The sequence below is a fragment of the Lingula anatina genome, chromosome 2 (genome assembly GCF_051362555.1).
Source record: "Lingula anatina isolate TDL-2025a chromosome 2, LinAna3.0, whole genome shotgun sequence".
In the NCBI taxonomy this organism is placed as follows: domain Eukaryota; kingdom Metazoa; phylum Brachiopoda; class Lingulata; order Lingulida; family Lingulidae; genus Lingula; species Lingula anatina.
The window spans coordinates 17,084,448-17,191,928 of NC_141768.1; the positions used below are offsets into that span (position 1 = coordinate 17,084,448).

The 107,481-nt window shown below is 37.8% G+C and overlaps 4 protein-coding genes, 2 long non-coding RNA genes and 1 other non-coding gene across 17 annotated transcripts; 4 read left to right on the forward strand and 3 right to left on the reverse strand.

Annotated features, from left to right (window-relative positions):
• The first annotated feature begins 1,243 nt into the window (after positions 1-1,243).
• Positions 1,244-60,734, forward strand: LOC106155850 (microtubule-actin cross-linking factor 1, isoforms 6/7-like). Of its 8 annotated transcripts, XM_087003068.1 has the most exons (50): positions 1,245-1,428; positions 4,766-5,090; positions 17,712-17,780; positions 22,522-22,650; positions 23,935-23,985; positions 25,876-25,947; positions 26,183-26,287; positions 26,684-26,779; positions 27,201-27,326; positions 28,630-28,776; positions 29,106-29,168; positions 29,433-29,524; positions 29,882-29,987; positions 30,716-30,884; positions 31,567-31,637; positions 32,133-32,254; positions 32,582-34,913; positions 35,514-35,681; positions 37,249-37,431; positions 37,634-37,717; positions 38,398-39,522; positions 39,907-40,026; positions 40,281-40,607; positions 42,342-42,551; positions 43,795-43,914; positions 44,272-44,377; positions 44,624-44,856; positions 45,230-45,454; positions 45,882-46,151; positions 46,450-46,605; positions 46,847-47,041; positions 47,523-47,822; positions 48,069-48,224; positions 48,578-48,784; positions 49,922-50,038; positions 50,950-51,009; positions 52,667-52,839; positions 53,123-53,282; positions 53,492-53,662; positions 53,833-53,958; positions 54,172-54,315; positions 54,639-54,827; positions 55,037-55,128; positions 55,413-55,545; positions 55,773-55,935; positions 56,199-56,302; positions 56,604-56,732; positions 57,070-57,187; positions 57,851-57,982; positions 59,441-60,734. In XM_087003068.1, the coding sequence occupies exons 2-50, from the start codon at positions 5,013-5,015 to the stop codon at positions 59,575-59,577; spliced, it is 10,161 nt and encodes a 3,386-aa protein (XP_086859194.1). In that variant the 5' UTR covers positions 1,245-1,428; positions 4,766-5,012; the 3' UTR covers positions 59,578-60,734. The 8 variants fall into 8 exon arrangements, with proteins under 8 accessions (XP_086859201.1, XP_086859194.1, XP_086859196.1 ...); XM_087003075.1 differs by lacking the exon at positions 57,851-57,982 and having other exon boundaries at positions 1,244-1,428; XM_087003070.1 differs by lacking the exon at positions 50,950-51,009.
• Positions 60,735-61,410: 676 nt separating this feature from the next.
• On the reverse strand, positions 61,411-61,482 carry Trnaq-cug (transfer RNA glutamine (anticodon CUG)). The gene has a single exon. It is a non-coding gene; the product is annotated as a tRNA-Gln (tRNA).
• Positions 61,483-62,191: 709 nt separating this feature from the next.
• LOC106155840 (uncharacterized) lies at positions 62,192-73,174 on the reverse strand. The gene is made up of 22 exons (XM_013530855.2): positions 73,040-73,174; positions 72,331-72,408; positions 71,920-72,051; positions 71,507-71,605; positions 70,568-70,666; positions 70,295-70,363; positions 69,493-69,579; positions 69,111-69,194; positions 68,618-68,704; positions 67,332-67,454; positions 66,973-67,071; positions 66,488-66,598; positions 65,840-65,908; positions 65,314-65,403; positions 64,803-64,997; positions 64,442-64,549; positions 64,115-64,216; positions 63,776-63,850; positions 63,565-63,606; positions 63,232-63,336; positions 62,884-63,012; positions 62,192-62,641 (listed from the first exon to the last, which is right to left on the reverse strand). The coding sequence occupies exons 2-22, from the start codon at positions 72,358-72,360 to the stop codon at positions 62,447-62,449; spliced, it is 2,130 nt and encodes a 709-aa protein (XP_013386309.2). The 5' UTR covers positions 72,361-72,408; positions 73,040-73,174; the 3' UTR covers positions 62,192-62,446.
• Positions 73,175-73,784: 610 nt separating this feature from the next.
• On the forward strand, positions 73,785-78,299 carry LOC106155849 (uncharacterized). Its single transcript, XM_013530863.2, has 8 exons — positions 73,785-74,353; positions 74,727-74,870; positions 75,067-75,138; positions 75,407-75,515; positions 75,714-75,847; positions 76,048-76,298; positions 76,524-76,676; positions 77,807-78,299. The coding sequence occupies exons 1-8, from the start codon at positions 74,098-74,100 to the stop codon at positions 77,960-77,962; spliced, it is 1,275 nt and encodes a 424-aa protein (XP_013386317.2). The 5' UTR covers positions 73,785-74,097; the 3' UTR covers positions 77,963-78,299.
• Positions 78,300-80,417: 2,118 nt separating this feature from the next.
• On the forward strand, positions 80,418-92,879 carry LOC147763440 (uncharacterized). Its single transcript, XR_015332665.1, has 2 exons — positions 80,418-80,705; positions 91,858-92,879. It is a non-coding gene; the product is annotated as an uncharacterized LOC147763440 (long non-coding RNA).
• Positions 92,880-95,983: 3,104 nt separating this feature from the next.
• LOC106155838 (uncharacterized) lies at positions 95,984-99,975 on the forward strand. The gene is made up of 3 exons (XR_001237649.2): positions 95,984-96,197; positions 96,700-96,885; positions 98,720-99,975. It is a non-coding gene; the product is annotated as an uncharacterized LOC106155838 (long non-coding RNA).
• A 60-nt stretch (positions 99,976-100,035) lies between these two features.
• LOC106155848 (beta-1,3-galactosyl-O-glycosyl-glycoprotein beta-1,6-N-acetylglucosaminyltransferase) lies at positions 100,036-106,142 on the reverse strand. Of its 4 annotated transcripts, none has more exons than XR_015333053.1 (3): positions 101,953-103,130; positions 100,622-101,460; positions 100,036-100,443 (listed from the first exon to the last, which is right to left on the reverse strand). XR_015333053.1 is itself a non-coding variant. In XM_013530862.2 (3 exons), exons 2-3 carry the CDS (start codon positions 103,043-103,045, stop codon positions 101,189-101,191), a joined length of 1,365 nt encoding a protein of 454 aa, XP_013386316.2. In that variant the 5' UTR covers positions 103,046-103,051; positions 105,934-106,142; the 3' UTR covers positions 100,036-101,188. The 4 variants fall into 4 exon arrangements, 3 of the variants coding, with proteins under 3 accessions (XP_013386316.2, XP_086861889.1, XP_086861887.1); XM_013530862.2 differs by adding an exon at positions 105,934-106,142 and having other exon boundaries at positions 100,036-101,460; positions 101,953-103,051; XM_087005763.1 differs by adding an exon at positions 104,953-105,189 and having other exon boundaries at positions 100,036-101,460; positions 101,953-103,051.
• Positions 106,143-107,481: the final 1,339 nt, after the last annotated feature.

Sequence of the window (107,481 nt, forward strand, 5' to 3'; positions counted from 1 at the left end):
TTTAAATGGTTACATCCTTGTGTACCAAGCCATTTTTTTGTAAATAAGTACTGCAAATGTCAATCGCTTTCAAATACATAAGGCAGGAACACACAAGCGGTAAGAAGGTGATTCGCGTAAAACTCATGAACGCTGTTTAAATTCGTTGGAAATACTGTATATTCCCTTGTTTGGCCAGTCAAATAATTAAAATGTTAATGTAGATAACCTAAGGAACTCACTGACACAGTGAAGGTTAAGCGGTGTCCACATACAGTACAGCATTAATTCAGATCACCAAATATTTGAAAGGCATAGAGGTGAAACACTCCACAAAACGGAAACTGTTTGTGTTTTCGATATTTTCACCCAAAGCTCAATGCAAAATCATTCATTTAAAATTCCAAAAAAAACTTTTTCAGGTTATTTTTCTAGAGGTCTTGTGGTCACGACGTTATCATTACTTATCATTACTCTGGTTATTTTGAGACTTATCGCGTGACACCAAATTTCGATATTTTTTAACGACAGTAATGTTCATTGCAATCCCAAAACTTAATTTTGATACGAGAATTCAGTCTCTTATGCCCAAAAACACATGTTCTTATTTGTGGCTTGTTGAAATTTTTCATTATGAAAGGTATACAACATTGACCTTTAAACTTAATTTCTCATCAATCCCAGAAATGAGAATATTATCTTTTATCAAACATTCTCTCTTAGTGGGAGGAATCCAATTCAGATGTCTGTCGCGGTAGAATGCAGAAGGTCAGAGAAGTCCGTGAGAGCGACACACGTGTGTCTGAACATACTCAGAGACGATCTAGGTTGCCTATCAATTAACAACCTCTGTGCCGGGGATACTTCGTTTTCTTTTATTAGGCCGATTATGTAGTGGTTTTTCTACGTAGAGATCAAGCTTTGAACCGGCTGATATACTTTTTGAAAGATAAAATTTCCCATTCAAAATATCGCCAGCGATCAGGTCTGAGAAGTGACTACAAGTAAAGTTCAATGATCGATTCGGTCAAAGTTGAAAGTATGACATTTCACGGCGAGACTAAGCTAAGGCAGTGTCAAACGCACGCTGTCGCTCCTCACTGGCACTGCGGAAATTTAATAAATGGCAGTTGGCGAAAGAGATCCGACCTTGTCTGCGTAATCTCCACCCATCTCCGTGTCCAGTCACCTAATGGGAACCGATCCTGGTGCGGCGATAAAGTACATGCAAATGAGACGCTGGACTCATTGGACAGGCACGTCAACTACCGCGTCAACTGACCTCCTCTGAGGGATTTTGCACAGGCTATAGTACGCCTGGTCATTAAGAGACATAATTTTCTTTTGCAGATTGTTAAAAACCTAGCGGACGTCAGAGAGCTGTGTATTAACCCCGAGACAAAGATATCGTAAATTTTTTCACATAATGGGAACTACTTTATAGAAAAGGTGAGTGAATTAAGGGAACTCTTGGAAGCGCGTATATTTACATCTTCTAGCACACCAGCTAAAAGAATTGGACGGACGGTGACGTTCTAATAATAGACATATCAGCATTGTGTAGGTTCTCAAAATCTAAGACATGACAATGGTGCGTATCTGGGCGAATAAGGTACAGTAATTCTCACATTTCCAAGTATAAAACATGACAAACGATATGTGGAATGCAAGGCTAATGGTTTTGTCACAGCTTGCTGGAGTAAATGGGAGTAGATGTTTTAAATAGACATTTGGAGGGTATAGAACTGCTAATTTACTAAATTACCCGCGAACCTAGCACATCAGGAAGACAGAGAGTTGCGTAAATTAAAAATGCTAACGGAGTACAAGGCGATACGGTTGGTGGGCATGCTCTAGGTGAAGATCCGCACTGATGTAACATTCTAACTAATCTTGATATCAGTAATTTGAACTACGCACTACTATCGGTGAGAAAGAGCCACATTAAGCCAGTGTCAACGACCATGACCGTGAAAAGTGACAGTGAGAAATACTTCAAGTAGATGAACATTCAGGAAAAAAATCGCTGTAATCATAAGTAAAGCCACAAAGGTACTCAGATTAAAGATAACCTGACCGCGAGAAGCTTGCCTACTTAAAGTGTGGGAGAAAGTATTGGCATTTGCTTTCATGGCATTAATTTAATACCTGTAGCCTCTAAGAGAGATTAATGTAGAATGTAATACGTCTAAGAGCAATATATAAACGCATTAAAGGGACCTAGAACAGAAGAGATCTCTTATATGGTGTCGATGATGACCTATTTCAGTTCACAGATAAATCAAGGCGGCAGATGATAAAAGCTTCCATTTTATTTATCTTGAAAGGAAACTTAAGGGCAGAAGGTGCACTCACGTGAGATAAAAATCTGGTCAAAATTTGTGTCTTTGACATTTCATACGTTCGTCTAACTTTTAAGTTCGATATGTTACCGTAGGCGTTGATGCATATTGAAAGCGATCCGCACGTCACTGTTGATGCCGTCTTGATACAATAAATATGTCAAAGAGAGGGATTTTATAACTGGTAATTACATTTATCATGCAATAATTTTAAAAAATCCTACGATATAGCTAGTGAACAAAAATGAAAATACTTTGAAAATGGTTTAAATTTCCAACAGTGTTCTGGTCAGAAGCACGCAAAACCAAGACTCACTAAATGATATGCTGCATATACCTGGTGCAGACCCCTCACAGCTCAAGTAGAGATTACTCTTAATCCTGTTTTAATGTATACTCACGAATATTATGTAAGAAGACGAAACAGAGAAACATGATAGCTACTCGTAATTGAAAATTAATAGCAGGTAACGCGGCACCAAGACCAAGGCACGAGGTTATTTCACTCGTTTTTCACTCTGGATCTACTTTGTTTTTATGTGTTATTCTGTTGTTCATACTTGATTGGATAGTTTAATTAGTCCAACTTTTATAATGCATTAAGCAGGGTATTTTTTAGACATTTTCAATTTGAACTGGCATCTCTAAGTAAATGACAGTTATTTCATCCTATATCACATGACAATGTCAATTTCCTTAAGGCTCCATTTCCATAGGCACCATCAATCAACGTGGATCGACTCAACTCTCGCTGACTGCAATCAGCTTAACGAAATGACTCGCATCCACCTGGCGTAAAGTAAAATACAGAAATGCTGGTGATTTTATGAACACAGTGGAAACAAGAGGAGGTGTGTCATTGAGTTAAGTTGATTGCAGTCAGCGAGAGTCCCTGCAGAGTTTGTTCGATCCACGTAGGCCGATGGTGTCTATGGGAACAGGGTCTTAGTCGCGGTTCATGCATGACATGGAGCGTAAATAACACACTTCGTGAGGTGTGCGCACACATACCGCCAAACGACTATAACCACTCTGTGGTAACCAAAACTGATCTCCCTGAAAACTTCTGTTATAATTCTATTTCTTATTAGAAAGTATATGTTTAGAATTCATACTATTGAAGATGTATGCACAAAAGATGAGGTTCTGAAAACGTGTTAGAGAATAAAAACCACACTATTTAAACGTATGCAAACTCACGGAACAATGTGGGTTTAGTGACGCCAATTGCAATTTAGAAGAATGCGTAACGAATAAGTATTGTTTAAAGTAGAGGCTTTTTAATTCACCTAAAATCAGTTTCCCTATTTTAGAGCAAGAAAATCTTTATTTAAATCAGGTGACATTCCCCCTAGTACTCCACCTCTCCCAGTAATTATTCAAACTGACCCTAAACAAAGTAGCAAGCAGTCCCACCATCTATCAGTAGGTTGTTAACCTGAAGGCTGAGTAGTGATGTAGGCAAGCCTGGAGTCCTGTCCTGGTATACTTCTGCTGCATACTAATGTGGCGGCTCTGTCACCTTTCCTCTGATGGTCTTTGCCAAGACCAAACGCCCAACAGGTGCGTGTCCCTGTGGCACAAATGTCCAAGGCCGAGTTTAACCTCGCGGATAATTTTTACGTGTTGTTTATAGTCCTTGCTTTTATACATACTTTAAGCTGTGCCGCTGATTTGCTTCACTTTTTTTTTGTTCAAGGCATAAAATCATTAGCATGCTTTTGCCCCTTGCTTCTCCTTGATATAAATGTCCCTTACATGAAGAATGCAGCCAGGTGCTTTTAGGAAAAGTAAAAATGAAACCACGGAGTTTGTTTGGTTTATTACATGGGGTAACGCACCAAACTTGTGATGAGAGAATAGACTCAATGTAGTGTCGAAACGGACGTGTTTGCACACATTACACTGCACTTCGTCCGTGCTAGAAATGTATCTTTGGGTAATACAAACTTGCTGCCATGACCATTTAAAAGCAAAGTTATTTGGACCAGTTGACATGTGCTTCGTGCATGATGTTGCGCTTGAAGATCATGTCAATACAATGGCGTAGGTGACTGGGTGTGTCCTACACTAAACTCTTCACTTTGCGAAGTTCACCGCCTAAAATGAGTATTATGATCATCCCAGATATGATCTAGGGTTAGGGGAAGGGGTGTCCATCTGTCCATAAATTGGTCCTGATGGATATAGGCACGTGTAGATCTGTAAAAGAATCGTCGGCCTTCGCGGATGACGATTTCACGGTCCAAACACAAGACTACTGTAAGGAGTCTGCCTGTGATAGGCATGATGAAGTGACAACCAATGACAATTAATGCATGGGAATTAACGCATTGCATATTTATGTGTTCGGATGTCTTTGTAGGTGACGTTTTGACAGCGACTCATATTACTTGAGGTAAATCGGTACCCCATACATGCTTAATGTCAATTTATTTTTACAGGAGGATACGCCAGTCTATATAGAGCACATCGCCGACTCCGTGTACTCATTGGTACATCTTTCACTTTTGGATGTTCTACGATTTTGGACTCTGTGCAGTGGTAGATTTTGAGGATGTACCGCCATAGGATTTATACCTGTTGCACCCCTGTGGCGCCACCAATGCTTGCTCATTAATGCCCCAACTCAGAGAATAGGGGGATTTGAAATGAACGTGTTGCTTAAAATTTAAAAGAACAACCAATAACATGGATTCTAAAGAAAAGAAGAAGAAGAAAAGTAGCTCCAAGGACAAGAAGCGAAGACACAGCTCAAGTTCCTCGCAGGTAAGCACACAGTGATAGTCACTTACAATCAGAGCTGGCTGTTTCAAATCTACCTAACAAATAGCATTTTATCTTGTTTCGCTTAATCATCCATGCAGAGCTTTATTTTATCAGTACTATATTGAGAACAACGCAATTTTTTTTTTCCAAATTTTTCCAAGCTGATTGCATGCGTGTCATAGACCATTATTCGGTGTTGTCAATCTCTAAAACTTTTATAGATTGCCATGTCTGACATCGACGCGTGTTGTATTAGGACTCGTTAGTGCACCTGTCAACGAGTTGTCTTGGCACAGACTAATTTATATAATTAATGACGAGAAGGTCAACTGTCTTTTCCTCGACGGCAATTTCTGAATGGCGATGAATATAAGATCACACCTAACACATTTCAGCACAATCAAGCACCGCCAATACTCCTTTGGGCAAATGCATTAATTCCATTTTGTATCATGTTGAATACTCGCTTTTCTACATTCTTCAGTGAAATATTCTGTGGAAAACTTTTGTAAAATTCAAGTGCCTACACAGCTATGCAAAACTGGTATGAAAACTGCTTGTGTTCCCAGTGGTCAACTCGTTCTGAAGAATATCCGATTTTGTCAGGCATTGAAAATCGCTTGTAAAATATGAAATTTAAACTTTAACATCTACATGATAAACCACAAAAGCAACAGTAAAGGGTAATACTAGTTGCGCAGAACACAAGAGGTTTGAAAATGTTGCTCAATAGCGATCCTGAAAAATCAATCTTCGATTTTATCGAGTTTAGGTCTGGATCTAATTCCCAATGATTTTCAATTAGTACACGCTATATTATGTTACAGTAAAAACTTAACACTGAGGTGTGCAGCGAATGCCAGGTTATCAATATTTAGCAAAATATTAATCTTTCAAACCCATTATAAAACCATTATAGAAAGTTAATATTTCTTATGTAACATTCAGTAAACTTCTATAGATTATAATATTATTGGCTGTATTCTATCATTATGAGTGTGACCGTCGGCTAGGGTTTGACGGTATTTAAACAAAACCAATGTAATGGCGTGTAACAATCCACGTATAGTAAAGGTTACAAATTGCTGCATATAATAGTAGAGGACTGTATTTATTGAATCAACATTAGCATTGAATGGCCGGAGAAAGGCAGGCATTTGATGTAAGGTAATTACGCACGAGAGTTCCCATGGACAAAGGTGCAATATGTGCCCCTCAATGGCGCTATTGTCACGGTGGGATGATGGAGAACGACATACCTGTACGAGAAGCTGGTTATTATTCGCTGGCGTAAGTAGGGGCAGGCAGAGTGTCAAGGCATCGATCAGACTTTAGAACTTTGGGTTTTATTCATTTTAAATCAACCGGCAACGACGCGGAATAGAAGTGACATTTTACCAAGGATGACCCGGGCCCCAATCGCCATTCTGGCCACTTACTTCGCCCAGTCGGACCACAGGTTGACCAGAACGTGTAAATGATGATTAAAAGTGAGTCAGTCCATTTTGCTGACCACCGGAAGAGCACCAAGGCCCAGGCCCAGTGTTTGTATGCGTAAAGTTTAGCGATCTCAAGAGATGAACAAATATGGCCAGTAAATCACCGAGTAAACCCAGCAAAGGAAAGCGATCCTCAAATACCTCTCCCCCTAAGGTAAGACAATGTCACAGAGTAAATATACTGACAGTAAGAACTGTTGTAATACAATAGTTAAGCCGCCGGCCACCCTTGTATGTAGTTCCTGTGTTGTGCTGCGTTATAATACAGTGAGGGTCGGGGATGAGGAAGGCGGGATAGCCCTAGAATGGACCGTGTCTTACACTGTGATCTGCACTGTTAAGTACATGTCGTGTGAACAGACAGACGGCTGGTTGTAGAGACAAGTGGTCCCTGTGTCTTCAGACGGTAAGATAACATCATCTATGACCATTCCAGGTGTGTAATTAGGTTAACTGGGATGGCCAACGTGCGTGGGATATCACGACGAACACCTTGCGTGTGTGAGCGGAATGATGACAACCTTGATCCTTTTATACCGTTTGTGTACATGTCAATTTAGTGTACACACTGGCATCTGAAAATTGAATGAACGATTAAGTGTTCGAACTGAGCCACCAAGGAATAGCTAGTATACCCAGTGTGTAGGCTAGTGAGGCATAGCATGGTATGCAAACATTTCGATAATACATCACTACGGCGAAGTTTTTTTTCTCATGCCATACATACGTTCATAGGTAAAAGACACCTCGGTTTGTTGTTGTGCTCAGTGTAAAAGAGACCCCCTCCCCCCTCCGCACCCACCCCTTCCTCGGGGGTAACATTTCAGGCTGATGGATAATGCTTGGCTGTGCTGGTAGACACGACCACAGAAAAAGGGGGTTCAGATTTGAAACTCTTACTGTCCTGATCTTGAATTCACAGTCATTCGTATATTTCTTAGCAGTACAATCAAAATGTAGAAAGAAAATCCTGGACAGATACTACAGCGCAGTGCCATGTAGATTGGACTTTGCTGTATTATTTGCACGGTAAATTCAATCTTGCAACAAGCTGTAGACTTGAAATCTAGGCACTTGAGGAGTCGAGACTATTTATTGTCATTGATATTGAGAATTAAGTGAATTATATATTAATAACAGTCATCATCATGGTTTATGATTATATCGGGTTTCTGTCGCGACGAACGCCAGACGAGTGCTAGACCATACTTGACCGTCCCCTCCCCCTCTCTGTTACAGGTCAGTTATTATTGAGACTGGATATAGGCCTATATGAAATATCAATATTCTTGGTTATTGTGAGTTATAATACTGAGTTTAAGATGTTTCTAGCGATTTGTTTAACTAGCACCAAATGAAAATAGATATCTTAATTTTAAGATGAGGTCTAATATAAAACGGGAAAAAGCTTGAAATATACCATTTGACAGACTCCAGTTTCACAGAAAACATCTGTCAGTTTTGTGTTTAAGTATCAGGGGCGGATCTAGGAATATTTTGAGGGGGTGTTCACAAACGCGAAGCCCCCCCCCCCCCCCCCCCCCCCCGGTTGGCGTGGGGTTCGGGGCCCTTTAGCCCGAAAATTTCAAGTATTTAAGAGGACGAACGGTGCCATTTGGTACTGTTTAGTACTATAAATCAGCTGGTCAAAATTCTAATTCCAAGAGGGGATTTTATTCGTCCAAATTTCAGCTGAACATTTAAACAAGTGCACGGCATAACTGTACATCAGTTTATGCACTATATTTCATAAAAAGTGTTTGCAGAATATTTCATATGTCACAAACTAACAATTTCTGCCACTATGATACTAATAGGTAATACAACACCTTAAAAGGTTTTGTTAATCGTTTTGTGTTACATTACTGACCGCGACATGACAATTTCAATTTGTCACGCGCTTTGGATGAATTGTGACAAACTGCACCACTACCACAATCTGGTATATCTCCTCTGTAATACTTGATGTACTGCAGGCGAGCAGCGACCATTGGCATTAGACCGTGGTCAGAGCCCATTGGCTCATTTTAGGAATTCGTTGTATACATTGGTTTCGAGAATTATAAATGTAGGCGAAAAATTGTTGTAAAATAAAACAGCCTAAAATTGTGTAAATAGTTAACAATGTGCATTTCTAATGATACGAATCGTTAACGATATGCATTGCTAATGATAATTTTTAAGTTGAAGGAAAATGATAAACCATTTAAAGAAATGTGAGTCCGTATTTTTGTGTGATATGTATCACAGGTGGATACACATGGTACTTGGGAACATGATGTGATGACAGTGACCTGTACATATATAATACATAACTGGGCGCTGGTCCACACACCTTTCTGTAACGTTGCCGCTCCCAAATTACCTTGCTTTTAGTTATTAATCAAACGGGCTCATTTATAAACCTTTCATCGGCCTGAGATGCGTTCACGTTGGGACTAATTTTGGCCAGAAATCGATCCTGTAAGCGTCATTCGACGACCAGACTGTCAAAAAGCGATGAGATTCCCGTCTTCAAGTCGTCTGGCAGCGCCAGTTGGGTCTTAAAAATAATCCCATTGTGAATGCATCTACATAGGGTATCGGTCTACCACAATGACAGTAGGTTAAAATCTCAACACCTTGAAGATTTGACTGCCTTAAAAGGAGATGCTAGGCACAATAAACGATCGTAGGCTATGGAATCACTTTTACATGTAAATAGCACCATGTTGTGCAAGTGAAGTCACTATAAGTCACAACACAGTCAGGTGGGGGATTAAATGGGCGGGTAGGTCGCGCAATTAACTCTATGCATCCGTCACCGTAACACGTACTGTCACTTGAACTTAATGTAGTATTGTTTTCATAACCTCCGCAACTTTCGAAATAAAGTCAGAAAGCTACGTTCTATTTAAGGCGGTGAGGTAAATTAAAAAACCACAGAAGTGGAAGTCCGATTATCAGACAACATTCCTATTGAGTGAGCTAGTCAAAAGATACTAGCAAAGTTGTCGGACAAGTCGGACTACATTTCAGTCACCCGTCATTCAGAGGTTGACTGACTGTTTTGTTAAACTCTCTAAGCCTTGTGGATTTTTTTCATTGCGTTATTGCCGGAAAATATTCACCAAGTCATCAGTCGGTGTAATTCGGCCTTCAATTACACGCACGAGGTAAGAGCAAATCATTGTATAATATGCAATATTTGTATACCAGTCTAGCATTTTGAATACCATTATCATAGGACTACATCTTTTTTTGCTATATAAAATGAAGAAAATATGCACACCTTGACCTATACGTAATAGTAGCATAAGTAATGTCAGTAAGCGATTTTGCCCTCCTTGTATAAAAGAGGTCGCTGGCAGCTATCTGTCATTAAAGGGCGGTGATACGCAGAACGCTATGCTTGGCTGGTCATAGAATACCAATGAACGCTGCAGTGTCACCTGACATGGCTTAACTGGTGCATCATTTATTTTAAGTCGGACATGTTCGGTCTAAACCGGGTTAACTCTTAAGCAGCGTGGTGTGTGTGTGTCTTACCTGTAGACGTAAGGCTAGGATTTAAAAGATTCTGAACAGTGAGTGATCAAGTACACTCGTAAGTGGAAGCACTGTGGATACATGAGTGGTTGTAAGAGAAATCTCTTCAGGTATAATATAACCCCTGGGACTGAACCGCCGAGATACTTCCATTTCAGGGGTGGGCCTACGTTTTACTACAGGACCGATCTCGCGAGCGACTACACATACAACATCTGTATCAAGGCGAAAACAGATTTGATTTGACTCATTATTGATTCATTTGTATATGCTCCTCGTTTGATCAACTCTGACTCTTCAGTCGGGGGGCCGTGCATTTGACGAACACCACAGAAAAGGATAACACTGGGGTATGTATGTCAAAACAAGGCACGGCACTTAACGCTTAATACTTGCTGGAATGTCACTGACTGAATAGGATTTATTTTAAAGCTACTCGCATGTCGCTGACGTGTACATTATATTCCACAGTCACCTGCATATGGTGTAGGCAACAAGCATTACCTTGATTTATGTCATTTATACCATCCCATTGTGTAATATTATTTGAAAAGGAAGATAGCAAATGGAATTTTAATGCTTCGATTTTATCGTCACGGAACCCTATATTATGTAGACTTCATTATCTTGAACGTGTTGCCAGCCTTTGATATGGGCGATACCTGCATTGTAGCTATTCTTAGCGATGTCATATTGTTAACAATGTGGCGGTGACGTTTACACTATCTATCTATTTATATATATGCAAGGGAAATATCTAAGCCGGAAGACGGCGTTTGTCCGCTGTACGTTCGAGTGGAAATATATAGAGGAGAAAGAAAAAGAGGCGATTGATCATACAGCCAGACACATCACACCTGTCTCTATCTGCCCCTTCTAGGTATCGTCCAAGATTTAGATACACTGTGTGACGAGTTTTTTTTATATATAACAGGCCTATTAGACAGCAATTCTGAGACAAAATGTAGCCTGTTTCAACGTGCTTAAGTTGTATTATCAATAATTACCTGGTATCAGCATGTCACAGGTACAATTTAGGACCTGCTAGGGCCTCAGGTCGTCGACAAAGGTTTAGATCTCTATTGTTTGTCCCGTATCAAGTGTCTTAAAAGTGTCATTTACACCGCGGTTTTCGGCCGGCTGTTGCGCCGTCATTATGGTCACTGTTGTTGTAACTGCAGTATTAGAACCATTGGACGTAACAGACAATAGCGCCTATAAGGACCGCGTCATTACTGAAGCAAAGAGTTCAGTGGTAAAGAATTTCAAGTAGCAAGTGATAGGTGCATTAACAGAACAAATAAATATAATGTTGATAGTACTTTAACTGGCGTAAATTTCAGTTAGGTTTAAGTGCCCAGTGGCTATCGCGTGTCCACCTCTCTCTCTCTCTCTCAGCATTTAAAGGGGGTGGGGACACGTTACTGAACAGCAACAGTCCTTTAACTGTATAAAAATTGGTAGGATAAAAGTCTCAAATTTTAACAGTTATAACTGTTATAATGCTCCAATATCAAAATCCAGTGCAGGAAAAGACGATTGTTGAATTATTGGAAACCTCTTTTATTTTCCCCTCTTTTCTTCATGTGTTTTTTCGTGTTGACCTGAAGCTTTTTTGGATTACGCGTGCCGGCATATTGAAATGAACTCCAAATTTGGCCTTAAGTTTGAATATAATTTTTTATATAGCCAGGTACTCATTGACACGATGCAGTGGCACCAGTTTTTAACATGTGAAATCCTCGCACACAGCGGCAACATGTCGGGTTTTACAGCGGATGAAATTACTCACGATCGCTGGTAATCAACGTATCCACTTTGATATTATTAGCATCATTACACTTGCAGCGGTTTCTCATCGCTGTTATTAGCAGTCAGAATGTAATGGAAAGGTTCGAAATTCTTGATTTATTACACCTCCGTGTTAAATTCTTCACGCCCGAATGATGCACGGTATAAATAATAAGCTTCATAACACTGCCACCCTAACAGACTTCCAGTCCCTCTATTAAAAGCATCCTGTGCCCAATTTGTAAAGTGATCCGGTTACGTTTCGGAACTTATTTTTATGAATCTGAAATAATGACTCGCCATTTAGCGCTTTGTTGCTAAACCCTCGTATTCGTTTATAAGACCAGAGAATATAAGATAAAGTAACCTAAGGACGAAAATGTACACAGACCTTATTGTGTCCTAAGTGAAGGGTTAATGGGGTTATAATTGAGCGCAATAGATTTTTGCAGTTAATTAACTATACTGCAAGGTTTTAGAGATTGATTTTCTACGTCTTTACACTTCTCTGTTCGTAGTGAACGCCATAAGGGAGACAGACAATGCATTGATCTGAGAAACCATGTTGCCACCATCACCTCTAACATTACATATTAATCCATTTAGTATACAGCTTGCTCTCATAATATTGAGAATTGATAAACAACCAATTGTTTATCCCTTGTGCAAAACTTATGTGAAAACCCAATTATGTTTTGGCCCTCTCTGGATGGATCTGGAAATATCAGAGGAAATGCCTCTTTGGGTCTTAAAGTTTTTTAAGAAAACGAGGAAACATGTGCCCTTCTACTTTTGTGTGGCATTTTTCTATAGATAGGGGACTGGAAGTCTAAGTGCATCCTAACGTTTCCAATGCGTCTGGTCTCTATTTTTCTCAGATTGCATAAAAATCACAATATCACAATGCATATAATTGAAAAAAAAAACAAACCAGTCAGAGGTGACCCACTGGACATCAATAGTTGAACTATTTTGAAAGATAAAAATGAATTTGTCAAAAGAGCGACATGGGAGGAGTTTTTACATTGCTCTTGTTTTCATAAATCAAGGTGTAGTCCTATCCTGCGGTGGCAGAGGGTGTGGCTCAGGTAACGTGACGCTTGTCCTGTCCACACCTATCGCCTACCCCTTACTTGTTAGCTGCACTGATATATCTTCGACTTCTGTGTATAGTTGCGTAGTCTGAGGATTTGTTTGTCATGGGCGAATGTTTATTTACCAATGATAACCGATTGTCCAACGGGTAGGTCCTCAGCCATCCACGCAAAAAGAAATAAATTAGACAAGGTGAGCGTCGGGATGACTGTTTTTGAGGACAAGCAATGCCTCACGGGCAGAGAAACCGTTTGATACTTGTTTTGGAATGGATATTTCTAACACCGAGACACTAGCCGCAAGGGTCTTGCTGCTATCAGGAAAGACCAGTCGAAAACCGGTTACTCCTGCCTAGGAATTAGCTAGTTTACTTAATATTGGATTACCACCGATTTCAATTTCATCCTTTTTGGGCACTATAAACACTTTTTATTTCGTCTGAAGTGCCATGATTTAATGTAATTTCAAGCTTCGATGGTTGTCGCTTCCAACAGAGTTCTCAAAGGACGGGGTCGAGCTGCGGCCGGAAAGGTCACACCTCAAAGGTCTCTTTCACCTAACGCAAAATCATCCGCTTACCTTGAAAATGTTTTCGTCTGCTCTTAATTTTTCTCTCCTGGGATTTTCTCGAAGCCTGCTTTGTTTTATCAGTTCCTTAAAAGATGCAACTTATACCCCAATCTTAAACTTTTTGTGATTGCTTTTGGTACCCAACTGCGTCGTGGTGTTTGCTTGAAAGTCAAATGAGCCTTTTTCTTGGTGAATACATTATGCTCTTTGGGAAGGTGTTCTGGAAATTTTAGCATCACGCTGGCAGACATCGCGATTTGACGGATATGATTGAAATAATGATTCTACTGAGAAAGAAAAAAATGGTATCATATGTTAGGGAAAGCCTGCTTTTTTAAAACTTGCACCACTATTTCCTAAAGTGGCCACAGATGGCGTACACACGTCGGTGTTAATTGACGTTGAAAGTAAAATCAATTTGAGATTTACACTACTAGTAAATTAAGACAGATCCAGGTCGTCAGTGAACCTCATTAAGCCTTTGTAAAGATCACAAATATTGCGACGGGTTGAATGTATATTTACGTTCTTTAAAATACGATTTCATGACTGAGTCGTTTTGAACAATAACACAATGGGAAGTCGTAAGCTATCATTTTTCAGAGATTTTAAGGTAAATTCCCGAAGTGTAATGAAGAGCGAAACCTAAAAAAGTGGCTGGATTGTTCACGAAGGTTGTGATATCAGAAAATATGTGACTTAACAAACACTAAAAAGTCAAACATTTCAATGTGTTGTTTTATTTAGTATTGAAGATTAAATGTCAACCAAACTCTTAGATGTGAGTCACTGAGAGGTGACGTTGACACAAGTAAACAAACACTTACTTGGCCCAAGGTAAACGTCGGGTCAAGTGATAAGCAAGATATTAAAATCTGTCAATACTTAATGGCAGTTTAAAACAAACAAATGCAACTTTTACTAGCAATTTTACTTCCTAAATGTAGCAATTAAATAAGCGATCCAACATTAACGCCTGTTTCTTGGTTACCATCGTTCAACAGTAGATGTGTAGGGCTTAGTCAATATCAACTTTTTCTCTACACGACAATTGATTAATGCACCAAGAAAAGAACAAAAACCTCCTTTTGTTCGTTTTATGAGATACGTATATCCCATGCCGTTGTTGATTCTAAGACATTTCAACTCACTATGAGCTATTAACGAAATCGAATCAATTGATTTAATGGCTTTTTATGTGATGATAGATGGGAGAGGATAAATTGATTTTAAAAAGGTTAAATTCATCAGTTTTCACCAGCCGAGTGCCTTTCCGTCAAAACATAGACTTTGTTGACCCAACCTATTTTATCACCAGTTAAACTATTGCATGGGTAGGCACAGAGAAGAGTCGCCGCGCCGTCGGCCTGAATCTCGAAGGATTTCAAATGAAATCATTGGAACAATTTCCTAGTGCAATTTTGTTTATTAATCGATCGTCAGAACCTGACTAGTAGAGTTTCTGTATCTTTTTAGATTTTTCACTTTTTTCCTTATTGGACCATCAGTTCTTTACGCCATATGAAACCCTAATTCAAACGTCAATAGTAATAATAGACAAGTTTGCTCAGTCGTACAAAGAGATGATGTACATTTGTCGGTCGTGTCACCTGCGGGTGTTCAGGTTATTTTGGATGGCTGACAAAATGCCGGGGACATCTCCAAGAGTAATTTGTACGAGAAATACCTGTTCTTGTGCGAAGTCATGTCAATACAAATACAACACTTGTGTGCAGATGGCTTTCTTTAACTGGGCTTGAAGAGAAAGAAAATTAGTTATCACGTTTGTCAGTTTGGATATCCTAACGTGTTTATACGGTCGATTGAGATAACGGTAAATAAGGTAATCAACGTCAAGGGAGATACAGCGATCACGTTTCTCCGATTTAAGTGCCAAAGAAGGTTTCTCTGCTCGTGCGCTTTCCCACCTGTCCCTTCCTGGATCTGTGGCCTGTATTAAGTGAGGCAACACAGGTAGCTTGTAGAAGGACCTGTAGGGGTAGGGGATTCAGAAACAATCAAAATTAGAAACATTTGGTACTTGTTTAAATATTCCTTATTGTATCGTAGGTAGTCTTATATGGATGGAATTAAGAACACCTTTCTAAACAGCGCCGAAGGCTTATTTTCATTAACAACAATTGTGCTAATGAAAACAGAACTGTGTACCTTTAACAGAAACAATACGACCATTCTCATCTCGAATTTTATAAATATAGTTAAGACACCGTTTAGGTACAGCCGAGCTTCCATAGTCAGAAGTTAAAGGGTTTTTTCTTGATATTTCCTTAAAACTTTAAAGCAACGATTAGAATTTTGTGATCATAGAGAGAGAAAGAGATAATACGCATTGGGGTGCGTGCTCGATCAGGATGATAAACTATTGATGACGGCCCTATTGAAGGACGATTTTCACAGTAATATGAAAGCAATAACAGTCAACCATAAAGTCGAGTATGAGACGAAAATTTAATTGCTTTTAATTGACAAAGATAAAGTACACCTTAAAAGGCGAATTGGACGAATAGTAATGCATCAAGATAAGGCGAGTTTTGTGGCTGATTGGTGTAGCAGGACATTTAACGTTCTGGAGGTACAATATTATGGTGGTTTTGAAGAGTAAATAAGGTGAAGTGACATTGGGCGTTACGGGAATAGTTTTGAAAACCTGATAAAAACCTGTATTGATGGAGTATTCCACGCAAATGATCAGCACCAATGCCTTCAATCAGTCACATACTTATCAAGGAAAACCTACCATAGTATAGATATAGCCTTTGCCATATATTATACCGGTAGTTATCCGGGACTCTCGATCTCTGATACCCCTCCTGACCCGTGACACTGAACTCTCTCAATACAAGATTGGACCCACATTATCTATTTACCTGTAAAACTTGGCCATGGTGACTCATCTCGAGCATGTGCCGAGATATAAACACCAGAATCCAGAATCATGAACCGAGGTGGGGCCTTCAGCGGTGATAAAACCAATAAAACTTGATTTAGGGTGAGTCTGGGACAATGGAGATATGTTTTATGGTGTTTAGGGTGAAGTAATTGGAGTCCTAGCTGAAGAGTGAAGATCCCTTCTCTGTATTTTCAAGCACGTATTTGATGTTTACTTATTAGTGACAGTTTGATTTCATGGTTTAAGAAGTGATTTTATTCAGATATGACTCTCTCACTGAATAATGATAATTATCAATCTTAAGTACTTGTATGGAGATAAAATAGATATTAATGCGGCATTTCACGTTTTTAAAAGAAAAGTATCTTGAGTAGAGGCACATATATCAATTAGTGTAATTCTCGGTGGTGATGCACTCATCATTCCGTGTGTGGCAGTAAACCATTTAAAATCGCAGTAAAGATTCTTCATGCTGGTCTAATTTCCTCTGACTTTTCACTACCATCATCGTGCTGACATGTAGCATAGGTCACTGATATGTTATTAATATCAGTATGTAACATCTGTGGACGTTTGTGTATCTGTCTCACCGATGAGCTTTATACCTTTTGTAGGTTAGTCATTGAAAATTAAGTGGGTTCCACGATATGACTAGCCAGAAGGAATCGATAACGTTATCTTTAGCTGAAGTTTGATTACGCTTATTATCATTACGTAAAACACAATGTTCTAGGTTCACACGTTTAACAAGGTCCTTATGGCGGTCTTTCTACTTTTGATATAGCATGACTTAAGAGTATGTATTTATAACATTAAATGTCGTCATTATATAAAGATGGTGAATAATTCATGATCTTCAAAGACACGCAATTCAGCTTGAGGCCATTGGGGTAGGAAAATAGAAAACATCGTCAAATTTTCGCGCTACGATCGTTCATGTAATACATCACTTCTTTCAGGATAAGTCACTTTTCACATTTCTACAGGACGTCGCCTATACACAGACAGCATTGCACATCACCGGCCAGACAGTGATTTATTAATTATCCATTTGTTAGATTCTCCAAAGCGGAAGGAAGAAAGGGTCAGATTATCCTATCTGATTATTGTGCGTCGTACCACAGAGCGCTGTCCGCCCATACAGCAAGGAATTCACTGTTTACATCGACTTTGAATTAAATATTGACAAGTTAACGGATTAAAACATGACTGTTGTGATTTTTACAGGGCAAAATGGGATCTAAGAAAGTGGTCAGCTCGCTGGAAGACTGTATGATATGGATACAGCAGGAACAGGTGAGTACGAGAGAAATCAATGAATGCTCAGGTAACCTGTTAATATGACGGTTACCCCGGTGTTAATGGCGTGCTGGCTATGGACAGGTATGCAGTGCTTATGTTTTCATGGGAAGTTTTCATGAGTGAGCGTTGTGACAGTGTGGTTGTTTGGGGGGGGGGGAGATCTACCCTGGGGCCAGTCGTGAGATGTGAACATGGATGCAGTGTAAATGTTAAGCCGGGCTGTTAGCAGAGAGTACAAAGCATGGAGACGGTGTAAATGTAAATGTAAGCCTGAAGGCGAGCTTTTTGCTGTGCGCGTGACGACAGTGTTGTTTAAACGGATGCTTGCTCAAAGTTATAGTTCTCAGTATTAATAATGAAATATCTTAAAGATGATCTTGATTAAAGTAACCATAGAACATGGTTTTAGTTCATTCGAAAGTCTAAAGGGATTGGGAGTGATTCGTTATGTCAAAGGCGTTGCTATTTGTAACGTGGTGGTCAGTTTTTTTTCATCGTTCAAGTGAATGTGTATGTGCTGGTGAATGTTTGCGTGCATCAGTAACCATCAAAATTACTCCACGGAAGGACCATATTTGGTCACAGCAACTGTGATACAGCATGACTGTTTGCACCCTGGTCACCATGTATGAATGACATAGTTCAGCCATTACCTGTCTTCATTGTTCTTACAATACACTGCATTCCTCACCGTTAAAACGTTATTTTTCCCCAAAAAAACATTTTGTTTGACCTTAAATCAGCTTCAAGCCAAAATCCCACCATATGAACACCTGGCTTAATCACCAGAATGTCATCTTGCACGAACATTTTGACCGAGCTTGTTGCCGCTTTAATACATTCTCCTCGAACCTCCGGGTGTTAAGGGTGGGAATCGTAATAAGTCACCGATAAATAATTCGATAGGAACTAAAATTGAACGTCCAAGATTACCGAATCACTATCAAAACAATGTAGTGACATGAGAATGTGGACGCAGGTATGATATGCCTAGACAGTAAAATATGCGACAGTCCTCCTTTTACGAGGGACATGTGATAGTTATATTATACACAGTGTGTTAAATATTCACCTGGGACTGGCTGTGCTGAGACAGTTGGTCGTGTGAGAGGACTCCTTCTATTCAAGTACACGTCTAATAGGTGTGATAAGGATATCATTTGCTTAAGTTTCAGGTAAGCTTTACATTTTACAGAAACAATTAGATGGTTAGATATACAAGTCAATGGATGTATTTATAATGGTATATGAATACAGTCTAGCCTGCGTATGCCGTACCTGTGCCATGCAGCAGAGCGTTCATATGAGAGGACATTAACAGTGACACCGATGATCTCCCCTTCATATGAAAAGTTTTAATACCAGAGAAAAGTAACATTAAAGTTCTGTAGGTCCATTTACATACCTGGTGCAAAGTATTTTAAGACGGACATTCTAGCTCTTTTTTTTTCTTTGTATTCTCATGTTACCTAAAACGTAAGAGGAGGAGAGGTGTTAGGGGACAGGACCCGTTTACTAACAGGCACAACGAAATCTAACCAATCAATACGACGGAACCCACTGTGTTAAACAACGCGTCGAAAACTGCTGCTTCTTGTGATAAAATCAGACACTCTAGTGAAAGGTGACAGTACCACTGACCCGTTAATGACATTAGTAAAGCATTTTTTTTTGCAGTGACATATGTATGTCTGGAATAATGACCAGTGCACGGTATATTGACAAGATAATACCTGACCGCCAGTAACTTGACAGTTTAAAAAATTGGGGGTATATGAGGGGCATCGTTAAAAAAGGATATATAATAACAATCAGAAGGATGTGGTGACAGGTACTGAAATTTCAATGGTTGCTTGTCAAGTGGGTCTAGAAACGAAAGTGGGAGGGTTTTTTACTTCTTTAAAGATCGTCGTATTCTGACAGAGATGGCTAAGAGCGTGACGAAAATGCACTATTTGATGAAACGATGTGGTAATTATTTCGTCTTAGATAATCTGATGTTTGACTGTTGTTCGACTGATTTGAGTTGCATAAATAATTGACATTGCATACACTCACTGTAGATATTTTATAAAAATCCCTCAGGGCGGTGCTCGTTGGTTTAAAAAGGGAACTGTATTATTTCCTGCATGAAAATGAGGGCATTTTTAAAAAAAGTTATATATACCACTTCAGAGGAATACCGACAGCACCCGGAAACTTAGAAAGAGAATTCTGTATTAATACCGAAATGCGTGGAAAGTAGCCGCGTGTACTTTAACGATAGTTACAAACACCCCGTGGCGTCGTCATATTTCACTAAGTTGAACTGTTGTTTCGGTCAGTTTTTTTTTTTTTTTTTTTTTTTTTTTTTTTTTTTTTTTTTTTGCAGTTATAGATATCTGTATATTTGCAACTGGGTGATTGATGAGATGTTCAACGGACTTTCCTGGTGGACTGCCATTACTGATATCTATATTTCATTTCGTCATTGACAGACTGCTACTACATTAATTGGGTCACATTTCCAGTTTCATTCACAGTTCCCGTATTTGATAACGCATTTAGGGAGCATGCATTGCCTGCGAGGCTTTGACGAGGTCGCGATACAAAGTTAAATGTTCTGTGTATCAGAAAAGATTCCGTTGTCAGTTTTTTTAAACAAATGAACAAATTAATTTGCCTACCATAACTTAGTCTGATATTTACATTGCTGAGCGTGCTCGTGCAGTTCAAATTGATAGACTGATGTCTGTAAAAACAGTTGATGTTAAGCATGATTGCTTTGGACACTGCTTTACACTCCTCAGACCACCGTAGACCACCAGTAGGCATTGACAGTCCATTCATCTCACCAATGACAATAGGGGCACAGTCAGTGGTTACATATTAAAGAGCCTCATCTTTTAATATTAGACAAAGTCCATTTAAAAAGATAGGAAAAATGTTTATGAACAACACATTCAGATATCACAAAGTAACTACACCAAGCTCGCAGCATTCATAACATTGAGAAGTAAAAGAAAATAAAATGAAAACAGAAAACGGTAATCGCACTGTTTGTGACCATGTTCCTTGTAAATGTGACGGGGTTGGTGATAGCGATATGATTATGTGTAGATATAGTATTTATATGAGATAAAGGGGTGGAGTTTAATCAGATTAGGCCTACACAGGATGAATTCTGAAAACTTAAGATTAAATTTAATACCACGTAAACTATCCTGTCTAGCCTTGTGGTAAAATTGTACGATGTAAAACCGACCTCACTCTCAGAGCCTCCAGAGGCTGATGCAAATTATGATTCTTTTTTTTCAAAGATTTTTTTATCAACCAATGTCAAACCATGCTATTGTTATAGTAGAGTCGGAACATTGGATGCAACTAAAGATGTGTGGCTGATCTTTGTGTGTCTTTGGAAATATGATAACTAGCATAAACCGGTGGTGTCACCCAACAGAGTAGAAAACTAGCACCGGAGACCTCCAGGTTCTTTTTACAAAACAAACATATTAGCTAAACGCTAATGCATACAGGTGAATATAAAACCGTTAGGAAAAAACGGGAACAACTGCACATAATAACACAGTTGGTCTCTGAGTCAAATTAGTGATTTCGGGTTACATACGACAGACCTTTTACTGACGGTTGACAGGTTTTCCCACGCTGGGGTAACGTATTACCTCACTTCTAAATGATTTTCTTTGGGTTTTCATCATTATCGCACAGCAGAAAATATAGGTGGTTTTGAGATGACGGGCAATCACCTAGACTTGACACGTAAAACGCCCCCCTTTTGACTCTGTGCTTGCGATACAAATTTATTAGAGGGGACTTTGTTGCTAAGGAGCAAGCGCTTTGGTTGAGATGAAAATATTGCAATCTGAGATGTAACACTACAGCTAGGTTAGGTTCAGAACTGTGTCTGTACAAATGTATTTTTTCTGTTGTTTCTCGCTATATCTTCCTCTTCTGTCAAGCTCGGTGTGATTACTACACTCAGTACATTTTCCATCTTGTTAACGTACATAATATAGTGCGGGCTTTAATCTAACTTGTCGTGAAACACGTGTACACGGTTTACCAATATTCAAGTCAGATGAAGTCCAGAGTCTACACTCTTTAAATAAAGTGCATGTTTTATGTTGGAAACCTTTTTTTTTTTAAACTTTGAACTGTTGCAACCAGAGTCCTATTCTTATTACCATACTTTTCATTATATTTATTCTGTTTTGTTTTGTTTTGTTTTATTTCATTGTATTCCATTTCATATAGGGGAGGGCAGTATCCTGTTATACAAGCTATCTCCATGTCCGTATGTGGTTGTTGCTTAATGAAAAAACTGTGTGTTTGCAGATGAGTGTATTGCCGAGCTCGAGTGTTCTGTGTCAAGTTGTGCGATGCATAGAGCCCTTGTTAAAATGCAGAGCAAAACGTTTTTATGTGATTTGCATCTGGAGTATGATGAATACAAACAATGGATATCAACACATGCGTAGAGAAATGCAATTTACACTGTAGGAGCAACCGGTATCTGTCGTAACTATTCACGATTTTATTACTTCATACCTCACGCCTTGTTCCTGCTTCAGGGTATGATGGCGTGTTCCCGTCGGAAAACTGCACTCATAATATTTAATATAACTTTCAGTTTAATATTGCTCGGTCATTTTATGGCTCTTCCTTTATTATCTGACATATATACGTTATTCTTTTTTAATTACTGGCACGCCCATATCTTTATTTCTGATTTCAGAAAAATTTACGGGAAGCTGCTTTTGGTAATACTTTAGTGGCATTAAAAGAGGAGACAGAGAAGCAGAGGAAGAAACATGCACTGATCACAGAGTTCAAAGGATTTATGGAGAAAATTAGGTCAAAAAAGGTGAGGAAATTGGAAGATGAACACGTTCACAGAAATCCGTTAGTTTGCAATTTATTGGATGATCATGTGACTTCTAATTACGTTAGACATAATCAGTATAGTGGACTGTACTTAGACTTTCAATATCTAAGCAAATATTTCCTCTTGGATATAGGATAAAGTGTAATTATGTTGCCCAAACCTTGTACCACCGATATGCTGACAGAGGTTACCCTGAAATTAAAAGTTCGATTTTTGCCCAGTTATATAGCAGGCGAGTTTCCCGCCAGTTGACGTGAATGTCTGCCAGAATGTGAAACTCAGGGTTACGAAGTTATCACGGCAAATGCCACACATCATCTTTGCTATGCGTTGCACTGTGTCCTGGCTATCAATTTACACAGTCTCAATTTGGTAAAAATGCCTTGTTCATCACAGTTTTTCAAGGTTATGTCTTGTGGTTTAACATTTCATGGAGTTTTAAGCGTGTAGTATTAAACCCATACTGCACATATTGTGGATCTTTCTCATCAGTTAGAGCCGCCTGTTATGTGAAATTTAGTCTATATGAAATCAAGTATTATTAATCAGAAAAGTGATTTAATTACAAAGTGCTACCCGACCAAAAATAGTTGTTTTCGTTCATATCAATGATTTTCTCATTTGTCAAACAAATGCTGTGATATGAGAAAGTGATCATGTTTAATTAAGTCCTTGGACCAGCGTCCGTCGTTGAGGCCCTTATCAATTGCCCACGTTAATCTTATCTGTGAATGTGTGGGCAGGATTAGCATGTTCATGTACAGTTAATTTAATTGTTGTTTGTTCGTTATTAATGCAGGCAAGGAAGGAGGTGAGTATGGTACTTGGCTAATATTGCATGTAATGCAATTACTAATATTTTATGCGTCCAAGTGTGTGTGTGTCAGAGAGAGAGAGAGAGAGAGAGAGAGAGAATGAGGAGAGGTGTGTTTTACTTAGAAACAACTAAGCAATCCTTGTGTGGATATTCATTCATCACAGCATCGCAGCATCGCAGCACAAAGTCAGCATCCACACACGAATGTAATATATCCACATTTAAAATACACAAATATCAGCTAAACATTTTTATCCGCTTACTGAAAAAAATACAAGAAAAACATTCGATATTTGCTGGCAGGTTCATACCGCAGCGAACCCTGTAGGGATGACTGCTGAAGTAAATGAACTGGTAACAATTAATTTCTCCACCGCCGCCACATCACGTAAGTGGCCTAGACAAGTGTTGACTCAGTTTCATGATTCCTGTTTTTATTATTTCAGTACACTGAAGAAGAAGTTGGCAACATGGACACTGCGTATGATTCTCTTCTGGTAAGTTAGATTACCTGGGTTTTGGGGCCTTTAGGCAGGTAGTTAAACTCTTTGATTTTAGTGTATGTGATTTTAATATTTAAGATATACTTGTGGAAACAGAGGACCACTGGGTGCTCTTCGATTTGCAATTGACTTTGTTTGTGGAGAAGAGGAATTGTTTGTTGGGAAGCCACCTACATATCATTGCTGCGATTGCTGTCATGCACTCAAAACCCCTCCTATTTGCCATGTTGATTCTTTTATTGGTTTTGGGAGGCCTTAGAATGATCATAACAGTTTCGTAAAATTATAAAAAGAAACACATACCCTGGACCTAATTTCATTATATTAAAAACTGCGCCATTTGTTTAGCAGATATGTATGATACTTTAAACCCTCACAATTACGTCGCTTCATGTGACGTAACGTTGCGTTACTTGCCGTAACACCACGTCGCTCAACATAACGTAAGGTTTCCGGCACATCTGGCATTTTTGTGCGGTTTTAGGTATTGTTTTACATAGCCGATTCCAATTGTCTATTCAAAAGTGATTGCTGTGGGCGCATGATAGGAGTCTAATTAATTGTATGTCAAGAAAAGTGGTTAGACCAATGCAAGTGAAACTCGTGATTATGAGTCCTATACTGTCCCATTCGGGCCAATTTGTATCCGTTTCCCTCTCGATACATTCTCTCTCTATCTCTCCATGGCTGTATATGTTTTTTTATCATATCATGTGTCTAGTTTTCCAGCTAAGCACATACACTTCAATCATTAACCAACACCAGCATGTGGAAATAACAATGGTCGATAGTCTATCTCTGATATCAGAAGTAAAGGTCGATTTGCGCTACTCCCTCTTCAATGCTGCTAAACCTTCCTGCAAACATGTAGCACGGCATACACAGGCATATATTCTACGGTTATCATATCTGAAACGGGACCTTGAAAATCAAACCCATTAGTAGTTTGCACTATACTAACAGCGGTGTTGGATCTAAGACGCAAGTTTGTGTTCTACAATGACTTAACAAGGTGCTCGATGGAGGGCCGTAAGGCAGAATTTGAAGGCGTGGAGATCCCTGTTTATTTGACGGTGTATCACGTATGGATCGACAATACGGTCTCAACCGGTGACTTACACGTAAGCGTCATACCACATGAGTGACACTAACACCTTGAGACAGCCGTTGTGTGACAGTGTTTTCTGGATACACTGTGAATTTTGGGTTGTTGTTTGTGATTTTTGAGTATGCCTTGTAACGTTTTGGAAGGCCTGAGTGGAGAGGGGTGAGGGGAGGAAATACGGAAAGAAGAAATGACCGATGTTTAAACACTGAAATAAGGATATCATAATAACTATTGTCATTAACTAATATTGTTGTTTATTTTGCATAGAGTCGCTTGTATACACAGCTGTTATGCAGACGTTTTAGAACCAACTTAGTGCAGTGCACTGAAAAAAATAACCCGCCCAAACAGCTAACTATGACTATAACATTAAGTCTGAAATGGCATCATTCTGGGATACCTTTAGTTTGATCGTAAATATTATCTTGTTAGTCATAGACCGCAAGAGATATAAAAAACAAGTTTGTTGATGAAGTGAGTAACTCCCCGCAGAGGACCTTGTGATGCACTTTTTTCCTCTCTGATTGACGTGTACCAGTGTAATTAAGAATCAGTTCTGCTGGATTCTTTCAGTTTTCTTAATCATATGAAAACAAGGCCAGGAGCTGTTGTTTGTGTGTAAGATCATTGAAGTAAATTATACACGCATTCAGTTTGGATACAATTATTATTTTTTTCTGCTTTTGCAGAGGGAATTATTTTTATTATTGATTGTACCTTTATACATTGTTTTAACCTAGAATATGTTCATTATGCGTGTTCAATTATATTTTCAGACTCTTTCACTAGAGAGACAAAAATGTTTGGAGTCCTTGACGAAAATAGTAGAAATAGAAGAATTATTTCAGGTAAACTGTCAGTAGAACAATTGTATAATTGATTTGAAAAATATTCCATTTTAACAGCAGTTAATCAGTGATTATAATACAAGTCAAATCAAGTTGATTTCACACCAGGACAGTTCCGATAAAAAGTTTTATGAATAAAACCTACTCCTTATATTTGATTACGTTTATCTCCCTCTCCCCCCCCCCCCCCCCCCCTCCTCTCCATAAATTTCACTAGGTTTATTTCGCTCTCCAGAAAGTATCAGCAGAAGTGGATACAAGAGCGTTGGAGTTAGTATCACAACAACAGGAGTTAAATGAGCAGATACCTTACGATGCTAATACTGCGAAAACATACCAGGTAAATACACATATCAAAAGTGAATATCACCACCTGCAGGCTCCGTGCAGCTATAAAATAAGGCAAAATACATACGTAAATTAGAAGTATAGATACACGCCCGCAGAGTTCATATTCATAACAAAAAACAGTTGAATTATTTACGTAGTGTAGGAAAAAATGAATATTGCAATTATCCCAGATGAAATTATAGATCACAGAGGGGTATAGTAACCATTTTGGAGCCTGATTATAAAGTAGGCGAGTTTAAGTAGTTTTAGGTTTTCGATAGAATGGACGATAAGGAAAAATATAGTCTGTAGTTATGATTTTTGAGGGCCCTTTAAGACCAAAAATGAATGCTCTTACTTTGTATTTTCCCTCCAGAAATCAAAGCATTTTTGTTTATCATTTTAGTCCTGCATGGGTGCAGTTAAGAAGAGCTGGAGCTGGTTGTCTGATCTTACCTGGTGTATGGAGGTTCATGAGTCACATGCTGCAGAATATCACAAGGTGAGTTCGTTCAAACGACCTGACACGATAATAATATGCCGCGCTACACGACCATGTTTTCAGTGCGTCATGCTACGTGACGTGACGTGACGCTACGTTTCCAATACGAAAAGCATTTTAAGCATAATAAAATCTGTTTGCATTTTCTTTAAGCCTTCTGTGAACTAAGTTTGTAAAAGTAAATTAGGCAACAGTTGGTAAGAAATCCCAGGACAGTGAAATACGTCAAATCAGAATTTGCAATAAAGTGCAAACGACTGAAAAAAAATGGAGAGGCACACGCTTTTATTATCGACTAGATCTTTATTTCACATTTCTGTTTTAACGCCATATATGTCATAATTTCTGTTTAATATCCCTGTATCTTACCTGACACATGCTTTCCGTTGGTTGTTTTTATTTAAATGTACTTCTTTTTCAGTTTTTTCATGAGGTTAAGCACTACGAAGATAGCTTGGCACAATTCATCAGCGAGATGTCAAAATCAACCAGGGAAAAATATGCAAAACAAAACAAGAATGTGCAACAACAAATTCTGGACATACGCGTGAGTATTTTAAGAATGACAGTCAGTCGTGTGTTTTTATTTTCATTAACTTTTTTTGCGCATTGATATTTAAATAATCATCGGGATTAGTTAGCTACTAACGCCGCCAGATGTCTCTTCCGATGCCTGCTTCTGTTTTTTTTTTCTTTTTTGGATCGTGTACGTATTCCAACGGCCATAAACCATGATGTCTGTGTTGTTTTAGTTTTAAGGTGTCTCGCCATCTATATTTGAATAAGACAGCAAATATCGTTTCAAAAATAAAGCTTTTGAAATAGTTAATGTTAGTGAATATAATTGCTCTTTTCACGTATTATTAACTATAATATCCAGGGCATTTTTTTCCGACTGAAGATGGTAATATACACTGCAATGTGACGAAGACCCAGTCATTAACTAGATTTTCAGAAAAATGTCACTGTAATTAATAAAAGAAGGTCAAGATAGTTAACGCACTAATTTGATTATCAGCGATATATCACAAGCTATGCGCGTGATAAGTAAAATTTGATGTTTTATCGAATCACAAGAGGTGACTCTACATGTACGTCGCTTCTCAGTTTTCTGTTTTTCCTACATAAAAAAACTATTTACTTTCATAACCCACTGCACATTCTATCTAAATATCGTTGGTCTATCAAAGTAGGAAACATCTATAAACTGATCTAAGACCTTAAACAGTACTGAGCGTGTTTTAGAACAGCAACTCTTATTTATAGTGAACGTTGCGCCAACCGCTTTGTAGACTTATTGAAAAAATAAACTTGTTATGCTATCACGGGTTTGTATTATTGAAACAGTTCACTGGCCTTGAATTTTTGATCATGTTATTAGAAAGGAGTGAAATAGTGACTTAATATGAATAATTATACCGAAAGGAGTAACCAGTTCAGTAGTATCAAAGAGACTGTAAGGTTACAATTTAATGAAACACGTAGAGGTAGTAGTCACCATTGAAAGCAATTATGAATGGTTTCTGTAATGTGTAATTTGTCATCCATTTCTGAAGGACATGCAACTTGTCATGCTAGTCTATAATAGGAAAACTTTGCCATCTGTGTAAATCTAGCTCTTATACCTTACTCTGTCAGGGAGATTTTGTTGTTGTTTTATTAGTGCTCATCATTTATTGAGTATTCAGTTGTGTGGTTTTCGGAAACCTAATCACGGATAAGCCCAAATAATTTTAATGCATTTTTATAATATCAAAAACAGATTTCAAGGAAAACGACCTGTAAAGTTTTTTTTTTTTAATTCTCAAGATGAAGATTATTTAGATTTGTATTTTCCTTGCTGTTTCTAGGAAACGACAAGACGTCTTTTAGAACTGCAGACGACAGTGGAAACGCTGTTCGAGCGCAGCGGGACGATTGTTCCTTTGAAATGGAGGAAGGAAATGCCGCCAAACCCACTGAAGATGAAAGCGTTGGCAGCATATGAACACAAAGACGTAGGTTTATTGATTCTGTCTAAATGAGAGGAATGTTATTTAAAACAACGTTCTTAGATAACATTAATTATCGTTACTCAATCAATATATCCCTTAGCTTGAGCTTAGGAAATGCAATATTAAATGGTTTATATAAGATCAAATTGTTAAATATATAAATGGCAAAAATTTCTGGTACAAGAATTTTGTATCAGACTACCAGCGCACCGTGTCAAATATAAAAATCTCTGGGTCATTTTTTAAATCATCATACTTGGTCTTTTTTATAATGATTGGGTTTGATAGCAACGAAGAGAAACTATTTTGGAACATTTTGTTACGCATTTTAGTTTGTTGTCGCAGAGGATGATGAAGTAACACTCTTGGATAACACACATGGGACAAAGTGGAAGGTAGGAAATACTTTGATAGTGGTTTTAGTGCGAGGTGACTAGTCTCTATCGCGTAACATAAACATAAGACCTCATCTCAATTACTAAATAAATAAAACCAATCTAGGTAAGAAATAGGAGACCGTATAAACCACGATGCCTTTGATTTTAACTCCAGCTTACACCAGTAACACAAAACGGGAAACAATACTGAAGATTTTCTTGTTAAAACAAGAAACGTATGATAGCAGTTAAAAGTACCACGTTTTGGAATCTTTGTTACAGGTGCGAAGTGCGTCAGGTGTGGAAAGCATTGCTCCGGCCATTCTCTTCTTGATTCCTTCCCCGGACAGCGAGGCCGTGGACAAGGCTAATGGGTAGGTTTATCATGTTAAATTTCAACTGAAAATATACTGATAATAAAAATTCACTTGATATTTTTATTGTTTGCTTGGCTGGTACTAGCGAGTTAGCGGATGCTGAACATATTGTCTCATAAGTATTGTCTCATTTGATTTGTTCCCTGTGTTATCTTTTTGATGTTAAAACAAATGAGGTGTGAAATTATCCACAGCAACTGTGAAGAATAAAACTGACTAGGCAATGCACATAGTTAGGCGTACTGTCAAGTAGACGAATTTCGCACCAAAATGATCAAATACGCACCAGTCTTAGAAAATAAACGGAGTTATTCCATGGGGATATAGAAAAACAATGTTTATTGCTCTTTGCAGTCTTCGCCAAAGGATGGTTAACATTTGGGAGCACAGTCTTAGAACGCTTCGCAGTCAGACGCTACGTCTTCTAACGCGGGTGATCAACGGCGTTGATTCATCAGAGGTATGGTATGAAATTTTCATGATCTTAAAAATAAACAAGTTTTATACTCTCTGCAGAGATCCCTTTTAATTCCTTAACACATTTGGACGGAAATAGCAGAAGGGAATTTGAAACTTAGTAATAAGGGTCGATAAGAGGAATTATTATTAGTCTGCAAAAAGCATGAATATAATATACATATATGTATGTTGAAGTGTGCTGAAGGTAAAACTCGTAATGAAAAAGACTTCCATGACAGCTGTGGTAACGTTGTATAATTTATTTTTCCTGCGTCGGTTGAGGTATCGATTATGAGGAATGTAGACAAGACAATACAACACTTCATAGAACTTCTAGTTTTTTTTTTTTTTTTTTTTTTGATTTAAAGAATGCTGAACACATGGTAGCCCCACACAAATTGAATCGCTGTCTGCTGGAATCAAAACACATTTGGTACATTTGCATTTCGTTTCTGTACCTTCCATATTCATGTTTACGTTACCAGACTGCAAAAATCCCTTAGGAGACAATGAGATGAAATATTTCCCAGAATAGATTACAAAAAACATCAGGCCAATCTCTCTGCTCAGGCACGACGATGCATTAAACGCCCTTTATTTCACATTGGGAAGGCAAGCCGTAGCAGTACTAATGTTGTTATTTGAAATAGCGCAATCCCCAGGAGGTACATCGATCTTGTCTTTAGCAAGGAAAGGGTAGTCTGTCTATTCCAATGATCTACATTTTAGCTCGGCGTGCTGAATCCAGCTCAGACACAAGATGTTATGAAATTGCTGAAAGACTCGCTGAGAAAACTGAGGATTGACGAACCCGGAGGAGCTGACCTCAGAGACTTCCTCCACAGTATTCACTCCTTTGCGAAACTGCTCCAAGACTCAAAAGTCGACCAAGACGAAGGTATGATATCCTCTTTTTATGGACTGCCAATAGTTTGATTGGTTGTGGTATTAAGTAGGTCATTTGGTTCACTTTTCTTTCCTTTGGATTCTTTTCAAATATCTTTCATAAGATCGGGCTTAGGTATTTTTCAAGAAGCGACTGACGAAATATTTAAGTCACGGCTCTATTTTAAATATTAAGTGTTGCAAATGCATCGTTTCCAGCAATATATAAGCTATATCAACAGGTATTGATGAATGTCGCTGATGTATAATTGTCTACGTCATGAGAGCATCGGTTGTCATGGCAACTGTTGTCATATTTTAAATTCTAGTTCTATTATATTTTGTCCTTATGTCATCCATATAGAATAGGCATATACCTTCGTTAAAAGCAGTTTTTAAGATGCAAGACTGTTTAAAAGCAGATTTAGATATATGCTGAATATAGGTCCTTAGAAGTAGAGGTATAGTGACTGAATATATAGGCCTCCAGCGACCAATTACCAACAGTTAATATTTTTTCAGCTGAAGTTTTTAACACTTTGAAAGTGGACGCTGATAAGTGCACAAAAATGTGGTCTTCATTTCTTCTGGAATCAATATGGAGTCGTGAATGATAAGCACAGTTGCTTTGTATCGTATGTTTATTTAATTGTGCCTTATTTTTGCTTTAATTTTTTGACATTTATCTATTGTAGGTAGACGCCATTCTGCCACGAAATTTTTTGTCGAGTGGAAACAAGTCGAGAAAATGGTAGACACGTTTGAGGTACGTTTTGAAGCATAGGCGTGCAGTGCAATCAAACAAAATAATAATTGGCCATTTTTAGATCAAATCTTAACTTTTATTTAGAATTTTTAATTGAGTAATAACCGAGGATTGGAATTGACAGATTTTTCCGTCCACCCTTTGTAAACTTTGAAGCTACAAAATAATAGGGTAATTAAAATGTAATGGTTCAAATGAGTCGGCTATTGTTACTGTGTACATGTTTTCGAGTCATGGGCAAAAGAAAAAAGTCCCTTTGAAAGAACAACATTGGCAACACCCATGATATTTCCTAGGTAGCAAACTTAAAAAGAAAAAACTTCCAACACATCAGCTGTTATTAATTTTTATTGGACGCTTTTGATAGTGCACTAAAATACATCAGTCGTTAAAGGCCCTAAGACACTTAAAAAACACCAGAGAACCCTTCTTGTAAGGTTCTGTATTATGTTAGCCGTAATGCATTTACGTCATACGTATATTTGCGATCCCCAGGAGCTGGCCATATATGCCGATGACTACACCAACACCGTGGACAAGTCTAGCAATACCAAGTATTACCTCTGCTTTGATGACGAGGGCAAATTACGTTGGTGCTCTAATGGGTACATCGAGAGGTGAGTGCGTGTTGTCACTCTTGTCTATTTCCGCGATAATTTGATTTCAAGGAAGTTGAGTTCTACACTTCATCATGCACCGAAACTTCGATTTTGCAAAAATGGAAATAATGAAAATGTTTGAGAAGTCTTATTTTAAAATGTGAGATTTGACGGAATACTATCGAAATTTCAATCAAATAAAAACACTTGGGTAGATAGATTTTATTTAGATATATATTTGTTGTCATTTCACTCGTTTTTAACTTATTATTAGGGTCGTTTTGTGTTCTACGTGCACGCAAACAATTTTCCATGCATATTTATTTGGCATGCGTTTCTTTTTAGGATGAAGCACGTTGAACTCGATACGGATATTCCCCTTACCATAGAACATAATGAGGTACAACTGATGATCATCTTCGAGAAGGCGCAGGATGATGACGAAGAACAGCAATCCGATATGATGACGGTGTCGTCTGCTCTAGAAACGATTGAGGAGGAGATGTTCTCGTCTGACTTCATGCGAGAATCTCAGACCTTCTCTATTACTGGTGTGCTGGACCCAAGGACTGATGAGATTGTAAGCATCTTCAGCGCCGTCGCTGATGGTATTGTGGACCGTAAGGATGGAGTATACCGAAATCCTGTCACCGGAGAGAGCATGCCAATACCAGAGGCAATGAACAGAGGTTTTATCATTGTGGAATATGTAAACCGCACAATACTACAGCAAACGTCTGAATCTGGGGTTATTAAGACAGTTAAAACCCGAAGTGGTAAGACTTATAAAATCTCGGCTGTTGTTGACCCACGGAATAACCAAAAACTGAACGCCAATGACGCTATGGACGCTGGGATACTTGACCCCAAGAAGGGTCGCTACATCAACCCTACAACTGGGGAGTCAATGAGCATAGATGAAGCAGTCCAGCATGGCTTTATCTTACTAGCTGCTGAAAACGGTCACGTTTCAGATGAAGATGATTTATTCATCACCCAAAGCTATCTGATCATGAGTGTTGTTGACCCTCGCACGAAGAAAGATGTTTCATTAAAGGTGGCTCTGGCTTCAGGAATCGTCAATAAAGAGCAAGGGGTGTATAAGAACCTGGACACAGGAATGGAAATTATGATAGCCGAGGCTATAATGCGTGGTTTCATCAAGGCTAAACCTATAGATTCCACCGCTAATCACAACTCGGCCGACACTATCACCATCAAACTACGCAAACCTAAGGAGGGACGAAAACAGCCCATTGAAGACAAAAGCTATCACAAATTGAAAGATGAGATGGACATGACCATAGATGGTATAAAAGAATCCGGGGTGGACGGTTCACGGGACCTTAACCTTGAAGAGGCTTTACGGGCTAAGATAATGGCCCTAGAAGCGTTGGAATACGCCACAAATAACGGCGATCGGTACACTCTTCAAGAGGCGGTGGCGATGGGATACGTTGACCCGAAAACTGCCACCCAGATTCTCCGTGAATGTGAGGCTAGGAGTCTCGATAACCCCCTCTCTAGTGGTGAACTAGATCCTCATACGAGCCTTTTTGTCGATCCAACCACGGGGCTAAAAGTGCGCTTCCGCTCAGCAGTTGCCGACGGGTACCTCGATCCCTACAAAATTTACTATTACGACATCCCTGAGCAAAAAGTCAGCAGTCTCGGTCGCGCTATTAGTGATGGGAAATTTAATGAGGACACGGGTCGGTTTATTGACCCCAGCACCGGGAATGAACTGTCAATTACAGCTGCTGTTGAAAAACAACTGATTGACCCCCGTGTGGACTCGGAGGCTATAATGGACCGCACAGACATACTAAAACACCTCGAACCTCACATGGATACCAACATTACCGGGGTTAAACACCCAATTACTAATCAAGACCTATCCGTTAAGGAGGCGGTGCTATCCGGTCTGTTGGACATCCCGGAAGTCGCCTACGTGAATGCTGATCAAGACGAGAGCTTTGGTGTGGCAATCCCCGAGGCCGTGACCTCTGGAAATATAGCCACCGAGACCGCCAAGGAGATCTTCAAGGCCCTGGATGCCATGTCACTTGGAGCCATGCATGATCAGAAACTCCTCGACGAGGACGGGAATTATGTCGATCCTAAAACGAAACAAAAAATGACAATTGAAGAGGCGGTGGATAATGGTCATTTCGATCCAAATTATGTATTTTTTGTAGATAAAATTGGCAATGAGGTCGTCACGCTGGCTGTGTCTATAGATCAGGGGCAGTTTAATCCCCAAACTGGCAAATTTGTTGACCCCTCCGGTCGTGATATTAGCATTTCTATCGCGGCAAAGAGAGACCTGATCAACCCCAGAATCAATCCAGAGGAGTTCATAGAGGAGAGATTCACGCTGCAGGAACTGCAAGCTAAGGGAAAAGCATACGACGACTCCATCCTGAAAATACCAGGTAGACCAGAAATGACTCTGAGGCAAGCTCTTGACGAGAACCTTTTATCTCCGCAAACTGTGTTGTGCTACGACCCAAAGACTGGGACTCTCTCTTTGCCCGAGGTGAACGAGTCTCTGAAGACACTCATGGATATATCGTATCAACTGAAGTGGGTAGGAGAAAAAGAAGTAGAATTGGGAATGCAGAAACCTCCGTCAGAAGATTCAGATGAGCTTAGAAAACAAGCTGACGATCAAGAGGTAAGGCATTTAACTGAAATACACGACATAGAATGGGCACGTCTTCCTTTGCATTTTAATTTAAATTTCCAATATGTAATATAACTGTAGATTTAATAAGGCTTTAACATTCGATGTACGTTGCATTATTTTGATAACATTATTTGGATAGTGGAGTCGGAAATAATCAGTTATTGTGCATGCATTAACGAGTTCACTATAGCTTTGAGGATGTTTCAGATGGTGACCGTTGACAATATATATATATAATTCTTTATGTGATTGCTCCCTACATAATAGATTATAGGCGCTAATAGGTCTACTGTTATTAAAATCAGTGCACTTTGATGCTTTCTGGGGTTACTCTGTATGTTGTTGTTATTTTTTAAGTACTATTTGTTTGCCAGATGATAATGATTTGTCTGCATCTCTCATTTTCTTTGTCCAAAGCAAAATATCATTTGCATTTGGTAAATGTTTGGTATGCTGTCCCAAGCCTTGTGTACATTGTTCTATTGTGCCATATCTATTATTCATCGTTTTTTTTTCTTTCTCCCTGACACTTTACAAGAATCAATAATGATATTTGTACGTCCACGTTAACCATTTTTTCTCTCACAGGATCTTTTGAAAGACGTCGAAAACCACCAGGACCCTATAGAGCTCCTCCTAGAACAGGCGCAAGAGCTCCTGGAAAATGCAAAGAATTCAAGTCGAGACGAGGCATCAGAACATCAGTACCAGAAACTGCGTTTTGCTACATCGGACCTCAAGCTCCGATTCGAAGCGGTAAGTAAAATTTAGTTTGGGGTTCGGGTAATAACATAAATTGAGAAGTTTTTGTGTTGTGATTTCGGAGTAAGAGTCCTAATCGTAAGTGACTCGTGCAATAAACCACCACGTGCCTTGTAGCTTTTACCTTTCTCAATGTTACTTGTTTTTTGCATGAAGAAACGGAAATGGTCTTGTGGTGGAAAATGTTCAAAAACAACTGATGGAGATGTTGAACATGATATTGTTTTACGTAGAATATTTTAGTGTTACAGTGCTGGATTCTGGAGAATGGCTTATATTGTCACTTTTATTCGCTTTTGTGGGGATCCCACCTTGTTGCAAGTGGTGCGCGTGGCCGCGTAGCATATACGATTATGGAATTCCTTGTATTAGATCATTTCCATACATATATATATATATATATATATATATATATATATATATATATATATGCAAAGAGGATCGGTTTTCAGCATGGTAACGGTTCTCGTTATAGTGATATTTAGAAATTTTAAAGAGATTTGGATTTTTATCAGATTAACTTTTATTCATTCTTTTGGTGTGAAAAATAGTGGACCAGATGTACTGTTCACACAGTGCATTGCTACATTTCGTGCATGGTGCTCGTTGACATAAGCATTATGAGGGATAGGGCCTTGGTACGAGCTGAATTATATGTTAAAACAGCAGTTCGTTAACAGGAAAGTAAGATCCCATCGATTTACAGAATGCATGATAGACGTTTAATTTATTGTCCAAGCGATGAAAACTTTGGCAACATGATAAGAAAACATCATCAAAAATGCATGATAAAAATTGTAACCAATATACTAGGCATATACCTACAGTTTAGGCAGAGGGATTGCAGCAAGGTTCTGCATGGCATGAGAGGAAAGGCTGTAGATTTTGAAAATTGTCTCAAACTAACATTTTACTAATTCTATTTCCGCAGAGTGCCAGAAACTTGCAGCGATCTCTTGTTTCTTTCATTGGCTATATTCTGGTATGTGAGACCCATTGGCTGACAAATTGCACTCAAAACTAATCCAACACAATTCCTTTTGTGTCATAAATGTTTTGGACAGTTTCTCGGCGTACCATCTATCTTCAAGTAAACTTTTCTCGTATACGTATATTTTTGTTTGTTATGTCGAAAAAATACTTTTGTCCAGTCCCTTGAATCTTATTGCGATATATTGTGTTATAGAGGCTTTGAGGTGTTAAGTGAAGGAGGAATGTATGTTCATTGAGTCGTTAGGTTACAACAGTGACAAATCATAGGGATCATTCCATCATTCTGATTTAAATTTATTCCGCCAGATATACGTGTACATGTAATGCTATATACTGAACACAGTTAAAATTATGGCTTAAAATTGGCCTTTCAACGAATAACAGCCATTGTGATTGATAATGTGTAAAAAGAAATTTTAGAAAGTTGTTATAAGTTTCACAATACCTTTATGTTATTGATGTATTTTTGATAACTGAAGGAGTGTCCGCATTTCTTGATTTTTTTGGGTGATATTGCATCAAAATATTTCAAAACCATTTGCCTATGAAGCACTTTTCTTTTGTTTAGGTATACAGTCAGGCGGAGGCTAGAATGAAACTCCTGGAGGCTCTGCTGCACCAGCTTCAAGACTTCTACGAGAACTTAGAAAGTTTTGATGAGTGGCTGACCCAGGGAGAACAGACCATTGGAGAAATGCAGAAAGCTCTGACAGATTTAGATAATCTGCAACAACACTCAGAAGCTTTTAAGGTGAGGCGATCGGTTAATCCTGGTCAATGAAAACTTAGGGGTATTTCTGCGAAAATGAAATTGATTATCCGTTTCGTTATTTTCAATTTCAATAAAATATTTTTCCACAAGATTCTATAACCTCTGTTTTATGTATAATGGACTTTTTGCACTGTGCAGTGTCGTTTTTATTTAAAAAAGGAATCGCAATTTATACTTTCAGAGTTTTGCTGATGAGGCCATGTTGAAAGAGAGCAATTTGTCCGAACTAATGAATGAAGGTTCTCAATTCAAAAATGACAGTCAGGTATGAAAGGCATTTGATAGAAGTGATAAACAAGATTTTATTTCGATCACTACTAAATGTAACTGAACGAGTACTCTGATAACGAAACCATGTCTGAACTTTATAAAGCGACTGCAAAATGTAGCTATTTTTGTTTTCACTATGGCTATTATCAAAAGAACATCGAAGCTCACAAATGGCCACATATTCCCACATGAGTCTATTTTCTGATGATGGCTGTAATGTTGTCAGTCGGCAATCTGTAATTGGTAATGTTGTACTTGCGTTCTTGGAATTTACGTATTGATTGTGCTGTCTGCGAAATTCAAGGCGGTCTGGAGGGATATCAGACAATGCATATTGATTCAGCAGGAATAATGATAGAGAAGAGAAGTGGGATTAAGGATGTAAAATTGACACCAGTGACGCGCTCAGTGTTCAGCCTATTCAGTCAGCTGAGCTCGCTTAAAAGTGTGCGTCCACACACATACACTTCTTTTCCAACACAAAATTGTACATAATGTGAAAATATGAAAAACAGTTCCAAATAACTGCTAACACATCAGTAGAACACACATAAAATTGGAAAACTTCAAATGTCAACCTGGCATTGTAATATTATCTGAAAATATATACGATATTCAAAGTGTGTGCCAGTGAAGTATTTAATCGGATATTTTTTTTCTTTTGCATGTTTTTAGGATTATGAAAAAGGACTTGAAGTATTCCGTGAGGGCATTCACCTGCAGAGAGACAACTCGGGGGCCGAGAACGACGAAGCAGCTCGAGTGATCGACCAAGAATTACAAGCCGTTAATGAAAAGTATAAAGCACTGTTAACAAACTGCATGGGTTTGATGGCTCAGCTCACAGATACCGTCGAAAAATGTAAAGAATTCAAAGAAATCCAAGCTGAGCTACAAGACTGGTTCCCTGAAACAGAGGAACAAATTGCTAATGTCAAGCCAGAGGAAGTAGAGCCTGAGCCGGAGAAGATACAAAAAGAGATAGAGCTTTTGTCAATTTATAACGCGGATGTCGCATCACAAGGAAAACTGGTGGACGATCTTAAAAGTGTTGGCGGTGAATTGGTTGACTTCCTAGAAAGCAACGAGACAAAAGATAAAGCACAGGAGATAGCAACAGTAGTTGCTTTAATGGAGGGAAGATACAACGCTATCCAAGACCAATACGACCAAAAGAATGCCCAGCTCAACGAAATGCTCGTGCAAAGCCAGGACATCTCCCATGGTATTGACGTGATGCTAACATGGCTAGAAGATACAGAGAACCGACTTCAATGTCTGCCACCTGTGAGCCTTAACAAGGAAAACCTGAACCAGCAACTCCAGGAGCACAGAGTTTTGCAGTCTGAAATCAACAATCGTAGGACACACATGGAGACACTTGCCAAACAGGCCGAGGGTGTCCCCGGCACCGAAAGTAAACTAAACGAAGCACACGATCGTTTTGAGAAAATCCAAGAGGCGATGAAAGCGCGGGCAGACGACCAAGATGACGTCATGAGTAAAATGGGTAATATTCAAAGATCGGTGCAGCAGGTTGAAACATGGATTGGAAGCACTGTTGGAGTACTAAAGAAGGCCACTGAAATCGGAACTTTCTCCGCTAAAGACAAAATCGAGGAATTGTATCGTCAAAAGCAAGCAAAGCAAACGGATTTGGACGAAATTAAACACACAGGAAAAGAGCTTGTTGACAGCCCAAAGACAGGTGACAAGAACAGTTTAAGAGAGACCATCGCCGACGTCCATGCAAAATGGCACAGTCTGACAGAAATGTTGGTGCAACTCATTTCTATGGAAGTAAGTTGTCTACCTGTTATTCATATTTTTCTTGCATGTTCATATTTTTTCCTGGTCATATCATTTGCTCAGCAGTTGTGTCATTTGGGATTTAAGTGAATGTTATCTATTTTTTTTTTTTCGTGCACAGGAGGCTGCCTCGGGCGAGGATTAGGAAAGATATGCGTGTCAAATTGAACCACAGTACACCTTGGCCTGGCATTAATATGTAGCTGTATATAAGGATCCCTGTGGCTGATATACTAGAATCGTTGTGCAGTGTAGAATGATATTTCAAATGCCAACTCCATGCTGTTTATTAGCTTTTTGGTTGTTCAAGCAATATAGCACATTGAAGTGTATTATTACATACTAAGAATTGTGATTTTTTTCGGTATTTATTAGGCTCTCCAGGAAATCGACGAAGCTGTCAAGTTCTTGGACAAAGCTGAAGCAGAAATTAACACCTCCGACCCAATCAGTATCGAGCCAGAGACTCTTAGTGTGCAGTTAAGAAACCAACAGGTAGGTCACTATATATTTATACCTGATATTGTTTGCGTAGAGGGTTCCACGAAATTCGATGTTCGAAGCTCCAAGACGCGTTTGTCATTGACTATTGCAGTTTTAGTAATAATACAACTCACCTTCATTAGTGACATTTGTGTATTCTCGGTATTCTCACATTGTTGCTGCACGTTTTCTCACACTCTTGCCAATTCTTCTAGATTTGTTGGTGGGAAAGTCATTATTCAAATCTATCGATTTTCTTTTCTTAGGCGCTACATGCTGAATTGGATCAAAAGAAAAACGGAATCCGAGATCTGGTAAATAAATGCAATGTGATGCTCAGAGACACCACCAGCGAAGAGGCTGATAACGTGAAGAACAGATTGGAACAAATTCGAAGCCAGGCTGACTCAGTTTGTAAGCTGAGCGAAGATAGGTTGCGACTTTTAGAAGATGCGTCACCATTGGTTCGTCACTTTAACGACGTCCAATCGGATTTGCGAGTCTGGCTTACCGATGTTGAATCCGAGATTCAGGGACTAGACGCGGCGGGTCAAAGTGCAGACCAGATAAAGAAACAACAAGAGCAAGTCAAGGTAATAGTCTTATTCCCCTGAAGTCATACATTGAGTTCCTTGAAAATCAATACATTTTTCGTATCATAAAATCGCAATGCCAAACTTTGACTCCTTATCCTATTTGTGCTTCATCGGCCGTCTGACTCATTCTTGTATACAGTGAAATGAATCAATATGCTTAACAGTGCTTTCATAAAGAAAGGAAATTGTAAAACCTTCCGAATCGAAATCTCACTTCTCTTCTTGAATACCCTTAACCCCGTTTAGCGCATTAATTATAATAACTGATGACTTCCCCTGAAGACACAAGTATGCAGTGACACTTTTCTCTAATCAATAAATTGGATTCATACCGGGATCTTTTCAGATTAAGGGTAATAGTAGTATAATTAAATTAATTGTTGTGTATCCAATATTAGACCGCCTGTAGAATAGGATAGGACTTTTCACAGCGCTGAATATATTCAAGAGAAAGATGAGATGGAATTATTTAACAGACAGGTGGAATGTTGCAGCATGAGGTCATAGAATCGATACACAAAGGAAGTGGAATATTTATATGAATGAGATCACGTTTTTAAACTGATAACAATTGATGAATCAGTCGAGAAGGATTTAGAGATGCATGAAGTCATCGTTTTGTCTGATTCCAATTTAAAATGAGGTGTTTCTGTCTATACAATCTTTAGGGTTGTATTTTAATATGTAAAGAAGGAACCTTACCTTTGTGACCTTTTAAGTATTAAGTATCATTAATTGGATAAAATCAAAGTAGGGAGGTTTTTTAAATCCCGGTAGGATCCTAAATTGATCCCTGAATCATTTTACAGACTCACATTATCTGTCTGTATTGAATGCATAGACTGGGAAAACGTTTTTTGCAACTTGCAAAACGTAGAACAATTTAATAGATGTAAAAAATACATCGTTACGGATATACCTGCATTTTACATACTTTCAATCGCTTTCTGAACACTCTTTTTTCATTTGACATTACGTATCAAAATGTCTATATTGAATGTACATAAACAAAACGCGGTTCTTGGTGTATGTTTTGTAATAGATAGATCCTATTAGCTTAAATGCGGGAAGCACGGCTTCACATATGCCCTTTTAATCCGTATAAACGAAACACAAACCCAGCCCGGTAATGTATGTATTCTCTTAATCCATATGATTGAAATAAAGATCTCACTTGATTATGTATATATCTGTCGTTTACACTAGTATTCTCGGCTCAGTTAGGATAAGGCTCCGTGACCTGCGGTATAACCTTACATCTCATTTCTCCCAAGATGTCTATTTATGAGCTCATATTGAAGGATTTCGTTGCGTTGAATCAATTTGACTTTCCATTAGCTTAAGAACGCAACGTTTCCTGATGGCTAAGAGTGGAAGTGACGAGGATCAGTAGGATTTTGCGAACTCAGTCCTAGCTAGGCAGCAGGCCTTACTTATGTATAGATACAGACGAACAAAAAATCGATTGTCAGGCTTAATTCAACCAACCAGCTGAATGTTATTTGCTGGAAAATCACTCGGAATAGCAGAGTGACTCGTCAACATGGTCTACAAGGTGCTACGCCGGTAGGGCTGCTTCTAGGGCGGCTTCTAGCCACGGAATCTTAGGAAATGGGCGAGGGGGAGGGAGGCGTGAGTGAGGGACCGGTATTTCATACTTGATATAAAGCTACTAAAATTAACATGGCACGGGTGGATTCATTCCCCAGTTTTGTGCTCTTCTCTCCGCAGAACACCCAACGGTTGATAGAAGAACGTAAGCCACAGATTGAGAACCTGAATGAAGGGGGGCAGGAGCTTATGGGTGTCTGTAGCGATGAGCACGGATCCCAGGTGCAGGACACCCTTCTCAACATCAACAGCCGTTACGAGGACGTTAAAGCCGCCGTGAGAGAGAAGATTAACGAACTGGATGATGCCTTCCGGCAAGCAACATCAGAGGTAGGTTGTACTAAAGTCAACACACATGGCTGAATATGTTGATATAGATACAGGCATTTTAGACTCATGCTCAGACCCACACCCTGATCGCCAAATATTAGATATAATGTTAACGTATATCATAGTCCAGTTTCCTGCTGGTATTATCCATGTTACAAATATAACGGATGCTTCTTGATGTATTAATGTATGTAGAGTGCCTTTGACAGAGAATTACCCTTAAGTGGGAAATATGGTTGATAGACCCAGCGGTTTTGGACTGCTTCGATGAACGTTTTTAGGTTAAAGATATATAGCACCGAATGTACATGTATACAGGATGTACGCTTGATAATCCGTCTTCTTGATTATCGACAATCTCTCTTTATGATGCTTAATGTATTGAAACTGGATTGAAGAGGTATTCGCGTAATATAGGACAGAGCTATATACTGAATATGATCAACATGGTACTCGCATCATAACATTTGCTTTTTACCTCTAAAATCTATGAACATTTATGTTACCTTAAGCGCTGTTCAAGATTAATGCGTGTACCAGAAGTCACTTCTGATCAATAGAGATTATCGTTGTTAGAGAAATTACTTTCAGACCAGAGAAACTAAAACCAGATACAGAATTACACTGTAAATTATCCTACACACGTATGGCTTTACCAAGAAATTCTGGATGTTAGCCACAGAAATCAGTATCTCCTACTTTCGGGCCTCGGTGGGCTTTCATTAACATATGATTACGAAACAATGACAAGTACAAAACAGCCAGTGTTTTCCTAGTCGACCCCTTGAGAGCTTTTACCATGTTTAATTGAATTTTATGGCAAAGATGTTGCTTACTTTATATCAAAGTGCGATTATAAGATTATAAAACATCCGTTTTTATCCACGGAGGACAAGTAATGTCTCTTACTCAGCCTTTGTTTTCTATGACATTGATGTATATTTAATGTTTATTTTTTCACTTAAAAATACTGCGTGTTGGTACAAGAACATCTTCCTGAAATGTGTGCCAGTTTTTCTTGACTGGTAACACCAACAGTGTTCTACTTGGGGTGTAAATTCTGTACAGGTAGATCAGTTTATTAATGTTGATCACGTAATTACTTAGCAACACAATACCAGGCGTTTTAATAAAACTGCGGAGGGAGTTGAAAAATTCTAACAATTATCGATGTGGTGTGTTGCCTAGGGAATAACACCCCGGCTTTCTTTCTGATGATTGAAAAGCTGCCAAATTTCTTTAGGTTACCGATGCACTAGATAGCCTGTCGGAGGAGTTGCAGGCGCTGAACGACCAGATTGCTCATGCAGACCCCGTCCCAACGCGCCCCGAGCCACTCAAGGAGCAGATCGCGGAGTCGCAGGTAGTGGTTGCGATTACGCGGAATAAGGTCCTCGTACAAATAACGAGAGTCATTACTTCTTAGTGATAATTTAGCATAAAACTAAGACAAGATCTGAAGGTGGTAAACTGTTCAATCTGGTTCTATAAGAACTGAAGAATGAATATGTCATTGACGATGCATGTTTCGCATATTAATTATTAACTTTATCTGATTTGTCTGAAATAGAAAGAATGTATTGTTGTTGTAATATTTAAAAAAAAAACAGATTTTCACAACACGTGATAACTCATCAGCAGATATTTTCATTTGATTTAGAATTGTTTAACAAGTTTTAACTACGTGGTTATAACATCTATGTATTGATGTCTATTTTAGAATGTTCTTGAGGATGTTGATCGTCGCAGGGACGCCCTGGTCAACGCCAAAGATGCAGCAGCTGCCTTTATCGCCCAAGTGCCTGAGGAGGACAGACAAGCAGAGGGTAAGTGCCCCCCCCCCCACACACACACACACCGCCCCTTTACTCCGAATCAGAGCAGTTCTTCGGCAGCCTGCCAGTTGTTATTTTTACTGTGCCAAATGCAATATTTTGTCAGTAGTGAGTTTTCCAAATAACCCAGTAAAAGATCTCCTCTTCCTCGTTTTCTGAAAGGAGATCAATATTTTAAGGGTACATTATGTTGTGTAAAAAGAAATAATTGTATTGATCTTTTTTGCCTGATTTCAGCACAAGAGTTAAAGCACAAAATCACTGAACTCGAGCAGCTTCACGATACCGTGAAAGCCGCCGCTAATGTTCGCTCACGCACATTGGAGGAGGCCCTTAATGTGGGGGAACAGTTTTGGGCTAACTATGGGGGTCTTATGGATACTCTTAAGGAACTGCAAGATAACCTGAACTCACAGGATAGCCCCCATGTGGAGCCCGAAAGTGTGAAGGAACAGCAGAAAGAATTATATGTAAGAAGTATATATATTATAAGGCTGTATTGCAAATCACCTTTTGTGTAACTTGAGTTCTACTAAATTTATGTGCATGACAGTTGTAGAGATAATTGAACGCAGGGAATGCAGAATTATTTCTCCCAGTTCAGTTTTAACCATTTTGATCATGCCTGACAGTTTTCGAAAACTCTTGGCAAAGTGGATAATTTTGAATGCTCAAAGGACGTTAAGGACGTTTTATTAACATTTATAAATCTACTCTTTCTCTTGACATTCTAAATTGCTGCTAAAGCGACAAATCTTTATTGGTTGATATTTAAAAATATTGTCATTTGTATTTAATATTATCATCAATATATTTTACCAGTTATAATATTTATCTTGCCAGGCCATAAAAGAAGAGTTTGAGAAGACGAAGACACCAATCCAAGAATGCCGCCAGACCGCCGACTACTTCAGCTCTCTGGTAGGGGAACCGGGCAAGGTAGAGGTGAAGAAAGCAATGGAGGATATGGACGAGAACATGGAGAACCTGGAGGATGGGATCAAAGAGAGGGAGGAGGAGTTAGACAATGCATTTGAGAAAGGGAAGAGCTTTGAACAAACATTCCAGGTAATAGAATCTCTTTTTTTATGCATAGAAACAGATTTGTGAGTAGGCCTACATTTAGCCGTCGCCTGTGTCTGTCGTCGCTGTCGCCGTCGCAGTACACTTTCAGTGTTATTCTACGTACAATGCAGATCTTAACATTCTTTGTTAGAGTTATCTATCTTGTTCCAGAACAACATACGTCACTATATGGAATACCTGATCGTCCACAAATCTTTTTGACAGATGCAGTATTATATGAATAACAGGGATAATCCTTGTGAAATTAGCTACATTTTATTAAATGTATCCCCTCACTATAGGTATATGTTATAAGATTTTCAGTAGGATGTGCTCTCTGGCCCTTTTAGTAAATGGTGGAATCTATATTCGTTTGCCTGTCTTATAAAAGTATTGGTGATATTTATTCATGATTCTTTTTATTTCACAGGACATTAACTCTTGGCTTCCAAAGTTTGAAGAAAACCTTGCAAGAATGGGACCAGTTGCTGCTGAAAAAAGATCGATCAAAATACAAATAGAAGAACTTAAAGTTCTAAAACTTCAAGCGCATGCTAGAGACGCTGATATTGAAAAACTAAACACCCAGGCGGCAGAGCTGAAGGCAATGTCTCCTCTGGCTGCTGATGGGGTATTGGACACCGTGAAGGAAATGAATGGGAGATGGGCAAATTTGGTGAAAGGAATAGCAGATAGAGAGGTATATATCAGGGCTTTTGGCTTGCTTGTCATGTAATTTTCTGGCATCATGTTGCTGTATCAGATAAGAGTTGGAAGGCACATAGCACAAACTCATTTATAATTTGTGCGATAATTGTGTTAAGAACTATTTAAATTTCAAGAAATTACAAAGGCCCAAAAGGAAAACGAAGTTCACAATTTCCCTAGCAACAAAGTCATTGATTATCAGGAAAACGGAACAGCCATCTTGTTTTAATTCTACTTACCACTAAAGCATAAAGTGCAGATCGTAATTTTTTTGCATTTTTGTTATTTAGACTCGCCTACAGGAGTCGCTAGTATCGCTTGGAGAACTGGACCATGCTTTAGACGATGTGATTGGTTTCCTCACTCACGCGGAACAGGTGCTTACTCAACAAGACGATGTCAACGGGGACCACAAACACATAGAAGCATCCCTTAGAAAACTACAAGTAGGCGCTGATTTTAACTTGAACTATAATTAAAAGTTTGCCTAATAATTTTAAGATATACGTTTCTGTTCTGATGTAGTAGTTGGGCCTATATAGTGATGTAAAAAAGAAACTGTGCATGTATTTGCAGTCAGATGCAGATAAGATTTTTTTCTGTCACAGGGGCGCAAAAATTATATACAAAATACCAATAAACCCCTGCATATAATCAAATATTATGACACTTCACTGTACATGGCAGTTACTCCAAAGAGATATCAACAAACATGGCGCGATGGTCACCACCTTAAGTGAAGCAGTGGAGGCAGTGGCAGCCAGGAATGCTACCGGGGCGCCCGCTCTAAAGGACAAACAAGAAGAAATGAACGAGTTGTGGAAAGCCGTCAACATTTATGCATTGGAAAAACAAAATCAACTACAGGACCTGTTGAAAGCTGTGAGTGGCTTATTATATTTTCGTTTAATTATTCAGAGATGATCTGTTATAACACGCTGTATTATGCATCGTTCAAGATAAGGTAATTGAATAGTCTCCAACTCAGTGGCTTCAGTACATCAATGTGTTAATGATGCGCCTGCTTTGAGGCTTGTGGTGGATCCAATGGGTATATAGATTGACGTACGGTCGTGAGATATGTAAATACTTATTTCTTAAGCACATGCAAGCGTTTTTTTCCCTAAACTGCCGTCATCATCTGTTACGTTTCGCGCATTTCCAAATTTCTCATAGCAAATTCATCAGTGTAGTTGGAAATACATACTCCTTATTTATTCCTAACAATTTGTATTAAATTATGGAAAATCCCAATACAGTATTTAAGGTGTTTACCCGACTTCCTCAGTCGCTGAGTCATCGGGTGCCGTTTATGCGGTATCGATTTCTGTGTCTGAAGCGAAATGTCTTCTTTCCTCTGCAGGCAAAGGCTTTTATTGGAGAAGTGGAGGACGTTCTTCACTGGCTTAGAGATTATAAACTGGGACTGAAACGTGTAAAACCGCTGGGCGCACTGCCCGAAACTGCTAAAAAACAGTATGATAAATTCATGACCGGGTACAACCACCTCCATGGTAAGGAGGACCAAGTTAAGATGATCCTTCTCAATGGAGAAGACATGATCTCACGGTGTAAACGCTCAGACGTGATCATGCTCAGGGAAATGCTAGCAAAACTGAGGTTTAGGTGGGACGACACGACCAAGAGGGCTGAAAAGGAAAAGGTAGTAATCATCAGTTTATTAATTTTATTATTGTTATTATTGCTGTTGAATTTTTTTCGACATAGAATTTGATAATGTATTGTCCCTCACCAACTAACGACGAACGTGCAGTGTTCTGTTCTTCGAGCAACTTTTATCTAGTGAATAATCGCATTCAAAAGTCCGTGACGAAACAGTAGCAGAAAAAAATTTGGTCCCAACCAAAATGAAAACTGTACTACATCAATTTCATTTCATCAACAACAGAAGAAAATTGAGATCCACATGCAAGCAGTGAACGATTTCCACGCCTCTCTGAACACCTTCACGGACTGGCTTGCCAACGCTGAGAATGTCTATGCTAGCTTTACCTACCCGAGCAAGATTGTGGAAAGGGTCACCAAACAGATTAAGGACCATAAGGTAATGGAAAGGGGCCATCGATGCTATATATACATTGTTTATTATATTATAATATAATTAAAATATCTTGGTAACATGAGGTTTCCTTTCTTGTCCTCGTAAAACAGAGTTTAATGCTTTGTCTTGTGTGTTCTGTAATTAAAATTTCCACAGGCCTTCTTTCCTTGTTATTGTTTTCTTTGAGGGTGTATTGGTTTCTTTGATGTTCTCGTACATGCTCAAACACATAAAACACACTGAAATTATAATAAACAACAAACAAATTAACTCTTTTGAACATGGGTCATTGCTGTAACAGATATCAAGCTGGAATTGGTTGTTAAGATTAAGACATTTTCTCACTTCTTCCATAGGATGTGTACGATGACTTGAAGGCTCACGCAGGAATCATGCAGAGCACGGACCGCAATGGGACTTACCTGAAATATTTTGGCCGTAAACACGACACGGTTTACCTCAATAACTTGCTCACCAGCGTTCGGCTGAGGTGGAAAAAGCTCGTGCGGCGGACAGAAGAGAGGGGGCGGTTACTCACACAGGCATACAAGGAGGATAAAAGGGTATGGGTGGTTGTGAAAGTTGATAAAAGTATCGATTATTGAGGAAAAACACAGTTTATGTTTCTGAGATAAGTTCAGTGTCAAAAACATTGACCCTTATATTTGGAGAATATATGTTTATCAAAACAAGGGAATTTTTTAATCGATTCAAGCAGGTTTATTCACGAATCATTTGGTAACAATAACAGAGCACAATGCCTCGATTTGGCGGCCAATGCAGCAGTGCAGATGAACACAATCCCCGAGTGTTCACCGAACAATTTTGTCCAATACATCTCGTCGTGTGTTCGATTGCCACTATGATAAACCAGTCTACAGCAGTCACCAGTAGATGTCCTTTGATTTATTGATTGACAGATGAATGTACATTACAAACCTGCTATTCAAGCTGAAACAATTACGACAGACGGCATAGATCAGATAAAATTTTAGGCCTAATTGATAACTGGTTAGTGTAGCACTGTTTCATAAAATCTTTATATATGTATATGAGCGAAAAAAGGAAAAAATTCAATACAGTATCAAGTCCATGACACCGACAGTGATTTAAAAACCGTTCATGCTAATTGTGTTTAAACCTATCCTATTTGCACAACAATCTGCTGCTGTGTTGTATCCTCTGAAACCATTAGTGTATTAACTCCTTTGAGAATTGCAATGATTACCACTGGGTATGGAAGAACAGATTGCTGGCCATAATGGGACAGAAAAAACATCTGTTGTTGAGTAGACTGATATTGCTGTTTTAGAACTGAATCAGTTTGCATATTTCAGCCGAGATAAAGAGACATTCGTTGCTAGAATTTCACCGAAACACTGCGAAACATTGAGAAACCTAAGCACTCAAACCGGAATCTTAGTTGGTTCATATTCTGAAGTACATATGTAGCCTCATATTTTGAGGATGTCAAAATGGTATTTATCTAAGACTTTTAGGTACTATTTTTTGTGGGTGACTTGTATTGAGAGTTATCCGCCTGGCAGGTAATCAGAGATTCACAGGCACGGTTTTGGATCTGAAGTGCGATATTGAACATCATACCTCTCACGATAAATTGCCGTGTCATTGTGACAGTGATCCATGCACAAATAATGCAATCTTTACAATATCGGTGAGCTCCTTTGTCTTTGTTACAGTTTTACGATTCATGGAAGGACCTGTGTGACTGGTTAGACGACACAGAGAAGAAGCTACTCAATTTCTCAGCTCAGAAATCTCCAGCAGAAGTGAAGCAATTTATGGACGACCTAAAGGTAAGATCTATCGCTTAACTGTGATCCTTGTTTATTCTCTTTGAAAACTATTGTTGTAGCCATGAAAATAAACTAATTTTTAATATTTGAGTCATAAAAGTATTGTGGAGACAGTTATAATATTTTTAAGTGGAAAGTAAAATAAGTTATTAACATAATGAAAATAAGAAATTAATTGAAAAGTGACCGAATGAATCATTCAAAGATTTTTTTGTATTTTCTAATCTGAATGTAAAAATTCTGATCTATTATCTTACGGCGGGATTTCATGGTGGTCGGGAACGCCGTCGCCTAAAGTTTTCCAAATACTAACTTGTCTCCAGGGAATTAGGGTGCACTCTTCTACTTTATCACAATAACATACTCAGCAGTTGGCGTGGGTCGTCTCTTGTAGAGTAGCGTAGAATACGGGCCTGAAACTTTGGGCATTTCTGCTACACACACACATGGCGCACATCTTCTGGTTAGCAGCTGTAGGTTGCTGTGATCAGTCGCTTACTTTGGGTGGCGTGCGGCTCTATATTTAAGCTGCCTCTTTGAAAGTAGCTAACGTGTACCTGAAAACACACTTCCAACAAGACAAGGAATGAGTTGTTTATGATTTACTATTCTCTTCGAAAAGGTTTTAGTAGTCACTTGTCCACCTTGTGGTCCGGGCAGTCTTTAAGTTAAAACTGCAATTTTTGAAAAAAATTACATGTATGGTGTACTTTTGAACGTTTAACACTAGGTACAGAATCCAGTGTTGCCCTTTAGATGGAAGTTCCCGTTTAAATAAAATATATATATATATTTTTTTTTTTAATAATCAACTTGGGCAATTAATCACCCGCTCCTCTTTTCCCTCCACTCGCATCAATTCGCCGCTATGCTTTCGCAGCTTTTACTCATTCACATGCTTCCTAACTTAGCCTACTCATAAACTAAAGAATGGGAGACCAATGTGGAAACAGATTCAGTTGGAACGACTTGTAAGTCCTTATCATAGTTGTAACCGGCAGGAAAAAAACAGGCAGATTGCAGGGAGACTGTCAGGAAATAATGAACACATTTTGATGAGATCGATTTGGAACTCTCTGTGTTATTACTTCGTTAATTGGGGAATGCAATTTGAGCATCGTATCAATCAAATTAGCCCTAAAAGCATTTCAATACTTTGAGAATTAGGGTTTTATTTCCAAATGTCAAGGGAAGTCTCACCTTTAAAAATACCGGGTTTTTTTCCTGCACGTGGACCACAATTTACTTAGCGCACCCATCTTCATGTTCAACACCGTGAAACTGCATGTGCCTCACCTTTGTTCAGGCTTCGTACTTTGCTCTGTACCTATAATACTAACACTCGCCTGTATGTATGTTTGTGAAATTGTATGTTTTCTTGTTGTCATGTTCTAATTGTATTGCCGCATATGATGTTATATTGTGCTCGTGCAAGCTCCCTGTATAACCTTTGCGTTTTCCATTTGCCATCTACTACACCATGATGGAGTGCCTGGACGAAATCCAGAGGATGTAACTCATTTTATATTTTTGGTATGATTATCTTTTATAAATCACTTCATAATAAGGTGTTGGTTGATTTAGAATAATTAAATAATTGAGAACAATATTCACAGTTGTGACATGAATATGCAAAAAGTTTTTGTGTGATTAAGAAAAAAATTCCCAGAATTCAAATACTTAAAACATTAGTGATGAAATTATGAAATCAAGATAAAAAGCTGTCGTCTACCTTTAGAATTTAACCTCAAATGTCGACCCAGATTTAGATTATCATGTATCACTGGGTGGCAGTTAGTTGACGACGACAGCTGTGGATATTGTTGGTGTGATGAATTACCTGTACTGTTGACACAGATATATATAGCCGTTTGAATATGTACAGAATGCCATTTAGCCAATATTTTTTAAATCCGAAGGGCAGTAGAGCCAGCAGGTAAACTTTGTTGTATAACATATATTATTCAGTTATTTCTATTTTGCTTTTATTCCTTACTGCACGTTTTTGTGTGACTTATGCAGTTAGCTTTTGTGCGTCTAATTTGACTTTGCAAAGTTTTGCGATGCCTTTGGTATCTGCATCACTGTTTTTGCCAGCGTTCAACTTTGTTGGTTCTGCATTAAATGTTTGCGGCTATTGCCTCTAGAATAAGTTGTCACGGGTATTGATCATGGTCTTGCGCTCTATAGCATGTTGTTCAGAGAAGACATATTTTTTCATATAAGAAGTAAATATTCACCATGGTTTAATAATAATTGATTTTCCAAATATTTTAACTGTACAGATTTTTATAACTACTACAATTCAACCATGGATGTTCATAGAGTATAAACATCTTAAGAATTTAAGATATGTATATGTTCATGTATATCATAATACGTATATCGATTTAATGATTGGCGTACTGTAGAGCTTTTCAATGAAATCGTTTAAGGTGCAGGTTTAAAGTATGGCAACCTCCATATTTGTCGTGATCAGCTGTGGTCAATAGGTATAATATGGTTTTGTCACACAGACTGTCGCCAGAAATCCCATTTCACTACATCCTCACATATTCACAAAATTATTAATGGCAACGATGTTTAAACATGTCTTTATCTCCATTGTACCACTATCGTCTGCTCCAGCATTATGAACATCAGATTAGTTCCAAGCATCCACAGTACTACACAACAACAAGGTTAGGCAGAAATCTAAAGGACAGGTGTACCAGGAATGATCAGGACAGGGAAACGCTGCAGGAAATGTTAGATGAACTGAAGAACAAGTGGACGATTGTCAGATCTCTGGTTTCTCAAAGGTATGCTGCCGTGAACTGTGAACTCTTGAGTTCATGTAATGTACGCAAAGGGGATACTCCCCCATACAAAGCTTAGATGAAATAAAAATTATACAGTTTTAACTGATTTCAACATTTTAAAAGATTCTTGGGTACTGAAAAACATGACTGCTGAATATTTTCTCATGGTTTCGTATTATATATCTTTATATATGTCTTTTGGGTGAATTGTTAATTTTTCACTATGAATCCTTGTGATTAAAAAGAATCCACTTTTTGAAGAATAATGTACATTTTTACCTAGGCAAAGCAAACTAGACGAGGCTCTCCTGATGTCTGGTCGGTTGTCAGACGCGCTGCAGTCCTTAATGGAGTGGCTGACACGCGCTGAGACCGCTCTCACAGAGGATCAGAATGTAGCCGGAGATATAGACACTGTAAACATTCTTATTGAACAGCACAAAGTAAGTGACTCAATTACTCATTGTAGTTTGTAAATTAATATTTCATTCCATCAAATGACAGAACTTATATTATATTTTTATGTAGTTCATCTGAGGAAATGAATTGTGTAGACATATTTTTCGGGTATAAAAATGGTGTTGTACTAGCCATCTATCGGAGTAATGAAGTCGCCTGTCCCAAGTAACAAAATTGAGTCCCCTTTCTTCAGTCATTCCAACAAGAACTCGATGCCAGACAGTCGACAATAAACACTCTGAAGGATTCGTCCCACGGGGACCCAGCCCTCACCTCGCAACTAGAGCACCTGGACCGCAAGTGGGAAGAAGTGAACCACCTCAGTAATATGAGAGAGTCGAGGCTGCAAGATGCCCTTAAACTAGTACGTTCAGAATCTTTTTTCCTCATAGGTTAATGTGAGGTATGAAGACGTGAAAAGAAATGAGATATGACAGTGTTCATTTGACGAGTAATAATTATTTTAACCTTCACGTATATGTATTCAAACAAGGAAATGCAACAACTTACTTGTTTTTTTACCTATCCTACAAGGCTGAGGAGTTCCAAGAGGTGGTCCATGTGATGCGAGAGTGGCTCCCTCAAGCGGAAGCGGAGCTCAAGGTCCGGGCGCTGCCTGAGGACGAAGTAGAAATCGTAGAATTGATAGAAAGACACGAGGTATGTGTTATAATTCAACTTATTCGAATTGAAGGAAAAGACTTAAAACACAGTGATTAAATGTGTTTAAATTTTAACAAAAATGCAGAGTCAGTCTTTTCATTTGTAAGGTCTATTCATTTGTAAATTTCAGAAAAGGGGATGCTTCAATTTTGTGGACATAATTTGAGTAATACAAGCCATAAATAGTGATCCTATTTTTAATATACGCAGGCTTTTATGGAAGAACTCACTGGCAAAAAACAAATTATAGAAAGAATAAAGGAGCTGTCTGATGAGATTCTACAGAACTGTCACCCGAACGCTGTGCGGTTTGTGAGGTATTACCTGACTATCACCTCCACGAGATGGGAACAGGTGAGCAGACGACATTTCTTTGACCTTTTAGCTCAAACATTTAATGATTTAACATTGGTACTATATATAAAACGAAAAAGTGGATGGAGAAGTAAAACTGATCTGATATTGGGATACTCAAGTACGTGAGACCCCAGTATTCAAACTTGAGTTTCCACGACAGTGAATTTCTAACATCACAACCAGAGGAATGTTAACTGCAATTGAATTTTTAAAAACGAAGGGAGTTTAGGGTACCGTGTCCTATAGTAATCATGCCAAATCTTGTGACCATATTGAACTCCTTGACAAATGTGTATAGATCTAAGTTATGTGCTATTTAGGCCCTTACCCGAGCAGAGAATAGAACTGTTAAGCTACAAGAGGCTCTGAAAAACATCCGTGGTAATGCCGCCCTGCTGGAGGAGCTCTTAGCCTGGGTCACGGAGGCTCAGGCCTTGGTCTCCGCCAAAGAGAAGGACCCTATTCCCGAGGACATGACAGTCGTGGAGGCCCTGCTCAAAGAGCACGTGGTAAGTGTTTTATTTTTCTAGAGGTCTCAAATAGTCTCGCGAGATTTTGTAAATGAATGAAACAAATAGGAAATCGAGTTTGACGACTTTTGCATGGCTAGCAGCCTTTAAAGAAAGAATGATGCACAACGTTTGTCATGTCAATGAAAAACTTTTTTTCATTTATTCGTATCAGAACAAGTCACATTCAGTAATATTTATTTTTTTAGGAATTTCATGAAGACCTAGTGTCAAAGAACACTGATGTAGAGCGTATTGCAAATATGCCGATACGTGGCTACAAGCGAAGGGAGAGCAAAGGGTAGGTTTTGATACCTGAACCATGTGTTCGTTGTATAAAGAAAAAGTGTGTATCTCTGCTGCATGTGATTTATATAAACATACTGTTGGGCCACTTGGTTTTTAGCGCATTTAAACTGCTCACTGCTTTGACCAAATAAAATATTGGAGTAGCTTTCTTCTTTTTCTGCTCACTTTCCAAATTGTCGCATTATTTTCTCTATAACTAAAATTTGATCTTTAACTTTCAAATTTAATAGCCATATCTACCGAGCAGTATTAATCAGCGTATTATTTATTTTGCAGTGCCAAAACCCCAGAGGCGGAGATGATCCAGAATCCTCGGCTGACCACACTACAGAACAAATGGCGGGCAGTATGGAGAATGTCGGTTGAAAGGAAGAAAAAGTTGCAAGATCTCTACGAGCATTTGTTAGAGGTAATATATTTCATTGATTCTGCTTTCTATAAATCCATCAGGATTTTTTTCACTTTTGTTGAACGGTGATCAAGATGAAGATTTGGCGTAACTTGTTAAGTAGCTTCCACTGTGCAAACAGATGATACCATGAAGATAGGATATTTGATGATTGATAAAGTAATAAAGCCAAATGGAAATGTATAAATTTCCCCCTTGTAAAAACAATGCTTTACTATATTTTGCAGTTGGAAAGCTTCAAGAACTTTGATTTTGATCTGTGGAGGCAACGGTATATAAACTGGATCAAAGCCAAAAAGTTCAGGATAACAGATTTCTTCAGACGCCAGGACAAGAAAGGTGATGGATTGCTCCCCCGGGCAGACTTTGTAGATGGCATGATGAATTCAAGTAAGTGGTTGACCTGAGGGTCTTCCCCTTTGTCTGTGTTGAAATTAAAAGCAATATGTCATTTACTAATGCACACGTGCATATCTGACATTTTGGTTAGAATGAAACATTCTCAACCCTTGGAAACTCTTACTTAGGTTATTACTAATTGTTCGAAATACTGATTAACAAATGCAGTAGGGGTGAAACATTTTCGTTTTCTCTTGTTATCATTTAGGCCCACTCCAAATATTAAATTAATCACATTATGTTAACATTTTCAGAATTCCCCACCACCCGCACAGAACTGAATGCAGTATTTGACATATTCGACAGAGATAATAAAGGGGAGATAGACTACAGAGAGTTTATTGAAGCGCTGAATCCAGTAAGTATTCGACCTTAATATATGCGCATATAATCAAGCATCATCTGGGCATTCATTGTATAAGTAGGCCTATATACACATTATTATGTTAAGTCCTTGGTTAAAAACGTTTACTGGTTTATAATGGCAATAAGTTTCAATACAATAAGATATTTTCTACTGAAATAGTCGTATATAAACACCACCGCATTGTGGAATTATCTTGAATTTTCAAAACAAAACTGTGTTTAAATAAAATTCAATGTAAATAACGCACTTCAAGGTAATTGCCATAAACTAATTTTTTCAATCGCAATTACAGCGATCAAAACGTGCCAAACGTCCGGCTACCGACGCAGAGCAAATTCATGATGAAATAGAACGCCAATGTTCCACCTGCACGTGTAGGACGCAGTTCAAATCTGAGAAACTGGGAGAAGGAAAATATCAGGTACAGCGTTGATTTTATCAAATTAAGCGTGTCAGTGTGAAGTTCGTTTTGTGGGCATTTGAAAATGAAACTGGTTGGGTACAAAGTTAGGGGAAAGTTGGGGCTGTTCGAGTTTGGAGCTGAAACCACGATTGAAGTGGCTCTTGTCGTTATAATTTCTCCCTAATTGGCATTTAAGGTGCCCAGTTTCTAGTTTTTTATTGTTTAAATATATGATTATAATTATTTTGACTATTAATGAAATTTGAATGGTTTGCATACATCATCTATATCATAAAAGGCTATTTGATATTTTATTTAATAATCAATTTTGACCATGTTTCCTTTATTCTTCCAGTTAGGGGAGAGTCGCAAGGTTGTATTGGTCCGCTTCCTGAACCACACGGTCATGGTGAGAGTTGGCGGCGGTTGGGTAACTCTTGGAAAGTTTCTGGAAACGCACGACCCATGTAGAGGTGAGTAGAACGCATGTCACGGCTTTATTTATACCGATTATTTTTCTTTTGGATACCACGTTGTCAGATATTAATCTGCTTCCAAAAAGTTGGACTTGAAATCAGCCAACTGAAAGCTACAACTCCAGTTTTAAAGCTGCAGTATGTTTTGATTTATGTTATTTGGTACTTTGAAATTGTCAATTTGGTTAAAGGTCGAGAAATAATTTATCTAATTTTTCCTTTTGAAATGAGAAGGGATAAATTCATTTGCAGTTCTGTTAGTTCAAAAAGCACCGTGGGATATATAAAATGACACAGACAAGCTACAGCAAATGGTGTATTGAAGCAGGCATGTGTGAGATCTGCCTTGGGCTGATTTTGCTGCAGATATGAATATATGTCAATGTGTAAATAGCCATACTGCCATCATGTTGTCGCCAAAGTAGAGAGACCGTATAGGTTGTGGGCTGCTAATGATATATCAGTGCCTCTTATAGTGAAATGAGTTTTTTGTTTTATTTCTCTCTAGAAATTTCATTTTATTTTAAGTTCAGTTTGACTTGTTGTTTGTTGTTAACATGTAACGTATACGTGATATGGGATGTCAGTAGTTGGCTGACGTGATACGACTTTTGCACAGAGCATCCGTTTTTTGGCATGTGAGTTTTTGTTTGTTTTCAGCAAAAGGTAGACTTAATACCGAACTAAGGGAACAGCTTGTTTCCCCAGAAGGGGCGGCGCATACACGCGCCACATTCACATCTAAGCGACCCGGTCAATCCAACGGTCATTTGTTATCTCCTCCCACTCCAGGTACGTGCACGAGGTTCACAGTGTGTTAGTTGAGACAGGTGGTGGAGAAGGAATTGTGTTGGGCGGTGGCGGTCGCTTATTTTAGCAGAACACCTCATTTTCTCTTAGCACTTCACCAAATGGGGTTATTCCATTTCGAAGGCTTGTGGACTGGGGCTAGGGGGTATCAGGGTGGTGAAGTACAGCTGGGTAATTTGCACTAGGGGTGAAGTCGTGTTTATTTTGTGTATTAACAAAATATGCTTGGGAAAGGAACAGTGCATTTTCATTTTGCTTGCAAGAATGGAATAACCCAGTTCTCATGGTATGTCTTGTTTCACTGTATGCCCCTTTTAATAGTTTGTTCTTGTTATAAATGCATGTTTGTCTGTGTATTTTGCAAGGAAGTTGAATTCTTTCAAGCGTGGAAACTAAATGAGCTGAGCTTGACTAACTTTGCCTTCTTTATAGCCTCTAACCCTAGGAGCGGGACAACAGCCAAAGGCCGCAATAGTAGCGGTTGTACTTCTAGTAGTAGCAGCAGTAGTAGCAGGAGTAGCGGTATCCCTGTGCGTTCAGGGCTCCAGCAACCTAGAAATCTTGCTTCAACTAGGCACATATCTTCATCTCTCTCTCGTCTAAGCGGGCACCCTGATCCCTATGGACATTCTTCGTCCTTCCAGCTAAAGCCAACGGGTTTTACACATTCTTCTCTCACCAATATACAGGAGGCAGCTGCAGGTAGAATGCAAAAAGAAAATAAAAAAGCTGTGCAGAAATCTTAAGAAGCATTTTACACAATTGCAGAATAAATGGTTGAAAAAGTACACCTCGTTAATGAAGCTTCTTTACGCTCAAGTTGCAGTGAATGCATGGATTTTTGTTGCTGCTAACGTATCATTAGATGATATCATTTTAATAATCCATTTTATTGTTAAAATAACAATCAGCCATCTAATAAGTAGAATATCAATTTAAATTAGCATTAAACATTTTAAGATTAATTTGGTTGATACTTAACGGGATAAAAACGAGTGATTCGGCATGACTGACTGGTCTTTCACCTGCATGCCCCTACCTGTCTGACTAAATGCCCTCCTCTGACCTTGACAACCAACACCTTTCACTATCTAATCTGTCTATGAATGCCATGTGCACACAATATTGATTCGTTTTTCAGATCTAAAGATGAATGTGATTTTTTATCTCTTACGTTTTTGACTTTGTTTGTATTGTATTTGCATGTTTATCTTTTAATATATTTTAATTCAATATTCTTCGTTCTATTTGTTTGGATATTGCTGTATGTAGTTCATTAATGTGCCTACACGTTAGGACCGATATGGACCTTGGTTGATTGTTTATTTAATTCAGTTTTGATTTAAGAATATTTTCTCCTCTTTTTTCCAAATGTTACCCATGCATGAAGATATTTTTTCATTTTGTATCTTTATAAAATGAACGAATCGATACTTGCAGGGAATTTGAAGAAGAGTAGTTCAAACTCAAGTCTGGCTTCCACTGGTTCTTCCGGAAGTCGCGGAAGTAGAACACCGCGCATGTCGACCGCAAAAACACCCACGAAGAAAAAAGGGTCCACTCCTGGTAACAAATAATACGTTACCTGCGTATGCCCACATATACAAAGGCACTTTAAGAGTGCTGTTTTAGTATTTTCTTAAAGAAGGCAATAGCATATTAATAATGTAATATAACCAAGGGATTTTAAAGAAATAATTGTGCAAAGAAGATCAGAGCAGCTTCGCCCCAAGTCAAGTGCAAAATGCCCAGCCGAAGCTGATTCCCACGCAGTGTACCAAAGCTCAATCAGCTGTGCTTCCCCGCCAGAGGCCGTTTCTTTTAATGATGATAAGAATTGAATGATTTTAATACCAGTTGATAAAGGCCTATTGACTTCGCAGTAGGCGACACTAAAAACGTGATTGCTTTGCGTTCGTTACGTATGTCACAAAGAATTCGATTTTAACAGCATAAAATGTTCCTTGATTTTGTAGATAAAGCATGACATGTATGTAAAAATGTGTATAGAAGTAATATCTGACTCACAGACCATGGCGCAAAAAGCGCTTATCTTAATTCCAACATTTTTGATACTGGAAAAGTCACCAACGTTGTGACCGATATTTTATTGAACGGTTATGTGGAGAAACCGTTTGAAATATAATAATTTAAAGTATAACTTTTATTAAGTGGTACTATTTATTTTAGTATATACATGCATATTTTATAAGGAAAAGGTTATTAGTTTTGGGCTCATTTAACTCATTGTAGATTCAGAATTTTACTTCATTTACTATCAATTAATCAAAGCTTTTATACATACCCAGTTGATCAGGCGCACTACAGTAAGACCACTGGATAAAACGCTGGCTTGATTTTATAAATGGCTGGATAGGCCTGTGTTTATAGATAATTAGAAAATATAGGGGTAAACCACAATTAAAAATCTCATGTGACAAAAAGGAAAATGACTAAGTAGTGATTCATTCCTTTTTCAAAGCATCGCTGTGATGTTATTAAAATCACGAATCTATGTCATGGTCAGTTAGGGCTATAAAATGCCTCCTGAGGACAGTCATATTGAGTTGAGAAACTTTTTTGTCATGTTTTATTATTGAATGTCAAGCAGATGCCGGAGCTATTACATGTATGAGGAACATTGAGAAGAAACGGTTATTGTTATTTTTCCTTGATATTTGTTATAACGTTTGATCTAATGGCAAGAAAGAAATAAAGATACCATATAAATTAATCTAGTTGATTGTTGTTGCCCGTTAAGGCTCGTGTACCACCACTGCTAACTATAGTGTTTTTATTAATTTGTAACATGTGCATGTAAGAGCAAGTCGCTCTGTGGGAAGCAAGAAGAAAAAAGTTTAGGTTCCACCGAGATTTGAACTCAGAGTCCAGAGTGCTAACCATTACACCATGGAACCCTACTTTCGGTAATTTTATGCTAAGCGTTAAAAACTAAATGAAATTACATTTGTCTTCTGATTAATAAGTGTGGAATCAGATTAATTAAAAAACTCGTGTTTTTTTTAGTAATTTTAAAACTTACAGAAAGTTTTGTCATGTGGGTACGTGAACTATGAATTTTGTCTAACACTTGAAAAAATGAAACGGATAGTCACACTGTGGGAAGCAAGAGAAAACATAACTAGGTTCCACCGAGACCGGATTGCTGGATTCAGAGTCCATAGTGCTGACAATTACACCATGGAACCGTATTTGTTCACGTCTAACGTACGCATTAGAAGCTAAATGAAATTAAATGTCTTCTGATTAGTAAGTACGGAATCAGATCAATTTCAAGGTGTTGTATTATTATAACTTACAGAAAGTTGTGATACATGAACCATGATTTTGCCTCGGTGGAACCTATCCATTGTGACTTCCAATTGTCGTGAAAAAAAGTGAAAATGAATAGGTTCCACCGAGATTTGAACTCGGATCGCTGGATTCAGAGTCCAGAGTGCTAACCATTACACCATGGAACCCCTTACATCGTCTTACCTGTCTTCACCTATACAACTTTTCGACAGATAAAGATGTTAATTATAGTTCTGATTCTGACAGGTGCAGATAACGAAGCAAGGTGTTCATATCTATCGAGAGATCTGCTATGATTATCGTGAAGGCTCTAAAAACGGACCCCATGTTTAACCATTAATTAATGGGTTCTTCCCTGCCAGGCTGCGAGTTTCTTAGAACTGCGCGTTAACCTCATAAGTAACAGATCTAAATGCTTACATATTTCCAGGCCTTTATTCCAATATCAACAATTTGATTACGTTACTTTATTCTTATTTTATGTATAGTAAATATATATAAAGAGATACATATTAGTCACCTTAAGCTGTTCAAAATATTTTTATTTGTCTGTTCATTTCTAACTATAGAAAAAATTCTTCAGTGACATTTGTCATTGCGAAGAGCATTTCTTACACATATAGTGTGATGCACCCACAATGTGATCGTATTTTTATGTCTTGTTTACTGTATTTACATATACCATAATATTTAAACAATGTTAAAATGATCAGTCCATATATTAAAAAGTGGAAGTCGTTTACCCCCCCCCCCCCTCGCAAAATGCGCGTGTAAATGATATATAGAGTATCAGAGCTTTTAAACCGTTTGCGACAAGCTATAGTCAAGCGAGAGATAATCGAAAGCCCCATAAAGTTCAGGAAACAGTTTACAAAATAATTTTCAAACTTTTATTTTTCATGGTGATAATATTGAATTTGGCACAGTTTAGGAAAATACATTTTGCGAAGGCGCCTCCCCCTCTTGAAACTACTTAAATTATCAACAGTCAATTTAATAACGAACTGAAGGCTGTAGCCCTTTTATTCTGATTACATTAAACAAGCCCAACGTTTTCCTTTTCACTGTACTATATCAATTGCAATTCTTCGCTCATTTAAAGTTTAAGTTAAAATGAATGGTTTTCAGGGATCAAAGCATGTATGATGTATCTTCTGCGTCCGCGTAATCCTGCGTACATGTAAAACGCGCCGTCTTTAATCCCTTCCCTGCTATATGCTCTGATAAAATAAACTCGGCGAGTTCCGTGTAGCCCTCACTCCTTGCAAACTCCTCTGCGTCCATGTAGAACGTTAACACGGTCCCATCCGGCTGCAACACTCGACACTGAAATAACAAAAAGATTTTATCAGAACTCGACTCATTTCAACCATTTTTCAAATAAAGCCAACTTGTTTAGTTCAAATCCGTTTCTTTTTTTTTTCGTCGAAAAAGAGTGCAATTTTTATAATAAGCTACACGTGGGACACAGTGAACATCATAACGACATCAAAATGCAGCTAGAGATGGTTATTCTTCGTATGATTTTCATACAGACATAAACAGATTTTATGAGACATTTCACTCACCTTCTCTTTCCTCTTTGTATCTGCGGCATTCTGCACCAGCCATTTTACTACGTCTGCTTTACCGTGTTCTATCGCCAAAAAGACTAGGTCTCTGAACCCGCGCAGTAGTTCTACGCCACACGGTTCCAACTAAAGAGAGAAAATGGTTTAGAGGTTAGTCAGTGAATGTTTTTCTGTACCATTCTTTGTCGACGGGATCCGAGAGAGCAGTTATAAAACGCTCATTTTGATAACACCCATCAATAACAATGATTGTTATGATAATCTGCTAAAGGTGTTTCATTATGTCTGGTAAAAAGGTTGGAATTTGCCCTCAGATAAGGAAAGTTATCTGCAGTTTTAACTTACAATTTTTGGAAAATCTGCGACTGAAAATTTGGAATCTTCCATTTCCCTGATGAGATGTTTGAGTTTTTGGGACTGTGAAACGATAACTGAGCGTAGTTCTTCGTACTGAAAAAAAGTGTACAGTTTTCTTATATTTTCACACTCTAACATATGTTTTTTTTCTATACATAATAAAATATATATATAAAAGGCAATGTAATACGACCCCTATATTTTAAACAAAATTATCAAAACAAGGATATACATAATAATTCAGCATTTAGTGTCGACACTGGTAAGACTGGTTCAGATGAAGACAAAAGAGAATTTAATCCAAATTTGTTGATTATTCACCTTATCTACACAACTGATTTCAAGCTCCATCCCACAAGGCGCCTGGAAATAAAATCGACAGTAATAGACACCGGCAAATAATGCTTGTTTGGTTATAACAAGCTAGTGAGGCGAGCTTTTTTATTCAAATGTATGTAGTTTGATGTTTAAAACATAGTATTAATGACAACAATATTAAAAAGTTTGAGCGCTGTTAAAAGGAAATACACACATTTCGTAACTCTTCCAAGAATGTAGTCTTTTCTTTGTCGTCCCAGTTTAGTATTTGTTGACTCGTCACACCTCTCTGCAATGAAATAAAATGTCATCAGTTGTCTTTTGGTCTTTATATGTCATCCCTTGCTTAAATAAGAATCAACATCTATTTCTGTGATTAATTATACGATATTGCAATTAATGTCTCATCAATCCTCAAATTCCTCTTATATCAACTAACACAATGGGATTGACAATGCGGCTATCTTTACCAAAGAAAAAGGTGTTTTTCTTATGTTTAGAATACATTATCACATTAGCATGAAAGAATTATTCTATCATGCTGTACGTTTACCAAGTCTTTTGCCGTTTGGTCAGCACCACACTTGAGAACCATGGAATACATGTTATGCTCTCCCGACAATGTGGCTGCATAGTGTAGAGAAGTTCGCCATAACTGAAATGAAATACCATGTACATGTAATACCCAAACGTTATTCCAAATAAATTAATAGTAAACTGATATTTTTCATAATTTCCATTTAAGTTATAGCATGTTAAATGTTAAGTGCTTTTTAAAAATATTCTGACAAGACAAAAACGCCCAAGCAAGTACTCTTTGAGCTTAGTAATGAAATACTGTTGGCAAAACATAAGAGTCAAAAATAAGTAAAAAGCTCACATTATCTTTGTCCTCCAAGGCCAGCCTTTTGTCACAGTCGTAAAGCAAGTACTGAGCTGTCTCCTCCTGGCCGTGTAACAAGGCCTTCAGTAAAGGGGTGCGTCCACCCTGCAATATGGAGAACGCTATAAAGTATACCTGTACATGCTTTCGAGAGGAGAGAGAGAGAGAGAGAGAGAGAGAGAGAGAGAGAGAGAATAAAATGTTGTTTTGCCTTTATGCCCATTTAAGTAGAGACTGACAATAACTTAGATAGCATTAATTTCAGCCAGTTCTCTATCACAATGTAGGATTATATGTATTTCTGTATTTGTCGTAAGTTTGGCGTGCTATTATTTAATCGCATAAAGAAATAACAAACCTTGTCTTTGGACCTGATAAGCATTTCTCGTTTAAATTCAGTGCAATTCAACAAGTTTCTTAGTGACTCAATGTCTCCTTTCTGAGCTGCCATGTGGATTTGGGCCACGGTCGCTTGGAATTGCTTTAGTTGTTTTAGAAAGTTCATAACGTCCTTTGTCTCGTTCCCCGCTGCGTACAACACAGTGTCCCTGTACTAAAATGATTTTTTTTTTGGTTGAAACAACTTATTTAATTAACAAGTAAAACATTTCATACATTTTCCCAGAAAGAAAATAGGTAATTATGAACCTGAGCAAAACTGAATCAGTCAATGCAACGCCATCAGCATGTATGTCAGGTGACAGGCAAAGGTGATTTCGGATCGTAAAAATAGTCAACTATTTCATTCAATTTCTGTTACTAGTGCTTGAATAATTAATCAATTTATGAAAGTTTAAATACAGAAAAGGTTTCCTGGTTAAAGTAACTAAAAGTTCTCGCGAGTAACCCGCTGTGCTAACGCTACTTACATTATACTCAAAGAAGAAGCCATCGTATCCATTCTGTGCCAGGCGCTCCAGAGAAGGTACATCAGAGCTTCGGATGAGACCGATCATATACTGTAATTGAGAATTTGTTCACTCAGTTTTATTTTTTATATCTGATTTATATATATAATTATCCATTTACTTGTTCTGTATTTCTTTTTAATGCTCCAGTTAGTGCTTATTTTCAAAATTTGTGGCATGTACCAAAACAGAGTCGGAATTTTGAACCAGTATGCGTGTACAGTAAAGTCTGATCTATTAGTGAAATCTTATAAATTCAGGGTAATAAATTTCACACTTCTTTGTCGTCTCGTCGACTTACCTAAATTCACACTACCAAGTCCAATAAAAATCAAGTCATGATCATTGTGTCATTAGAACCTGGGTCTTGTAATGAAATAACTAAATGGCAATGTGTGTCTGGGTTATTGGGAACACGTGTTTTTAAATAGCGTATAATCTATGTAGGAATGGTTTGGACCGGGTATAATGTACATGTATGACCAACCTGGTCGATAATCCCAACAATGTCCTTCCGTCTCGAAAGTTTTGCTATATCTCTTGCAGTAAGGCCAGTCTGAAAAAAAAACAAGTGAAGTTCCGGTGAGCTTGAAGTGTTATCAGCTCTACACACACTGGACAATAGAAGTGTCACCCCTACTGAACCAATACTTTGGGGGAGATAAATGACTGTGGAATGATATGCTCCTGGTATCATTTTATTAACACCAAATTTCACAAAAAGACCAACGATACAATTCCATGGTACAGCGGTTTTATACTCATTAGTCACATCATAAGTAGACCAGGCATTATAACTTTGATTACTCTGATTCAGGGGGTGACACTTCTATGTCCAGTGTGTGTATCAGCAATACATTATATGTTATTGTATTTTTTAAACATATAGACTTTAATAATTGTAGTTTACTCAATTGTGCTAAATTGAACTACCATGCTGTACTGGAGCAATAATGCTATTGGCAATGGTGCTAGTGGTCAGAATGTACCAGAGCTGATAATTATTTCAATAGCAGAATCTTCTGCGCCTGCTTTAAGTTATGTACACCTTTATATGATTCCACGTGGAATTCATACATGTACATGTACTAGTATAGCTACGCATATTTGAAAAGCGTGCCCTCTCAATACTCACTACATCTCGTTCCGCTATATCCACGCCTTGTTCTATGAAGTACTGGATCATTTCCGTGCTGACGTAGCCGTTGGACTTATCCATGGCGTACATGAGTGCCGTCCGTCCACTCTGAATCACACAAAATATGATACATAATACAAACTATTGATTTTTGGCATTATTACACAAGGCATTTTGGATTCATCATCACTTCAGCTGTACGAATAATAAATGGTAGATATTCTTTTAATATTTTAATAGATATTTAGAAATAGATAAGTATTGCGTTATTTTTAAGTGGCCTCGCAGGTTATATGTAGAAATGCACACAAACATCGCGCGCGCGCGCGCGTGTGTACATTTTTATTTTCTATGAGTAAATTTACGTGCGCATGTATGAAAACCATAATCTTGGCTACTGGATAATATTTGGCTACTGGATGTAGCGTAATTATTTTTCCCCCGTTAACATTACCATCTCTGACATATATCATTTTACTAACCTCGTCCTTCAAGGTGTAATCTACGGTGTCTGAGTTCAGCACAGTCATCATTGAAATTGGGTTGGCTTTTTCATTGATAACTTCGAAATAAAGAGGAGCCTTGGATTGATGAAATGGAAATATGTGTAAGCATTATGACATATACTAACGAAGGGATCGATATAAATTAAATCATATAAAAAACAAATCAAACTAAAACTTTAAGTGCTGACTTAGATCCACAACGACTAGAATATCCTTTCCTCAAAAAATCTCTGAATAACAAAACACCACCCAGTCGTTTGAGTAGGTATTAATTATCGCCTCTATTGGTTATTTATGTATATTGTTGAGAGGACAAAAATAAAAATCAAACTCACTCTTATGTACCCATGCACCAACAAGTTTGTGTTAACATCTGCTCCAGCGTCACACAGCAAAGTGATCATCTCTGTATCCCCCAGTGTAAGGGCGTACTGCAAGATGTGCTGCTTAGCCGCTCCCTGGAGCGAAATACGACACAAGTGACATTTATAATTATGAATTTTTTAATTTTTTAAAAAACTTTCGTGCATCAACTGCCTTATGGAAGAATCTACATATCATTCTTACGTAATACATGTGTAAAGAAAATATGGAAAATTTTCATAATATGGAAATCCGAATCCAACCTGTTTTTTTTCTCGACGGTTTGCCACCTAAAAAGATAGGGGGAAAGGCCGGGGCGAGGGGGAATGCAGTTGAGATTTTATGCAAGGGGTTGTTCTAAGAAGGGACCACATTGAGGGACCAGCCATATCCTGAAATTTATTTCATATTTAGACAACGCTGTATGTATACACAAAATATACAGCAATTCCCTGACTTGGGCTGTTGCGGTATTTCAGCATACGTGTTTGTAAAGACTGCACTAAAACGTGCAAAGAGGAACGGGTTCAATTTTGCCCAGGATCCAACATTTGAGTACCAGATTTAGCTAAATATCTACAGTATTTGACTCCCAATCTTTGGTATTAGAAAATTTAAACAGAAGAAGTTAAGTAAGTTCCAGACAATATATGTCGTTTTTTTAGAACACTCAACCAACGACGTCAATTGAACGTCCTTGACTAAACTTACAGATCTTTAAAAATCTGGCAAATGCAAAACATTATTCTATTATTAGACACTTCTCTGAGTATGAGAACCTATAACGAAGGAAAGAGGTGGCATTGATCAGTAAGCCTAGCACTTTCTACAACCCTCTTTCTTGATGGTGTTTTAAATTTATTTTTGTAACTAAAATGCAATTAATTAATTCCATTTAGAATCAAACGTGATTACTGGGTGATTACCTCCCACAACACCGCCTACGCTTCATACTACGGCGTAAGTATCAGCTAATGAACCTGAACATATTGAACTGGCATCATAAGCGACAGCTTATTTGAAACCATGCACTATACCACATAACTGAACAGAGAAACTTCATTTAAATCTATCCCCAAAATAAATAAATAAATAAACAAATAAATAAACAAAAAGACGAAGACATAAATAAAACGGAACTTTTGTTATCAACCTCAAGGGAAATAAGTTGTGTTATTTTCTTTTATTTGGTTCACTGACCAGATTTACTGATTCGCAATACTGATACTTGGAGGGGCTCGATGTTATAGTCACCCACCTTATTAAGAAAATTGACGTCGCACGGTTTCTGGAGAGCCTGTCTTAGTTTTTCCACATCAGCCTCAAGAACCGCATATATGACGGCCTATAAAAACATACTTTACTGACAGTTATGGAAACTCAAATATGATATCAAACAATTTAGGTGAAAGAAAATAATAGAACAACAGACAGAGAGAGAGAGAGAGAGAGAGAGAGAGAGAGAGAGAGAGAGATTTTCATCCTAAATGTCTAGGACAGCTGAGCGATGAAATTAATTCCATGCAAAATTTGTCGCTGGAAAGAATTGTTAAGAATTAGCAAGAGACATCTGTGACTATCTAGTGAAAAATCAGTCTGTGGCCCTGGTAGAATCTGGTCGAGGGTACTGAATTTCCCCTTTCTTAGTAAATTAACTAGTGTCAATACGGCACCACTGCAAAAATATTGTCTATCTTCGCTCCTTACGGATTAAATCGCACTATAAATGACAACCGAATATGAATACTAACCAAAGTTGGTTTCATCTTGTCAATTAACAACACCATGTCTGTGTAGTGTTTGCTGGCAGCATAGCGTATGAGCTGACACCCATTCTAAAACGTCAACAAAATCACCATGTAAAGCAATATACTGCAAACAGCCTCATTCTTTTATGAATGTAACTGGAGACATACTGGTTTTATACAAATGAATGTCAAAAGATGTATCGTAATTGTTCATTTAAATTCATAAGTGTTGTTCATATAATGATATTGCAATTAACTTAATTCTGGCGTCTTTAAAACGTTTCTTACATTGTGCTAGTTTGTTTAGAAGAATCTGATTTGTGTGTTTTATTTTTCTTAAAGACAACAAAAGGCAGAATAGAAAACAAAACACGCTTTTACTAACCCGTTCTACACTGAGCTTACACCAGTTTTGTATCAGTTCGTCTAAGCGCTGGAGATCGTGGTCTTCGATAGTTTGGAAAGGACCTGGCTGTAACAGATATATTCATGCCACTTACAATATGATACAGGTAGCTGGGGATATGATTCGTAAATGTGGTCATTTCTTAAACAGGCCTACCCAACTACCAGACTCGTTTTCAAGCTGTGTATCAGTACGCATTTCACAGTATCAGACGCAACACCGCTCTTGATAGATGTGATAGTGACGATTCTCAGCGGGGTTGAAAAGCATTGCATCACCACTCAAAATTTGTTCAGGGTATGATACTGTGTAATGCGTACTGACTCACACCTTGAAAACGGGTAGTGTGGTCTGATCTACCGATGAATTCAGGATCATTCGGTGCCGAGTCTGGTAGTTGGGTAGGCCTGTTAAAAGGTAACACGTCACCGATATTTAGCTATGCAGCGACCCCCTGCGAATAAGATTACTTTCCTCCACATAAACCCAGTAAGTCCGTCAAAGGCGATGATACATGTATCTTATAAAAAGACTGAAACTCGACGAACCCTATACCAAACGAACCCTATACTAGTATACATACTCGGAAAAGGATATATATATTTATGTATAATATGATATAATGCGATAAAGATTTGCACAATTTGATGTGTATTGAAATTTAAGTCAAATTTGTTTCAGTTGTCCCCCCTCATTGCTATGATCCTCAACGTCCCTTCTTTCATGTCATGCTCACAAAAGTAACAAATTTAAACAAAATATTGAACACTTTCCCACTTACGCTATATTTCTTGTAAAAATCGTGCCAGTATTTACAGTGTTGAGGTATCTCCTCGGCCAATTTATTAGCCTGAAAAAATGATAAATGAATAAAATACACTCGAATCGTAACGTAAATATAAACAAGGATTACGAGATTAAGATTAGAGCGCTGACAAAAAGGGGGGTAGACACTTTGAGGGAAACAAATTTACTTCTAAATTTACACCCTGAAAAGAAAGAATTATTTCCTACGTGATTTTAAGGCTTTTGCTAATGTTTTATATTGACTTACTTTATTTCTAATAAAGGGGTCCACCCCGCATGCCATAAGATCAGCCACGTGGCCGGGTTCGTTGTGAAGTGCTGTCACGTGGAGAGCCGTGCTTCCGTCCTAGAACGAGCATTAAGATGCTACGGAGTTGCCGACATATTTTTCTAGCTATTGATTCTACGACAACGACACCAAATAAATCTTATTATAAATATTATTAATAGAAAATAGAGAATGGAATAAACTGTAACCCGAGAATAAATACAATCGAGAGTCAAGCTTGATTACAAGGGCAGAGTTGGTAATACGTTTTTTTCTTTGAAATGAACACCATATTAATATCCACTCCCTTTATATAAGAATTTTAGACATATTGCAAATAGCACTGAAGAGTAATGAGGAGCAGCGTAGGAGTAGACGTTATTTTTACACAGAAGCCTTTGATGTATTCAATCATTTTGAATAAAGTTAGAGTAGGAGGTCGGCTCACTGCTGATGTAAGGGCAAGCTCTTCATTGTCCCCTCATGTTTTACTTTCAATTTTTCTTTACTTGATTTATTTTTAAACCATCGGTGAGGCATAATTAGTGCGAACATTGCGTGCATGCTACTTTTCCCAGCCGCACATTGTTCTTGACACACAACGCCCTCCAGTGTCAACAAGGGTGAAAAAAAGGTGACGCGTGACGTTATTACAACAACGCTGGTCTTGCGTATTTCGATTTGATATGCTGAGAGGGCAATCAGGGGCTGGGGGCGCTCTGGAGAAACCAGGAGATGCAGGTGTCGATGTTCCAATCCAAATCATTTTCAACACAACCTCCAAGAGTAATTCGAAAGCACAAAAAGAGGAGACAAGAAACATTCGTTTGTTCATATCTAAAAAAACTTGTTTCTTTTAACGCGTGTGTGTGTGTGTGTGTGTGTGTGTGTGTGCGGTTAATTTGTTTCATTACTCACCTTATTTTGAGCGTTGATGTCGATATCTGCTGCAACCAGTGTGTGGAAAATGAACGGGCGGTGCATGGTGCACACATAATGTAAGTAAGTGTTGCCTTTCTGCAATGCAATGCGTTATCTTTATTTTTCTCACTATCGTCTATTCATTTATTTTTATTTATTGTTGATTACATATTCCAAATTATTGCCATGCTGAAACTATGAAAATTATCTTATCCACAAAATAGATCAATCCATTCATTTAAGCATTTTATATCAAGCTGATATCTACCAGACTGAGGACCACGCGTAATAATATGATTTAGTACACATACCGTATGTGTACTTGATGTTATTTTTGTCACACGCATACACACACGTGTGACAAAAATATTTAAAAAGTCATTAATCATAGTAGTTTAAGAGCGACTCACTTTATCCTTATAAAGCACGTCATCCACATCGACTTCACGTAAATATCTCTTCCTGTTGACATCTGACTTGGTGGCAATCAATCTCTTTAACAGATACAAGTCTTCACTGTAAATCGCCTTGCCTATGGCAGTCTTAAAGAAAGAAGCAAGTTAGAGTAGATGGCAAATATATCAGAAGCTTCATATATCGCATTGGCATTTGGGTCACTGTAGCTTTATTTAAATCAATCTTTAATCATCGGACACACATTCAGAGAGAAAGAGAGAGAGAGCGGATTCAAGAATTATATGTATACTTGAATACACTGATTTTGCACGCTTTTACGCACACACCAACGCGCACACGTGTGATAAGCAAGTTAAATAGCAACAGCAACGACATGCAGCCATAATGGAGCGTTCCAAGCCTACCTGTTCAAGCTCAGACATCTCCCCTGCCATGTTGAGCTACAGTAATGCCTTCACATGATCGATATGAAAACAGAGATCCTGCAAGGAAAGAATAAACAATACTATAATCACCCGATGAACCTGAACAGAAATAATTGTAAAATTTAAATGGTTCGAATGAGTTCAACTAGTACCGGGTAGGTGTACATCATGAGGACAAACAGGCATGCATGGAGACTGCTCGCGATGTTGTCATGTAAATAAAAGTTTTGTTGACATAAAAGGTCAAATGTACTACTATCTGTCAAATTATTCGTTTAACCGTCGTTATTTAATTTGTTAACTCTTAATTCATGACCATACTTGATACTATAGTCTACATACCGTATGTTACGTGTAACCATTACATGTAGTTCACTGTAAAATTGGCTACAAATACAACATTGTTTGTGAGACGCCAGCCATCGAACTTTTAGAAGTGTTGTGATTCTAAAATACTACCAACCACCATTGAGAAAAAACAAAATGTGAAATCGCTGGTATAGGCCATATTCATATTGCAGATTTGTTACAAGTGCATACATGTACGTAGTTATTACAGCGTATATGCGATATGCCCTTCTCTTCAGCAAGCTGTATGTTTAATCACACATCTCTCTCAAGGTGACTTAACATTCAGCAGAGAATCACAAGATGTTTGTCGATCACACGAGCAGAAAATCGCACTTACTTTGAGCCCGATTTCCTCGCGAAGGTATAAGTCTTGACTTCTTTCTCTCCCAGCTCCACTGCAGGTCGCCATCTTGTATCCATTGTAAACAATGTATTGAATATCGACCATGGTGTGCTGTGTAAACTGTGGACCCAGCACTTGAAAGGCGCAGTTCTTGTGAAAAGATTTGGAAGATCAATTGTTATTTAAAACGCTTAATCCTAAGTGACGAACATTTAAAGTTGCACACTGATTTAAACGCGTCGACGAGACCATGAAATATGTCTTTCATGCAATATGTGTCGAGTTTTTTCTTAATTTCTTTTCTTGAAGTCCATGCTCTCTCTCTCTCTCTCTCTCTCTCTCTCTCTCTCTCTCTCTCTCTCTCTCTCACACACACACACACATTTTTTTCAAGCGCTCGCTTCCTTTCTTACGTGCGTGGTTTTATTGAAAAGGGTTACCATGTCTAAATTTGGGGGGGGGGGGGGGGCAAACACAACTTGTAGATAGATAACTGAAAAAAACATATGTGCAACACAAATACTTTAAAAATGAATATTTTAAATGTCTCCAGTATTTAACAGAAAGTTTCAATGATCGAAGATCGATGATGAACTCAAATATTTTTTTCAGATCCATTTCCCGCCGCATTTATTTGCAAAGAAAACGACTATTAGATTAGTCAGTTGGGAAATGTGGGCTTTTTGTCCAACCAATTCCCATAGTGATAAATCGGCTTTAAAAAGGTAAAATTCTCCGAAATTCAATATCTAGATTTTTTTCGTTTTCGTCGAATTTGCGTGACACACCGAACAGTCAGATTTCATCGCGAGGACGGTGCAACTGCGCCATATTTATTCAGTCATCTATCTATTGATGAGTTCAGACATAAAATATATGTACATAAAATTCAAATTGTAAACCCGTAAACTCTCGTCCCTGACATTGGGAGACGTGACGTCGTGAAGACAACGGACAGCGCAATGTGACTTACGTCATAACCAGGATGACGTCATGGTAGAAAAAACCTGGGTAATCCAACAAGCAACATGTTTGCCGGGGACTAAAATAATATGAGCGAACAGCGTAAAAAATCGCATAACTATCAGAATCCTGGAAATTGGTACAAGGGGCGGCGCAATGCAATAAGTAAGGATGTGGCACGGAAAAGGAAACAATCACAAAGCAAAAAGAACCACCATTTTCACCTGTCAGTGGTGAATTACGATAGCAACGCAACAAGCAAAGGCGAAGGTTTAAAAAATTTGCCGAGATCATCTACTCACAGCGAGAAATCAAATGCAGAATTGACGTCCTCTCAAATTGCAGGTAGTAATTTAAAATTATTTTGAATTTATTTTGTCAAAATGGTTAGAGACAAACTCATCTAAGGCGCCCATGCCGCACACGTTATAGAGATTATAGTCGCTACACGACACTAAGAAGTGACGTGCGCTAAGAAAGAAATTAACGTCTGTCACTGATAGACATTCAAATAAACAGATTATGTCACATTAAAAAAGACTGAGTAGAGCTGAATTCTTCTCGTAGAATGATTGTTACACGTACCCTGTATTACTATTTACATGTATCAAAGTCGAACGATTTTTCTTTAGCATCTTTCATTCTCGTTGTAGTTATAACACACATTGAAATGACAGTTGTTGAATTAACAATGAAGTAAACTTATTCCACGCTTCAGCGTTCCGAGAGATATTTGATCTATTTGACAGCAATGGAGGAGGAACCATCGATGCCGAGGAGTTCGACAAGACCCTGCGTTCTGTTGGGGTTACCCTGTCTCACGATGAGATCAGAGAAATTATGTGCAAAATAGACAAGGACCGTACGTAATAAAGCCATGTTAATTTGGCAATACTATACCACTGTAAAAGAAGCAAAGTTTTGTTAATAAAAGTAAAGAAATAGTCTTCAGATAACATTGTTAATACTCTCTCTCTCTCTCTCTCTCTCTCTCTCTCTCTCTCTCTCTTTTGTCACATTTTATTTCGTTTCACTGCTTCTTTCCTGATTCCTTGTAGAGAGCGGTGAAATAGACTTTGAAGAGTTCCTAGAAATCATGACAAGCACGGAACAATTTTTGGAGGCCTTTGGTAAACTTTATATCTTTTATGACATTTTGTAGTGTTAAAACATCACATGCATTCAGATCAAAGTAATTCGTAATGGAACATAGTGCGCAATTTATTGTTAAGGAAAACAGGTACATGTAATGTGTTGGATGACTTTATATACATTGTGCATATCATTTATATACATTGTGCATATCAAATGGAGGTGTTGCTTTGGAATTTTCACTCCAATTAGAAAAGAACATCATTGTTATTAAAATGTTTTAGCAATATTATTTTTATACTATAGCAAATAACCACGCAGACGAAAAGGAGAGTCGAGGGTCTGACGTCCTGTACGATGCGCTGACAAGATTTCTTAAATCTTGTGCTTTGGCAAATATGGATGAAATTGTGGGGTATGACTCTCTCTCTCTCTCTCTCTCTCATTAACAATATCTCTCTCATAACACAACATGTTGCAATTGAAACAAATTCTGAATATGCAAAATAAAAGTATTTGAGAGTATGCTTACAAATGCAGCTGCCTACATCTAATGATACACGGTGTTTTTCCTGACAATAGATTTGACGTGTATTGTTTTATTGTCCGTCAGTTTCTACCACACGACATACAAGCACATCCAGGCTCCCCATGTGGTCGGATATTATGCTGCAGGCGCCAGAGTGATTGGGCTTAACGAGAAGGAACTGGTCCAGCATTTCGAGAACATTAGGGCTCACAATGCAGGTTAACAGTAATATGTATTTAGATTATATTTGCCCCCCCCCCCCCCCCCCAACACGTCTCTCTTAATTTTTACTCTAATCCTCACAATCAAAGTTGTCCCAAAAATTGTTGCTGTATAAAATTGAATGTTTTCATCTACAAATAAAGTTGCAACTGAATGAGTCATGACATATTCTTACAGAACACTTTTAAATTCACAGCATATGGTGAGAAGTACGAGAAGAGCCCGTATGCCCAACAACCCCACGTGATACCTTCAGGCAGAACAAGCCTAAAGCATAACATGGCACGCAACACCAAGAAGAACAGGAAAAGAGGGAAAATCAAGATAAAGGTTTTACTGAAGCATCCTGAGGCGGAACAGAGCCCTGACATGGGGAGACTCTCCGACTCCTTCCCAAGGGTGTCTTGCATAGGCCAGAGACAGGAAAATATGCCACACGAAAGAGATGTAATTTTGTATCTTTCTATTCTTTTTTTTTTTTTTTTTCAATTTAACTTTACATTCTGATATTTTGACAGAACAAAATGTAAAACACTAATTACCATCCACCCGTCACATATCCACTTTTCTCACCAATTCTCTTTTTTTCGTTCAATTTTTTTTTAAATAATTCGTGCATGAATAACAGAAACCATGTATACAGTAACTTTTATTTTGTTGGTCACATTGTAGTACCTTCGGCCACTGGACCCCCGGAACCGTCGCAATGGGTGGATGACACATCGCTTGAAGCACACATGGGTTCGTCTACCAGGGATCCATCTGAAAGATGCCAGACGATTTGATACCCTCACAGCCGAAGATTTACCAAGTATCAGAACAAGCGTAAGTTTTAAAATGGATATTGATACTGGTGTAAAGGGAAGTTTAAGACAACTATCTACGTCTCTTATTGTTTCTATTATATATCCTCTATATTCAGTAGCTGAACCTGTGGAGTCTAATTAAAGAAAAAAAAAACTTCGGTCATTGAATGTGGTGCCGAAGCAATCGAGATGAAAAAGCATCTCTGTTTTGTATCTGAATTAGATATAAACAACATAAGTGAAGTTAAAATCAGTTGTTTAACCGTCAATTGAAACAAGGAGGTAAAACAAAAACGAAGAGAAATATTGTGAAGGGTAGTTTTGAGTAAAGTCAGGGGAAATATGCGACAGAAAGTCGGAAAGTGCGTTGGTGTATGTAGCATAAGTAACGGTTTTCCTGGAATGGCAAACCAATAGAGGGCGCTTCAATCTGACCACAGGGTCCACCAAAAGTCTGTTACAAAATTATTGTATCAGTACAATACTTGAATTTTGTATACTACTTTAGAGGTCTCTGATATCAGAGGGAACGAGGGCGAGTTCATGTTCTTATCTCAACACGCGTTTCACGAAAGAATGTTGTGGTTGCTTAAACGTGACCACACTTAAAGCAAGCAAACTATTTCTTGTTTAATTCTACATGCATTTACAGCAAATCCTCTTTGTCATTATTGCCACACCCCCGTTTCACAAGCATTCATACTAATTAAAAAAAAACACTTTTGATATAAATCATACCTGCTTTCCTTTCCGAAATCACCACCGTGATGTGTTTAATGTTAGACCGGTGCCCAGCACAATGATATATCACAATTGTCCTACTGGAACACAGAATAATGTACGGTGCAGATACACCACAATTAACCATTTTGACATCTCAAATAGGAATGGCTCGTTGTTTATAGTTTTCTTTTTCGCTGAAACAATGGAACCTACATACTAATTGCCAAGTAAATACGAACTGTAGGCGGAAATAATGAATACACCTACCGGTACCCAAATAAATGTTATTAATTCCCAGTATTTTGAAGAAATTAATGTTCCAACACGCCTTCCTTGAAATACTAACCACATGTATACTATTAAAAGCCAAATTCTTGGCTGACATGATGCTGCTATAATAAGTAAATTTAATGCTTTATCTATCAGGTCGCAGTTGCCAAAAAGGCATACCAGTCCCATTTGAGGGAAGAGCAGCAGTGTGAAACCATGCAGCACTGGAAGGCGCTGAAACCAACAGCGATACATTCGCGGATGTTACGTAACCATTTCCGCCAAGTTTTCTGCGCATACTCTGCTGTATAATTAAGGCATTTATAAGAATATCACGTGGATTTCACAAAAATCATATTTTATGTTTTTCAAATGAGAGAATAATTAAGAATTACTAGAGAGCTTAAAATGCTAATATTTTGTTTCATTTGTATGTATGTTCTTTTGTTAGCTTTTATTGTAATTCTTGTCCCGTTTATTTATTTGCCGATGATAACTTCCAATAAGTCAAATTAGCTTTGTGGTAACTTAGAAATAGGATAAACTATGAATCAGAAATGACTTTAATTTGTATTCTGAGTAATGCGACATGTATTTACCCGACCGCAACAGCAGGAAAGCCGAGTCTCCTGCATACAGTGAAATATGCCATATCTTTATGTCCAATATGCGATGATGCGTCATGACAATAATCGGTAAATAAAGATAATTTATTTATAGATATATGTTATTGAGATTGTTGATTCAATATGATATTGCCCGTACGGTAAGATTTATGACTGGTAATTCTTAAAGGAACATATAACGTTTTAATACTCATTGTCGCTTCTCTATCCCATTAGAATAAGTATCGTGATAGAACGAGCGGAACATACCTCTCGCTTGATGATGTTTTGTCAAGAGATTGTGAATGGAATAGTCATTTCACAAACAAATGGGCTGCTCTAGACCATTACCATTGTCGTCATGGGTGAATCTGGGTAACGCTCCGTTATCTATACATTATACCACGATGTACTGTACACTATTTATCTCTAGCGATCGTTTAATTCGTGCCATTATTTGACGTGTGACAAATCAGAAGTAAAGTGCTGGACTGAAATACTTAAAATAATTGAAACGCACTTCAGTTAACTTCAGCTCAATAGGTTAAGATATATTTAGTATTATAGAGTTAGCCATGGAGCTGACTCTCAACGGGACAGTTGATAACAGATATTCACTTGAAATAAGGGACTGAAAGAACGTTTCAATACCTGTTCAGTCAGGGGAGAGATTAAACTCAAAAATGACTGTAGGGACTGTATCAACCATCAATTTTAGATTATCCATGAGCTCAGTGTAATCATCAATGAAGCGTTTTCTGTGAGTAACGTGCTGACAACCCATAGCAGAACCAAGGAGTGTTAACTAAAATAATGCTAGACAAGAGAATAGGGCTGGGTGCATGTATGGAATATGAAGAAATGTCAACTGCAAGACGTAGATGTTATGAAGTTGAGACAATCTAAACCCCCTCTTTTCCCTCTCCTCCACACACTTTCTTTTTCTCCGTTTTCTAACACGCCGTTGATTTTGAACACAGTAATGTGCGGATTCGAATATTGCGTCAATTAATATTCATAGTCCATATGAGCAACCAAAAAACACAACGCCTATGTGGGTTAATGATTCTATACTTAAAAGTTGGATGATTTTCCCGTTAGTTTCATCCTTTACTGTTCCTTACTCCCATTCTCACCTTCAGCCAAGCAATGAAGTAAAAGTCATTTTATGCGCTAGAATAACGACGTTTTATATTACTTGGAAGTTCCAGTATTTGATTTGCTACATGAACTATCAGTGAAGTAATTTGTTGACATAAACTTGTTCAGGGTGTTTAAAAAGTATAAATTGTTCAGCGTTTCAAAGCGGAACTGTCCTAACAGGTCTGTAATAATATTGAAACAAGGCACCTTCCACAAAAGTTCTTTACAGTTAATTGCACGTCATAAAATTGAATCTTCGTTATTAGACATTTCCTTGGCTAGTTGCCATTTAGCATCTCAAAAGTTTGTTTTAGACGCTGGGTCAAAATGGCTATTCTGTGTACACATTGGAGTTTCTTAACTACCCGCGTCATCACAAAAAACACAAAAATTAAGGCATCCGTTCGCTGCATCCTGTTTTTTAACTGTCTGTCATTCTTTCAGACACATTCCTGAAGGACATGTTTAGCAAGTCATTAGACCAGAGCGGTGACGGATTCGTATTATTGCGTCTCCATTTTTAAATATCAACCATCGATGCGTCAAAGTAGGTAACTGGATTAGTTTTTATCGGTCAGTTAATAGATATATTTCATACCTTTGGCACGGAAGTAAATAAAATATGCCTGGAAAGACCATTATATTTGTGTCATTTTAGATGGCATTTATAAGTGAAACACCCTGCGACGCATGCAATAGCCTTTATTTCAAGCTAGCTGATAAGATCCTTCTATTTTTTTTCCGATCCAACGATTATTCCGAGCGCCTATTGATGAGCTTATGGCATTTTTAGCATCGTTTGCTAGTTGATAAATATATCAAGTCAACTGAATCTTGACTAAGCAATGATTTGGGCACTGAGATAAAAGGAAAATCCGAACATTTCGTAGGTGCGAATACAATTATCCGTCTTTCGTGAAGCCGTCACAAACTTATCACCCTGATTGGTTCTTTAAGTCTGAATAAATTAGGCGGGAAATCCACTTAATGAACAAATCGATCAGCCAGGGAAGGTCCTTTACGCGTTTTCTCTTTATAACTCGAGTCACTCTGGCAAAGAATCAGAAATGTAATTTTTCTGTTCACTGGCCGATAGTTGCTACGTCTCAGTATCTTGATTTTGATCCAGCAGGCTTTTAATTTTAGTCAGAAAGTCGGAGACGCTTGATTGGAGTGGGTGGGTTATTTTCGTTTGATTGGCCAGTTACGCAGTGACAACCGTTGACATTCAGATATAAAACCAAGATTAGATTTCTATTAGGAGCACTAGCCGAAAGATCAACTTACGTTGGGCCCATGCAAGACAGGTAAGGTTTTTATGTTGACGTTAAAAAGGCAATTTTGCCCTGCGTATTGCAAACTTGTTTTGCCGTTCATTGGCACCTAATGAAAGAGGTGTTTTATTTCTTTTCAAACTTATTTATGTGATGATTCCCGCACTGCCGTTTATAGAATCTCACGATTGACTTCTCTCAAGAGAAAGGCATGTGGCAGCATCCCCAGGGGAATCATTGACGTTGTGTTGGCCATATTTGTAAGGCAATCCCAGTTTCTCCCCCTCTTACTGTCAGATTAATGCTTTCGAACGAGTTCCTTCTTCTGCCAACAGTGAACACGCTAGTTGACAGCAGGGTTCCCACCACTACACTTCTTAGACCGAGTAGATTCATCGCTTATCGTGTTTACAGCATAGGACTACACATGTAATCACATGGGATTGATAGAAGAATTCTCATAAATGAGCGGAGTTGGCAATGCTGAAAAAAAATGACTCAGTCAGGAAGTCAATGACTGAAATCCGTAGTTCACTCCTAGCTTAAAGCTAAGCTTATACATGGTATTTGCAATAAACCAGCGGTTTAATAAGGACTTTTCATCAATATACTTTTGTCCATTCTAACTGTTTTTCCTCAATTAGTGATTGTTTTGTTACGCTAGCAGACCCACCTCTTTAATGATAATTTGGAAACTAAATTTCGTATTGCTCTCAGTTAGTTAAAGTTATTTTGTTTTATAATCAAATTTGCGTTATTATAGAAGTAGCACAATTAACGGAGTCTAGACGGGGGATGATAAGCACTTGCTTTAATGCTAATTATTGATACCAATATTGATTGACTGACATGTAAGTTTAATGTTTTCATAATGTTAAGTTCAGTATCATTTGGTTACATTACTATATCAAAAAAAATAAAAAAACTGACAATATAACCAAGAAACGCATATGTAATAAACACATACATCTGTAGATTTCGAAGCGATTCTGTGTCGTAGGAAATATCTTTTGGCAAAAAAGAATAAATAGAAACAAAGAAACCCCCCAAAAAATGAAAGAAAAGCTATAATAAAAAAGATTTTGTCTCTGTTCACAGGAAGAATGAATCCTATAATTGCTTCAAAACAATCACGCTTTTTTGTCCTTGATGCATTCAGCATTATGATATGTGTCATGTGTGAGGGAACAAGAGGTAAAAAAAGCTCTAACAGGTACATGATTGTTATTGTACCTTCCATTTTCGAAAATATTTTTTAATAAACAATAACTTAAAGTCTTTGTGACTCCCTGTTCTTACAGGGACATGATTACTATTGTGTCTACCTTTTTCGGAGAAATAAAAAGAAACCAATTGCTAAGTCTTTGCGACTCCCATGTTAATTAAGGTACTTGTCCTTTAATCAAAGTGTTCCGCCAATTTACCGTTCAATATGTTAACAACACCGGTGTAATCAACAGGAATTGTTTTCAGTTCTCTGGGGGACAAAATATCCGTCAAAACCTGACAAGGTCAGACATGGAATGAATTAATAACTAATTATTAGCTACTTGACTTACTTGTATAATGGGCAAGCCACACGGAGTGTCTTAATTACATACTTATACTGTTTTTGGTGCCACGTACTTATTCCTGTGACAAGAAAACGGCATTTGTATCATAGATAATGATACGGTGATCCTTGTCAAATGTTGGAAAAGCTGACATAATATTGAATAATTGACGAAATTGGATACGAGTTCTAATCATATTTTTTCCTTTGCCTCTTTCATTCTTGTATGGTATATCTATTTTAGCATATCAGATAAAACTCAAAGAAGTGACATGCCCTCCTTTCTCGCCACACGCCTTCTCGTAAATGTATGTATTTGGATGCAGATAACAGGGTTATTTCCAGACAACACATTACTTTTGAAAGCGTCACCTATGAAACTTTCAGTGAAATGAAAATATTAATTAATGAGATGCCTTAATGGGGCACCCATCATAGATATGAAGTAGTACTGCAGGAGCACGCATGAGATAGGAAATAGTGGGCAATATCCGGAAATGTCGCCATTAAATTGACGCGAAAGATTAAATCCCGCCTTGCCTGCAGGAGCTGAATAAAACCCCACGCTTTTTAGGGCAGAACAAAGAACTATCCCCTGGGGTTTTAGACTTTTCTGTAGTACTTCCCGACTAAAGCATGTTGTAAGGGAATTTTTAAAAAGATGCTATTTTTACGTACTTAACCGACCTAATTTATTTAATAAACCGCATTTCTAGTTCAGTTGTTACGGCTTAAACAGTACTAGAACAGCTTTCGTGATCAGCAGATAGCAAAATGATTTATTTCTGACTATGGATACCAGTTCTTATTCCACTGTTGGGACGGCGTTGTTATTGCGTTAAATCGCGCCCAGTTTGACTGTATTCTTATGGAAAGGAATACAGTCAAATGTGGCGACCAGCTGACTAAGCGTGTACTAAGGTAAGCCTCCACAAATGGACTAAAATGCGGGCTACGACTTCAATTTAACTGTACAATGTAAGTCATAAGAAATTCAGGGTGCGTGTGGTGGTTTTAGTCACCATAGCATCTTCACGCACTTGAACTTTCAGCCCCTGTTTTTTGATCCTGTTTTTATTCTGACTCCATTGAAAAGTTCAGATACATTTAGGAAGGACCGGTGGGTGGACAGCCCAAACTACAGACTGGAACACGTGTGCGTGCAATATAAGAGTGCATAACAAACAGAAAAGCAGAGCTACATTAAGAATTATTCGATGAATGCATAAATACCTTTAGTACGTGTAAGTCGTAATATGGAACATAAATGCTGCAGTGCACTAGGGGTCAGTTATACAAAATGAGATGAGTTCCATTTTTTAATAATTTCCCATATTTGTTGCAATTTCTTATATACTATGTTGTGACCGATACTTCTACAATTATCATGTTCCTGTGGAACAGATTGTGGGTGTGTCATTTTGATTTTTTCTTGTGAATATACGGAACCGTTTTTTGCCAAAAAGAAATAATTATCCTGTAGCTATAACAATATTCCAGAAATCTTCACAAAAAGTCCTACATCAAAAAATGTATATGTTTTGAAGACCACTTTTTACATGCTTTTGGTTATGTAAACGACGACATGCTTTCCCTTAATTATTAGTAACCGAAAATTGCCAATTTAAAACGGTTTTGGTAATTCTCATTAATCTTTAATAACAACCTTTCCTTGGTTTCTGACGGAGAATAAACAGATATAAAACTAAAGATAAGATTTCACGAATAGTTATTTGAAGCAGTTTCTATTCTATTTCTTCTAGATGATTGTTTGTTCTTGAATTATTGGAAATGCTATTAATTTTCCTTCTCGTTAAGCAATTACATTATCTTAATTACGTATCGAACCAGATTGCATACAAGACTGTGCCTATCTCATACTCAGAGCATTACGATAGCATCGTCGATTCATAATGAAATAGTTTTTGGGACTGCCACATGCGTACATGTTAGAGTTATAGGTATTTATGTATTTATTCATAACAACGACATTTGTATTTATTAATTTGTCTTATCTGCCGTTCATGAGAGTTCAAAGCGTCAAGGGGGAACACAAAACATATGAAACTCTTTTTAAGTGATTGAATAGGAGATAACGATTACTTGGTTAACAATACCCGAAACAGATATCAAGAACGACCGCTGATTAGCGTACTAACTGTATTTTAATTATATTTAGATCCGTGCATACATCGGTGAACAGTGCAATGGATTCTGAAAAGCCATTTAAGGTTTTATTTAGATGATGTCCCTATGAAAGTATTTTTATAGCTCGTGAAAGTAAGATATTTGGTTTCATTAATCAGCATAATTTTATGTTTGCTGTAAGCTAAGATCTAATAAACGTATATTAGATCTTAGCTGTAAGGAAAAATTGTGTCCCAATATCAGAATATATGATATTACTACATGGTTTCATTTGCTAAATAAAAACATTAGTGGCTGTAATGCGGTAATTAAATAGCTGACAACACGCCTCCCCCTCCGTGAATGGGCGTCTTTTATGTTATTCTTTTTTAATATGAATTGTTGGGTAAAGAAAGCATTTTGGTTCATTTCAAATGGCCCCCCTCTTCAAAACGTTTCGTAAATGTTATATCAAACCTCCCCAAACTTATTATCGTTTTGTCGGTTTTTCCTTCCTTTCTCACTTGCATACATGTATATCGTACACCAGCGTGAAATTGAACCTTAAAGTCCAGTGCTAAGCGAGTCTTACAGGACTATTTGACGATCTGATAGCTCACACACCCAACCCTTCGTGCATTTTGTCACGTCCTGCATTTCTGATGGGTGCCAGTGTTGTAAGTAATTATTGGAATAAAGTGAAAGAAATCGCCCTTCTGCTCACACGCGATTTAACATATAATTTCCAAATGGTCCAAATGTTTTGAAGTCAAGTCTAAAGGCAGTATACTTGTACACATCCTAGCCACTTTCCATTCGAAATCAAAGCGAGTGTGCGTGTCTCACTTTAAATAATGAAAAATGTTATAATTTGAATATATGAAGCAGTTGTCCATCGCCGTTAACGGCAAAAAGTCAATCTCGGGTTTTATTAAATAAAGTATCAAAACAGGATAGACAGGGAGTCAGAAAGGTTGGTGTGGGGCGTCAAGTTAAATGTCGCCAGATCTCCTGGCTTTATATTGAGAAATATACTTGTAGTTATATGTACAGAATTACTTTCCCTGAAAGAAAGTTATCGTTGTTAAATATTTTGTCTTCTCTGTGTCGCAATGCGGTGATTTCCCATTAAGATACACGTTGATTGCATTCTACTTGCGATGTTATTACAGGGTATGATGCTTAATATGGGTAATTTGTCTAATATGACCATAGTGCCAACTTGTTAGATGCCAAAATAAAAGAGCTCACAGTTACATAACATCAGGATGAATATCTATTAATATGATATACCATAAAAAGCGGCAATTAGAGCGTTGGCAGCGAGCAAGGAAGAAGCGTGTAGGGAGCAGGCGCTCTCCCTCTTCCTCTGGTGCTTCATAGTTATTGCGTTTTTATTTCCCACCCACCCACCCACCCTCAAGGGGGTGTACGTAAAATTCCAGACTTGCAACTCAGCATGGGGGGTATAGTCGTTTCATCATCAGTAGGTTTTTATATTCATATCATAAAATGTTTGGGTACTTATAAATGAAATGATTTAAACGGTAATGGTTTATATTGATTGCCCTTATGTGACCAATACAAATTTTCTGCAGAATTACATTTCTCAAAACATATTTTTTATTTGACGTTCTTCTGGTATGACACCCCCCCCCCACTCTCCCCCCCCCCCCACCCCAAATTTGGATAATCTGACCTTTTGCCCTGTCACGGATAACCAAACACTTATCTCCGACAAAAGCAAGAGGGACAGTGAAGATGTCGGAGATGTGCATACTGTAGTAGCATCGGCTGATAGCTTTCACTTGTCTGACGCCGGGAAAATCTGACATCTCTTCCGTACTTAAGAAATCACCCATAATTGAGCGACATTTAGGACGTAATTGCCAATCAGCGTGAAAGGCCAGTAAATACAGAGTGATTCTCTTTGTATAATGTAGGCCTTCTTGAGATTTATTGATGTTTATAATGTGAAGGAACATATAAAGCAGTTCCAGAAGACTGTCTGGCCGTAGATAAGGGAAAATCAGTAGCGTTGTGTCCTTTTTGCATACAAAAACCCACCTCCAGGCGTTTCAGTGTTGAAGGGAGTGAAAACATGCTGGGCAGAATTTGGTGGTGGATGTACTTTTAATAGGGAAAGGGTCTTTAGCCAACGATTTACTCATATTGGAAAGAAATCTTTGAAACTAAAAAAGCAATTTGCCAACTATTGTCGACTTTCTCAGATGAATTTCGCCAGGCGGCGCATTTTGAAATATTGCATGTTTCGCATATCGTAGCTTTTCACATCAAGTAACGAAAAAACTATTGTAAACACGACAATGACAATGTAAAAGGGTTCCGGTTAGAAGGAAATGAGCCGCTATCAGGCATTTCTTGGCCCACCAAGGCGATTTTCAACCATACGTGTAAACAAAAACATCACGCAAACAACACTTTTTGCGTGATAGGCATGTCTTGAAAAAAAAAGCAGTGCTGCTCTTATAAAATCGTTTTAGGAACGTTATAGCCAAATATATATGAATTATACTTGCTTTGAAGTCTGAATTACGTCAATTTTCCAAAGCATACTAACAAGTTCGACTCAGAATACAAGATCGTTGAAATGCCCTCTTTGTCCAAATGCGGTTTTATTAAACACTTTTGTCAAGTTATACGATAACGCTGGGTAGTAGTTGCTAGAACGACTACACATTGCCATTAATCAAGTAACCACATTTCTGTGTCATCACCTCACCGTTGTGCGCCAACAAGATAACAATTGTACCATGTTTGAGCATAAAATAGAGCCTAGAACTATGAGACAAAATGGATTGATCAAATACTTTGACGATTTAGGAAATAAGGTGAAACAGCTGGCCAATGAAGAAAAATAGAGATTCCGACAATCCCCTCTTTGTACATAACTTGCTAAAATATTTTTTTAGATGTAAAAAAAAACCTGCCACCGACGGACCCCTCCTTGTTGTATATGACAGCTACGATATTTGAATTGATAGTTGAATAAAGACGTATATTTCTATATCTTGGTCCTCGACTAACGTATCTTTAAGTTTGACCAATTTGTCGTTGGTCTTAATCATCTGCATTTCACTCTTTACTACACTGCTTTTATCGAAGAGCAAATATATATGTGGGACATGCCCCTTAAAGGATTAGGCGTTTACTAGGACTACCCGCAGATCTTTTAGCATTAACACCCACCTAAACCACAAATTAACCAGAACAACCAGAGCGGATGGATGTTAGTGCTAGGTATTGTTTTGTTAGAACTATTATGGGCGTGTGGTGGTTAATATGGGCGTTTGTACTAAAAGATCTGCAGGCAATGTTAGTGAACGCCTAATCCGTTTATAAGGCCTGTAGAAACAAAGCTAGAAAACCCCGAATGGGGCTTGATCAGAATATGTTGGTGCACACATATACATGCTCAAGCTTCATAAACGATAATTGCCATTTGCTAACACGAGCCTGAAATTTAGGAGCACAAATGCACAAATTAACGTCTCGAGCCACAATTAAGTACCCCAACGTAAAATTAAATGCCACAAGCCCAGTTTGATAACAAAAACATGTTGGCCATCTTCAATCCGGGTCTCTGGCTGTATACATAGGCCCCCATACGGGTTCTTTTTATCAACCATACCGCGTATTAATACGACAGCAATGCGTTCTCGACACTCTTGGGATCATCCGGAACGTACTGAACGTTTTATAAATGGATAAACAGTTTGTTTTAACAAACGCTGGGTTGTGGTAACTAATTTTTGGTGTTCTTAGTCGTTAATTTGGGCATTTGTGCTCAACAATCTGAGGCTCGAGTTAATCCGTTTGTAAGGCCTGACATACAAATTCTGAATGGTATAACATTGTCTTTGACTCTGCTGTTACACCAAGTTATGCTTTCTGGAACATGACATTTACTTTTCTCCTTTCTTTTCCATATAATTGGTCACCAAAAGGAGCCCCCCCCCCCAAAAAAAAATATTTCCCCAAATATACTGTTACTTGAAGGTAAAACACATATTTATAATAAGACACAAATGCGTTGATTGAATAATATGTTTTGCCCTTATTTGACCTAATTGAAATCACAGATGCAATATTCTTTTTAAATATTCCATTCATTTTTAGCAAGAGTGTATATCTACAGCTATCAAAATGCAAACTTTCGTTCGTTTATACAGTATCCGCAATATGAGCACATAGAGAGTGAAACAGTAGCGAACACGTTTATGTACCCACTAACCGAATATCCTTAAATAATTACGAAACACATAAGCTCATCTCACTTTGATATTCATGAAACGTCTGCAGTATTTAGACACTTCGATTAATTCATAATCTTGTCTGCGATAGTTCTTAAAAGATCCATTCTTTAAATCAGCGCACGCTCTACACTTTTACATACTATGATATAACATTCATGATCAAAGGGCGTTTGAAAGTGCCCTTGTTCATTTAAAGTCAATGCGACGATTTTACCCTTAAAAACTATATTGACTATCGGTAGCCCGATACTGTTTGGTCAACATATATTAACATATCGCACTTCAAAACAGAGAGAATCTTTGTTGACAACAGTCAGCAATGACAGCAGATGACGCAGATAATTTAAGAACTATAACTGCTCATCATCGACATACTCTTCTTGCCAGTGCCACCTGCTGTACAGATGAGAGCCAAACAATTTCTTCTATTAATTAAAGAATTGAAGTGCGCAGCGGGTAAGTCACATTGTGGGAACAATTTACGGAAGCAAATTATTTTCAACTTCAGAATTTACTGCGTGGCTCGGCAAGCTTTTGGTATCCTTTTATAAAACTGATGATGGCAATTGCATAGCCATACGGATGTCCTTTGAGAAATATTGCGTGTGAACTTAAAAGCACTTTGCCTGTTAAATTTATAAATTCTCAGGGAAACATTTGAAAGAGGGAGCATCTCAAACCAAAGACTCAAAATACCGTTAACACATTGACAGCTGTCAGCTGACAGCTGTGATGCGATGGTAAATTTAAGAAACCACCCCTGTTTATGATGAAGCAACTTTTTTTCAATGACCATATTTTTCAATGAATTTACTGCAGCAGAAAATACTAGGGGCTTAGCTCAAGTTATGTTACCTCCAGTTTCTAATAACATGGACAGATTTACAACATAAATTTGTAATTCCTAGATCGCCAGAACAAGGGAGCTATTGAGGATAAGGAAAGGCAATAGAGTTCAAAGGTCAGTTTTGCATCTATGTCTGGACTCAAATCTACACAGGGCTTAAAAAAAATTATCTGTCCAAGGTGAACATTCGAAACTGACTTCGTTACTTGGTTTCGGCAAACTAGTTTGCATTTATGTCTATTTTTAGATAAATTAATTTTAATTAGATCCAGTTTAATTCAAAATAAAGAGGTGTATGTAATTATTATACGAAGGGCAAACTATATTTTTCTAATTTTAATGATATTTGCTTAAAGTCATTGGCAATGCAAAAGGTGTTTCAAATTACTCAGCAGCGAATGTCGATAAAAACTGACGTTATCATTAAAGGTTAATTTTAGACTAAAAGATATAAATAGGTTAACATGCGTTCACCACTTCAAAGTTATGTGCACAGTATTGAATGATCACCCAGCGTAATTTGAAATCAATACGGTTATTAAATGAGAAAAGGTTTATTAGACCCTGTCACGCGAATGGAACCTTGTAATGAGAGAAATAATTGTAAAATACGAGTTCTTGCCAGAATTTATCGACTGTACAATTTCCATATAACTGAGTTTACCCATGTATTTTGTCGTTAATGCTTGTCCTGGCTGCGACAACGACTGATAGCACCTCGAGAGCGTCAAATCTTACACTGGCATGTGTAAGAATGCGTACAGAATATGTAAGGATCCACGTGCATATGTAGTAGAGTTTGGAGTCAAATTTCGATGACAGAAAACAGGCTGGTGGCTTATCAAATAGGTCGTATATAGTGCTATTTTTTTAAATTTTATCTTATTTTATTTTTCTTTTCTTAATTTTGGGTGAAGGTAGCTTTGATTTCATACTAAATTTATGTTACGACGCTTTGAAATATAGAAAGAATAATACCCCTGCTAAAAAGTATATACTTGTCCGAAGTGCAATGACAAAGACTTCATATCACGGTTCTCTCAATTTAAGGCAGAAAAAGTAGCATGAAGGTAACGTTTTGGTTCATTAATAAACGGTGAACTTAAGTACATAAATAACTTTTATTGTTTATGAATTTATCCATTCTTTACATCCGTTTTCCACCCAAATCGAGGATTTGATCTCTCAACGTTCGAAACTCTTCTGCTGTGTTAGTGTTCTTTACTATCAAAATAAAAATGAATATGCAGCCTTTGATTTATTTCACCACACCCTTTACTTTTCTCTGAGCTTTTCTCTAGCAAGCATCGACAAGCCCTTAAACTAGCTCGACTTAACATTTCTTTTCCTTCAAACATCTAGATCTATCGGTATTTTAGAAAAGAAAGCTATTTTAACACAAATGGCACCAGTAAATGTTGATAAAACGAACCATATCTCAGTCTCACAAGTGAAGAAGTTATAACTGAACTGGCAGATATTGTGAAAGGGGAATGTATGATGCAACATATATACACACTGAGGTTTAAGTTAAACAAATCACAGATGATAGTGAGCATTTTGAATGTCACATACATGTACGTATCAAAGTTTCATAAAATTACTATAAGAAACGGAGCTGACAGCACTTCGATCGACACGTGATGTAGAAGTTTGCTACTTTACATCATGACTAATTTTCTATCGCTGGATTAGGTTGTTAGGCTTGTTTGGATGGTTTTGAATGCTTGCGGAAAATAAAGGTATCGCTGTCATGACGCATTGGTTCATTAGATACGTAAACCAATTATTGGGGATCGAGCTTCTAAATTCGATTGGAACAATTTACAGCTAAATGTATTTTCAGTGTTTTCTGCGCTTTGCTAATGTCATTGGCTTTTTGTCTGTTGGCAAAATGGGATCGTTGAAGTGGAGGGATCCAGTGCCACTTTCGCGGCTATTAAAAAAACAATAAAGCAGTCACGCATTTTTGCAGTATTCCCCTTAAAACCAGGATATCACATTTTATTTAAAAAAAGACTTTCGTATGTACTAACTAAAACAAGAAAGAGGGGTAGTGTAAAAGTATGATATAATCCAACCTCACTACGCCAAAATATTGATCAAAACATACCATTTCAGGTTCCACTTCTCTTCCAAAACTGAATGGCGAATTGAACCTCCTTAGCATTCTTAAGAGAAGGAAATGGCATGAAATTAGACACACGAGAGCATGTTTTATGCACTGAGTAAATGAAATGTCTAAAGTAGCAGTATTTATTTTTCATATTTTTATTTTTCATATTGATGTCCAACATTTATCAATATCATTTTTGCATTCAAGTCGATTATTTCATGTACTTTTTTAATACTAGGGTAACTACATTGCTCTTCTATTTCCAGTCCAGAAAAGAAATGAAGTCCGTCTTTTTCGTTTGCATCTTCTTCACAACTATCGTAATAAACGTGGATTGCGCTCCCTGGCAGATAGGTAACCGCTTACGAACTTCCCATATATCTCAAGCCATGCACAAGTTACAAGGTTCACTTCACAGGATCTTTTATCTAGGACGAAAAAAGCCAAATTCAGGACAGTATTTCACAAACTCATTCAGTACTTTGAAAGGCGGGGAGCCAATAACGAACATCTATCCAATGAAAGGTTACATTCAAGTCGACCAAACGAAGCCAGTGGCAGCGTCCATGCAATTGAAAGCGTTTAATGGCATGGATTCTCCGACGACGGGCAAGCAAGAAAAACGCGCATGGGACGATTATGGACTCGGCGGAGGACGATATGGAAAGCGAGAGTGGAAAGACGGAACATCAGGATTAACACTCACTCAAGACGCAACCAAGCACTCGAATGGGAATACTAACTCGAAACGTTCTGATATTTACTGGCTCGCGGGTGGGCGCTTTGGACGTGACGTCAGCCATGTGACAGATCACGTGGACCCCGAAAATGATGACGATATTGAAAACTGAAAGCAGAAACTGCTTGCGCATACCGTTCCGCAAGAAAACCGTCTCCTTAACCGCTGTATTGTTTTTAGAGATTTCTGTTTATTACAGATAATTGAAATCAAAAGCTTTCGCCACCATGCAGTATTCAACGAAATCGATGTTTCCTCTTCAGTGATTTTCAAGATTTGTTTTGACACTTCAAAGCAACGCTTTTAGTGGATATTAACCGTATTAGCCACACTGTCACTTGACTGAACATTTGATGCAGTAAATCATCTTGGCTAAAAATTGCCATTGCTAGCTTTTTTTTGGGCCTTACTCTGCCCTAGACAGGAGCAATACCAGTAGATAGTGAATATTTGATTGATTTCGTTCTTATTTTAGTCATTCTCGTAACTGAACAGAATTAAGGTAAAGTCCTGTCAAATCTAAAAATAAACTGTTTCTGCTGAATAACATGCATGTTGTCCTGTGGTTTTCTAAGATTTAAGATACCTGTATATCCTAGACGAGCTGTGAGAAAGCACATGCCTTTGTCAAGAAAAATAAGTAGGCCCTACTATACATCAATCCAGATTTCATTGGTCATTTAAAATCTGCCTCTTGAACATAACGTTGAATTACAAGTGGGATACAGAAACCACCCTACAACCTTAAGAGCAATGAGGGCAAATAAATAGAAGAAAATATGTCAGTGATTTTAGCTATTCATTGCTTAAAGATAAGCAACAATAGATATGGAAATAAAGTTGAATAAATATACCGAAAAATCAATGTAAGCTTCTTTAGTAAATGGAAGTTTATACGAAGTTAATAACCAACGGTAGATACGTCAAACTTTACAAACTGTCTCTTATTCATTAAATTTCTACATGCTTAAATTTAGACTACACGGCTTATATGAGCAGTTGGAATGTAGCAGATAAAAATAAAAATTAACAGAAATACAAATAAAGCGTCAGCAGCTTTGAAATTCAAATTAAATTGCCCCCTTTAGGCGGACATTAGGATAGGAAACACGCTTGGTGATTACACGTTTTTTATTCAATACAATTTGTCGTTTGAAAATATATTTTACACCAGGGAATTAATAAATGCGTCATCTGTCATTTCTTGAATATAATCCTTTCTCAAATCACTCCTCAGGGAGGAAGGCGCCTCCGAGCGCTGATATACCTGCTGATTAGAGACAAATACATTGAAAATTGTGACAAGACATTGCAACACTTAACCCTGTCCTAATGTAGACAGGTGGCATTTCTTATTATCAGCCTCCAATCTTGTATCAATTTTGTAATGTGGGTTTTCACTATTCCCCAAAGTTACAAATAACTGTCGACAGGTGATTTAGGGCCTGACATTTTTTGCAAGCTATGAATCTCTGTTTATATTCAAAACGGTGCTGTGCTGTTATGCCTACGTTAAAAATTGTCTGCGTCGTGGTGCGGTTTCATTTACGGGCATTCGCGGACGATTATTTCTAGGTTAAAAACCTTAGCAGCATTGCAGTTATTGTTGATGGTGTTGATGTCAGCATATGGATTATTTACAACCTCGTGTAACTTCATCTAAGTCTTATCTTTGAAATATGAATCTTTGAATCTTTGAAACAGAGAATTATTGAACAGTCACTGTTCTCAAAACATGTAATCACTTTAAAAGCACGCAATGCGCTAAAACTTCATGCAGCAAAAAGAAATAATTTTCTGGGAAATACATAAATATTTTGGTAATTTAGGGAGTGAATACTGAAAATTGTTTATATGAAGCGGGTCCAAGTATTGCTAAATAACGTTTTCTGTTTTGAAAGCATAATTGCAACTTACAAAGATTTCTTGAGTTTATCTTCTTTGACCCTGAGCTTTATGCATGCAAGTAACACGACCATCCAGAACTGATTTGGGCAACGTTTTAAAGATTTAGTCAAATATTCATTGTCGCTCATTGAGTTTAAGATTTAGATTTGATACCGACAATGAATTGCCTTTTTGTTTCTAGTATCAATACGTCTTGTCCAAGTAAGTTCAATGGGTATATTATATTGTTGAAAGCTGCCCCTTCCTGATGTCTTCTGAAACAAAAAAAAATACATCGACACACCCATATACTGTACATGTATTTAAAAAAACCATGCATAATTTTCACTTTTCTTTATTATTTTATTATCAATGTCAGGTTGTTTTATTGTAAATGCTCCACAATAAATGATTACTATTGATACAATCCCCTGAAAAGAAGATGAAAATATAATTTTCTGTATAACAAAGAACACAGATGCACTGGCCCGGTGGACGTCAGCAATTCATTGTGACAACAGTGTGTTGGCCATGATTGCGATAGAGAAGTTGCCCCTGAATCCGAGAAACAACCACGTCTACAATAACTGTACGAATGGAATGTTACCAATACATGGCCTGGCCCGGGTTCTTGGTACACACACACACACACACACACATTCAGTAGCCAACCGGGGGCGGCAATAAAGAGTCCCTTTTTTCCATAAATTCATGATATCGTCATCATCATTATCATCTTCAAAAGAATCAGTTATAGTTCAGACTACTCCAAAATCCTACTGCATAAGTTGTTATAAATATCTTTACTGACTTTGGCGTGATTTATTCACAAGAACGTCACTTTTTCTAACAAAAATAAGTAATAAAAATGACAGTGGTTTAGTTATCTATTTTGATATTTCTGTTCATTTGAATATATCAAACATGATTATCGCCCCTTTGGAATGTTTAGAATAGCTTCCGTTAGAGTGCAGCTGGCATAGTGCCCGATGACTTGGAAATTGTCGACGAACACTTTTCAGTATTTTACAATACAGCAAATCCCACATATAAGCGACAAGCTGACACAGGCACAACGCATGAACCCAAAATGAAAAGATGGCGACCTTCTACCTTGAACCAACGTAGATTTGAGGAGAAAATATAACGCGTGCAATATTTGTAGCATTAAGCGCCTACACCACATGCCACTAAACCGTAAAATAATACAATGAACTCTTTAGTCAAAATACAACGGTGCAACACCAAATGAGTTTCGAAATTCTGTTTCATATCCTGTCATCATTTACCCTCTTGTACATAGTCCAAATGGTCGATTTCTTAAGGATACATGTGTATAGAATTGTTTCATCATTTGTTAATTGTCTTTGATTAAAATAATGCTACATGTACTTAACAAGACCCCCGCCCTTGTAGTTATTCATTTATTTTCTATTTTGTGGTCGATGTTGGCCCTTTTAGTTGGAAGATATTTTAAATGTCAGTTATGTACAATATTAGACGACTTACAAAATAAAAGTTAGTATCTAGTGCAGAAAAGGTAAAATGGAGAGACAGCCAAACACTAGGTGGAAATACCGTCTATAGCGACTATACCGCATATATATAGCGCCCATGAAGCAGAAACCGGTCAAAAAAGCTAACGAGATCTGGCAGAACTCGCTGAGATCGCACTGTGAGCGCGAACAGTTCTCAGCGGTCCATATAGATATTATTGACGTGCAACCATGACGTGAGGAGGTTTTATTAGAGCGATGAATCACTAACCCTGCGAGAGGGAGTGATGTATCGTTAGTTTTGCACACCTGTCACTGCGGCCATGTGACTAGCGGATTTCGATAGCTGGGCTCAGAGGAAGTTTACGGAAATACTAGCCGTGTCCGGTCCTGCGTCTGGTGACCGGGAGAGGCAGGGGCAGCTGGGCAGGGGAATACAATATGCTTTAACTTAAGCCTAGATTCTATAAGGCATACCTTGCAGGTAAGACCACTGAAACTTCCCGTGGTGAATTCTGAGAAAGGGTGTGCTTTAGCATTCGGCATCTTCAGGTGATGTGATCCTATTTATAAAGGTCAAGTTTTCGTAGATGAGGCATAATTCTAGACGGAAAAAAATTGGTTAAAATCATATCCATTAAATTGTTGAAGTAATTGGCTGGCTTGCTTCAAACAGTAAAAGAAATTAATGGCTATTTATTTTAAGACAATCCGTTTCGTAAAAATGATTATTTCTTTTCTTTGTGGCATTTTTGCCTTGCCTTTTACCTATTATGCAGGGGTGAGTGCAGCGACCACTTCAGAATGATGAACTTAACAACACATGTCTGTTACCTATATAACGAGATATATATTTTGGGGCTTCTGAACTTTAGATAGCCGTGTATGTTTAGATGTTTATAAGATCGGTCGTGCTGATCAGTTTTTCCTGAACTAACATAAATTGATCTGATTTCCATTAACATCTATATAGCTACATATTACAGCCTTACAAACTGACCATCCCTCCATACCGACAGATAGATATACAAGGTTGTATTGTGGTGTTTTTCCCTACTGTGGGTTACTGCGAGTCGGAACGTGGCTTAAGGATAAAAGACTTAATTGTGGCCGGTGAACTTCAACCAGAAAAAGGATGAACTGAATCACGTGCGGAGGTCAGACAAAATCCAGTAGGTATTCAGTTGGGCAGAATACGGCCGTCTATTTATTTAGCTAGCGGATGCTTGACATATTGAATGAATGGGCAAGATTAAAAGCTGAATATATAATTCTTTTACTGTAACTGTCTGCATGTATGTAGAACAGAACAGCTGTTTGCACAGGTGGACGTCCAAAGGTCGTCCAGGTAACATAAGCTGGGAGGATTTTTTCTTTCAATTGCATTTGTCACTCAATCACTGAACTAAATTCCATGAAAACAAAATCGAAAACTGTTACATAATTATATTGCAGTGTGTGGGTTTTACTTGGCAACGGCTGTCGGCTAAAGCCTATTTCATGATAACCTTTCCAAGATATACATGCACTGAAACGATTTTTTACCTTTTAATTAAACGAGGAAAGTAATAATTTGCTTTTGTGATGCATGTATGTGGGGAAAGTGGCATATGGATCATTCCACAAAAAAGTGAACAATTGAGTCGAGTCACTGACAAACACATTTTGTGTACTATATGCATAGTTGTTTTGTAGCAGTTTTACCGATTTCTTTCATATTGTAGGATACATGGTATAAAGCAGAGGAATAACATTAGTGAGAATTAGGCAAATATTATGCAAAAATGTGTGGGACTCTGACATGACTCATACTCGGTATGTTGACTATTGGTCGGTATCACTTTAGCTAAATAAGTAGACTAATTTGACTTGACGAGTGAGCACATGCACAGTAGACATTAAGATAATGTGACTTCTAGATCCAAATTTATGAATATTGCTGTAAGTAACATACAGAACATTTGGTTGGTTCCGGCGTACGGGTTCATGTATGATTGCCCCGGTTATTTAAATGTAAATTATATCTCAGGGAATTGAGTGAACCGTATCTTGTTTAAAACTGGCACCCATGTTTCCTGTTATTATTCGGCGTATCTCCAGTCTTGACATAACCTTGAAAGTGTTATAGACGAGAGACCTTTCTTCCAAAGCATTATTTTATTATTATTTACACGTGTAAGTCACACCGTATATGTGTGCTACATGTATCTTTTCCTTCTATTTGAGCAGTATATGTTATGCAATACACTTATTTTTAATTTTTTTTTGTTTGTTTTACAATCCCAGTTTATTTCTCTATATGAGTTAAGCTACCCGAAACCCAAGTTCTGATGGAATGTCTTCTGTAATTCTTAGATATTTAGCACCCTGACTATACTTTCTATTCTCTTTTCCTCAAACATTTACCTAAACAAATGGCCATGAGATAACTTACATTTTTTCGATAACTTGACCTTTCTGCATTTGATTTGCATTGATAAAGAGAAAGCAAATGAAGTTCTGGTGCGAAAGAGAAAGAGCATGTGAAAAGCAAGGGAGATACTGCAAATATCTTCCTGCAGTCAATAATTAGCACCCTGCAGTTTGCCAAGGTGATCGAGTTCACTCCTAAACGTTGTTATACAAGTAACATAATAAGTAATGCCCTGCTAATCGTCCGTCTAAAATGGACGATCTAGGAGTGTCCGCTGTTGATTGAAATTCAAGGGATGCTAAGAATATAATAAAAAAAAAACAAGTTATTTCTCAGGGTTTCATAAGAGGGATACAAATATCTATGAAAAATATTTTAAAAAATAAAAACAATATCATAAAAAAACATTTAATTTACATTCCTTAGGCAAAGATGAGTCATTTACCAATGGTCGGTTAGAATACTTGTTAGGTTCTTTTTAACAATGGAGAGTTGGATGTTCTACTAGTTGCTATTCTGAAAACAGCGTTTTTGCCTTTGTTGATTTGCTTATTACTGTGCAGTTTCTTGTAATTCCATTTGTCTTATTCCAGTTAAGAGATCGTCCTCGAGCCAAAAGGATGTCGTCTGCGTTGCCTCAGACGATTGTTGGCAGAGGTCAAACAGCGAGTCTCCCGCCATACCAGCACAGTAAGATAAGCTTCAAACCGTCCCCTCTGTCGCCAGCATTGGTGAAACAACCACGAAAGGTCGGTGAAGGATTTTCTCCCTTATTTGACGACGATGACGGGCACATAGCACCATCTGAGTCTTCCGAGGAAGAGGAAAAACAAGATCTTCCACAAACTTATTTAGGTTTAGCCGTCGTTGTATGCATATGTTTGAACTTTCCACTGGGACTCGCTGCTGTTGTCTCCTCCATGTTTTCGGCGCTCGAGTACAAAAATGGCGAAGATGAGAAAGGGAAAAGGAGGGCCAATATATCACTTGTTCTCAGTATGGTGGGAATGGTGATGACGATGGTGATTACGATATTGTTTTTGTACATGTGGACTTTGAGAAGCAAAGATCATGGACACGGCTAGCCCGTACATGTACATGTACTCCTAAACCTGTTTCACCTTAGAAATGCACACGTTGTGTTTTGAAAATTATATTCTGTAAAGTGGCAGTGGAGATATCTGTGAAGCAAACATTTCTGAAACCATTCACAGAATTATTTCTGGTATTACAAATTGACACGAAGTCAATCTAGGGAGGATCAATTGCCTCTGCGTTTGGAGATGCAAAATATCAAGAATGTTTATTGCTTAAGCTGTGGGTGATGAAGCCCAGCATCGAGCACTAAACACGTACATCGTCTTCATTTCGCGATGCGCTATCGGGAATAACAAACACCTCTGCTGATTAAAGACATGAAGAGAATAAACCAAGTCTCTGTTAATCAATTAGCTCAATATTTTGATAGAAAATCAAATTTTCCTAAAGTTAGGTTTATTATTTAGATTCACCTCAGACTACGGAACTTGTAATGTACATTTCCTAAATAAACGAGGATATTAATTTCTGCACGTGGCACACGTAATTGAATAAATAAATTGACCCTTCTCTCTTTGAGATATTAAAACTCCTCAATAACATCAAGGTGTATGAGATACCTCCTTGATAGCATTGATTCATTTCTCCTTTGTAAGACGGTGATGGAAACTATTTTCATCACCACGGATCATTTTGATTAAAAACCCATGTCTCCGAATGATGTTTAGGTATATATGTTTAGGTATATATGTTCATGTATATAAGTATTTTAGCTTATAGGATTTAGGTGCAAATAAATGGCTAAAACGCACGTGTGGACACTTACACACAACAGCGTTTATTTTTTGGGTTATTATCTGAAATATTAACCCCAGGTGAAGCACCGACATGCGCGTGGGTTCCTCTTGAGCATTTTACTTCGGACGCTAAAGTCGCAGCATATAATCTTTATACAGCAAAAAATATATTTTTTCTGGAAAACTATACTCTATCCTAAACTAATAGTAAAATCAGATTCTGAGTTCTAAGTTTCTGATATATGACCCAAAGAAGATGAATAGTCATTGCACTCGTGACCATGAAATTAGAAAGCTTAAAAATGCTACATGTACATAGATCGCCATTTTCTCCACGGAAAGGATAAACCTTGGTGATGACTGGGAAATTGTTTCTGTACAAGTCTAACGCACTTTATTGCCTTTAACTGACGTCACCGAAGTTGAACAGAGTGAAAAAACCTCTTTGGCCTTTATTTGTGCTACGCCCAATTAACATCAAGCTGAAAAACATAACATTTGGATAATTGGCAATTATTCAATAAACAATGTGTGATTACCTCATGGTTGAGATTGAATACAAGACACGTTAAGTCATGTTTTGTATGAAGTTTGTATAAGCAGAATGCCTATCATGTCCGACCTAGACTTATTTATGACAAAGATTACTTGGCGACCAACCTTGTACGTTAGATTTCATGCGGCCAATCCGGTGATGTCAATCAGTCCAATTACGGTCTATGCTAGCCCTGATGTGATCGCACGTTGAGCCTCTTATAACTACGAAAACAGTACGTCTCCAAGAAAAACTACTGGATTTGTAAAAAAAAAATGCACATGAGGTGTGTTATCCCGGTGGTAAACGATTGATATAAAAAACGGCACATTTTTTAAACCTTATCTAAATACAACGTCGTTCTAATCCTCGCAATCTCTTAGTTTAAAATTTGCTTTCCTGCTGTTTTTGTGCGCAGTTCTTTACTAAAATGTCAAACAGAATTGTGTTACTCTGGCAACACTTTACCAACTTCACCTTACCTTCTGCGTAATACAAAAACGTTCTGCACTATATCCCCACGCTTTCTATGTTCAGCGTGTTCTGGGAAACGTTTTAGGAAGACGGAACCTAAACATGTAATTCAATAGTGACTTCAATAGTTTCTTTGTGTCGTCTTTGTCATGAAATTATCTTCCTTTATTCCATATTTTGCACGAACTTGCTGAATATACATGTATATATTTTAAATGCTATCGGTTTAAAAACGGCAACGTTTGGTAAAAACCCAAGTCCATTGGCAAAGCGGACAAGGCTCTAGCGTGAATCCATTCTTCGGCGCAGTCCAAAGCCTCGGGTTCAAAATCATCAAGAAACTTGTTGACGAAGAACTCTTTTCGTGTGACAAGGCGATGAAGGTCTCCAACGCCAAGAACGCACACGCCCCTCTGCCAGCGCCCGTTGCAAGGGTCTACACCACCCCAGGCAGCCCATACCGCAAGCCAGGGTTTGTTATCTGGCTTTCCTGAAAAAAGAGAGAAATTTATATTATTGATAAAATGTTATACAATATTCCTTAATGATGTATGCTTCATTTTGAGCTGTTAAAAGGGAATGAGTCAGGTGACAGTATAGACTGGGAATATCTAGTAACTTAACGACATTAAATTAAACAGAAATTGGTAAACAGGGAGGTGGACTGTGGTGTTGATAATTTCTTTTCGGTCTGTAAAAAAAAGCCTAGGGTTGGCTAAGGCCGGGGTCGTGCTGAAGTAGGCAGGGTGGTACATGTACATGTAACACAATATTTTTTTTATATTCTATTTGTTTATTTTTTTTTTCAAAAAAGCGCCTGTTGAGATGGAGCTGCGTTAGTCTTTTTTATTTTACACATACAGACAGTTATTTATTCACAGTACATCACTCTGACTAACGAAACACATATATTTGCCCCCCCCCCCCAAAAAAAAAAAAAAAAAAAAAAAAAAAAAAAAAAAAAAAAACTCCGATAACTAACCTGTGTATCCGCCTGGAGTGTTTAGTTGAGGGTTAACCTGGAGGTGGTGGAGGGTGGCCCAGTAGTGCTCGTCTGGGCTGTACGTGTCACGTGACCAGTCAAGCAGCGCCCTGGCAGCGGGATCATTCAAAATATAGTCCACAAACGCCCTGCTAAATATACCATAAGCGCTTCCTCGAACAATACTTATGTTAAATGGAGGGTGGTCCTTTAACTTGTCAGTAATTTTAAGCTTCGTATTTCCGTTTTCACGCACCACCTCCCAACTTCTCTGAAATCTGTTCTTAACTAGTTCCAGTCGACTTCCCGTTATACCTTCAATGTCGTTAGCACCATTGTATAGTTTCAATATCTCTACCATTTCTAAATTAGTTCTCAGCGGGAAAGACTGACTGGCCAAATTAATGTAATATTTCCACTTCTCTCGTCTGTGCATGGCATCCCTCATACAGTTTAATTCTGCCTGCAACCGAGGAAAACCTGCGTAAATAACATTTTCTAATTTTGATGCAAGAAATACGTTGTCAAAGCAACTGGCTATACTGCGCAAAGCCCGTTGAAGAATAATTGGGGATTTCGCGTCCACGTGTATACAATAAATATTTTGAGGTCTGTAAATAGCCCGCAGCAAACGCTCGGTCTGATGAGCATTTTTATATACTAAAATGCTAAAGGCTATCGGAAAACTTTTTTCCAAGTCTGAAGAACTCATGATATATCCACGATTTTCTTGGAATTGAAGACAATTTCTTGTTAAATTAATAAAATCCACATCTGCGATAGCGCTGCGTTTTGCTGATTTGGCAGCCATCTTGACTTTCTCAATTTCGCGTTTATCTCCCTCCAGTAACTTCCAGCAGCTTGGCCTTGGGTGTTTGTATTTCATGGTAGTATTTGATGTGAGAGCAATATGGCGATTTGCAAGATCTATTTGCTGACTAATTTCAAGTTTCTGCAGGTGGCTTTTGGTATATGTAACATCATCTCTCACTAAATCTTTCGTCATCTCAAATGTAGCTTTAGATGTGAAATATATAGCTAGTACAAGAAAGGATCCCATGGAATAACACCTTCGCCTTCGGGTAGACGCCATAACTTTCTGAAAATGATAAAACATATTTTGAATTCTGTTCTAATTGGTTCAGTCAAAGAGTTGAATTATGGCAAATGCAGGACCCACATTAAGGATTAAAATCACGTGGCATTACATTGATTCATGTTGTAACATTAAAAGAAAATATTTTACATGGTTAATGTGTGTCGAATTTTGTGTACCAAGAAGTCGCCAAACCCAGACAAAAGAAACGTAAAACCTGAAGCAAAAACACCAACCACACGAGACGCCGTGAAATAGTGATGACGTAACGATCCCCCGTTTGAGGTAAGACTCTGACGTAACGCGGACCACTTTACTCCGATTACAGCACTTCGCTTCTGGATTTTTCAATGCAAAGTAGAAACACATATATACGTCGTATAGCCCGCAAATCCAAAGTAGAAACACATATATACACCGTGTAACTCAATTAGAGGGACAAAATCCCTATGACACATAGAAACGACCGAAACATTGAAGATCAGTTACGAGCCTACCAAATACTTAATACAAAATAAAGGGGGGAGGAGAGAAGGTGCAACCACTGTTAATATTCCATATGTATCAAGAACAATGTTATCATGGTTTGTACGTGATGTTGTCTAAGTCTTTGTTTACAGTATTTCATAATTATGTATCGGAGATACAGAAATCCGTTCTAAATGCCTTAATAAAGATCAGCCTACTCTTGTTTCTCGATTTATAAACCCTTTAATCAGATACCAGGAAAGCAACAACACGCAGTTGTAATAAAAGTGGTGGCAATTTCCTGAAATACATTAAAAATCATACATAGAATCAAGTATAAGAAAATAAAAGCTAACTTGTCCAGGAGACTATACTTATGACGACAAATGTCGGGACGCGCATATGGTACAATTAATTTAAGTGACGCCCAGTTACCAGCATTTGTAAAGTATTTAATGTTAATTCAGTGCGTGGGGTTAATTAACAGTGCACAGCACTGCAGGTAAACATATTTTATTATACAGAAGCAAAGTAACATGCTGTACTATGCATGCACAAAATTTTACATTTTCCTACTTAAAGTATTTCATTAACTAAACAATATGTTGCCTAACTTAAACCTGCCTCTTCGGTTTCTCCCAGTTCATGTTTGTTTTTGGAGTGAGTAACTATTTAAATTGTGCAGAACTATTCAAAGGGTGAGGCATGATAATAGGCTCATCGTCTGCATTGAAAAACTTCCATGTATTATTATGTTGCTACTATCAGAACTGTATATACTGGTAGATCGTGCTCACTTTTTAATATTGAAAATCGATATCGATAACTTTGCCCTTCTCTGTTTAAAGAGTTGCCCGCGGGTTTTTTACATGTATAGGAAAGTACACGTATAATCCAATCAATTCTTCTTGAACTAAGTGAACTTACAGTACGTTGGCTGTGACAGCTGACTGTGACTACGAAGGGTAACTGTTAATATCAGATAATGAATGCTGCCAACAAATGCAAATCGCGCATTTACAACAACGATTAAGAGTTTTAATCAATAGGGGTGTGATTTGCCGGTTGGTAAAGCCAACGTTTAACTTACAATACTTACAATTTTGGTATAAGAATCCTTCTTTCTGTGAATTATCAATTCTAATATGTTTAACATTTATCTACCCTCTTATTATTTGCCTCAAATTACACAGAGACGTCGTTCCCAATGATCAATCCAACTCCACAGGGACTCTTGCTGAATGCAAAATTTACAATGTGTTAGCTGATGAAGAATATGGTGGTATCTATGGTTATGGCAAGATTGAGATTCCCGTGCAAACTCGGTATTTTACATGTGGAGAGATAGCAAATAACTGACCACTTTCAGTGCGATTAAATAGCTCGGCATTCTACACTCGTTTTCATTTCAGGGATTGCTGAGGATCTAACCTTACCGTACTTATCAATATATGTGTTCTAGTCCTGTGGTGTCAGTACATGTATTTTGGCACGCTGGGTAGTTATTGTGCTGCCGCTCTTAAACAGGGAGTGTGGCCTTGGAAGTTTCAGCTGAAGCACAGCATAACGCATTTAAGTTAGTTATGTTTCCAGTGGATTATCATTAATATATGGAGCGTTCCTATTAAACCGTGATACTGGGCAAACAAGGGCAAGCTAATTGTTTGCCAACCACTCCTACTCTTACCCCTCCTGAATGTCAAGTTTAGACGAGCAAAGGGTTCGTGCAACTCAGTAACAGCGGCAGCATAGGTTTAATGGGAGGCATTGTTGAGATATATGTATCATACCAAAACACTTTTGATAGAGGTAAACTTCATCATATGCTAGGATCTTGTTTTTGTTACTATTCTTTGACTTTTTTTCTAGTTATTTTATCGGTGGTGGTGTTGTTATTTTCTTCTTTTTCTTCTTCTTCTCATTATTACTATTATTATAACTATAATAATAATAATTATTATTATTATTATTATTATTTTGAAGTAACTAAAATAATAAGAAGAGTAAATTGATTTTATCCATCCAATGAAAACTAATCAATAATACGCTTCCAGTTCTCAAAAGCCATTTCAAAAAGTTAAACATAATAAGGTAGAAGGCATCTGGCAATTTTCGTCAGACTTTCGAGCCCACGGTGATAGTTATGGGTAAACAAGTTTTTTTTTTTTTTTTTTTTTTTGGCAATGGTACATCTATATGAAATTATGATTATCAAAACACAATTAAAACACTTTATATTGCACATGAGCCGGTCGTAGTTTTCATTTTTGAAAAAAACGTATGCTCATCATAAAATAATTAAAGCAAATTAATATTCTTTACCAAAAGGTGAAATCTAGTTGGATTTTTTAAGTAAAAGAATGATGTAATCCTCCACTTAGAAGAAAATTTTGAAAAAAAACTTAAAAACGACTCACCTTTAATTATGTCCAATATTACCAAACTTCGGTTCGGTATTGATTACTTTCAGGCGCTCTTTTACTGGTCTAGGAGCAGTGTTTCTTTAAAGTGGGGTACTATCGACGGTCACATTCGACTAAACTAACTCCAGATCAAATGACATCCCGATTTGTCACCACTGTAAATAGCTGTATCGGTCTCGAGTGGATGTCACGTGATCTGCCCCTCCCTATACGCACCCGTTAAAGGACGGCAGATGGGCGCTAGAACAGAAAAAAAATCTTTTTTTTATAATTTTCAGCAGTTGCTTGTTTGAAAAAATCTTGTGACGAGAAAATCATAAGTTGAAACTCCCAGCCACGACCGTAGCTATGTTCGATTTCATGGTATCAAAATTTTTCTCGGATCTCGCCTCCATCAATAAAACGCACAACTTCAGAAACAGAATAACAACGCTGACTGCTATTCTTTCTCCTCTATCGCAATCTGTTTTCTGGTTAAGGGAACTAATGCTCACGTATACCGATTATTATTATTATTATTATTATTATTATTATTATTATTATTAATGTTTTGCAGCATTTTCTTGGCCAACGGGGTATGGCCCATATGAAAATGAATTGAATAATAGTGTGCTCTCTCTCTCTCTCTCTCTCTCTCTCTCTCTCTCTCTCATGAAAGTGTTATTTCACATTACCTTTTATAATTTGCATTGTTTAATTTTTCCAACGGCGTGATGACAACTTAAATTTTTTAATGGCCAGCTTTATTTCCACGAGTTAAATTGCAAGCTTTATTTCCACGTGTCTTCACAACAACTTACATGTAGATTTCTTAAATTCCAAAGGATTATCAGTAATGTAATCATTGCATCTATTAACTTCTTCTATTACATCATTAACATCATCTATAACAAAAGTTAACTGAATTTTCAGAGAACTTTCAACGATATAACCATCCCAAATATATCATATTATGTAACTGGCGGACAAATGACTTATGTGGTCGGTATAGCCACATTAGTGGGTATAGACTACCGAACAAAGCTTTGTCTAAGAGCGAAACTGTATTATTAACATTCATTAACATAGTGAAGATAAAAAGCCTGTCGTGCAGTACATAAAGATATACAGTACTGGGCAAGCTGAGTCTGTGGAATTATACCTACATTAAATTAGCGCCATATAATACACTGTACTTGTCTGTAGAGTTTTCTTGGCTCCTGGGTGAAATAAAGCAATCTTTTTTAACCGCGTAGAGGAATCGCCAATGAGATGGGGGTGGAACATGTAACACGGCAATGCACGTAGTGAAACTAAAAACATTCGATGCATCAGCAAAGTGTTAAAAATTCACAGGATTAAAGCATTTACATATGAATCACATAAATGCAAGGTCACACTGCGGCTAAGCCCATTAGGATAAAAAATGTCAGCTTAAGCTTAGAAAATCTTTAATAAATGACAGGTGAACGAGATAGTAAAGCCCTGACAAAATGCCAAGATATTGATCCGTTCACCAATTTCGAGATGTAAACCTGATTCATGTGTGAATGCGTGATGCAC

Excerpts from the sequence above, each read along its gene's own strand:
- LOC106155850 (XM_087003068.1), top strand. The coding sequence starts at position 5,013 with ATGGATTCTAAAGAAAAGAAGAAGAAGAAAAGTAGCTCCAAGGACAAG. Across the intron at positions 28,777-29,105 it reads CAGCATATGAACACAAAGAC|TTTGTTGTCGCAGAGGATGA; the intron begins GTAGGTTTATTG and ends TACGCATTTTAG. Across the intron at positions 42,552-43,794 it reads TCCGGCAAGCAACATCAGAG|GTTACCGATGCACTAGATAG; the intron begins GTAGGTTGTACT and ends AAATTTCTTTAG.
- LOC106155840 (XM_013530855.2), bottom strand. The coding sequence starts at position 72,360 with ATGGCAGGGGAGATGTCTGAGCTTGAACAG. Across the intron at positions 64,550-64,802 it reads TTATCAGGTCCAAAGACAAG|GGTGGACGCACCCCTTTACT; the intron begins GTTTGTTATTTC and ends TCCATATTGCAG. Across the intron at positions 63,851-64,114 it reads ACCAAACGGCAAAAGACTTG|AGAGGTGTGACGAGTCAACA; the intron begins GTAAACGTACAG and ends ATTTCATTGCAG.
- LOC106155849 (XM_013530863.2), top strand. The coding sequence starts at position 74,098 with ATGAGCGAACAGCGTAAAAAATCGCATAACTATCAGAATCCTGGAAAT. Across the intron at positions 74,354-74,726 it reads GACGTCCTCTCAAATTGCAG|CGTTCCGAGAGATATTTGAT; the intron begins GTAGTAATTTAA and ends TCCACGCTTCAG. Across the intron at positions 75,516-75,713 it reads AATATGGATGAAATTGTGGG|TTTCTACCACACGACATACA; the intron begins GTATGACTCTCT and ends ATTGTCCGTCAG.
- LOC106155848 (XM_087005761.1), bottom strand. The coding sequence starts at position 103,069 with ATGTTTTATCATTTTCAGAAAGTTATGGCGTCTACCCGAAGGCGAAGG. Across the intron at positions 101,461-101,952 it reads CACTCCAGGCGGATACACAG|GAAAGCCAGATAACAAACCC; the intron begins GTTAGTTATCGG and ends CTCTTTTTTCAG.